Below are 116274 nucleotides of genomic sequence, written 5' to 3' on the forward strand. Positions count from 1 at the left end.
CAGCTCTTGGTAGAGAGGGAGCTTACAAATAAGACTCAACGGCATTGGTCCGTGGAAGTTAGAATAATGATCCTTTCAAAGAGGTTCACATTCCTGATCTCTGGAATGTAAATATATTACTTTGCATAGCAAAGGGACTTTGCAAATAAAGATTATGTTAAGAATCATGAGGTGAGAAATTATCCTGGCTTATCTGGGTGAGTGCAAGTTAACAACACGGGTCCTAGTAAGAGGGAGACAGAGGTCAGAGTCAAGGAAGAAGTGGTATGGAAGTAGGGGTTAGGGAGAGAGAGTGAAAGAGGGAGAGAGAAGTAGGAGATAGAGAAGTGGGGACGGGGGGGAGGGGGAGAGAGAGAGAGAGAGAGAGAGAGAGAGAGAGAGAGAGAGAGAGAGAGAGAGAGAGATTTTTAAAGATGCTGTACTGCTGGTTTGAAGATGAAGGGGTCATGGGCCAAAGAATGCAGGGGGCTTTGAGAACCTATAGATTCACCTCTAGGGCCTCCAGTAGGAATGAAGGCCTGCTGACCCTTGATTTTCGATCAGAAAAAAAAAAATTCCTGACCTCAAGAATGGGACATTGATAAATTTATGTTGTTGTAAGTATGTGATAATTTGTTACAGCATCAGTAGGAAACTCATACAGACTTCTCTCACCAAAACTAGGAGGCATTAGGCCTGCTGAACGTGTAGCCTGTTGACAAATAGAGATCAACACTGTGCCTTTGTTACAAGGCAAATAACCTGCCACTTGTTGACAAATTGACAATGTTTGCCCTGATTAGGACTAACCTGTCTTCTGAATGTGTTTTGCCTTTGCTGAATTCAGGGAATCAACCAGTCCCACTACCCTGGACTCAGGGATAGTGTTTGATCTGTTGACATGGGATCATGTACAGCCAGACCACTTTGCAGCAGAGGAGGCACATCAGCAAAAACATGACTGTGGGATTCCCTGTTCCTGACACATACTCCACCCTGCAGAAGCTCCTTCCTGATGGCGTGGTGATGTGGCCTATTAAAGAAGAGGACCCATGCTACTCTGGGTCTCCTGCTTCAGGACACACTACACTCCAAAATGCTCACTTTATGGTTCTGTAGCTCCAATAGAGAGAATATATGAATCCAAAAATCAAGGGGTAAGGGTAGAAGCCTTTGAACTACTGAGAAATCTGTGCTTCCTATCTGTACAACTGTAGAATCTATGGATCTTAATGAAAAGAAAGTCCCAGTAAACTTGAAGCACAGCTGCTTCATGGTCACTTTAGATTTCTTATTCCAGTAAATTAGGAGGCAAATAGAAGAATTCATGGAACAAACAAAAGAGTTCATGCAAGGAACCTTCTGGGTTGTCTCTTGGTATACCCATGCACAAGCTCAACAGTAAGTGGGAAAGTATAGCAACCACAGTCCAATAAGAGCATGGTAACCATGGTCTCATACCATTCTACGGTGAGGACGTGGCCATCCCCCCAGGCAACCCAGAAGTGCCAGCCCAGGACGAGGGAAAAGAGATAATGAGTATCAGTGTATAATCTTGTTACCAACTGCAAAAGTTGGGGTTTTGATTTGTCCTCTATTTGTATATGTCCCCAGGAATTGTGACAACAGAATTCAGAAGAAGCTGTCCCTGGATGGAGTAAACTTTCTGTGGGAAGCAAGTGAATCTGAGCTGTGCAAAGAGCTGTAGTAGATGCTGTGGGGCCAGGGCATCCTTCTTCCAGCTGCTGTGAATGATGGCTGCTAAGAGCAGTATGCTTGCTTTTGCACTTAACTTTTGTCCATTCAACATTGTAATGGTTATATTCCTTCATATGGTTGTATACAGCTGCAATGAAGTTTTTCTGCTGTGTAGCCGGTGATTGTTGAAATATATCACAATTTATTTGTTACATATTCTTTTGATGAATCTTGAATCATTTATAGTTTTTGGCTATTACAAATATGCCACTGTGGACATTCTTTTACCTGTTTTTTAATACATACACATGCATTTCTGATGGATTTCTACCCACAAGTGAAATTATTTATTCATAGTCCTAAATGTTCTATGATACTATTAGATAATGTTAAACACTATTCCAAGGCAGTTTGCATCCTGGTAGGGACTATTTTTAATTCTACAGGGAAGAATATAGTCTCCTATATTATTTTTTGAAACTTTGTTGCTCTCCTTTTTATCTTTATATCATGAATTATTATGGTTTGGATATGAAGTGTCACCCCCAAATTCATGTTCTGAGGGCTTGGGTCACCAATACAGTTCAGAAGTTAGGCTCTTGGGAAGTGATTAGATCATAAGAGCTCTGACTTCATCAGTAGATTAATCCATTGAAAGCTGAATGAACTACTACTGGGAGGTGAGGAAACTGTAGGCAGGTGGGACATGGTTGGAAAAAGTAGGTCTAGGTGGGTATGTGTTCTTGGGGACTATACCTTGTCCCTGCTGTCCTCTGCTTCCCAACTATCATGAGCTGAGCACCTTTCCTCTACCATGCCCTTCTGCCATGATGTTCTGCCTGACCTCAGGCATAGCACAATGGAGCCAACTGATCAATTAACTGAAACTGTGAGCCAAAATAAACTTTTCTTTCTCCCTTCTTTTCTTCCTTTTTTTAAAATTGGTTCTGTTTAGTTATAATTGATAGTAGAATCCATTTTGACATAATTACAAAAGAAAATATATCTTATTCTAATTCAGTCCCTAGTACCTCTACTTCCCCTTTCTTTCCCCATTCCCTGCTCCTTTCCCTCTTTTGATCTTTCTGCCATTTACCCATGGTTATTTTAATTTCTTGTAGATGAATATGATGGTGAGGTTCACTGTGGTATTCATATATATATATATATAAAAGTTATGTTAAATTCGTTCCACTCCAATTTGTTCTTATTAGATAGTTTGGTCCCAATGACAGAAATCTGACTAATACAGTAACCAACTTGGAATTTTTTACGTTTAGAATTGTTTTTTTATTTATGGTATGAGTTAGGGCTCAAGTTTAGTTTCTTCTCCATATGGAAATCAATAGCTTCTTTGATTCAAAACACAATTTAAAAGTTTCTCCTTTCCCTTGCTTTCTCCAACACAGTATGTTATAATGTTTTATTTGGTTGGCTTTTCAAATAAAAGTGCTTTGGTTTGAAGTAAGTAATTAGACACTTATTTGGTTGAATATCTTGTGTTGTTGGTATTATAATCCTTCTTTTGTGCTGAAGAAATGGAAACTCAGAGAAGCTCATTAATTTAGTGAATGGTTCTTCTATACAAAGATTTGTCTTACTAATGACTTAAACAAGATGGAAGTGATTTGACTGACTGACTGATTTCCATGTTTAAGATAATGGAAATTGATAACCCAGGCCTTCTAAGGAATTTGTTAACCTCATGTGATTCCATTTCTGGGTCTGATCTGGTTTCTTCAGCTTCTACACTCTTGTTCTCATTGCAGTCCAAAGGGAAGGAAAGAAGAGATGGAGTGCACACTCCCTGTTTCAAGGATGTTACCTGGAAATTGCACACTTTCACTCATATACCATTGGTCAAAATTAGTTTTATAGCCACACCCACATCCAAAGGAGCTTGGGAAACAAAATCTTTACTTTAAATGGCGATGTGTCCCTGATATTTGGGGTCTCTTTTGCTGAATGAAAAGAAAAAAAAAAAAAAGGAGACAATGAGTACTGAAATAGCCAGCCACAGCCAGGGACTTGGTTTCAGCACATTTGAGATCTGGATTGTTTAACTCCCAGCCTCACAGCACAGTCCTTGACAACAGCTGCTCTCAGTAGTTTGACTTTCAAGCAGATTCGTGGGATATATTTCCATCAGAATTTCATACCTAGATGTCTCTCCAGATGTGTGTGCGTGTGTGTGTGCGTGTGTATGTGTGCATCCTTTTATTCATAAATAAAATTACTTCAATCTATATATTTTTTACTTGATATAGCTCTCAGATGAACTTAATTTAAAGATATTGCTATTGTTAGTGAAAAAGTTTCCAAAGCCTGATTTTGTTCTCTATTGACTTCACTTAATAGTTTTTTTCCCTTGTTTTCCTTTCTTCCCTTCCTCCCTCCCTTCCTCCATTCCTTCCTTCCTGTCTCACTCCATTTCCTCCTCCCTCTCTGTTTCCTCCCTACCCCTCTTTCTCTTTTATTTTCAATCTGGTGCCCTGGCATTTCCTCTGCTCACATTTAATAACATGGAATAAGTTAAGTAAGTGTTGTGGGGTGGGGGGGTTAGGAGAAGTGGTGAGTCATAACATCTCTCACTTTTACATATTTTTAAAACTTTTATTATTAGTTTTTATTACACAAGTAATACATGTTCATTGTAGAAAAAATTAGAAAACACAGAAAAGCAAAAAGAAAAAATAATCACCCATAATCCCACTACCCATAGATAACTGCTATTAACATTGTAATGTATGTCCTTCTAGCTTGCTTATGCATATATATATACATACATAGATATATTTATATATAATTTTCTTTTTACAAATATTATATCATAGTATACATACTGTTTTATAGCATGTTTTTCATTTAATATATATTGTGAACATCATTGTTTATTCCCTGAAAAAATTATACAGATACTACATGCTCATTATGGAAAAATTAGAAATTACAGATATGCAAAAAGAAAATATAATTGCTCCAAATCTCACCTCCCAGAGATAAATTCTGTTATCCTTTGGCAAACATCCTTTCAGACTCCAATGCACACATGTGTATGTATGTTTTTAAAAGGGGATCTTATGCTATTCTTCGGCAACTTCCTTTTATTCATTTAATAATCTAACCTGTACATTTCAATACATATACATAGTGCTTATTCTTTATTGATGCACAGAATTCCATTTAATGAAGGTACCCTATTCAACTAACCATATTGTAGATTTATTTACATTTTCTTACTTCTCCAATAATATTGCTATAAACATCTTTCCTTGCACATTTTTGTGTAATGAATAAATGCATCTTTACTCATTTGTTTCTGAAAATGTTAAAAGAAGATTCCCCTAACATGGAATTATTGGGCATACAGGAAAAATACAGTGCCAAAATATTTTCCAGAAATGTTGACTCAATTTAAACTCCTGTTGACTGTTAGAGAATGTTCATTCCATACTTCTTAGTAGTCCCGGGAAACTTTAATTCTTTAAACCCTCTTTCTGAGATGTAAAAGGAAGATTATCATTAATTTGCATTTTTGATTACTAGTATATTCAACTATTTTTGTATTTATTATTAGTGAATTCTTTTAGGTTATTTTAGGTTATGTGTACTTCAATTTTCCACGGGAAAGTTTGCTTCTTTTTGAGTCATCAAATATCATTTAGGTCATTCATTCATTATTCACTCACTCAATGAATGTTTTCAGTATTTTCTGTGTGTCTAGAGCTGTGTTAGTAGTTGGGGAAACAATGTAAGCAAAATAGTCATGGTTGTTATCATCTCTACTTCTAGTTTAGCAGGATAACCAGACAGTTAAACAAGCAGTAATGAAAAAAGCACAGGGGTCGTAGATCATGGAAACTTCCCCGAAGCAATGGTATTTAAATTCTTTATAGATACTTGAGATCTAGGCTCTTTGTTTCATATGTTACAAATATTATTTTCTCTTAATTTGGTGTTTTATTCAGAGGAAATGTTGCATTTTAAATCAGTCCAATCTATCCATCTTTTCCTTACAGTTTTCTCCATGGGCATCAAGTTTAAGACAGACTTTTTTGTTTGTTTGTTTGCTTTTTCCACTCTAAAATTGCATTTTTATCCATGTTGCCTGCTAGTCCTTTTATATGTTTAATTATGTGTTTTAACACATTAATCTTAATTTGATCTAAAACTTATTTTGATGAGGTATAATTATACTATGAGGTATAATTCTAACATTTTCCCCCCAAAATGGCTAATCTGTTATCCTGACATGTTATTTAATAATGCAAATTTTTCTCAAATTTGAAATGTCATCTTTATAATGTACTCAATTCTTTTATGTCCTCAGGTCAATTGCAGACTGTGTGTTTAATTCTATTGAGGCCACTAGTACCACTGCTTTTTCTTATTCTGACTATAGTTACCTAAAGGTTGAATGTTGTCCTTTAGGTGACATTCTAGAACACATGCAGTAATAGATAGTGCGTAAGTATTGGATCAGAGGATAGAAGGTTAAACTGGATGACAGCCTTAATCCTTTCAATGTTGAGACTTTCAGAGTCTGAAATTCCAGACAGGATCATTAATAAACTGGCCCATTTGTTCGTTTTCTTAAATGAATCCAATGGTTTTATACTGTTTATTTTCCTCTCATTATGAAGCCCAGCTTTCAGTAGGTGGCAGTATTGCCAAACACTGAGCACCTCAACAGTTTTCACAGGAGCACGGAGGAACAAAATGGTCAGGTAGAATTTAGAATTTCCCCTAAGAGCTTTAATTCATTTGAGACTGCATCAGACTCTGCTACTTTTAAAGCTCTCCGTGCAGTGAGTCTGCACCTAGATGCTAGGAAAACATTAGCAGAGAGATTTTCAAAGTGACACCTTGGCCTTGTGGGCATTTTACTCATCCAAAAGTGACTTTGGGCCCAGTCCCTGACTGATTTAAAGTCCAGAGGGCTTTAAATGAAATGATTTTGGTGGAATTGGGTGATTTCTATTTTCCTTCTATGAGGCAGTATTTTTCAGGTTTCCCACAAAGAACACATATTGTCTTTGTAATCTGGGGGGAAAAAAATCAACATAGGATATCACAAATAAGGTGGTCAAATAAGTGAGTGTGTGCCACAAAAAGTTTACATCCTTTTCTCTTTCAAGCTTGTGGGTACACATGAGAAAATAAGCTCAAAATTCTCTTCTTACCCTTGAGATCAGCTCAGTGTTATTGCCAATCTCAAAGCAAATCACTAGCAGGAAGCCAAGACAGCAGAACTTTATCTCATGGGACCACACCTGAAAAAGTCCTTGGGTAGGTGAGAGTAGAGAGGGGTACCTCCTGAAGGATGTGCTAGCGTATCTAATGGGAGATGGTGAATTACCTATTGCAACTCTGAGCCAATGTAGGTTATCAGAACTTTGAGTACTAAATGTAATTTTTAGGACCTGCTACTGCAAGGACATCTATAAATCTTGGAGTGTGTCTACAGGAACTATAAAACTGATTGAAGGCTGGAAAACAGGCACTATGAATAAAAGATAAGGTGACTGAATATATTACCTTAGATATGGAAAGTCTGGCTAGGTAATTAGACAAATTCCCATCTCCATGAGTAGCTACTACAGCCTTCTCAGACATGGAGGTGAGACCTGAATTTATTAACAGTCTTCAGCTGTACAAAGGACAATTGCACAGAAGGTAAGTGTTACTTCACACTGAGACTAAGGCGAGAGTGAGCACAAATTAACCAAGCAGAAGTGATTTAGGTCAGGCATTTAGAAGAATGTGCTGAACGCCAAGGTCAGACTTATCAGTTAGTTGCTTTGCATGGATTTGTAGGAACAAGATTGAAGCTAAGGGGTCAATATAGTCAAAGGGTGGGAGAAGGCAGAGATGGGAGCTGAGAGCCTGCCAATTTGGGCTACATCATAATTTAAAAAATAGAGGCCCTTAAATAAAATAAGCTCAGGGGATAAAAATGAACCAGACCCAGGAAGGTGGGCAGACCAACTGAATCTGGGAGTGGTTGCTTGTTTCTAAGGGAGTATTCAATTGAGTCTTTAAATAGCATGGTCCCACAAGTGTTTTACAACTATTTAACCTAGAAAATTGTGATTTTTCTTATATAACTTGTCAGGGGTACTTCTTTTTGTGAAGTCAGGTATACCGACAATCCTGTTTTCATTACCAGTCCTTTGAAACCCAACTCTGGACTCCAAGAATAAGGTCAATAAATAGCTGGTGTAATCAAAATAGAGACCTGAATAGCCTTTTGAGTTCTCCTCCAACCCCTTAATCCTTTTGCTTGCTTTCAATACAAGGAGCTAGAAGACCATTCCAACAGAATGAACTATATGAAAATGCCGTTTTGTGGGTCAAAACAGTCAAATACCAGCAATTTCATATAATTCAACCTAATAGAATAATTATTTACTCTCTTATCTTCATGAAAGCTAAAAGCTTTAATATATTTAGTTTTTAGGTCACGATATTAGTGCATATGTAAGTGTCTATGCAGGGTTGGGATTAAAATTGTGTCTTGGATAAACCACTTATAGGCTTCTAGCTCCTTCTTCTACTGTACTGGACCCTGGTATCTCCTGTCCGACTTGACAGTTGTTCAGACTATGTGAAACAAGAAGAGAAGTGCAAAGACTTAATCTTTCAATCCATAGGAAATTCTGTCTGGGAAATGGGTCGAAGGAAGAGCAGGGGAAAATACAAGAAAATTTATACCAAGTTACAAGTTTAGTGGAGGAAGATCACAATGAAGCCTGGAGCAGATAAACAAAGCATGTGGCTTCCTCCTTTCTAAAATATAGTATTGCTTAATGTGTCCTGCTTTCAAGATTCTAAGCATAAGACAAGACACCAAGTACACATTGGAAAAGTCATATCTGCATAGTCATCTAAAATGAGACAAGCTTAGCTTAACTAAAAATTTTTTATTAATAATGTAAAATGTTAAATATTTTTACGATCTGAGCTAATTCCAGCATGCCCTATAAGATTTAACACTATGCTGATGTGCAGACACCATGCTTCAGATTTCAATTAGAACGAAATGTGATAATATTCAATTTTACATTGGAGGGTAATTGTATATGTTACTACACCATTTCCTAACTGGATAACTTCATTCTCCAAGAAGCTGAAAAGACACCATTGGATCAAAGGGAACTTAGTTGCCCATATGCATTGTACGAAGTTATTAGGATTATTGTATATTTACAAAATTAAGTATTTTTCATATATGATTTTCGTTGCATTATAAATTAAGATATTTTTATGTTGAAGCTTTTAGATTCTGACAGAATGGAAGACTAAACTTAAATCAGTGCAGAGAAAGCAATAGGTGAGGTGATATGTTTGGTTATAATATTATTTCTAATGATATTGATAGATTTGACTATTTGAACACAGTTTTGCAGTTTTAAATAATTTCTATGTTTAAAGACTTCTTTCATGTATGATAAATGTTAACATGAGATCAGTAAGAGCTATAGATAGACTATTATATGTGAAATAAATTTTCTCTGTATAATACATTTAAAAAATCTTTAAATAATTTAAAAATCATAATCCTTGCATCTGTCATGGCATGGTTTGGAGCAGACATGCACAATGTCAGCTTTAAAAATCCTTTTAAAAACAGCCTGCTTTTTGAATCTGTTCTTTCTTTCTTTCTTTTTTTTTTTTTTTTTCTTGAAGGCAGCTGCTTTCAAGTGTAAAATCATTTAAAAGGGCAGGGAGAGGCAGATAAAAGTAATAAGGAAGCATAGAAAACATAGACAAAAACCCGTCACTGTGTGGTCCAGCTGTCTGGAGGTCCTCAGGTTTTGTGATTTTTTTTTTTTTTTCAGGTGTTTTCCATGGTGGGCTTCCAGGAAGAAGAACTGCCTAGCTTGAGACAAGACAACACAGCCCAAAGAACCTTCTCTTCCGTCTTCTAACCAGAGGGTAGGGAGTTAGATTCAGAAGGCTGCTGTCATCTGTGAGGGGACAGAATGTACATATGAGTGAGGTATAGACAAAAAAAGCCCTGCTCTTTATGAATTGGCTTTTAAAATGCATGATCCTTTGAATCAAGCTTTTTCCAACCTCAGCGCTGTTGACATTTCAGAGCAGATAATTAATTCTTTATTGTAGGAGACCATCCTGAGCTTTGCAGGATGCTTCATATTTAGCAATATCCTTGGCCTCTACTTTCCAGGACACCAAAGAACAGTCCCCCATCAGTTTAGACAAACCAAAAATGTTCCCAGTTATGACGGAATGTCCCCTCGAGGAGGGGTAAAATAGCCCAAGATTGAGAATAATTACTCAGAATTAAATTAAAACTGCTTAGAGGCAATCTTTGTGTTGGGAGAAGAATGTTGCTACTAGAAAGAGCATGCTCTGGCTTCTTTTCTCAATTTGTCTCTGCTATTTACTAATTCTGTGATGTTGAGCATGTAACTTAAGCTCACTAAGCTTCAGTTTTTCAGTCTACAAATTAGGTTTTAATAATAATACTAACCTTAGGTGAGGATTAAATAAAATAAGCTATGAAAAACACTCAGCTCAGGCAGGTAACTTAGTGCCTTGCAAAGAGGAAGCATTCAGGTAATATAGCCATTGTTAACTCTTTTCCTTTTCATAGCACCATTACCCTAGCTCTATTTACTTCCTTCATGTCTCAGGAAAAAATTTCAGATATTTCCTGTTGGGTCTTTCCCCAACATCTTCTATAGATTTCTGTATATTAAGGCAACCAGAGAAGATTGGTAACTGTTGAATTTGTAAGTATTGGTTTGAAGATTTTTGCTGATAACAAGTAGAGGAAGAAATAAATCAGTAAGCCAGATCTGGTTAAATGAATTGGTTTTTGTTGTTGCTGTTGTTTAAATAGTGCAGTCCAAAAGACAGAGAGGGTAGAAAGATCCTGTTGGAGCAGAACTGGGCAGTGTGGGTCTCAGAGCCTGGGCAGGACCACAAGGGAATGTCCTACAAACTGCCAACTGGGGTGATTCTAGAACAAGGTCTGACTGGAACAAAATGACTAGGTGGCACTGGCGAACTGTTAGGTACCCTTTCAGAGTGGGGCTTAGCGGATCCCCATTTACCCACCCTAACCTTAAAGAGGACAGAAAATCTGCAAAGGGCACAGAATTAAATGAGGAGGTGAATTCGAAATGCCTCACCTCAATAGAGCTGGTTGTAGGTGAGGGTTTGTTTTTCTTGATTACTGAGCCTAGATGCTTAGGAAACTGTCAAGTTAAAATAAATCTTGGCTTTCTGGTCCTCTTACATAAACTGTATCATCCAATTGCCCAGGCGTCTCCGCCCTATCCCTAAGGTCTTTTGTGTGTCATACTTACTTGTAAATGGGCCTCGTCCACCAAAGTTGACAGGAGTTCTTAGAATGGAACACTATATTAAATATTTACAAGTCCAAGCCAGAGAAGAGAACAGATGCCCCAACTGGGCACATCAAATGACTCAAACATGATCCCTTCTCCAGTCTCCACAGATTAAAATGTTTTCTTTAAAACTCAGATTCTGTTAACAGGACTATTTTTGTCCTTTCCATAGTGAAATATAATTTATGATAATCTGAACATCAACATTGTGAAAGCTAAAAATAGAACATCTTTCTTTTAGAGTTAACTTGTCCCCAAAGGATTAAGATACTGAAAGCAATGTCAGACAATATGCATGAACCTCATTTTTCAAGAGAATCTCTCACAGATGAACCATGAATATTTGGGGGAAAAAAAAGAAATCATAACGTGCTTTCTCATCATTTCTAGGACTCTTATTTCTCTAACCACCAAATGATCAATGGGCTTAACCTAAGTGGAGATGGCAAAGATTATGGGAGACTCTTTAAGATGCTGAAGGGTAACTACATTTCCTGAAACTCAAGTTGACCTGCACTTCAATGCTTCCCTGGAACAGAGTCATCAAAACTAGGAATCTACATAGGGAAGAAAGATTTTTTATATTTCCACTTTTTTAACACTTGGGAGATCTATCTTCCAAATTCCTACATTCTCTGCTTTCCTTCCCCCTAATACTAAACAGATTTGAGGAGAGACTTAACTGGTCTTCATGTATTATGAACAACAATTCTAATGTGTATTATTCTCATTGTATGATGAAATATGTGCCACGATGCTGTTTTTACAAATGAAAGTGTGCCTCTCTATGCTGTGGTCAGATGTTTAGTCCAATTTATTTTAGTGTATTAAATATTATGTGATTTTTTTTTTATCAAGACTGAGTCTTGTTCATTCATTACAGTGAATCAAAAAGACTTTCAGTAGTATAGCTTTTATGGTGTTGAAATTCTTCTCATTTAACCTTCTTTATAGATGCATATGTACAGATCATATACATATCCACGTACACATGTATACACACATGTATACATACATATATGTGGGATATGTATGCTGCACATATAGGTCACTGTACACATACTGCATATATATGTACATATTTATATCATAAATATGTCACTCACAATAAGGTAGAAGTGTTAGGATTGATGGGGAAAGTGCTTAGACATTAAGCAAAGGGTAGGCTGCCTATTAAGGCCACTGCTGATTTGGGGAATCTTTGTTGTGCATTTGTGACACCTTTGCCTAGCCCAGAGCTTGTCTGATCATCACCCAGGGCTGAAGAAACAAAAAAGCTGAGAACTTCTTGGCCAAAATTCAGAGCAGCTTTCTACACCACAGGAAACTGATACCTGCAGTAAATGCTGAAATTCACCAAGCAGGAAGTATGCCTGGAATGGTTTGAAGTGAATTTGACTCCAAGGAAAGATGTCTCTTTACACTGGTTGAAATCCCATCTCCGAAGCGAAGGGTTGCTGAAAGAATGTGAGCAATTCTAAATTGTCTGGGTTAATCCACTTGAACTTTTTGGGAAATCTTTGAGTTTTATTGCAAAGGTTTGTTTGGATGTGGTTTATTAATTGAGACTTTTGTAGCTTCTTTTTTCCAAAGTGCACAATGTCAGGAGACTATAACCAAGGACAGCTTTAAAAGTGAAAATGAAAAGTGGGGAAGGGAAAAGGAGAGAGGAAAGCAAAGGGCAAAGTGAAAGACAAGGTAGAATATGAAATTCAAGCATCAGTAAGGTCAGACCCTATTCATTTGATATTTAGTTCTTGGATGCTACTCAAACCAGGGACTGAAATCCCATAGGACATAAGGATATCATTTCTTTATTGCTCAAATTTCTTGGTTAATAAATTTCTCAAATTTCTTATACAGATGATATGTTGAAAAAAAGAGGATTATGAAAGTGAGAAGTTTTCAAATAAAGCCGTGTTCTCAAATATAATAAGAAAAATGTAGATAAAGGAACTATAGTTAAATGTTTGTGTTGCAGGGACTCAGTGGTTCTCAAACACTATCTGCGTCAGCATCATCTGAGGGCTTGTTAAAGCACAGATTGTTGGTCCCACTGGCAGAGTTTCTAATAGGTTGCGGGTGAAGTCAGAGAATCAGTGTTTCTTACAAGCACCCAGACATGCTGATGCTGCTGGTTCTGAGACCACACTTTGAGAACCACAGATGAACTGAAGACCTGCCAAGTAGAAGGCCCTGTGTTGGGTACTGAGGGTAATACTAAAATGAGTCCCAACAGAAACATAGTTCCTGCTGCAAGGATGGTTCCTTTAGTAACTATGAGGCTTCATACAATGCCATAAGAGAGCTCCAAATATAGAGTAAGAGTTCCCAAGGGGAGGGGACAAAGGATCATTCTCATTTAGAGGAGAAGAAAAACATTCATGCAAGCTTGTGGGAGGTCCTAGTGATCATTCTGGACCACAGTAAATAAGGAGAACTTGGATGTTTGTTGAAGTGGGTGGGCATTCACAATAAAGAAAACAGTATAGACAAAGACATGGAGGTGATCAAAGGCCACTAAATTTGGATCCAAGTCACCAGTCCAGTCTGGTTGGAATGAAGGGTTTGAAGGAGGATATCAGACAGAACCTAAGCATGCCCTAAGAATTCCCTAAGAATGCTCACATCTTCCCTTGCCTCCTTGCCTTTATTTATGCTGTTTTTTTTTTTTCCCAGAAAAGTCCTACCTCCTTAGATGAATGGTAAGCTAATCTCCATTTCAAGATTAAAACATTTTTTTCTCCCCCATAAAGTATTTTCTGACTGCTCTATGCTTCTGCATTCTGTCATGTTCTCATTCCTTCTATAAACAATTGCTATAGGTCTTGGCACATTATCTGCATTCAGTCCTGTCTTCTCACCACTCTGTAAGCAACTCTTCATGAAACTCTTCATACATTTACCTCTGCTGCCCCAGCTTTTTACTACCATTCACTCCCTGACCCTAACCAGCCAGGCTTCCATATCCAAAATTCCAAGTTATTTGCTTCTGCCAGCGACACCACTATCCACCTTGCTGCTGAATCCTGTGAACACCTTTGGTTCTTATCTGGCTTTATCACCCTGCCCTAGTAGCTGTTCTTTCCTTGCTCTTCTCTTTGATTTTTTTCCATAGTGCTCTCCTGGATTTCTTCTCAGGCCTTTTTGTAAACTGCTCTCCTTTCCTGCCCAACCTTACCTTCTGGCATTCCAGGGCTCTTCTCTCTGCACACGGCTCCGTGAGTGGTCTCAACTATTTGTGGGGCTTCAGATACCACTATGTAGAAGATGCTCAGCTCTGTGTCTGTCCTCCCGGATTACATGTCCACCTCTGCATTACCAACAAATGAGCAGTGCTCTTGAGGTTCCCCGTGTCCAACACTTCAATCATTCTCTACCTCTGCTGCTTCTCCTCTGTTCTCTCTAACTTAATGAATGACACCATTATTCACTCACTCCAAGTCTGACCCCAGGTTTCATTCCTGATTCTGCCTCTTTCTTATGCACCACCTCTGACTGGACACATCATCCTCTCCAATCTTCTAGCTTTAAGTCAGATCTTAAGCATTTCTTATTTGGAATACTGTACCTTTCTCCTAACTGAATCCTTCAAGACCTCCAGGAGAAAAATCCAACCCTCTTAAGGTGGCTTACAGCGGCCTTAAGGTATAACTCATCTATTTTTCTCATCTCTCTCTCTCTCTCTCTCTCTCTCTCTCTCTGTTCTGGGAAACAAACCAAAGGCCTCCTGTATGCTAGACAAGAGCTCTACCACTGAGCTACATTCCCAGACCTCTCATCTCTCTCTTAAGCCTCCATCAAATTACTTTCCTAACTACTGAAGAGCTGACGTTTATAAAAAATTCTCTGTGCTTTCATCTCCCCATATACCTGCTCACATTCAGAGCCTTCTGCCTAGATGGTCTTTACCCCATTTTTTTCTTTGAGTAACTCCTATTCACCTTAAAAGTCTCAGCTCAGATACTTTTAAAAAGTAAGCTCAAATGATTCCTCAGTTCAACTCGAATTCAGGCTAAGTGAGAATCCAATATGATCTTGTAGCAACCTGTGTGCAAATACTATGGCATTATTATATTCTAAGTGCTAATCTTTGTGTCTTAACATATGTGTAGGAGGAGGGAGAGTCCTTTTCAGAGTACACATGCCTTATCTGAACAATCTCTGGGAGGGAGACATGGGTCATTTGGTAAAGCTTCCCAGGTGATTCTCAGCCAATTCTGCCTTGTCTACAGGGACAGCCTCTGGGGTGAGGGGGCAGGGAGGCATCCCCAGATCTGGCACAGAATTTGGCACATCATAGATGACCATCATATGTTGCATGATGATAAGGACACTGGATACTGAAGTGAGATCTGTTCTTCCTTCAGTAGATATTTAATATTTGTGAGTAGAGACTCAACATAGAGTAATTAATTAGAAATTGATGCATGGATTAGATTGGAAGAGAGAGAGGGGTTGAATTTGCCACATTGAAAGCTGGACAAAAGGTCGCAGAGATTACAAAGGATATGGGGCTACTGGTAAAATTGCCCAGAATAACTTTCCAAAACCACCTGGAAACACAGAAAGTCTTCAGTTGAGGCCCCAGGGGACAGGATCTGAAAGGTCACCTCCAGGACAGAATAGCATAACTCCCAGTGCTCTTTAATAAAGCGAGATATCCAAGAACTGATATGGCCAGATTGGTTCTGGATATGGTGGTCCAGATCAGAGCAGATGGAGGGTATAAATCTGGGAGAACAGTTCAAAGGCCCAGTTTACTCTAGAGCAGTACTGTCCACATGTGGGCACCCACTCTAGAGCAGATTCGGTTCCTGATTTACCTATTTCCAGGCTGATTCTAATAAGTGGTATCAACAATGGACTTCTATGCAAGAGTGAATATACTAACACATCCCACAGCATTAAGTCAGAATTTTAGAAAAGGTGAAACTGTCTTTCAGGCTTAATTTATTTCTGCCGATTTGCTTTGTTTCATAACAGTGTGCATTTAGAAGATGCTTGTCCTTCACTTTCCCATCTCCTTTTAGCCTTTGTCAGTAACCTTGCGGGCTCTCCACAGGTGGTTCCATTTGTAATCCATTTGACACAGCAAGACCATCATAATTAATGAAGTTCCCTACAGCACTGCCAGTGACCCAGAATGTAGGACAGGAGGGGTACCGAAGCAATGGAAAGAACAGCGGGCTGAGAGCCAGGAGACCTGGGTGTCGCCTGGAGCCTGCTGGGGAGCTGCAGCAGAACAAGGGTGGCTGGTTCCTCTTTTGTGCACCTCTTTGTCTTCAGTCTTAAAGTGGAAGGATGGGAAAGAAAAGGCTTTGTCTAAAATAAAGCCATCATCGCTAACCATTAAAATCCCTGCCCTTGGCCACCCTCCTTTCTTTCCCACTGAAAATCAATTTAAAGTAAACTTTTGTTGAGTCAAGTTTTGATTGTGTAGAAAGGGAAAGATATGATTAAATCTTTAAATCCATAAAAAGAAAACGAAACAGTTTCTGAGACAGGACTAAGAGAGAGCCTGGAGAAGAGGGGAATCTGGCTGGCAGGTCATTTCATGGTCAGGGCTTAAGGTAGGAAAAACGAGGATCAAGAAAGGTATCTTTCCCCTTTTTCTCTTTTTCAAGCAAACAAGTAAATGGAATAAAAAGAGAAAGGAAATAAGAAGCCAGAAAGAAAACAGATGGCTTTCTATAAAGGTTTTCAACCAGTTAGAATCATGTTTTGAAAATAATGTTCTACAGAAAAGAATTTGAATGATTTTTCCATACTTTACACCATTTTCTGCACATATTAGACTAGACCTGTGTAACAAACAAATCACCTGAATGGGAAAGCTCGGTAGTACACCTGGATCTATGCGAAAGAAGAACCTCAATGACTTGCTCGTTAAAATGATGCCATATGCATTTGTCAAAAAACATTCCCAGAGGGACCCCAGGAGACCTGTTCTCCTGCCCTCAGACACTCTCTGGACCCTGCTGGAGGCTCTCAAACCCTCTTTCCCGTTAACCAGTTCACAGTGATAACATGCTGTGGGGACATGTTAAACATGTAGAGAACACAGCTGGACCTTCCCACCCTGAGGGTTCCCATTTCTTCTCCAAATGAAGACACCTGCATTTCCACCAATCCTTCATCCCCCCCCCCCTTTTCAATTAAAATCTTACTGTACCATTTCCTTCTGAATAAGTTCTTACACCTCCTAGTTCTTTCTTTTTCATTCTCTATATGGATCCAGGGCTCAAGTCCTTGTATTATTTATTCCTTTAACTCATAGTATTTTATTATTATTCTTATGTTTAAAAAGGTACTTAAAATTCTATTTTTGTTTACAAAAGCAATACAAATTTATGTAAAATATTTATGTTATACTTTCTATAAAAATAGACTAAGTGAATAAAATTTATGTTTTTCCACAAATGCACAATTCAAAAACTGCTGAATGAATTACCACCAGATATGGAGGGAATGTTTAAGATGGCGTGATTTTCAGCCACATCAATGTTCATAGCTGCTCAATTCACAAAAGCCAGATTGTGGAACCAAACTAGATGTCCTTCAATTGATGAATGGCTAAAGAAACTGTGGTATATTTATACAATGGACTATTACTCAGCCATAAAGAATGATAAAATTATGGCATTTGCAGGCAAATGGATGAAATTGGAGAATATCGTGCTAAGTGAGATAAGCCAATCTCAAAAAACCAAAGGACAAATGATCTCGCTGATAAGCGGATGATGACATATAATGGGGGGTGGGAGGGGTTAGTGTTAGGGTTAGGGTTAGGGTTAGGGAGGGGGGCAAGAATGGAGGAAGGAAGGACTGTATAGAGGGAAAAGAGGGATGGGGGGAGGGAAAAATAACAGAATGAATCAAACAACATTACCCTATGTAAATTTATGATTACACAAATGGTATGCCTTTACTCCATGTACAGAGAAACAACATGTATCCCATTTGTTTACAATAAAAAAAAAAGATGGCGTGATTTTAACATATAGGTTTTGCTAGGGTTGTGGCTCAGTGGTAGATTGCCTGGCATGTGTGAGGCACTGGGTTTGATTTCAGCATCCCCTATAAATAAATAAAATAAATAAATGTCCATCAAAAAATATATAGGTTTCATGGCATCCATGAAATTTAGACTGGGAGGCACCCTGGGCAGTCTTCCTCCTAGGCAACTGAATATGAAGTGAGGTTCAGCAAGGGGCCTGGTGCTATTGATGCGGGAGAGTTGTTAAGCCTGTTAGACCCTGAGGACACTTTAGATATGATTTCCAAGTCTAAAGTCCCAGAAGGCAATGCTATGAACTGTCGGCTCAAGACCAGTCTCACATGGATATAACACATGGTCTCCTGCAGGGTGGGTGGAAGAAGGAACTGTTCGATTCAATGGTGATTTGGGGTTCTCCTAAGTAAGCTGGGTGGGTCAGCTAGTAAATAATGTTAATGATACCAGTAATAACAATAGTACTTACAATAAAGCATCTGTCAAGCGTTTGCTCTTTGTAAAGTTTGTAGTAGGCATATGACTCATTGTTTCATTTAATCCTCACGACAACGCTCTGAAGTAGGTGATATTATTGTCCCCTTTTAGGGATGAGGAAATTAAAATTTTCAGAAGTTAAATACTTGTTCCAGGGTGAAACGCTGATAGGTGGTAGAGACAGCATTTGGACCATTGCTAGCCTTAATCCAAGGTTCTTGGTCCTAAAATTTGCTTATTTCTAGCAACATCTTCCATGTTTTGATCCGAGCAATCTATCATCACTACAACATGTTATCTGTTTCCTTTAAAAACCACAAAGCACTACGCCCTTGGCCAAAGACAGCTGGCCTTGGCAGCCAGTCCCTTTAGGGGTGCTTGAAGCTACCTGGTGTGCCAAGTGCCCTGCCTCTTATCTTCTGCCTCTCGCCCCATGCAGCTGAGGCCACGCTACTCCCAAGCCTCTCAGCCTCTTCGTCTGGTGTTCTCACTTCCACCTCTCTACCTTCTGCTGAGCTGCTTCCTGAGCCAAGAGGCGCTTCAGCTCTGCTGCCAAATCCTCCTCCTCCCCTCCTCCTCGCTCCAAGGCAGGCAGCACCCTGTCCTCTCTCCCGCCCAGGCTTTGCTTAGTGGAAACAAGAGGAGTTTCTTTCTTGCCTCTAAAAAGCCTTTCCCCACTCTCCAGTGCCACTCTCTGAAGCTGCTCCAGCTGCATGTGCTTTGTGAGAGTGCTTGTTGTTCATCCCCTGTACACATCTTCAGTCCCAGGGCCTGCAAAGTTGGGCCGGCTTTAACGAACACTTATCATTTGTGCCAGGTATTATTCTACTATGTCCCTATCTCTGGATACTAGGGATACAATAGTAAACAAAAACATAAAGTGGCCCTTCCCTCATTCTGGTGAATATCCCCTCTGTTTCTGTTAGGATGTCTACTCCAAAATAGCTCTGGAGATGAAATGCCTGAGTCTACATCCCAATTTTTCTATTTACAGTCTGTGTGACTTTGAACAAGTTTATTAAAACCTCTTTATGTCTCAGTTTCCTGTAACTTGGCAAAAGTAATACTATTTCCCTCAAAGTTGTTGTTGGAATTAAATAAGGAGCTGAGGTGGCTCAGTAGTAGAGCACTTGCTTGGCATATGTGGATGTGTGAGGCACTACTGGGTTCAATCCCTTGTATCACGCGCACACACACACACACACACACACACACAAATTAAAGAAGTTAGTACAGTTAATATAGGTAAAATATTCAGGATAGTGACACACGGTAAGTTCCCAATTTATGTGAAGTATTACTATTACTTTTTAAAGATAATTAGACATATAAATATCAGGGATCGCCTTTGGAAGTATTCCTGTTTCTCCTCTAGGCTGCAAACCTCTTGGAGACAAGTGTCACAATCTCAATCCTTTTGTGTGGCCCCATCTGGTATAGTGCTTGCCACAGCATACAACCAGTCAAGGAGAAATCTGATTCTAGGTCAGAGTGCATTGCTACCCCCTTCAAGCAAAAATATCACATGTCCTCCAAGAAAAACAAATAAATACTTAATGCTTTCTATTGTTTCTGGAAAACACCTGCTTTAATTTCTTAAGAAATAAGTTCCAAGTTATGTATCTTATTTAACACATCCTCTGCTACACAGAGAAATGATAAGACTCACCTTGATTTTTCAATGGTAAAGGCATAGTTTCCCTGAGTTTGCTTAAAAGGTTTTTCATTTCTCGCATGTCTCTGTAAAATTGATAAAAGGAAAGAGTAATCAGCTATAAATTTCCAAAATGAAATCTCAAAATGGCCTGTTCTATGAGACAACTGAAGGGCGAGAATCTGTGCCTAGTTGTACTAGCTCTTGTTTTCAGTAGGCAAATATTAAATTTATTTTGCTTTCACAAGAAAAAAATCTGAGATGGGGTTGGCTCCTGTGGGAAAGAGACCTACTTTGTGACAAAATGTTTCCACGAGACAGTCTCTTGCAGAAACTTCATCCTTGCCTTCAACTGCTCCTGGCTGAGATCAGAGATGAGCCTTTGGTAGTGAGGACAGTGCTTCAGATTTACAGGGAGAGGCCAGGGACATGCAGCTGGAACAACTAGGGAGTAGGGGCCGAGGTAGGGGGATGTGCTATCAAGGGTTCTGGTCAGAGGCGGTGGTGGCTCTGCAGGTTCCTCCCTGTTCTCTCTCAGGTTCAAGTCTCTCCTTGCTGTGATTGGAATTCAGCATAATGAAGTGTTAAGCATTCATGAAGGCTAATGTTTACTAAATTGAATGATGGGAGAATATGACAAATTCTATAACCTCTGGAGAAGAGCTCTTGATGAAGAGAGAAAGAGAAACCACTAGGGGGCAGGTGGGTCTTCCTATAGCCACCCACCAGCCTGTTCTTCCAAACTTCCTGGCTGCTCAGTATGGATGGTTTGCAATACCACTGCACACTTCCAACATCCTCCCTTTTCTCACAGGGAATGTGACCATAACACCCCAGAATGGTAGAGCAAGCGACCACCTCAGGGACTTCTAGCCTAGGGCACTAGGAAAGCTGGCCTTTTCAAATGTTAGGGACAGTTGTGCCCATACACGTCCAGGTGGTTGTGCAAAGGGAGATAGTGCTCTTGAAATCTCAGGACGTAGTGGCAGATTTTATCTAAAACAGCAATAATTTCATGCAAAAACCAGATAACATCTTCTAATCAGCTCTAGAATAGGCTAGCATTAATGAGCACCATACATTTAAGTTTGGGGGAGGAGACATTTCTAAAGTGGAAGAAATTCTATCCACTAATTAATTATTCTCCTGCATTTAGGAAAGAGAGTCACCATTTAACTTTAGGTATGAAAACCCTCAGTCTATTTTACAAAACCCTACTGTTATGCTAAGCAGTTTGAGGGCCACTGTCTTGGGGGAGGCTAGAGACCCCAAGGGACCTCTTCCTCAAGAGCATTGCTTAAGATATGAAAAGGACCTCAAGGTTCAGGAATTGCTGATTGGAAAAGGAAGGAAAGCAGCTCACAGGCTGTAGAAATGCTCCTTATAAACAGTGTGACATCAAGGATGTGTCTGTGGGCACTGCAAGCAGATAGCAGATGAGACAAAAAGGGGAGATGGAGGCAGGGCCCCGCCTTCAGAAATACAAGGGGTACATTCTGCTTCCATGTAAGACAGGATTATCACCAGAGAGACCCTGATTCACTTGGCTTCTGGTGGGGCCCAGGCCTCAATGTTTTTAAAAAGCTTTCCTGGAGAGTTACATGCACAGCCTGGTTTGGGACCCAGGTCAGAGAATCCAGGAGAACTGAGGAAGCCACATCCAGACCAGGTCTCCTCTGCCACTTCCCTCACTCTTTTCCACTCCTTTAATCAGAATCTGGACTTCCAGGCTGACCAGAAACACAGCCAGCACTGTGGCGTCTTACCCTATTCTTACTGCCATCCACAGCTTGCTTTCTTTTAAAGCTTATAACGTGTGGCTATTGCTGCTGTGCAAGGTGACTTGAAAGGGAAAATGGCTTTGCTGAGAGTTTCTGCCCTGACCACAGCATTCTGGCAGATATACATATCTTTTTCCTGGGAACAGAGCAAAAGATATTCTACTTTATAAATTAAAATAATTCACTACCTTATCATTTGTCTATAGTTCTATCAAACTGAGCCAAACAGCTTTATGTGAATTGTTGGATTTCCAAGCTTATACAAAATCCAAGTTTTATTAATAAGCACATAATCACCACATACTTAAATTTTCTATAAACACAGAAATTCAGTAATTAGCTTTAGAATTATATTACAATCTGAAAGTAGAACCACAATGACTATAAATGCCATTGCAAGTTATATTTCTAAAAATAATAATAATAAAATGTTCATTATGCTGTCAATGAGTCAACCCTACACACAGAGAACACTCTGGAATCACCCAGTATTCACTCAACTGCTCTGTGCCAACTCTGGGGATATTAGTAGCAAAGGGTATGGATATTAGTGTGAAGACCAATAAACAAGAGCCTCATCTTTCTGCCTCACAGAACAGCACTTTCAGCCTCTAGGTAGGACATGACACTTATTATATTATTATTGCTTTCTTTTCCCAAACGAAATGGAATCATTGTAGAATTTCTTCGCAAGGGAGAAACTCCCTCTCTAGAAGTAATGCATTAACTCACTTTGACCACTAAGGGGCCATCAGTTATGTTCTGGGAGAGTAAGAGGAGGCTCCAAAAAATGCCCTTTGTGAACAGGACAGAATGCTCAGCTCCCAACTAATGCTCAGCTAAATAGGCCATTCCATGTACCTGAAATTCAAGAATCTACTAGAAGTGCCTTGGCATGACTTTGGGTTTTTCCCTCTTAAACAAAATAGAAATTTGGGAACCAGCCTGGTAGATGAACTGTGACAGTACGTAGATACACTTTTCTCTATTCTACAGAGATACTGCATGATGAGAAGGATAAGTAGAGTCTTAGGAGCTGGCACCTACGACTGCTACTGTTTGCCTGTAGGATTTGGACTACTTACCCTCTCTCATGTCAGTTTTCTCATTTGCCATGAGACCAGTCTCCAAGGGCCCTGCTAGCACTATACCTCTCTGGCAGACTAAAGAAAGCTGTTTCTTCTGAACCTGAAATAGAAAGCTCTCGACTCTCTGTGGCCCCTAAGAACATTAGCTGGAGGAGGATTGGAAGTCTATTCAGGGTAACTTCCCACTTACCTTTCAGTGTTCTCAATGTCTGTGGAAACCTGCCAGGAATGTTGCTGACTATCTATGGGGGATGATGAGGAGTCCTCTAGGGCAGGTGTCTCAGCGCTCTCCTCGATTTTGCAATCCAAACTCTTCATTCCCCCACCAGGTTCCTTTCCTGAGGCAGAGGGGTTGTTGGCAAAGAGAAAGGGTAAGAAATCATAAATGCAAGTTCTAAATCCAGGACATTGCAAAAGTTGGCTACGTTTTGAGCCAAATGCTACATTAAACCTAATAGCTTTCTGAGTGACAGAATAATTTTTGTGTACTGTGTGTGTGTGTGTGTGTGTGAGAGAGAGAGAGAGAGAGAGAGAGAGAGAGAGAAAGATGTTTTCACAACATCTGGGAAAGATTGTTAAGGTCAGCGCAACCTAAAGATGAAGATAAAATTAAGGTCCTTGCTGCATGTGGTGGCACTTGCCTGTAATCCTAGCTACTTGGGTTGCTAAGGGAAGAGGATCACAAGTGCAAGGTCAGCCTGGGCAATGTAGTGACACTCTGTCTCAAAATAAAATAAAAAGGATTAGGAGATGTAGCTCAGTAGGACAGCACTTGCTTACCATGTACCAGACCCTAGGTTTTATCCCTAGAGTAGTAAAATAAATAAATAAATAATAATAATAAAAATAATAAGGTCCCCGTGTTTGGTGGATTATTAGTGCCTTGTAGCCTGTTTTGAGTTAGATCAAGTTAGCTTGGGTGGGTGGAATTAGCCTGTGAAACCATGCTGGGTTTTGGTCTCAGACACAGCAGGAGGTGAAAGAACCAGGAGCAGGTGACAGCCAGCAGGAAGAGTGGGAGCTCCTGCCATTCTCTCTGATTTTAGACACTGATTCTCTCTGCCTGCAACAGATATCATAGACCTGCCTTCCAATTCCTGGGCTCTCCAACCTCATTTAGTGCATCCTTCTATAAGGAGACAGCTCAGCCATGTGATCCAGCCTTACTGTGCTGAGACAGTGAAGTACCATCAACTGAATTGTCCCGTGGAGGGCCTTGTACGGGAGCTGTTCACAGCAACACACTGACAATTCACTCAGGCTTGTATTTAGCATGACTGATCTCAAGTAGATAAATCAGGACTTTCTAGAAGCAAATAGCCAAATTGATTCAATCATAAATTTATATGAAATTATATGGTAGTCTGTGTTCAAGGCATACTCTGTTAATGTCTTTTATATTGCCTTGAGTATCTATATCCACAGTGGGATAACCTGGTACCATGGGAATGACCAATAATGCCAAAGCACTGGATTTTAAACCCGGCTTTGTCATTCTTATTCACTTATATATTAATTCACAAATATTTCTCAAGTGTCAGCTCAGTATCAAGCACTGGGCTTAATGCTAGAAATAATAAGAGGTAAAAGAAAGAGCGTGGAGCTTAAAGTGCAGTAGATAGACAATGAAAAAATCATATAAATCATTATAAAGCTATTGTACAATATTATGTAGTCTGGATAAAAGGTATCTAATTTGTGTCTTTTACTCTTTGCTTAGTTCTATTTTTATTATGTAGGCACAGCTCTAGATTAGTTAGATATTGTTATAGTCCATATCATTGAATATTCCCAAGATTGAAATTACATCCATTATTTGTTAGCTCAGTCTCCTTAATCCTGCTGTGATTTTTGTTTTCATTAAATAAAACTCAAAACAAACTTGTGAAGAGGATGGCTGTTCATGGTTAAAATCTAACAGCAGTGTTTTCCTTTGGATTCCCGATCCAAAGAGAAGTAGCAAAAATCTCTAATCCATATGGTAACAAACACAAGGAGTAAAAGACAAGCCAGTAAGTGCTAAGTGCACCTTTCATCAAACCACAGCAGAAATGGACCTCTGAACATTCATCCAAAGGACAGACATAAATTTACTGATGAGAAATTTTGATCCTTTGCTGTGTACTTCATGCACACTGATCCCGAGGGAGGAACTTGCCTGAGGAATTGTTTTCTCAATTTTATGGTATGCTGTTGGCTGGAAATTAATTAAACACATAATTTAGCACATTACCATTTCACAGTTGGAGGGCAATGACCTCTTAAAAGCATTTGCATCTCATCTCCCCTTAAGAGTGTGGCAAATGCCGTCAGTCCATTTGCCACCCACCTCTGGGCAGAGTTAGCCATAAGATGTGAGCCTGAGCAGGGGTGTCTGAGATCTGGAAAAGGGCCAAAAGAGGGGTTCCCCCAGAATGGCTCTCTGCTTTTCAAATCTCTTAAGAATACGACAACCTGCAAGCACTGTGGAACATATCCTCCTTGCCTAATTATTTCAGAGCAGATCGGTGGAATGTAGAATTTCTTAGTCTTTACATGACTGAAATTACATCTCCCCCTCCCTCTCCTTATTTGTGCTCAAATTCTGATTGGCTGTACATAGAAATCTATGTTCAAACTAAGTTTCTCTAAGAACTTGGATGACATTGTTCTCTATCTTCTATTTATACCTAGGGATGCTTGGTATGTAGCCTATTTATGGCTCTCTGAAATTTTTCAGGATGTAATCTTTAAACTTTGGAGTTCTATAAAGGTTCCTAAATATGCCTGGGTAAGAGTCCTCTTTATATTAGTTTTTCTTGGCATTTGAAATTTGTTTTCTTTAATCTTTTATTTTGAAAAAATATTACATATATTTCATATATAAAATTATTTTGTAATGAATCATTTTAGAGTAAGTTGCAGGCATTAATGATACTTTATCCTAAATACTTACATATATATCTGCTGAAGAACAAGGATGCTTTATTACATAACCTCAAAACAACTATTAGACAAAACAATTTCAAAATTTTGATTAAATATGATTTGACACAACACTATTATTTAATATGCTAATATTAAATTTCCCCAACTATTCCAATAATTCCCTTTATAGTTTCTTTTAATTGAGGGACCCAATTAAGGACTGTGCACCGCATTTAGTTGGCATTTTCTTTTTTTTTCTTTTCTCTAGAATAGCATTGTTGCCTTTAAAAAAAACTTCATGTCATGGATGTTTTAGAATGAAAAATCCAGGTCAATTGTTTTATAGAATATCTTTCCATTTGGACTTATCTGATGGTTTCAACCTGTATAGATTCAGAGTAAACATTTTTGGCAAGAATATAATAGAAGTGATATTGAATACTTCTTAGTGCTTCACATCAAAAGCACATGAGTCAGTTGTCTCATTATTAATTATGCTAATTAAGCTGGGTTCTGCCTGCTTTCACTGCTGTAGATGCACCCTTTCCCCTTTGTGATTATTAAATAATCTTCAAGGTGATTCACTGAGATAGTATGATCTTTTTGATTTAAATATTTCTGTCTTTCATTAGGTTTGGGGAAAAGGTTTTCACTTTTTCTTGCTTCTCTACTTCTCTGATTTCTCTCTATTCTTTCAGAATTCTTATTTTATATTTGGACCTTTCACATTTCTTAACTCTCCCCCATAGTCCAAATTTGTCTTTGGACCAAATTCTGGGTGAATACCTTACCTTGATATTTCACTTCACCATTTTAGGCTTTCAGTATTTCCATCATAATAATTTTCAAGAAGTATGACAGGTCTGAGATTTTATCCTACTTGCAAGTTAGCCTGCTACAATTTTATAGATAGTGGAAAACAATATGAGATTCCTAGGTCAAAGACAAAGATAGTTGATTACTTAAAGAATAACAGAAGCCAGCTGGGTGTGGTAGTACATGCCTATAATCCCAACAGCTTGGAAGGCTGAGGCAGGAGGATCACAAGTTCAAAGGCAGCCTCAGCAATAGTGAGGCCCTAAGCAGCTCAGTGAGACCCTGTCTCAAAATAAACATAAAAAGGGTTGGGGACGTGGGTCGATGGTTAAGTGCCTGTGGGCTCAATCCTGGTACCAAGAGAGAAAGAAAGAATAGCAGTAGCCAGGATATCAGTATTTGCTGGTATTTTGAGTCTTAGTTCCCAGATGGAGATGTAAGAAGGCCAGATGATACCTTCACACACAGTAGGTATAAGTTTAGGGTTCCTGAGTTTTTAATCAGCATGCCTGCCCTTTGCTCCAGAAAGAAACATTTCAATTATACTGCATTGTAAGCCTATGCCTTGCTCTGGAGGAAGACACTCTATTTTCCAAGACATTTGCTAAATAAGCATCCCTGAAAAGATAGTATAAAACAAAGGGCAATAAGTTCCTCACTTTGCAAGACACATAAAATGCAATAGACAAATGGAGAATTGCCACCCAACACTAATTAACTTACCTATGGGATTTTTCATTGATAAAACTTTGTATTTCCTACAAATCTGACTGGTTCCCTTCTGTTGCAGACAATTATTTTTTCATATAATGATAAAACAATTTATGAGTCTCAAAAATCTCTTTGCATATATTGATTACTTATATTTAAAATTTTCATCACCTTAAAATTTGTTCTTCTAGAGTTCATTGTTGCATTTGGTAATACCATTTCACAGTGCTAGTTTTTCTTAAAAATCTGGTCATTCCTGGTTGTCTATTCAGATATGTTTTTGAACATCTCTGTTTGCCTATCATTCTAATAACAGTGTCCTTCTGGTAATTGTGGAGAAGGAGCAGTGTTTATGGCTGGATGCAAAGGTCTCCCATCTTTAGTGGTAGGTTTTCTGAGCAGCCTGCTTGTTCTTTATGCCTCGTGTCTATTCTGAGTTTCCTGGTTAGAATTCCCACTCCAGTGAGATGTACTGAGCCATTTTGTCTGGCAAAAAACACTATAGTCTTGAGCTCAGGTTCTTTTCCTTCCATTGCTGTCCTTGTGGAGGTCCAGAATTATTTTGCACTCTATTCGGCTTTGCTGCCCAGGACTGACATTGACACCAGACGTCCTCCTGAGACAAGAACAGATAGTCTGCTGCTCAGTGTCGGGTAGCCCAGCTTTTTTGGAATGCAATTTTGAAACTAATTTCCCTGACAACAGTTCCAGAATTCTTTCCTATGATTTGTATTTACTGACTGAGCTTAAAGTATCTCTGGAATTGATTTCTTGCAAAAATTTCTCCTGCTTGAATTTCTTCTTGAGTTTCTTATTTGCTATGGATTCCTCTGTTCATTTATTTCTACCAATTCAATTCCAGTTGCCTCTTAGCTTTAAGAAATTTTTCACATTTTCTGGTTTGCTGAAGTCATCCTTCTTTGTTTTTCAGGGTTGTGAGAGTTTTGTGTTTGCTAACCTCTGTTTTCTTTTTTCTACAATTAGAAAGGGTCATGTGAAAGAGTTATGGCCAGTGAAACCTTAGCACGAGTGATGTAGCCTGTTCTAGACTGGTGCCTAAAAATTCTCCTTTAAGATCTCCCATGTTTTCTTTTTTCCTCCCTGAACATTGGATATGCAGAGAATGAATAGAGCAATACTCTTTGCCCCACCCCAGCTCTGACATTGGACTAAGACGTGTGTGAATAATGAATGTTCATTGTTCTAATCCGTTGAGATTTGATATTATTACATACTGCAGTTATCTCATCCTGACAAATATAAGAGCTAATATGGATTTATTCTTTTCATTATATACTTTTCAGTTATTTAAATGGATTTGAAATATGTGTGTGAAATATGTGTATGTGTAGGAAGGAAAATATGTGTATGAGTTCAGTCCAACACATCTGGATAATCTTTTCTTCTAATTACATTGCCTTTCTTTTGACAATAGATGCATAATGAAATCAATTCATCCACTTATTCGATAATCATTAATTGAAACTTTACTCTGCTCCAGGCACTGTACTGGATGTTGGGGATACAATAGTGAACACACTCAAGGCAATCAAAGTCAAGAGAGAACAGCAGGCATGGAGCCAGGTAACAACCCCTCAAGTAATGTACACCATGATCAATGTCATGGAGATGCTTGGGGTCCACATCGGGTGGTTATTGGCCCAGCCTTGGAGGGTCAAGAAAAGATTCCTTCAAGAAATAACATGTAAATTATCACCCAAACATAGTGTAGGAATGGGCCGGGTAAAAGGGATGGGTGTAGGGTCAGGCAGAAAGGGTGAGATGTTCCAGGCAGGGGGACATACTGGAAAGAATTGTACGTTGAGGCTCCTCAACATAGTTCAAGTTGATTTGAGTGTGGCAGGGCAGGGTAAAGCAGGGGGCAGGGGAAGCTGTCTGAGAGATGTGAGGTTGAAGAAGTTAGCAGAGTCAGTTTATGGAAGTTCTTCTAAGCCACATTAAGGAGCCAGTGGAAGAGCCTTCCACAAACAAGCTGAAGAGCTCCATGCCCAGTTTCCCTCTTTTGCCTGGCTGACCTAAGAATGGGGCACTTGTCCTCTCACAGCAGGTGGGATCCCTGTGCTCATTTGAGAAAGGATCAACATGCTTCCAAATGGAAACCTCAAGTTCAAGTTTTGCCTTGCCCAAGAGAATGAATGTGCATTTAAAATAGTTTCTTTTTATGAAATGAAAAACTCTGTCCCCTGAAAAATCAATTTCAGGCCTCAGTGAATAAATGTTTGCTTGGGGAGGGAATGGAGGTAAGAGGGGGGAAGGGAGCCCTCAAAGCACCTTGAAATCATACTAAGTTGGCTGTGTCACTGTTTGGAACTAGGACATCAGAACTTGGCCATTTTCCTTAGGGTCCTGCAAAGCTTTTTGCTTTCAGATCCTTGGGGATTTCCATGTATTTTTAGCCTGTTTATGGAGAATATAAGAGGCATGTTTGAAGAAAAGTTAAAGGAAACCACCCATGAAGTACATACCAGATTAAAGGGCTGGTTATTCTTACATTCGTGAGAAATGGTCATTCAGGAGTAACAAAAACACATCTGATCATGGGACCATGTCCAGGGTGCCACTGAACACCCTCAGCCCCAGAAATTCCAGGCACTGGCAGCAGTGGGGTCCTTTACTACCCCTACCCAAGTGACCTTTTTCCTTTTCATCTCTCCTATCCTCTTTCTCCTTTGTGTTTTTCTCTATTCTTTCTTTCCCCCTTTCATTCTTTCTTGCTTTCCTACCTGTCTCCAGCTTATCAGTGGCAATAGAAGGTGCTGCCATGGACAATATCTCTTTGGAGGTCATTAATTTGGCCTCTAGTGTCCAGAAAAGTCAATTTTATCCATTTGAGTACATTTATCCAGAAATCAAAACAAAACAAACCAATCTTCTCTGAGTTAATACTATATCACTGCTCTACCATTTCCTTGATATTAAGGGCAGATTGTTTATGTCCTTTGTGCATTATCTATGCACAGAGCAGGGTTTTAGGACAGTTTTCATACTAACTGAATTGAGAAAAACAAAATGAACATGGCTTAATCAGATGCATAGGGGTTTCTCCCAATAGTGATTCCCTCGGTCAGTGCTTTTTAATTCCACGTGTGTGGAAAGCACTGGGAAACTGCAGCATGTTTGTTCAGAATCCACTTTTATGTTTCATGTACTAGAAAGTATATGACTTAAACAGAAAAAAAATTTTATATCAATTCAGTTAGTTGTTTATCCATATTAAGAAATAGTTTGAAAGACTCTTCTATGGTAAGAAGATATTCTTAGTGCTACAAAACATATTACAGATGTTGAATGGGTGGGTCACACCTATAATCCTAGGTACTGGTGAGGCCAAGGTAGGGAGATCACAAGTTTGGGGCCAGCCTGAACCTGTCACAAAATAAAATAAAAAAGCAGGACTGAGGATATAGCTCAGTAGTAGAGCACCTATCAAGCAAAAGGCCCTGTACCACAAAAGGCCCAGTACCACAAAACAACAACAACAACAATAAAGAACCCCCAAACCAACAAAAACAAAACCAAAAAACATCCCAAACGTTTGGAAATAAAAAGAGCTCCAATCTTGGCCATGCACTTGGAAATGAACATTTTCAAAATCAGAAGACACACTCTACGTTCCCCCTTGCCCTGCAGCCTTCTCTGTGCTTTTTAAGGCACTGATCCATCAGTGCTCCCAAAGCAGTACCCATCATGGTGGCATTATGAATCTGCCCGAGAAAGCAGATACACAGAATTCCCTGAGAACACAGGGGAAGAGAAGACAATGGAAGATGCATTCTAAAGGAGATCCCTGTGAGGCTTTGCTCTATTTCCAGACAAGCAGAACAATGTGTGAGATGTGTTTACTATATAATTAGTTAATTCCAACTTTGCCATAATGGGTAACATGGCTGAACCATGTTCCCTTTGGATCCCATGAATGTTCCATTTTATTTATTTATTTTTTACTAAATTCAATGACTTCTTAGAATTGATCTTCTTTTTTAAAATGATATGATGTGTTTTTGACACAATATCTTTATTTTATTTATTCACTTTTTATGTAATGCTGAGGATCAAACCTGGTGCCTCACATGTTCTAGGCAACCCCAGCCCAGAATTAAAATTCTTCACCTAATGTAAAATATTTTATAAATCAGTAAGTAATCTATGAATTAACATTCCCTCCAATCCTTAAAAGCAAGTCTCCAAGTTTAATATTATGGTAAGAAATTAACACATGATGGAATTTAAGCATTAAACATGGTTTCGATATTTGCTCATTAATCATTAAATAAGCCAAATATGTGAATAAAATTTGATTTCTCCATTTGATATGTTCTGTTGCCCTGCCCCAATGTACTTTAGTGGGAATGAACTGGTGTGGTAGACCAATTAGACTTTGTAGTGGGACCAAATTTTTAATGTGACCTTGGGCAACTTACCTCATTGAGCCTCACGTTCTCTATCTGTACAATGAAGGAAATATTCTTGAGGGTAAAATGAGATAACATGCATCAGGCATCTAGCAAGCAAAAGGGCACAGTAAGTGGAAGCTATTATCAGTACTATCATCCTGTTCTTTATGTGACACCTAATTTGATAAAAGGTGACAATATAGTCCTACTTATTAATATTTGAAGACATGAGAGTAATAGATGGTTTTAGATAACATTTGGATTACAGAATTTGGTTATGTTTACACTGTTCAAACACTGCAGGCTTCTGGTCTTGGGTCTTTTGCATCAAATGCCAATGTTTATGAAGTTGTTTCCTTTTTGTCATTCAAGTCAGATTCAAAATTATCTTCTCAGAAAACTTTGACCATCCCATCTAAAATAGCCACCAAGTCACTTTCTATTACTTTATCTCTTCTATTTCAAATTATCTGTATTACTTATTAATATTTGGGATTTTTAGAATGTTTGACTATTACTGTTCTTTCTTGCTTTCTCTGCCCTTCTTCTTCTCTTCCTCCCTCCTTCCCTACTTCCTTTTTTTTTTTTTTTTTTTCCCTTAACTAGAATATATATACTCCATAAGAACAGGGATTTCTTCAACCCTGATCACTGAGCTTTTCGCCTCTGTGATCCAAAGATCTGACAAGAACAATTTTAGAGGAGGAAAAGTTTATTTGTTTCAGAGGTCTGAAATTTATTCAGTTTCAGACGTCTCTCAGTCCATAGACAGCTGACTCTGTTGTTCTGGGTCGAAGATGAGGCAGAACATCCTGGCAGAAAGGCGTGAAGGAGGAAAGCAGCTTAGGACATAGCATCAGGAAGCAGACAGACACTAAGCTCCACTCATATGGAACAAAATATATACTGCAAAGACATGCCCCCCGGACCTACCCACTCCACCATACTCTGCCTACTTACAGTTAGCACCCAGTTAATCCATTCAAGTGGATTAATGCACTGATTGGATTAAGGCTCTCATAAACCAATTATATCACCTCTAAACTTTCTTACATTGTCTCACACATGAGCTTTTGGAGGGCACCTCAGATGTAAACCATAATAGGTGCTCAATAAATATTTGTTCAAGGAATGAATGCATGTTTCTAGAGTTCAGAATTAGAACCATATTCTCTATTTTAAGATTTATTCTGCTTCATTTCTTCTAACCCACTATTCTATTAGGAAAAAAAATTCCTCACTGCATTGAAAAATAAGGTGTTTTGGCTATATTCTATTTCTGTCTTTATGTTGCTTGTTTCTTTTATTGGTGTGGATCATTCCCTTTGCATTTCCTAGTATGATGCTGAAGAGACAGGAGTCTTTACTGCCCATGTCCCATTCTTGTCTTGAGTTCATCCTGTGTTTGCTAGATAGCAGTTTATTAATTTCTCATTAGAGCATCTTGAACTAGGTTTTGAATAAAGATTTTTCAACTTTGAACATTTCTCTATCCTGTCCTTCTTGTGATCACATCTCCTCTGCATGGATTCATCTCTGATGATGGCACAAGTGAGGGTAGAACCCATCTTATCTTAGGCAGAAGGGAGGATGGCAAAAATCTCAAAGGACCTGAGGATAATCTTGTTGTAAACTATGACAGAGAGGCAAGCAGAGTCAAAGAGAACGCTTACCCAGCAAGGAGAGGAGAACAAAGAGGGAAAGGACAAGTTCCCATGTGAAGGGGGCTCCTTTCAGAATGGGAGTGTTGTCATAGCTGACAGATGGTGGAGAGAAAGTGAGGGGAAAGCCACAGTCAAAATAGGATCACCTAATTCCCTTAGAAACCTGGCTCCACTTTCTTTCAACAAAGTGAATGAAACTTGTAATCTCATTTCATCCAGTGGCAGGAAATAGGCATTAAAGTTCAATGTGATACATGGACTCAGTAATGGGAAAAGATTTCCTACCTAACTAACTGTAGAGAAGTGAGGACAACTATTTTTCATCATAAACATAGAAATTAGACTTTGTCAAGTAATGCTCCAACTACAACTTAAAGTGTTAGAATATGAAATTACAAAATGACTAAAATTATTCCCATCTGTCATCTTCTTATACAAACAGTTTTCCAGAACCATTCTCTACCTGATATAACCCAATAGCTTTTATTAAATGTGGATTTTACCTCACATCACTGTAATTTACTTTAATTTTGTTGGCCATGAAAAAGGAAAATCATTTTAGTAATGTTTTTCTTCATTTCTTTGGCAATATCGTGCATGATCTTGCGAAGTATAAAAGATTTCTAAGTAGATTATACTACTCAGACTTATGAGACAGCAAAAACTCAGAAGCAGAGTGCACAAAACAAGCAAGAAGATCCAATGAAGACGTTGCTAAGGACTAAGGATGCTTAGAATTAGCTTAATTGGAAGAGGACAAATTTTTTTTTTTTTTTTTTAGGCCAGAGGCACTTAACCACTGAGCCACATCCCCAGCCCTTTTTATTTTGAAACAAGGTTTTGCTAAATTTCTTAGGGCCTTGATAAATCACCGAGGCTGACTTTAAACTTGCAATCCTCTTGCTTCAGCCACCTGAGTTGCTAAGATTACAGGCATGTGCCACAGTGCCCGGATAGAGGACGATCTTCATTAATAAATTCAGGCTCACGGCAGGAGTTTTGAAAATATTTGAGGCTTATTTTTCCAGGAAGAAATCATAAACTTAACCCCTAGAGTGATCTTGTGTGTCCATTCTCTTCGAATAGTAAACTCATGTCATAACTATTCAATACAGTTGTAAAACTAAGTGAAATATGAAACACTATCTGGACTTCTGGTGGCAGCCAGGAACATGTACAGACATAAAAATAAATCAAGTGTGCAGATTATGATGAAACAACTTGGTTTTAGTATCTAATCTCTACCAAGAAATTTACCAGAGACTCTCATGTAAAGTTAAATTTGGTGACTCAATTAAAATCCCTCTCCTTTCCTTGCTGGAAAAAATGGTAAAGAGAGGGGAACTGCCAGCCTTTAGCCACTCCCACAGAAGAAATAGAAATTAGCTTACTTAAAGGACATTAAATACCAACTTTCATCACAACATTAAAAGAAACAAACCAGATGGAGATTCAAAGCAGAAAGAGATTTTGAGTGTTACAAATTCCAGTGAGAGCCACTATCCCCCAGAACCTCAGTGATTATATGATTTATCAAAAAGAAGAATTTAGTGAGGTCCTCTAGACAGGCTCACTTCCAAGCCTGAAATCACATCAGAAGCATCAATGTTTGAATAAGGAGTATATTATCTTGGAAAACTAGCATCTTAGACCTCAGTAGATAGACTTCTTTCTAGAGGATAAATGGTCTTTACTAAGACATGACACATGTATTAAATTATGCAATTTAATATGCACATATAAATATCAATCCTGGGAGGGAGATGGATTTCTTAATGCATGCTTTCTTTCCCTACCTCTACTACCTTGACTGAAATTTGCAAATGCCTATTGCTCAGTTCCCACTCCATTACTCTTTTAGAGTAAACCTATTTTTCCTTAGCTTCACATCTTGACTTGGGGCTTGATAAGTCACATCTGCAGAATCTGCCACCCCTCCCTTCCCCATTTCTTGTTTTCATGAAGATGAGGCATTCCATTCCTTTGCTTTCAATGCCATAATAGGGTTTCTTAGACTTGTTGACTACTCTCTGTCTACTTTTATGAGTAGGGACTCCAGGATTCAAGGACAAGATACATGTTATGTCTCTTAATTTGCCCAACTCAACTCTTTAAAGTTTAATACTCTTGTGCTGTAATCTGTGGACCAACTTCTATCTCAACTGATGTCTGATAGTTTATGGTCACTGGAGCAAAATACATTTTTTCTTTTTTAACCAGCATTTTCTGGAGAGTTAGTAGCAGACTTCAGATACTCATTGTGTATTGACTGGAAGCTTATGGACATAGGCTACTCAACAGTTTCCAAAGATACCAAATAAAAAACAAAACCTAATAACACCAGAATTTTCTGTGTTATCCTAATGGTAGGAGTATGACAACAATAGTTCAAAAAACCCAGAAGTCCAAAATAGTAAAATAGAGTTAATTCCTTAGGTATAATGAAGAAATTAATAAAAGTAATAAAGAAATAGATGTGTCATATTAAAATAAAAGTAATAAAGAAATAGAAAGAATATGTCATATTAAAATGGGACTGTAAAATTTGAAATAATTTTTTTTAATGGAATCATCCCACCCTTTCTGTAAGAGGTAATGATTGGATCTGCTGCAATTCATTTGCTAGTGTGGGGGAAGCCAGACCGAGGGTAAAGCCAACACCCAGAAGGAAAGGCATCACTCCAAATGGGAGTCAGAAATCTGATCAAACCACGCTGAAGCCATAGCCACTTCTGGAGGGTACAGTTATTTAAACCTATGTATTCGCTTTATGGGAAGGAGATTTCCTATGACTCATATGCATTCCTATTTTATGTTGAGTTCTCCCTGTTTTTAAATCCTTGGGACACAATATGTAATTTGTCTTCTTGCAACTCAATTCATTTAGAAAAATAAAATAACAGCACGTTCAGAAAGCATTTTCTACCATTGCTGATTGTATTGAAAGTTATGGTCACAAGTGGTAAAAGAATAAATTTAAGAACTCTTTCTACCATAATTTCGATTCAAAACAATTGAACTTAGTGTTCTCATGCACTTAGACAGTAGTGATATGGACATTTTATAAATTCATACAATAAGCATTTTCTGAACATTTAAATTCATTCTAATTTTGTGTAGATGGACATGTAGTGTTCATAGACACTTGGCAAAGGATTAGCTTTTGTTTAACATTCCTCAGTGTTTCTTGCAATCTATTAAATGTAGATACCTTTTCGGTGAAACTGAAGAGACCCCAGCAGACAAATGGATTTTAGCATCTCTGTTGTGTACATCTCTAAGCAACACTGCAGTTGGATATAAAGCCGACAGATTTCTGGGTGTATCTCACCATCTTCCGGGCTGCAACAGAATGAAAGAGAAAAGCTGTGAACAGTCGCAAGATTTCACTCATCAGCCATTTGTCTCAGCTATTCAAGGGGAAAATGCTCAATAAAGATTCCTTAAAGCCTGGAGTCTGAAATATAGGGCTTCCTGCTTTCAAACCAATAATCGATGTGACAGCTCTTATATAAGAGTCTTTCTGACTAACTGCTCTTACTTTTTTTCTTTCTTCAGTAGCAGATTTCTTCTGGGAGCTTAAAATCATAAATGCTTTAAGTAATTGAGAATATCAGACATTTTCAATTTAGCCATTTGAACAAATTTCCAAAATATACTTAAAGCCATGGTAATCTCCTAGCCTGCAAAAAGAGGTTCAAAACTCTTGTTTTTAAAGAAACTAACAAACTCTATTAAATTAACATTTATAAGACAACTTTTTAATGCTTGGACCCAAGCATAATATAATTAGAGGGCTAATTTACAAATTATTTTTATTAAGGTTCTTTGTCTCTCTCTGAAGGATATTCCTGTGTTGTTTGCTATGACTATTTTATGAAAATCCAAACGTTTTTAATGAAAAATAAAAATTTGATGAAAAAGAGAAAAATAATCAAATTCTAATAATTATTCTTAACAATGTAAGCTAAGTGCACACTGAGTATATGCTCAAAAATTTATTCTGAAGTTCTTGAATCTTTTCCTACAACATATGGTAAAATACAGTGATATCGACTTTTGTTCTTTGATGAAGAGAAATTAGTTGTTAATAAAATAATACTTTTTATGATTTTTTTGCAGACAAAATAGCATATGCTCTATAATGTAAACTAAATAAAAGGGCTACAGTTTAAAGATAGACTTCAGATGAAAACAAGCCTTTAAAGTGAACTCTGTCAAATGTTCTAATGTATTATCTTTACTTCTATCCTCATTCATTTAAAATGCAATGTAATCTTATTAAACAATGTAGCATTTGGACTTGATTCCTTTGTAAAGTGGGTCAGTGGTGAAATGTTAGGGGTAATTATTATTAAACAATAAAGATGTCTTCATTTTATGAAAGCTCTGAATTTCAGCCAAAAGAATTTGTATGTACACTGCACTTGACAATGACAATTAGTTTTTATTTCCAATGCTTCCAATTTTATTTGCTCAATGATGAGCAAAGAGTTTAACCCTATGGCTCATGCAATGCAGGAATATGCACAGTTCTTTGCCACAGTATCCATGATGCCTGCACAGTCATCCCACATCTTTCCTGTGTCAGAACAAAGTGCCTCAGAGAGCTTGCATGCTAAATTTGGTTTTTAAATTTAAAAACTCCCTTCTTTTTCATTTGTTTCTCATTGATCCAGCCCTAGATCAACACTGGAAGCAAGTGATCTTGGGTGAAATTCTCAGGTTTTCTCGCAGGGCTTCCTCCCACTGGTGTTTTCTACTTTCAAGTTCTCCATCAGGAGATTCCCTAGCCCACACCATCAGCCACACACACTGATTACTTCATATCATCTTCAGCCTTTGGAAATGTCTCTGTGTTCTATTCCCTGATGACCTTGTTAACTCTGAATGGTTAATAGGAATTAACAGTTCCCATAATAAAAAGTGATCTTGGTGTGTTATCTGCAAAAAGATTGCTTTTCATAGAAACCCTGAAGATAACGGCTTATTCCCAAGGCACACTAAGGGGGATATTTTAAGGCAGGCAGGTCTTTTCTATGCTGCTTCATCATCCCAATTGCAGCTGCCTATTTTCACCTACGCATAGTACTGGTCCTGGAGGCTCATGTGCAGATTAAAAAAAAAAAAAACAGAACCCTATAATAAATCTGTTGTGTGTATTGCACATTTTATGTGTGGGACAATTAGCCGGTACAGTTTCATTCCAATCCATGGGGTAGTCTTATTTTCAGAGGTACCAAATATGTGCTTAGTGGCTTAGTTCCAAAAATATTCAAACTTCATATATAGATGACATTTAAGTAAATGACTACTGTATCAGCATATCTTAAGAGCCAGTATATTTTATTATTTTACACCTAGAGAAAGATAAACTAAGAGATTTTGAAAAAAGGCAAGGCAAAATGGAACAGATGCTTGTTTGAAACATTTCTGTAGGTGACATCTCCTCAATGCCTCTATAACCCATGGAGAGTCTAGAAACTGTGAAACCACTCTGCCCCTCAAAAATGTGATGGGAAGGAACTGAAGAGGTGACACTGGAAATACTATCTGCCGAAAAAATAGTAATTGATGCTAAAGATAAATTTTTAAATCTCTGGTTAAAGAATTCATACGTATTTCTTCATATGTTAGCTTTTCATAACTTGGAAAATTGAGGTATGCCTATAGGAACTAGTTAAAGAGCGAGCAGTAGAAAAACCAAGATATCTTTTTTGTTAGTGTTTTACAATGCCTAGGGCAACGTAGAGTAATCTCTGGACTTGTACAATTTATTTCTACCATTTTAGAGCTCTACCATTGTATCATTATTACTGATTACTAAAAATGCATTGAGAGACATGGCCCAGTGAGTTATAATATGTCTAATGTTATAAACAGTGAACTGAAATGCATTTTTGAGAAGCATTAAACATATTAAGTTATTTTCATAACAAATGGACAAAAGTTGGAGTATGGAAAATGGGCCAAAAGCCAAAAAATAACAATTTAAATGCTTGAACTTCTTAGGGATAAATGACAAGACCTAAGGAAACATTTACGTTGAAGTAAAATTAGACCTATGGACTTCCAGGAGCTGAAAGTAACTTGACCACATATTATGTTTGCTCTAAAAAGCTTCACTCTTATTAATCAAAGTTTAGATCTGTGAGAGTTACCCTGAGGTGGTGCTCATTTAATTCAATCAAAGGTTGTGATTATTTGTTTATTTTCTATTGAGTCTAAGTCAAGAACTAATCTGATTATTTAGATTAATGTCAAATCTTCAGTGCTTAAGGAAGAAAAAAAAAAAGAACCCAAAAATCAGTTCTGACAAAGTTGCAGAGCTCAAGTTAAACCCCAAACACTTAAAACAGCTACTGCATTATGACTCTGCTTTCAATCACCTCTTTGAGGATGAGAATCAGGATTTAATGAATGAATTATACAGTTCAAGAAACCCAAATTGCTATAGTAATAGGAGACATGAACACAGCTGCTGCCTAAATCCCCTTTTGAAAATGGAATATTCTTAAAATTCAAACAGTAATATGATAGATACCTGCCATAATGGGTAAAATAAAAAGGATAATAATACCAAATGTTGGCGATGATGTGGAAGAATAGAAACTCTCAAATACTGTTGGTGGGAATTAAAATGTGCAACTCCTTTGAAGAAAAGTTCTGGAAGTTTCTTACAAAACTAAACATACACTTATTCTATGACCTGGTGATTCTGTTTCTAAGTATTTGCCCAAGAAAAATGAAAACATTAACACATAGATCTCTACATGAGTGTTCATAGTACTCATTTTAGAATCACCCAAAACTGGAAACAGCCTCTGTGTCTGTCAAAAGGAAAATGGTTGAAGAAATTAGTATATTGCTACAACAGAACAGAATACTCAACAATTAAAAGTAGCTGACTCCTTATATTAAAAACAACATGAATGAATCACCAAAATCTTATCTTCAGTGAAAAACTCTTACACTAAGTAAAATATGACTCCATTCACACAAAGTTCTAGAATAGGTAAAATTAACTGATGGAGAAAAATCTTCAAATAGTAATGGGGACTGACTGAGAAGGGGCATGTGGAAATGTTGTGGGATGAAGGTGCTACTCCATATCTAGACAGAGATTCAAGTGACATGGATGTATACATTTAGTGAATCTTATTGAATGGAACACTTAAGATTTGTGTATTTTATTATATAGAAAGCTTGTTTTCACACTGAGCCATAGTTAATGATATGCATGCTGAATTGTTTAGGGGTAAAATTTACTGATGTCTGCAACTTCAGAAATGTTTTATGAATTTTGGCTGGACAACAGGATGAAGAGGCAGGTAGATATGTATTAAAGCAAGTACATTAATAAAATTTAATTGTGGAGTCTAGGTGATGGACATTTACATAATCACTGAGGGTTTGCATTTCCCCAAATAATCACCTGGCATAAATTGAACAAAACATCTAAGAAGCTTTATGGCTTGTAAGACCAAGTTCAGGAGTTACACTGGGGATTTTCATTGTGGAATGTCTTGGCCCTGCATCTGTCTGCTCTTTTGCTAAGGTTGCCAGACTTTGGCTGTCTGTGTAGCTGCTAAGAGCTTTTTAAAAACCAGCAAAATGTTTGCTGTTTTGATAGTCTGTCTCTAATGTAATGATTTGTGTATTTAGTTGAAGGCAGTAAGACAAAGAAAGGAAAATAAATTCTGGAGTCAGAAAACTTAGACATACACATAGTTTAGCTGCTTAGAATTGTGATCTTAGGAAAAAACATTTTTAACTTCTCTGAGACTCAGTTTCCTCCACTGTGAAATAGTAATAATTATGCAAAGTATCTCAAAGTTACTGCACAGATCAAGTGAGATCATGTGTGGGAAAACAAGTAAAAAATGTGAAGGACTAAGAAGTTGGCTGTAATCCATTTCACATCAGTGTGTTTACTTAGCCTTATGCTTGCATATAGTCCTTAGTTATTGAAACCATCCGCTATTCTGTAGCATTCTTTATTTGCTTGCAGTGCTCAAATAAGACTTTGGTTAAATAAACATTCCAAAAGGCTAAGAAAAGAAGGTGTGACCCCACTGACAACCCCTCAACATTTTGCAGATTTTAGTAATGACGGATAAATATTTGGCGTTTGTCAGCTAGCAGAGATGGGTACCAGAACTCCTGCTGCAGCAAATATATCCAAGTTTCTCTTTTTGGAAGTAATTCTTTTGTTGTCTATTAAGCCAAAAGGCAAAGAAAGACTCGGGAAGTTAAGAGGGATGAGGGAAGGAAATTATATCCTTTATTTTTTGGAGCAAATGGGTAGGGAGGAAAGAGATTACATGGTAGACAAAATGATCTCTAGGATCTCTGTTCAAATATTTGCACCTCCCAACCCCCATCCTCTTAGGTACATATGAATATACCTAATTCTGTGCCAACATCACAGATTAGCCTTCATGTGGTTTTAGTGAAGGAGATTTCCTCAAGGTGGTCCCTATTGATCATAGGTCTGTATAATCAATAGATAGTGAGGGGGCAAGGAAGGATGAATGTGAGTGTGATCCAGTTATTATTTTAGGTTTCACAAATTCTTCAAGGTAATTGTAGAGTCTAATCCACGTTCATAAACACAGAAAGATGCTGGATATCTATTGAACGACTCTATTTTTTTTTTTTTTTTTGGGTGCTGGGGATCAAACCCAGGGCCTTGTGCTTATAAGTCAAGCACTCTACTGACTGAGCTATCTCCCCAGCCCCTCAGCCCCTCTACTTTTTATATGAAAGAATACTTCCATAAAAAGAGAAGCCCAGTTAATTAAGAGAAAAGAAACAAGATATTTTTCCAAGTACCTCTACATTGAGTCTCCCCTACTCTCCCATTTTGTTCATTATCTTCCTCCTGAGAGTTTTTGTGAAACTTGTGCTTTGGGTGGAATCCTCCTGTATTTTCCTCATAGAAAGTCTTAGCAAGTTTGGTACCCCCGGGAGCCTTCAAAAAAGTAATTGCAGTGATTCCCCTCACTTGGGCAGCCTATTGTTTCATAGGAGCATATGGCTGGCTCTGTGACTTCCTCTGTGAACACAAGCAGAGATCAAACTCTGCCCTGGAGCTGTTCGGGTTCAGTCAGAAATGAAATTTGACTTTCAGAAGCACAAGGAAATCTGAAGTGCAATTGAATTCTCTTCCAGCAGCTACTATGGGCCCCTTTATGCAAGGCCATGGGGCTCAAGCAGGCACCTTTTACAGTTTTGGGGCTGCATTCTGGTCTCCATCTTCCCATTGCTGTTTGTTTACCCCTGTCAGGACCTTCACCATTTGCCATTTCTCCACATTCCCTTGGGAGACTGGATAAATAAATAATGGATAGGGTTACCAAGTGCCTTACTCAGTTTTTCTACTTAAAAGTAAAAACTATATTTAAGCATTAAGTAAAATAATCACCATCAGTTTTCTGACATTATACTTAATAATGAAATAAGGCTAAAAATATTACTATTGAATTGCATGTCATCTTAAATGTACTGATTAAGGTGATACTCAGGAGGGCCGGGAATGGTGGGTGCCATTTGTGGTGAGTCTGAAGAGGCTGAGGGGTTAAGAGCTGAACAACATGACTGCTTGCTCTTGCTACAGGAGTATCTCTTACAAAACCCAGGCTTACAGGCCAGAAGAAAACCAACATGTAGAATGCAACATTCTTTAATCTTCAAAATAAAATGTTTCTTATTCTGTCTTGGCCTCTTCACCACCCTCCTACGCTTTCTGGCTAGAGAGTCTCTGGCCTCTCCATTTTCCCCTCTGCTTTTCTCGCTGTTTTCCCCTTTATGGTATCTGACTGGGAATCACATGGGGTCTGCAAATAGCTCTTTAGGTTCTGTTCTTACTAGATCTTGTGATTCTTAAAGCTAGCAGAGGCCTGTGGCTGGCGGAGTCTGAGTTTCAGATTCTAGAGTCTCTGCTGGAGGAACATTGCACCATAGAATACATGGCAAGAACACAGCCCTTTCTTACTGTGTATAGTGAGGGTCAGTGAATTTTTAAAGATATATACATTTTTAAAAGTTCTACAAAAATATATATAACATACACATCTATTACATATATAAAGATCCAAACTATAAACATTCTATATAAATATAAAAGTACATGAATATATACATATACATATATTTGAATACAACTTTTAAAAAGTTAAGATCAACTTATTTTTAAAGATATATATTTATATATTTGTGATTTTAAGATACATATATATGTATATATAAATTAAAGAAGCATATATTCGCTTCCACATTTTAATCTGGAAATATTTTTGCACCTAGTTGGAATCCAGGCTGTATCATTTTTTAGTCTCTAAAAATTGGACAAATTAATCCACTAAACCTGTTTTCTTTCTTTCTTTTTCTCTGTGGTACTGGGGATTGAACCCAGGGGCACTTTACCACTGAGCTATACCTGCAACCCTTCTTATTCTATTTTGAGAAGACAGGATCACAGGCTGGACTCAAACTTGTGATCCTCCTGCCTCATGCTCCTGAGAACTACAGGTGTGCACCACTGCATCCAGCCTCTATTTTTGCATTTCACATCAAGATTTTCAACCTCTGAAGCTCACTGTTTTCTCCTGATATCAATGATGTTCAAAGGTCAATCATCACTCAATTATCATACGTTACACTGGAAATAATTCAACTCATTAATTTTCATTATATCCAAAGTCTGGGTCATTCATTACAACATGCAATTATTTCCTGCTATTATCCACTAGAATTTTAGGACTCAATATAGTAAACTTTATCTAAATAGTACTTGGCCTTTCATTCTTAACTATGTTATTAGGTAAAGTGATGCTGTAATTCTCTTCAGTAATGTTACAGGCTTCATCAGTGTTGCCAGAAACACTGATACAGCTTTACAATGACTTGAGATAATTGGTCTAGTCAAATTTAACTTATTCAACTAATGAAAAAGAATTTTTGATAAAAGGAATTATTCCATCATCTCATTTACTATGATAGCAGGAAATGTCCAATATTTTAATAATTAATTATTTCCTATAAGTTGCATAAGTATAGAATAATTGTCCAATCCATTGTGGTTGTCAGTGCCAACGGCCTCTTCTTACAGGTAAGAGACACTTTATTTATTTTTTAAAAAGTTTTTTAGTTGTCAGCGGATCTTTTTATTTTATTTATTTACTTTTTTATATTTGGTGCTGAGGATTGAACCCAGGGCTTCACACATGCCAGGCACATGCTCTACCTCTGAGCCACAACTCCAGCCCTGTGAGAGACACTATCTACTGTGGTGGTCTAAAAGGTGACAAGACCATGAGGCCCCCAAACATGACCCACGGGACTGAAATCCTGATGGCTAGACTTACAGAAGGATGAAGTCAGAAAGGCTCTTTGGGGAGGGCTTAGAAAGAAGGTGAAAAGTGGCATCTGTTTATCATATTGATACTGATAACAGCAAATACCTATCGCTTTGTTGTATGTCAGAGTTTCAGTGCTGCCAGCTTAGCTCTCAGGTTCATGCTTTAATTCATATGAAGACTTGAGAGAGGAGTTAGAATTAAAGTTTTCTTCTTTCTTTCTTTCTTTTTTTTTCTTTTAGCATTTTGCAGTATTCTTTTTCAGGAATCTCCTTTTTCAGAATCCTGCCCAACACTAGAGGTTCTGTAAATACTATACCTAATAGGATCCTGTGGTGTTACTGTGTCTGTCTATTGGCATGCAATGATAATTTACATTTTTTTGCATAACTGTCAAAAGATGACACTTATGCCAATATGGAAATGTGCATTTCTAGACAGATGTAAGAGCTATTTTCAACAAAAAGCAAATGCTTTATGCAAATAGAAGAGGCTGGTATCTATGTTTTACCATGAAAATACCATGTTTCACCATGAGATTTTTCACTGGACAGTAAAGCCTTTGAGTTTAGAAAGCTTACCTTAAATATCTCTATAGTCCCTAGCACTAACAGATAGTCTGGCACTAATAGGTTCTCAAAGAAGCAATCCCCCAGGTGACTTTAAAAGGTGCTGTCTGTGTGTTATGTATCTGTGTGGAAGACTGTGGTCACAGGGCTGACTGTGTCATCAACAGCTTCATTTCACCATTAGGGATGGGTTTCTTACAGTCTCTTTTCTTGTGGCCCTCAACAAAACAAAATTATTGAGTTGGGGATGTGTATTAGTGTAGAATGCTTGCCTAGCATGTGTGAGGCTCTGGGTTTGATCCTCAGCATTGCAAAAAACAAACCAAAACAAAACAGTTTTATGAAATACATATTAACAGACATTTTATGCAGATGAGTAAAAATGGGAGAAGATGACTGATAGTAATACCAGAGGAAAGCATTGTTGACATTAAGGAATATTTCCTTCCAGATAAAAATGTAAATATACAAATGTATATGTAGGCAAACATGCATGGAGACAGGGAGAGCATGTGATATGTACATTACTTTGGAATCCACTTTTTCACCTAATGATACATCACTCATGAGCTTAACCTTTGTATTTTTAACCTCTCTGAGCCTTTATTCCATTATCTATCAAATGGGGATAACCATCTCATCTGATTGTGTTATCATGACAAATGAAATTATCCACGTACATAATTAGCTTTCCAGTTTGATCATACATAGAGAAGGATAAAGCATCCCAATGCTGGTCCAAGTTTCTTCTTTACTTTTGGTAAAATTTTACTTGCAGTAAAGGTTTGATGCTGAGACTCCACACAAGTGGCACATGATCCAAAGTTGCCTGTGAACTTGTTTTGTTTGGCCTGCACTAATCAACCTTCTGTTTTTGAACCCACATAGCAAGCTGGATTTTCTGTATCTTTTAAAATCAGAAGATCTCAGGGCATCAGGCCTATGACTAAGTTCTCCTGACACCTGCCCAGCCTGTTCTGTGCCTTTAACTTACTTATTGATGTCATTCCTACTGCATCTAGATTCATCAGCACTGCTTTAGAGCCCAATGAATGAGGTGACAGACAGTTCCCAGCTTACAGTTGTTTGACTTATTCTTTTTTTTTGACATTGGATTAGTGTGAAAGCAATATACACTCAGTAGGAGTTGCACTTCCAACTTTACATTTTGATCTTTATCTGTGCCAGTAATGCTAGGCAGCAATCCTGAGCCTTGGCTGCTGGTAAATTACCAGGATCAAGAGGGTACTTGATCAGTACCCTCTGTACCGACAGTCTTTAGAATACTCTGCAGGTTAGCTGTTTTAAAAGCTGTTTTGATTGACAATATTTCAGTATTGTCAATGGATTTATCAAGAAGTAAGTCAAGAAGCATCTGTAAATAACAAACACTCTACAAAGGAAGCTCACCAAATAACCACATTTTGGGAGGTAAGTTTGCAGTGGATGCTTGCATCAGTTTTAGTGCAATAGAATTTCCCACATAAAAAAACACTTGCTTTGCTATGAAACATAAAATTTGGGATCTAGAAATGGTAATTACTTAAAAATGTATAAAAAGCTCACCACAATCTGTACTTTCTTAATAAATTATGCATCATAACCAAAAACTTAATAAATTGTGCATCATAACCAAAAACTTAATAAATTGTGCATCATAACCAAAAACTACAAAGCTTCAAAAGCTCGTGAGCTGAAATCAAGAGTCCAAATCATAAAATAAGCCATAGATTTGAAAAAAATAACAAAAATGACAAGTGGCAGGGTGGTACACAGGAGCAGCTCTCTGAGAAAGTTTGTTTTCTGTTGGCTACAAATGATGGACTCAGAAAACTAAGGAAAACGGAAAAGAAAACAAAATTCCAGGCTCAAAATGCAAACTATCAACTCCTAAACAAAAGCTCTTCAGAAGGAGAGCAGTGGCAGATGAGTCTCACAACGTCTGAGTCCTTTTACTCTGTAGATTACTGTGTCCCCAAGAGCAGGAAGTTTTATCCATTATCTCTATTTCTCCAGCACCTAGCATATTGCCTGGCTCATTGAAGTCTCTTCATCCGTGTTTACTGAAATGAATCCGATTGAACATTCCAGGCTGACACCCTGGAAGATGATGGGTCCTGCTCCAGCACCAGCTTGCCCCATGTCACTGTTAGAAATGGCACTGGGTGGGAAGGGCCATGGATTTGAGTTCATGTAGTTCATATAGTATCTTCAAAGGACAAGGCTAGCTGGCAAAAGAAAGAAACAGGAATGGGACTTCAAAAGGAGGATTCTACTCTACTGCAGTAGTCCATGGTTTCTCAAAAGAAGGGAAAGATATTAACAGAAAGGCCATCTTCCAGCCTCCCCCAAAGGCAGGAGTGGTTTAGAGTTGATTTCTAACTTAAGTTCTTTACGTGATCAACTGTGTGACTTTGGGCTTGTTTCTTACCCCCTTAGTACTTCAAATACTGAACCAGGAGAGGAATATCTATTTCATAACATTATTGAAAAGATTTAAGTGAAATAATACATGGGTACTATGGGGTAGAAGAAAACACAAATGAGTGGGGAACATATTTCAGAAAGGTAATTCTATCTATTATGTCTAAACATGCTTATAACTCTGCTGGAGGCTTTTTCCCCACTTAATTACTGATTCAAATATTTATTGAGTCCTTTAATGCACAAGTGTAAATTTAGAGAAAAAATAAATAAATAAAATCATGACCTTTTCTAAAGTCCTTTCTTAGGAGTTCATGAAAACTCTCATTATTATCCTGTGGTATTTTTATTTAATGATAACATATTGTGAAATCTCCTACAAGACAGATTAATTTTTCTGAACAGGGATAGAAAACGTGTAATTCCTTCTTCCTCCCCTGATCTGGTATCATTTCACTGCCAACAAGTTTTTGATTAAATGGCTCTACTGTAGAGACTGACAAGTTATTTTTTCTTTCTTTCTTAATAATCAAGTATAATATGTCATTAGGTGAAGCAGATAAAAGGACCCTGCACTTCTGCCAATGGTTAGTTCAAGAATAGAAATAGCTCTTCATGCAGGCAGGCACATGGGCAGGAGGAGATAGTGATTAGCAAACGTTTAGGTCTCTCCTCCAATGGAGGTATTACTTTTGGTTTTCAAAACAGTATAAATTATTAAGAATCATTAGTCTCAGCTAGGACAAAATAAAGAGACTGATAAACTTCACTGATGAAGGAATCGAGGGCAGTAAACTGCTTTTAGTACTTCTTAGCATTTGATTCAAAATTAGCAAAATACAACATAACTGATGTTTATTGAGAACTTACTATGTACCAGACACTATGCTAAGCACATTCATCCCATTTAATTCACACAATGAGTCTATAAGGTAGTTGCTATCCTTATCCTCAGTTTACAGATTGAGGGAAATGAGGCTTTAACAGATGCTACAGGACTTGCTAAAGGTCACATTGATAGCAAGCACAATGACAAGACTCAAACCCATATTTATGCTTTTAACTGCTATATAGCATTACCTGCACAGAATGCTCAGGAACTGAAGTATATTTTTATTTTTGTTTTTTCATCCCATGCATAGTTATTGAGAGCATACTTTATGCAAAATATTGTGCTAGGAATACATCATTTTTTTCCTACTTTTTCTTTGTGAAGGCCCTGAATTATTGTGGTTTAAAAGTCAGTCCTACTCTTGGTTCTTTAATTTTTCCCTGTATAATAAGAGTACAATGATATTTTCTGCCTAGCTTGGAGGACTGTGTAACACACAAGGCCCAAGTGTCTAACAGAGGAGGTCTGCCAGGCTAGTACAAGCTGGTGTGTATGGGGGAGTGGGAGGAACTGCCAAAGAGACAGGGTGTTCCACCCACCAGGGATCCCTCCATCCAAGCACAGCAATGAGAACAGGAAAAGGACATGACAAGGACTGGGCATACCATAGTCCTCTAGCTCTTTGTGCCCTTTTCTGAACACAAACATTAACACATTGAGTGGGAAGTGGGAAAGTAGCACCGATGCTCTTCATGGGGCGTCACTATTCTTTTCCCGAAGAGAGACAAGAGTCCAGGATGCAATGCAAAGTCCCTTCTTTACCAGGAATAGGAAAATTCTCTCCAGGAGAGGAGAAAGGGGTACTGAAAACTATTTGTAGAGCATTGTAGAAATGAGAAGTGAGATTAATGCTTCAATGCAAATATATGACATTGTGGCTAAGGCTCAGTTTGATTTGGGGCAGAAAAATTTTTAAATGTTAGACAAGTGGGTCTCCAAACTTTGCATATCATGCATTCCTACCAATTTAAAAAAATTCAGCATGCACTTCTAATATGAGCATGAATTTATTGAGAAATTATGCATTTTATTTATTAGACATTAAAATGCATAAAATTAGAAATTAGAAAAAGAGACTATGAAATACAAAGTCATAGATCAAAGTTATCAGGTCATCATGCACATGTCACTTTGAAGTCCATAGGCTTAGCTTGAAGCTTTCAAATTCTAAAATGTGCATCACAATCTGGGTGGGCCTGATAATTTACTTTCTATTAAGTTTCCACCTGATTCAGGAACCATTGGCTTAGTCTATCCCAACCATAATTCTGGTGAACACCTCAAAATAAATTTGTTTTTAAATGTCAGAGACAGGATATGATAATGTTAAATTTTGATGTTACAAACATTAATTTATATTTTTTAGTAATTTGCCATGCACTAGCCAATGTGACTTACTTACATAGTATTTTATTAGCAATGAATATTCTATGTAACATGACTTAATTTATACAAGTAAGAATTCAAGTATCTTAATCAGTGGTATCTAAAACATGATAATTACTTTCAGTAAATCTTTACCCATTCAGTTCTCTAAAATGGGTGTCTTTCCAAGCTTTTGCCTGACCAATATCAGGAGGGCAACTCCTTATATTTTCAGTTGACAAATTACCTCTTTTTAAGATCCCATGGTTATGTTTGATTGTGTAAATACCAAATAAATGCATGTGTATGTCAATGGAACAATGCAGGTTCTAAATAAAATTTAACTGTTGGAAGGAGGCTCAGTTCCTGACAAAATTATTGTATGAGGAAAATTTGTTTTGCCTTCTTTATCTCTTCCATTAGAGCTTTTCTCTCTGTTATTCCCAAGTCCTGTTCTTGCTTTTATTTTCCATCTATTAACATCAGGTAAGAGCCTGAAATATGATGTATCAGCAGAGATACATTTAAAAGGGAATTTTTGAAGTTGGGAAGGCACCCAGCATCCCAGCATCCCAGCATCCAGGGGAAAGAAGCAATAATGTTGATGTGCTGGTGGTAAGGTTGATATTTAAAGCAGACTAGCTTCTAGGCCCAAATCATACATAACACGTAGACATAGAGCTAATTTCACTAAGCAAAGAGTAGCTTCAGCATAGCTTCAGTAAACACCCAAGTACATTCCAAATGAACACATGGAGAGAAACGTTTTCAGATGCCATTCAGGATACACATTAGAGAAATCTTAGGAAGTAGATCCAAATCTACACCTTAGCTCAAACTTAAGCAGATGGAAGACTATGGGAGGCTCCAGGACCACAGTGATATGGCATCCCGCATGACAAGCACCCCTGAGAAGCCAAGCATTGCTTGGCAGATTATTCTGCGAGGCCTCCTGGAGAGTGTGCATTCAGGTTGCAAATTCTATTTGGTTTGCACTCCAGGTTTTACTCCCGCCCCCTGCAAGGTTTTATCCTAATTTTAAAAATTTACAAGTTTTGTTTTGTTTTGGCCTTCTTTCATTTCTTTCCCTTGAATTCATGTCTCATTGACTTACTATAAACTGACATCATGTTGCAAACCAAAGGAAATGCAGCAATACCCACTTTACAAATTAGCATATGAGTTAGCAAAGAGCCCCAAATGGTGAGAAGATTGGAGAGTGGCAGTGTTCCAGGCAAGGGCAAGGGCAAAAGCAATGAACTAGAAGGCTTTCTGCCTCCTGCTCTATACATATCACTTTAAGGAGTGTTCACATGGAAGCAAATGGGAAAGGTAGAGGATATGCACAGGTGTGCTATTGCTCACTCTATTAAAATTCCAGAGATTCATAACAGATGGCTAATATGCCCATAGCTGATGAAAACTACCGGAAGGGTGTGAGTGGTAGCATCAGCTGGGCCTGCAGTGTCAGTGAAAGGTATAAAGACCCCTCCTTTTGCTCAAGGTAAAATCTTGGCCATGCTGTCTGGACCTGCTGCAAAGAGCACTTGTACCAGGGATGAGTGACAACTCAGCAAGAGTAGCAGGGAATTTGGAAAAGGTGGTTCAGGCAGAAGTGAAGAAACAATAGCAAGAAGCCCGGCAGAAGAAAAGAATCAGTAAGGGACTAATCTGCTTGGATCTGTGGGGGAGCTTAAGTACAGTTCACCAGTGGAAGTTTGCACAGGTTGGCAGCTAATGCTGCAGCGAAACATCTTATAGAATACAGCCCATTCTTTACCAAGGATTTAGGTGGGCAGAAATTAATTTCTATTTAATGGCTATACTACAGTTTCTCTCTCGTCCTCTCTCTCTCTTAGTGCAATTCTACGTTTTAAGAATGTCTTTCTTTTCCAAGTTGACTAATTGGAATTCCAAGAATTGGAGTGTGCATAAGCTTCATTTCTAAAACATGAATAAATGAAATCCCCAGCAATGTGCACAAATTCATTTCTCTCCACTATGAATTATGAAATGCAGTATCCATTGCAATTTAAACACATTGCCTGAATAAACATACAAATCTAGAAAAGAAATGTCTGTTTTCTTCTTTCACCACTATATTTTTGCTTTCTTACACACACACAGACACACACGCACACACACAAAGATTTTTTTTTGGGTCAAGCACAGAGTGTTCTACCAGAAGGGAGTAACATCAAATAAAAATAATAGCAGGGGTAAAGAAAAACATCACACAGTCTACACAGAGCCAAGAGGAAGACTTGGAAAACAAAGAGTAAAAAGTTGTGGGGCAATTTTCCCAAACCTCAAGCAAAACTGTTTTTGTTTTGTCCTTTGAAAACGAGAAAATACTATTATGATAACATTAAAATAATTTTTAGGTAAAAAGTAAACTACCTCAAATTCCACTAGCCTAATGTATATAACTATCATAATGAATTTTCCAAACCTTAACCATATGGATATCTTCTTTTATATAATTAAAATCATACAGGACTTTTTTTTCTTTGGTGGGGGGAGGTATGAGTTCTTTTTAAAAAATCACTTTGTCATAAACACTTTTCCATTTAAATAATTTCAACATGGTAATGTGAAAAACCGTACAGAGAAAATTCAGATGGGGAATTATGAAAGACTAGTAAATATATAAAAATACTCAATCTCACTAGTAAGCAGGAAAAATGCAAATTCAATTCAGTGAGATATATCATTTTATACTTATTCAATTAGAAAAATAAAAATATGAAAATAGTGTTTAAAAGGAGATAAAGCAGTGTACTGATCAATGGGAAGGTAAATGGACACAATTGCTGGAGAACAACTTAAAGAACTGAGTAGAATGGAAGTTGTGCACATTCAACAACACTTCAACCCTGCTCCTGTGTCCATCTTGTAGATAGGACCATTCAATAGGATTTCCTTTGATGTGGAAGTATTCTTCTGTGCTGAACAGCATGGTAGTTACTGGCTTCATGTGGCTATTGAACACTTAGAATGGACTAATGTAACTGAGGAACTGAATTTTTAAATTTTAATTAGGTAAATTTAAATCTCAATACCCCTAGCAATGTATGTAACCACAGAATTACCAGAACTGAATGTTTTCCTTTTTTGATATTTTGCTAATTTTCAATATGTAGAATTCTATTTCTCATACAGTGTGTACTTTTCCAACTATTAATAGACTTGAATGTTTTTGCTTGTGTTTGTTTACTTCAATCATCTGTCCATACCTTTTTGTGCATTGTTAGCTGAAGTCTTTGGTATAAATTCCAGCTAATCCCTTTTTCTGGCAATAGCTCCAACTCATTTTATAATATTCTGTAATTTCTTTTTAATTTATATCCTCTAGAACTTCAGTACAGTTTTTCCCATTGTATTTTCCTTGAAGCATTAAAATATTAGTGCATTTTAGCTTATGGTTTCTTGTTTGAAGATCGAAGCAACTTTAGTTAAAATCAACATGTTCAACTATACAAAAACTAAATTGCCATCGAAACAAAACAGAAATCAAACACTGGGTTGCACTGGGTAAGACAAACTTGTCTAGAATGTAAAGGACTCATTTAGTTCTCAAAGAAACAATCCACTGAGCAGTATAGGAAGGTTTATTGCTCATTTACTTAGTGTCCCTTGTCTGCTAAAACACTTTCGCTGTCATGGGGCTTCTATTTTTGTTGTGGAGAAATTGACTCCCCATTTTAACAGTAGTTCCTCTATAGGTAAAGTCTTTTCTATCTCATTGCTTTAAAGATCTTCCTTGGTATTCTGTGGTATCATTCCATTTTCTATTTTCTCTTTCTGAAACTCTTGTTAGAACTATAACTACCTCATTCTAGTTTTTTATTAATCCTTTTTTATATTTTCTATATTTTTATCATTCCCTATTTCTGGTCATTTCCCTTATATCCATCTTCCCTAATGTCATAACATTAGGATTCATTTTGACATAATTGTAAAAGCATGAAATATAATTTGCTCTAATTCAGTTCCTAGTACTTCCCCTTCCTCACCTCTCTCCTCCCCTTGATTCCCTTCCCTCTACTGTTCTTTCTGTGATTTATTGTTTTAATTTTAATACTCTTTTTTTTTTTTTTTTCACTTCTGGAATTTGAGTTCTTTTCCAAGTATTCTTGGTACTTTTACCTACTCTTTTTTTTTTTTTTTTTGGTCTGATTTTCAATTCATCTCTTGTGTTTTTAATAATTTAAGACATATTTACTCTAAGTCATTATCAGGTAACAGTATTAACTAAAGCTCTTGGGTTAAATTATATTGTTTATTTTTCAGGTTCGTTTTCATTTTGCTAGATCATTTCCTTATGTGTTTTACAATAGCTTGTGATCTCAAATTCAGTAGGCCTTTATTTGCAGACTCTGGAGATGCATTGCTTCTGGACTATGAAGACAGCGTGGCGATGATTTCTGAGAAGGCTGAGTCAAGCAAGCATCCTAGCTATCTCCTGGTGCTGGTGGCCCGTTTTCCCTGGACTACCTTCATGAAACATGAAGCCTTTTGAGGGTCCTGGTTTGAATCAGAATGCTAACAGGAAACAAGTGGATGATCTAAGGGGCAAATCTGTTCACCTAGGGATTGGTTATAAAGGTGGGGGTGGCATATGGGAACCACAAGGAACTTGAGGTTGACCAAATGGCACTGTCACTAATCCTAAGCCCTAAGGGAAGAGAGGAGGAAAAGTTTCCTGAAACCCAAAAAAGAAAGAGATGTATAACACAGGCCTCCTTGGTAGACCTACAGCTGTGGAACAAAGCCAATTCAAAGGGACCTCATAGGGAGGGAAACAGAAGAATAAATACTGTGTCTTTTCTTGTATCTTTCACTCCAGACTCTTTCCAGGGCTACCCATTGACAAAGCCCAGCTGGAAGCCGCAGGACAAGGGAATCAGGTGACAAAGGTGGAAAAGGGCGGGAGTGGATCTAGAAGGAAAGAGCAGTCATTCAACAGATGATGTCAGGTGAGTTTCTTAGTTTAATTCCTGTCCCCAGACCATGTTCCAACTGCAAGCCCCTCAATGTTCCAGCAACTCCCTCCAGGAAGTCCTATAGCATTGGTCCATGCTGCCTTCCACCCCAATTTTTATTCCCTTTTCATTTTTGACCCTGGAACTTTCTCTTACATTCCTGGGAACTCAGTTCCACATTTCAAAGTGTGTTTGTTTATTTTCTGCAACTCATCTGACTTGTAGCCTTCAGGGTTACCTAGTTCAGCATATTGCTGGAAAGGAAGACAAGTTATCTCACCCAGTTTTACATAGACTCTATGATGCAGATACTATTAAACGTTTTAAAGAGGAAAACACTGAGACTGGGTTAATTCCCAGGAGTCACTGAACTATATATAAGCCTGGGATTGGAACACTGACTCCAAGACCCAGGCTCTTTATGCTACACTAAATAGTAGATGCGAGCAAGCTATCAGAAGAGTGGCAGTTGTCAGTAAAAGAAAGAAAAAAAAGAGAGAGAGAGAGAGAGAGAAAGAAAAAAATTAGAAAAATTAGGAAGGAAGGCTTATAGATTCGAGTAATACTGAAAGATTATCTGTAAAGTCACAAAATAAGACAGGCTAGTATACAAGAATACTAGAATACTAGAGATACACTGAGCAGGGCTGACTTTTAGGCACTCTAGATTGCAGGTGTGAATCTAACATTGCTTCTTCTAACTTTATTAAAGGGGGAAAAAGGTAACTTCTCACAAGTTATTCTCTTCTGGGCAATATATGATGATTAAACAAAAAATCCTTCTGTTGAATTGTCTGAGCACTTACAACGAAATGTACCATGTTGCTTCAAAACAGAATCACAAGCCTCTAAATTGGCAAAACGGTCCATAGGAACCACAGAAAGAAAGTAGGTGCAGAACGCCACAATCTAAAATTCAGACTCTGGTGTCAAGAATTGAGGACACAAAGAAGTAATTCCTATTCCAGTTTATGCTGTATCAGGTCAAAAAATTGTTTCGTGTATAGAAGGGATTCAAAATAATGATATGTTAAGAACAGAGTAAATTACATTTTAAAACTTTTGTTTTATGAGAGAAAAGAAAAATCTTACTTTGTTGAGAAATTAGTACAAGGAAAAAAAAATCTCCTGGAATGCAATAACATGCATTCTACTTGAAGAAAATTTCAGAAGTAGGTAAACACAATCTGAAAACTAGCTAAATCTTGAAAATTATTTAGAAAGTATCACTGACTTTGGAGGATATAGTCAGAAAATGGTGGTGGTGGGGGGAAGATTTCTTAAAATAAGGAGAAAAAAGAAATTTTCCTAATATATACCTTTCTGAATATTTTGGGATATATTATTTAGGGGATAAATTTTTGTAGACTGTTTACATTAGAACACATTTTTAGTATTTTGTGATTATTAAAAGGTATACATAATTAAGTATTGAAGAAAATTTACTTAAGAATGTACCTTGCACACCAGGAATATGAATTTTGTAGATAAGAAATAAACAGATGCTTTAATTCTTCAAAGCCATTTGATAAAGGCAATAACTAGATTTTAATCCAAATTCTAATTAAGTTAGTAAGGTATCAAATATGAAGCTGACATGCTAACCAGTTTCTAGTTTTGCTATACTGGTTAAACTTTATGTGAGGATGTCAAATATTTTTTAAAAAGAAACTATATATAAACCAGATGATACTTAATTGGAAAAACCAAAAATTGTCTTAAAATTTTAAAAGTAAAAAATAGTAGGTTAATTATGAAGAATAGGATACTCATATTTAATGGACTAAATTAAATATTAATAACTGCTTAATTCATAATAAAAGGAAAGAAAGATGCAGTACTTCAATGAAATGCAGAAAAAAAAAATACTGTATTTTTCTGACCTAAAAAAAGATCAGAAGCTTCACAGAAAAATCCCTTTGGTCTTATTAGTCAAGTGCTGATATGAAATATTTTTTTCTGAATACTTGATGTCTATAAATAAATTGAAGCACATTCTATGGTCCTGATAGTTTGGCTCTCATAAAAATTGTTAAGAAACAGAATGCTTCTGTAGAGAGTAACCTTTGTCTGTTTCAATATTGTGTTGGCAGAAGCAGGCACATCACTGAACAAGAGTGACAAACAGCCAACTGCAGAGACTAAGTAATAATGGCTGGGATTTCAGTGAAGATTCAATTTAGGAAATTGATGATATGCTTTTATTCTGGTTTAAAAGATTTAGAAAAGGCTATTTTTATAATTTAGGCCACTTTCTTTTTTGATATATTTAAAATGATTTGTTTAACAAAGTGAGGAATGTTCTGTGAATATCTGCATCCACCCCCTCCTCCTAATTCATAACGTTGATGCCCTAATCCCCAAAGCGATGGTAGTTAGAGATGGGGTCTTGAGGGTTAGATGAGGTCACTGGGGGGGCGGGATGCTTAGTCTGATGGGATTAGTGTCCTTATAAGAGACACCAGAGAGCTTGTTCTCTTTCCACAATATAGAAACAGTGAGAAGCTGGCCATCTGCAAGCCAGGAAGGGAGCCTTCTCCACAATTCCACCATGCCAATAACATCCTGATCTTGAACTTCCAGGTTTCAGTACAATGAGAAAATAAATTTATGCCACTGAAGTGCCCAGATTAAGGGACTTTACTATGACAGGCAAAGCAGATTAAGCCATTCTATTAAAAAAAAAGGAAGAAAATTCATTTTATTTGTTATTTTTAGCAATTTTGAGGGTTACTGGAAATTGAACTCAGGGGTTATTTACCACTGACTATGTCCCCTTTTACTTCTTGAGTCATGGGCTCACTAAATTGCTGAGGTTGGCCTCCAATTTGTGATTTTCTGCCTCAGCCTCCTGAGTAACTGGGATTACAGTCCTGTACAACCAAGCCTGGCTACAAAAGGGAAGGAAGTATTCTTTTAAAATGTCAATGTCACTAAATGCCCTTCGATTGATGAATGGATAAAGAAACTGTGGTATATTTATACAATGGAATATTACTCGGTCATAAAGAATAATAAAATTATGGCAATTGCAGGCAAATGGATGAAATTGGAGAATATCATGCTAAGTGAGATAAGTCAATCTCAAAAAACCAAAGGAAGAATGATCTCCCTGATAAGCAGATGATGACACATAATGGGGGGGAGGGGCAAGAATGGAGGAAAGAGGGACTGTATAGAGGGAAAAGAAGGGTGGGAGGGATGGGAGGAAGGGAAAAAAGTAACAGAATGAATCAAACAACGTTACCCTATGTAAATGTATGATTACACAAATGGCGTGCCTTTACTCCATGTACAAACAGAGAAACAACATGTATCCCATTTGTTTACAATAAAAGTAAATAAAAAATAAATAAAGAGAGAAGTCTGTAGAAATATCTGATTAATGGAAACTAAATAGAATATGATAAGTAAATGCAATATCAGACCTAGAACAGATCATATACGGGAGTAGGGGGAAATGATCTAATGAATAGTTATTAGGTCAGCTAACAACAATGGAAGATGGACAGTAGATTGAATGATTATTATTTCAATGTGAATTTATGAAGCTAGTAACTGTACTGTGGTTATGTAAGATAATTTCCTACTCTTAGGAAATACACCCTGAAATATTTGGGAATAAAAGGTCATGATATATGCAAATTACCCTCAAATGATTCAGAAACTTATCATAGCTATAATTACTCAAAGTAAATAGGGTAAAATGTTAATAATAGGCAAATATAATGTTAACAATAGGTACACAATAATCTTTGTCTACAACATTTTGCAGAACAAATGAATAAAAATTACTTAAAAATTCACTTCAGACAAAACAATATTTAGGTTTGATTCAGGGTAGTGTAATCATACTGGTTTCTTGAGTCAATCCTGAAAAAAACAAAGCAATCACTGTTGTCCTCCTTAGCATGATGTACTTCACAAACAACTGCTTAGAAAACAACTCCCAAGGGTCCGTGGAAAAAGGCAGATCCTCATTCATTGCCACTTCCTTCTGACAGAGGGAAAGGAGCCAATTCAGAACTGTGACCCTCACTTTTTTAATAGAAAAGTAAGATATCAGACTTATTCCAAGTGTCTTCATAGGGTTTTGTGGAGATAATGTGTGGGAAAGCACTTCGTACTTCCTGATATGGATTTAAATCAGACAGAACTACAGCAGGAGCCACAGTCAAGTTGCTTACAAATGCTTTTCTGTACGGCTAAAAGAAGAGGAAAACATACTCTTCTCAAAACAGTAGCAAACTGCCTACTAGGTTACTGCCTTTTAAGGGCAACATTTTTCATTAGTAAGAAATTATTACAAGTCTGTCATAGAATCTTTGGAAAAATAACCTTCATGTAATGAAGAAAAAGTCACCCATAATTCCACATAATAATTAACTTTTATTATATTTTCAGATGTTTTCCTAAATAAGTATATAATACAAGAAATCCACAATTTTAAAATAAATGGCAACTTATAATAAATAGTACTTTGTAACTTACTTTTAGAAAGTGCTACATTGGGAACACTTTACCATATTGATATACCTACACTATTACATTTTAATGAAAACATCCACAAATCTTTGCAAAACATATGATTATTTCCTTAGTTATATTATTACAAGTGGAATTTCTGAATCAAACGTGGGGATATGCTTAAGGCTTTTGATCAGTGTTGCTAAATAGTCATTCATTAATTTCATCAAAAAGTTTTTCAAGCCATCCATAAAATCAACCAATTTATGTCCTCTATCAGTCAATTCTGAGAAAATATGAATTTTCAAACTTTTTTTCTTTTTTTTTTACTCTTTGGTTATTTAAGTTTCATTTGTTTGATTACCAATGTGAGGAAGTTTCCCTGTAAGTAAGTTTTCTGCTCATTTTTTTCTTTCACGAATTAAGATTTCATGTTTCTTGTTTATTTTATTCCTGAAGTGTTTGTCTTTTTTACTAATTTATAGTTTTAAAGATAAGTTATTAACTTATTTCTGATGCACTTAAAATGTTTCTTAATGTTTTAAATTGCTAAGCAAATAGCTACAGAAACTGATAGATGCAATGAATATAATTAATACAGAAAACATTTGTAATACTGATATGCTACACAATTTCTCAGTGGTTTCTAAATATCTTTGAAAAAGTTTAAAAACAGGAAATTCACACAAAGTTCTTATGTCACTTCAATCTGTTTTCATCGGAATAGTCCTTTGCCTTTTTTACCCGTGGCATGGACTTCTTTTAGAGAGGAGGCAAAATATTTCAAGTCCTGAATCTTTGTCTCTGTGTGGTGATATTTAACTTTCATACAAAAAATTATAAGTATTATATAGGCAAATGTGTCAAGCATTTTCTTTATGGCCATTGGCTTCAGTGTATTTTTAGAATGGCCTTTCCTCAATTATATAAATGTGTATCTTTATCATTTTCTAGGTCTTTTATTAGTTTGGATTTTACAGTTAAGTCTGTTACCTATGTTGTTTTGGTGAAATGAGTAAATAGATTTCTAAATAAATTTACAATGACACTTGTGAAAATTAAATAAATGATTTAGATAATGATGTTGACAAGCAATTTTGTGTATAACATTAACATGAATAAATATTTAATGCAAAAATAAATCATACACATAACATCCGAGTACATCATATATTTGTTTTCTTTGTCAGGTCTTATTTTTGCAACAAACTGCTTCAAAGAGAGGGAAAGATTGTGAGTCAAGATATAAAATCATCACATTCCATTTTATGTTAATAGTTTATTCTAATTCATTATTTTCCCCCTACAGATCCACTAGCATTCATCAAAATAGCAGAGTCTATAATTCTGATCATAGTGAATGATGGTTTTAAATATAGCTCATTAAAGAGAAATGAGAAGAGGAAACCAAGCTATTATCTCTAAACTCACTACTTATACAGAATGTAAATTGGAATAAATGTATCAATGAGAAATTTCCATCGTCATTGAAGCCAACCTGCCTCTTACTAACTAATATATTGGATGATAATATTTCCTACATACTCATAATTAGGGGTGAGACTTTCTGAGAGGATTTTCCTGATCATTATGTTATCATTTAGCTAACTGAAAGGATAATTAGATTAGTTCTTCCTCATAAAACATCTTGAATTATGTTTACATATCTTTAATATTAGATTTGGTTTACTGAAGGGCAGTAGCTAATGATGGGAAATGCTTAAGGTAGAAAACTTTGAAATTTTTATAAGTACCAGAGGAGATGTTATGGTTTATAATATCAGAAAACCTGATTTTTTCAAAATGTCTACTCACCACAGAGTTAAAATAAAAAAGACAGATAAAACAACTCTAAGATTTCATTTTACTCCAATTAGAATGGCTATTATCAAGAACACAAACAATAATAGAGGTTGCTGTGGATGTGGGGAAAAAGGCACACTTGTGCATTGCTGGTGGAGTTGCAAATTGGTACAGCCAATTTGCAGTGTGGAGAATCCTCAGAAAACTTGGAATGGACCCACCTTTTGACCCAGTTATCCCACTTCTTTATACCCAAAGGACTTAAAATTAGCATACTATAGCTCACACAGCCACATCAAATGTTTATAGCAGCTCAATTCACAACACCAAATTTTAATGAGAAAAAAATTTTATCCAGAGTGTAACTGATACTATTTTTTTAAAAATCTGGCTGTATTTACTCAAGCAAAGTATGTATCCAACCAATGACCCAGCATTTTACTCCTAGGCGTTTAGGGGGAGAACTGAAAAACCTATCTCCATTAAAAGGTATATATAAGGCTAGCATCTTTATTCATAATAGCCTCAATCTGGAAATAAATAAAATGTTTTTCAATAGGAAAATGGATAAATTCACACAATGAAATACAGCAATTAAAAAAATGCAATATGTAGATAAATCTCAATATGTAGATAAATTTCACTGACATGGAGTTTAAGGGCGTTCAAAACTAATCTATGGCTATGGAAATTAGAAGAGGATTATTTAACTTCTGTGCGGAGGTGGTCTGGGAAGAGGCATGAGGGAAATTCTCAGTGTTAGAAGTATTTTAAAGCTTGATCTGGGGGATACTTACACAGGTGTATGTATACACAAGAATTAAATGAACTATTTACTTATATTAGTGCATTAACTTGATTTACATGAACTATTTACTTATATTAGTGCATTAACTTGATTTACTATATGTATATTTTGTTTCATAAGGGGAAAACTCTGTTGATGCTTTTAACTTCACGCAAGTTGAAATATGTATATTCAAATTTCTCCCATCTTAAAAGAATCCTTGGCCCCTTGTCCTTTCCTAGTATCTCTCTCGGCCTTTTATGAAGTTCAATAATATCTGTGACCACTTTTTTCTAACTTCTCCTAATTTCAACCACGGTTTCATTCCTCCCCTGAAACAATCCTTTCCAAGATCCCTAATATCTTTGCTATTCAACTTAATGAACAATTTTCAGTTATTTTATCACCTCTCTGGAACATTTGTCATTCCTGACCTCTTCCTCCTCCTTGAAAGTCTCTGTCTTCCTTGTTTCTGTGACGCTGCCTTTCTTGGTTTTTCTCTTACCTCTGAGGGTGCCGCTTCTCAGTCCCCTTTGCTATTTTCTCTTGCTGTCCTCAGAGTTCTGCTTGGTGCCTGTCATCTCTCATTACCCACTTTCCCTGACCCGTCTCATCCATTCCTGCTACTTCCATCAATTCTTGTAAGTTCAGATCCATTTATTCAGCAAACTAGTAGGCATCTCCACTTCAATTTCCCACATAAACTCAATATTATTATCCTCCCCTCAATCTTCTCTTCTTCTTTACCCTACCAGAATGAATGGCACTGCATTCATTCAGATGACCAAACCAGAATTTTATAAGTTATCTTGAATTAATTCTTCCCTTTCTTCAGATGCAATTAACCACTCTGATTCTACCTTCTGAATTTATACTCAATTTCTCTGCTTCTTTTGATTCTCATATAATAATTGGAGTTCAGGTTAACATCACTGCCCACATAAATTATACCAACATTCACTTAATTTTTGTTCCTTTCCCTCTCAAACTCCATAGTACTGTATAGTCAGATCAAACTAAGATGCAAATTTGATTATATTATTCCTTTGTTAAGAACTCTTCAATGGTTCCTGTTACAGTTTAGATACTAGGTGTCCCCCAAAGCTCATGTGTGAGACAATGCAAGAACATTCAGAGGTGACATGATCAGGTATGGGAGACTTAACCATCAGTGAAATTAATCCCCTGATCGGTATTAATTGAATGGTAAGTGAAGGCAGGTAGGGTGTGTCTGGGGGAAGTAGGCATTGGGGGCATGCCTTTGGGGTATATATTTTGTATCTGGCAGGTAGAGATCTCTCTGCTTCGTGATCATCATGTGAGCTGCTTCCCTCTGCCACACTCTTCCACCATGACCTGCTGCCTCACTTCGAGCTCCGAGGGATGGAACTGGCTATCTATGGACTGTGACCTTCGAAACTGCAAGCCCCCAAATAAACTTTTCCTCCTCTAAAATTGTTCTTGTCAGGTCTTTTAGTCACAGCAGAGAAAAAAGCTGACTAGTTTATTCTATTTCCATTATGCCCTCAGGATAAGAACCAGCTCCTTAGTGTGTTTTACAGCCTGGCTCTTCCTTCATTGTGGCTCAGCTTAATCTTCAGTTCACTACACCACAGCCTCATATTAAAACATCTCCTTTCTTCTCATCAACTCCCATTCTTTCTTTTTTTTTTTTTTTTTTTTTTTTTTTTTTTGCAGTCCTGCTGATCAAACTCAGCTTTGCATTTACTAGCAATTGATATACCATTGAGCTACATCTCAGTCCCCCAACTCCATACTTTCTTAAAGTCTCATCTAAAATATCTAAATTACTTTCTTTGGGAAATCCTCCCTAATATCCCTAACTTACTTTAGGTACTATCCCTATAAGATCCCCATACATCCTATATTTATTCTGAAGATAACATGTACATTGAACTACTGAGTTACCACTGCTTCTTTGCTTTCTCTCTCTTCCACTGCAGTGTTAAGTTTGATGAACAAAAAATATAGGTAATATAGTCATGTTTTACCAGAGGTCTTTACTAGTACAAACATGTCCATGGATTGATTCCTCCACTATTTTTCATGTTCGGAAGACAACACTTTGTGAAATAGTTCTTGTCGTTACCTGTTAGGGCTCTAAAATGATGATAATTTTCCGTGCATTTTTCTGATATATGTTGATTCTCCAGAGTAGCCTTGTACTTTTCTAGTACTGCTTCTTATGAAGAATAAGAAGAATGAAGAATCCTTTGTTTAAGTTAGAGTTCTCAAGATTTTTGAGTGTTACATTTTTAAGAGAAATTTCTCTGTTGAAGACATGCTCTCTTCAAAGTTGTATTGTGGCACAAGCCTGAAATCCCAACAGCTCTGGAGGCTGAGATAGAAGGGTTGCAAGTTCAAAACCAAACTCAACAACTTAGCAAGACCCTGTCTCAAAATAAAAAGGACTAGGAAAATGGCTCAATTTTTAAGTGCCCCTGTACCAAAAAAAAAAAAAAAATGTATATTTTCCTGATCGTATTGTGTACTGCAAGCAGATGCATTTAAATATGAAGTATTAATGCTGTATCAAGGCCATTTCCATATAGAAGAAAATATCTGGAATGTGACAAAGGAGTCTTCAAGCCTGACTTGAGCTAAGAGGAGATGGTGCATGTAGAAGAAACACATACCATGTGTTTAATAACTTTGTATTTATTTCTTCACTCATTCTTGTTATGAAATGTGGTGCTATATAATGATGATGAGTTCTTGACATAGAACTCATATTATTCAATTCATAGTACTGGAGGAGATATAAAGCAGGTACAAAGGAAAATTATGGATGTTTATTGGTAAATCAAGCAATGTTCACGTGAAAAATAAAGAGTTGAGGGCATCTCTGAGACTTCCTCCCTCCTACTTAGGGAAAAATGATTGACCTCAACCAGAGCTCCTTGTAAACATGCTAATGGTATTTACTAGTGGAAAGATACCAGAGAGTCCCTATCTAAAATAATGTTTTTGGACAGTATAGACCTGGTCTGTCTAGACTGTGTATTGCAAATAAATCTGCAGTTTGTGGGATTTATGGGACATGACTGGCTGAAGATTGGGAGGTAGTCGTGTAAGCATTTTCTAACTAAAAAATGTATAAAACTGGGAACCTCAAAACCAAAATGGATTTTTTTTTAGAACAACATGTTCATATGAATTGTTTAGTACTCAGCTGTTACTCTGAAACCAAAATATAATCTAATGTAGGAGAAAGGGACAGTATATATATACTTTCTATATATATTCTTAGTCATTTATGGACCTTTATTTTATTCATTTATTTATATGTGGTGCTGAGAATTGAACCCAGTACCTCACACATGCTAGGTAGGCACTCTACCATTGAGCCACCACCCCAGTCCTTAGAAAGTGAAGGTTTGGGGAAGCTGTGTCTGATAGACTCAGGCTCCTCAGAAAGGAATTTCTCACCTGTGTTGGGTTTTTACCAGTACCCTGTGTGTCATTAGTGAAACCTGTGGTTGGGTAAGCTGTATAATACTCATGACTCTACTTGGAACTTTCAACTCTTTGGTCAGTATAGCCAAGTCTAGATAAGAAACTAATAAACTAATAAATGCAGCACATCAGACCAGGGAGAGAATAGATTATTTTTTAAAGTGCTGTGAAAACTGATCAATAGCTAGAAATAAATGGATTCTTACCTTAGATTATATACTAGAACAAAGAATAAAAAAGAAAAAAATCATTTTATAGTTAGAATAGAAAATGTATGAAACTATTTCTGATTTTTACTTTGGGAAGATCTTTTAAAGCAATAAATTAATAATTACTTAATTAAATTAAATAAAACATCAAAGGCAGAACCAGTAGAGAAAAGACTGATAGACAAAGAACAAACTGGGGAAACATATTTGCTACACATCTGACACAGATCTATTTAGTATATTAACTGTTAAAAATCACCGAAAAAAATGTTAACGCCACCATAGGAAAGGGCCAAAGGTGACAAGTAATTGTCAAAAGTGGAAATATAAAATATCAATGAACACAAGTACAATTATATTACAAATCAAGGAAACTCAAAATAAAATTTTAAAAATGAGATCTGGTGTTCTGGGAGTCACACTGGTTGCACTGAAGAATGACGAGGATACCCATGACCATAGCCGGGGTCCAGGGATGCTGTCTCCCTCATACACACTGCAGGCATGGAGCAGAGAACCTGTGTAGGGAGTACGTGGGCTCACTTCACCCAGCTGCTGCACTTTCGGGACCTACACAAGTGTTCACATTGATGCCAACCTCTCCAGAGTCCCCCTAAAAATGAAAGAGCATGGTGAGGCCCCTAAAACAGGGTCCCTTCTGCAGGACTCCTTTAGCAGGTAATCTTTGCTCAGGAAGGGCGGTGGCTTTTCCAGGGCTGCACTGCTATTTGCAGTTCTTTTTGGTCATCCCTCTGTTCTTGCCCCTCCTCATTCACAAGTGTCAGTCCTATTGAAAGCTTTCCCATCCTATTCCTGATGCCTCTTCTCCTAATCTTTCACCTGTGTTTTCCCTAATAAATACCATGCATTTTTAATGTTGTCCTGATGTTTGCTTCCCAGAGGAGTACCCAAACTAAAGAAAATAAATTCACATAATCTTTTCGATGGTCAGTGCAGTAATTTTCTGTATTTCACTTCCAGAATTGAAAAGGAAATATGCAGAAATAGTGATATAATTTCATGTGGGATTATTTTTAAGTGTTATTTATAGGTGAAAAAAGTGAAAATACATTAATGATAAATAATTAGATACATTAGTGAATTTTATAAAACACAATCCATGATCTCAAATTCAGAGATATAGGAAGGTACTTCTTATACTGTTAAGCAAAAAAAAAACATTACAAGTGGTAAATATGATTCAATATTGTTAAAATGTATATGTAAACAAAAGAACAAAGTCTGTACTTTGAGGGATAAGTTTTATTTTTATTCCTTGTGCTTTTTTCCTATAATTTCTAAATTTTTTGCAATAAGAATTTCTTATGGTAAAAATATTTAACTTATAAAACCATTATAAAAAGATAGGCAAATTATCCAAGATATAATCGAAGATTATTCTTGGGGTGATATTCCAAGTAATGTTATTTCTTTTTTACTGTCCTGAAATTTTCAAATGTTCTAAAATTTAAAACAATAATTAAAATTAGATTTTACTGATTTTAAAAGACAATGCAAATCATTTTAATGAAGAAGATATTCTTTGCAACAAATGGTGCTGAAATATCTGACATCCATATTCAAAAATATAACTCTATATATTATACTTTGTGAAACAGTTGGCTCAAAATAGATCAAATTATACCCATTTTACTATTAGACCCAAATGTAAAACTTTTTTTTTTTTTTAAAATGCAGTCTCACTACTTTGCCAAAACACTACAGGAATGCAGAGGCTATTCACAGGCATAATTCCACTATTGATCAACATGGGAACTTTAACCTGCTCTGTTTGTCACCTGACTGGTTTACCCCTTCTTAGGCAACGTAGGGGACTCCCACTCCAAGAAGATCACTGTATTGACTCTGAAGTTGGTACAGACATTCAATAGGCAGAGCACACTACAGCTCAGGACTGAGCTCAAGCTTTTCTCCTGTCTTAGTGTCTAGAATAGATGGGACTGCAGTTTGCACTGTGGTGCCTGGCAAAACCAGAAAACTTTTAAATTCAGAAAGCATGGAAGAAAGTCTTTGTAACGTTTGGTTAGATAAAGAGGCCTTAAGACACCAAAAGCATGATTCACAATTGACAAAAATTGATAAATTGGGGTTATCAAAATTTTTACAAATTTGCTCTTTGAAAAATGCTGTTAAGAAAATGAAAATACAAACCCCGACTGGTAAAAACATTTGTAAATTACATATGTGACAAGGATTCATGTCCAGAATATATGAGGAACTTTCAAAACTCAACAATGAGAAAACAATAAAAAATAAGTGAAAGACTTGCACACATCACCAAAGTAGATATATGGATGGCAAAAAAGCATATAAACATGATATTCAACATCATCACTCATTAGGGATATGTGAATTAAAAACATGAAGTACTTCTATACCCTTTTCAAGAATGGTTAAACAAAAGCTAATAATATTAAGTAATGGAGAGGAGTGGAGAAATTATAATTTTCAAAAATTGCAGGTTGGAACACAAAATAATACAAACACTTTGGAAAACAGTTTAATAGTTTCTTATAAAGTTAAATATATAATTTCCATATGATATAGCAATTCCACTCTTAAGTGTTTACCCCAAATGAATGAAAACTTATACTCACACAAAAACCTACATGTGATTGTTTGCAGCAGTTTTATTCATAACTGCGGGAACTGGAGACAACACAAATGTCCTTCATTTGTGGACAAAAATACAGTGGCACATCCATTCAATGAAATGCTTCTGAACAATGAAGAAATGAATATTCAAAAACATGGACTGATCTCAAGTAAAGTGCATTTGGCTAAGTGAAAGTAGCCAGACTCAAAAGGCTACACTGTGTAATAGTCCACTTAACTGACATTTTGACAAAGGCAAAACTACAGTGACAAAGAACAGATGTCTACATCAGCATGTTCCAGAGGCTGGGGATTAGGGGAAAGATTGACTATGAAGGGCAGCATGAGAGAGTTGTGGAAGCGATGAACTCTTCTGTATCCTGATGTTGGTCATGGCCATGCAACTTTGGGCATTTGTTAAAACTCAGAAATGTGCAAATGTGAAGTTTACTGTAGTTAAATAAATGCTAAAGGATTAAAAAATACAAAGGACTAAAAGAAAAAAGTTTGTCAATTGTTTAATTTGAAAAAAAACACGTTTTATAGAAGTATTCAAAACATTAATAATAATATTAATTAAAATTAGCTATATAGGGCTGACATGTATGAGGCCCTGGGTTTTCTCCTCAACATCACACACACAAACACACACACACACACACATGCACACACACACATACATACACACAATTAGCTATATATATGAAAAATACATGATTTCTTTCCTTTTTTTCTTTCCTACTCTTCCAATGTTCCAATGTGGATGCCAGAGGTCATTTAGCATTCAGAGAAGTTTATCATGTGGTTCTTCATGTACAAGAAAGTTCAGATAGCAACTTAATAGTACAGGCAGAAATATTCTTTATATAACAGTATCTCATGAATTCTCAATAAAAGTCAAGAGATTAACACTGACATCATATTTCTATGAAGGAATTTCCATGATGACCTGTAGTAAAATGGTCAGAGATGTAGCTTTCTGGAGCTTGATCTTGATCCAGGAACAGAAGTTAAAGAAACTCATATCCACAGGCTATCTCTCTTAAATATAAATGATTTTAACCAACCTCCTAGAAAAAGGTAATATCTTAAAAGTTCCAAAAAGGACATCCCTATGAGGTATGATAGAAATTCTTACCCATTGTCACTGAGACTGGCATTTGAGTGGTTAACAATTACTCCATAACTTTATATTTTAAACTGTTATTTTAAGCTGGTATACATAATTGTACATAAATCTACCAGTCTTCTAGTAATAGGCTGAGGTTTTCTCTGAATATAGTTGCATTGATTAGACTACTCTGTCTGGTAAAAACCATACTCATATTACAATTTCCAGTTTTAATTTTTTTAAAGTATAGCAAGAATTTAGAGACACTTGTGCATACCAAATGCATTATACTTCTAGAGGGTTATGATTATTTTCCATAACCTTTTATAATTTTGGGGGGGTACTGGGGATTGAAATTAGGGGTACTCAACCACTGAGCCACATCCCTAGCCCTAGTTTGTATTTTATTTAGAGACAGGGTCTCACTGAATTGCTTAGCACCTTGCCGTTGATGAGGCTCATTTTGAACTCTTAATCCTCCTGTCTCAACCTCCTAAGCCACTGGTATTACAGACATGCATCACTGCACCTGGCTTATAATTATTTTGTCCACACCAATTTGATATCAATTTTTTCTTACTAGCTCATCAAATCAGTTTTTGTACTAACAGCTCTTTTTATCCTCCTATTTCATTGAATTACTTAATCAAAACTATATTACAAACAGATTTGGAACCCATCATAATTGACTATTGATAACAATACATTTCAATTGGTGAGGCAGATTCAGGAAGCCAACTGTAGGAGTCCCAGAGACCAGGCAATTGCTGCAATTTGCCAAGGAGCTAGGTCTGAGAATACCAGAGTTGTAGGCAATGAATTATGCAGGCCCATGCCACCCATTTCCCAGTATAGAAGTGACTCCAAAGCCCCTCGTTACCCTCAGAGTGCTAGTTCAAAAGGCACCAGAGTCCTTGACATTCTGCAGAAACCACGTTGGCCATGTTATTGAAGTGCACAGGGCTCTAGAAGGACTCTGTTTTGGGGGAAGTTCCACTCATAATGCTACCTTGATGACACACTGCAACATCAGTGCTTGCCCCACTCTCAAGAGTGTGCATCTCAAATAACACCGGAATAAATCTTTGCCTGGGGATCTCTGAGTTTTGCCCTACTTATCTTGGTGTGCAGAATAACTGAAAGGTATTCCAGCTGTTTTTGGCCACAAACCACTCCTACTGGTTACTTAACCAGTATGGCAAAGGAAAGAAGGAGATAAAACCCCTAGCCTTTGATCTTTCCCAGAGACACAGCCTGAAAAGACATGGTGGAATAATAGATTTGCTTAGGTTTGATCATCCACTCTTGCCTGCACAATCAAGCACCTTGGCAAAGAGGAAATTTTTATTGTTTATTAATACATTTTCTGTTATTGCTATTTGTCATCTGTATATCTATTTTTCTTTAACTTTTCTTCTTCTTTTAAATATTTAACATTTTCTTTTTCTCTTTTTTCTATTTTTAAGTTTTTAACTCTCTCCTATTTCCCAGTTTTTCTTTCCTCTTTTAAAGTTTACATTTTTTCTTCTACCTTTTTTCCATTTTCTTTCTTCTTTTTTAAGTTTTAAAATTAATTTTATTTTTTATTATTTTTAACTTCTCAGTTTATTATATATTATAGTTTCTCTTTCTTTTTATGTTGTTGTTGGTGTTGTGGTGGTTGCTTTTATTTGGTTTTTATTTTATTTCCTTATCTGATTTTCCCCCCCTTTTTTTCTATGTGGTGCCTGGAAACAAGTCTTATGCTTTGAACACATTGGGTGGGTACTCTTCTGCTCAGCTACACACCCAGACCAGTTCAAGAATTGTTCCTTACTCCAGTCATGCCTTACCCTGTTAAAACTTTGGCAAATACTTGAACATAAATAATAATGCAGACAAAAGACCCCCACCAGCAATCAACTCACCCCCAAATAGACTAGGACTGGGAGACTGAAGTCCTACTTCTGTACATTAACCTCTATACCAACAGTAGAGAGAATTACACACAGTTGTAGACATTGCATCTATAAGAAACTTTATCTTAGGTCACTCCCATACTATATCAAACCTCACACTGCTAATAAGACTAGAGAAGTAACCACAGAGGGCACTACCTTATATTCTGCTGACTGCACCACATCTGCCTGAACTACCAGAGGGATTCCACTCTAGTGAGACTTACAGAGAAAGTGTCTTCCTCTGACTTTGACCATGTGTTAAAATCCTCTAAAACCATCAAAAGAAAACAAAGGAAAAGTAAACAAGTATACTTGAAATTGAACTCAATCTTACACAATAAGTGATATTCCGAGGCACCACATAAAGAGAAAACTGCTTACTAAGAATGCCCACACAAAAAGTAGAAGAGAGAGAGAGAGAGCCAAATGCACTAATTTCAAGGGATAAACACAAAAATATAAAAAGAAAATGAGGCAACAAGACACCACCTAAAGTTCATAACTCTCTAGTAACTGATCCCAAAGTTATTAAAGTGGATAAAATGCTAGACAAAGAATTCAAAAGAATGATTTTTAAAATGTTCAATGAATTCCAATGGGATATGAATAAGCAGTTAAAAGAATTAGGAAAGACAATACAAGATAGGAATGAGCAAGTCAAAAGAGATTGAGATTTTGAAAAAAAAAAAAAAAAAAAAAACCAAACCAAAATCTTGGAAATAAAAAGTTCAATAAGTAAGATTCAAAATTCAGTTGTCAGCCTTACCAGTAGACAAGATAAAATGGAATAAAAAATATCAGAACTTAAAGACAAGATTAAGGAATTTTTACAATTCAGATAGTAATAAAGAAAAAGGAAGAGTAAACAATGTACATGGTCTGTGGGATACCTCTAAAAGGCCAATTAAAGCATAATTGAAATATTCAAGAGAGAAAAGCTACAGGAAGAAGGCATAGAAAATCTGTTCAGTGAAATAATAGCAGAAAAATTCCCAAATCTTTGCAAAGACATGAATATTTAGGTACTGGAGACCTTTAGAACCCCACATAGACATAACCAGGAAAGAACCTCTCTTTGACACATTATAGTTAAACTGTCAAAAGTACAGAAAAAGAAAGAATATTAAAAACTGCAACAGAGAAGCACCATGTCACATTTAAAGTCAAACCCATCAGAATAACAAAAGATTTCTCAGAAGAAACTCTAAAGGCCAGGACAGGATGGAATGATGTATTTCAAATTCTGAATGAAAATAGCTGCCAACCTAGATTACTATGCCCAGCAAAGTTATCCTTCAGAATTGGATAAGAAATAAAAACTTTCCTTGCTAAGCATAAACTAAGGTAATTCATGACCATTAAACCAGCATATAGTAGATTCTTAAGAAAGTCCTATACCCAGAAGAAGAATAAAGATAAACACAATTGTGAGAGCATGAGAAAAAATAAATCTCACTAGAATAGATAAGTAAATGAGAATTAGGAAAGAAATATAAATACAGAAAACCATCAAACCTCTAAGATGAATAAAATAGGAGGAAACAAACATAGAATGTTCAAAACAACCAGAAAACTACAACAAAATGATAGGATCAAGTACATACCTTTCAACAATACCCCCAAATTTAAATGGTCTCAGTTCTCTAATTAAAAGATGTAGATTGGATGATTGCATTAGAAAACAATGCCAATAATATGCCTGCAAGAAATTCAGTTCACTGGTAAAGACATACACAGACTGAAAGTGAAAGGATGGGAAATGATATTCAAGCAAATGGAATCTGAAAGCAATCAGGAGTAGCTACACTCATATTTAAAAAAAAACAGACTCTAAGCCAAAATCAGTTAGAAGAGACAAAGAAGGTCACTATATATTAAAAAAGGGAACAATTTATCAAAATATAAGGAATACAAATACATATGCCCCTAAATTTTTATAAAACAAACACTTCTGGATATAAATGGGCTCAATAATAGTGGGTAACTTTAATACCTCACTGTTACAATTAGATAGATTATCCAAATGAAAAAAAATCAACAAAGAAACATCAGAGATAAATCACACTATAGATCAAATGGATAAAAAAGGTCTCAGGAGGTAGTTCAGTAGGAGTGTGCTTGCCACATGTGAGGCCCTTGTTCCATCCTCAGTACCATAAAAAGCCACCCAACCAAACAAACAAAATCCTGGTAAAATGTAGAAAAAAAGAAAATTCTTACACACTATCGGTAAGAAAGTAAATTAGTAAAGCTACTAGGGAGAACAATATGGATTTTCCTCCAAAAACTAAAACAGAACAACCAGCTGATCCAGCTATACCATTTCTGGGGATTTATTTGAAGACAACAAAGTCTGTGTATACAAAAGAGATATTGCATAGCTATCCTTATGGAGGCATAATTCACAACAGCCAAGTTATGGAATCAGACTAGTTGCTCATTGACAGATGATGGATAGAGAAGATATGATATCATATATTTGATATATATGATATATATACACACAATTGAGTATTACTTAGCTATAAATAAGGATGAAATAATATCATTTGCATGAAAATGGGTGAAACCAGAGGATATCATGTTAAGTAAAATAAGCCAGACACAGAAACAAGTATCACATGTTTTCTCTCATATGTGGAAAAAAATGATGACCTGAAAGTAGAAGAGTGAGTATCAGGAAAGGGGAAGTGGATTGGGAGGAGTGGGAGGGAAGGAAAGTGGGCATGACCAGAGCATGCTATATGTATGTATGGAAATGTCACCAAGAAATCAATAAATTTCATTGTGAAATTGATATACAGAAAATCATTATGTGTTAGTAACTAAAAATAAAATAATAATGCCTACATTGCCTGAAATAGTTGTTAGAATTGATTGACTACATGTATGCTTTAGATATATTTTGTTTTGAAAAGTAAAATGTACAAAATACACACAAACCTGAATTGCAGCACAACATGCAATTAGGATCAAGATTTTCATTCTACAACAAAATAACTATTACTGTCATTACAAAACATATTTGAATTTTAAAAAAAATTGTGAATATTTGTGACAATAAACTCAAAAGGAGCACAATTACCCTTTTAAACACAATTTCTTTTTCTCCTTACTCCCCCATCTGGGATATTTGATGCCTGGTGGATTTTTCATATAGTACATGTCAGAATTTCCTGTATGCTCTCTACTTCTTCACCACAATCATCATGCTCTCAGTTGAGTCTCTTCCATAGAATTTGAAGCTATCATCCTTTCTGTGCTCTGGCCACAGGTTTCTGTCTTTAAACTCAGCCCTTTCCAAGGTGATGAGCCATTTTTTAGGTGTTTCTTGATCTCCAGTGAGGAAATTTCCCACCCAAGGAAACTTTTGGACTTTAGTTCTTTAGGTCCTCCTATGCAGAGTAAGACTATCTGACTTTAACAGATACAGATTATCCTTCTCAGCAAAGTAGAGGCTTAAATTGGCACCTTTAATTTAGTTCAATTCTAGCTATACTCCAAAGGGCTTGTCTGATTGAACAACTTAGATAAGTCTCTTTGAGATTTGTGCTAGCCATCTCTATTCCCAAGACTCTCTTCTCAAAGACTAGCTTTTGGCCATTTTCAAAACTGTTATTAAACTCTTCCTCTACCATTAACTGCCCAAACACATGCAAGTTGCTTCTTAAGGCCATAACTCAGAAGGTGCTGGCAGGATTATTTTATCTCCATAAAGGAAGATGTGTGTCTTCTTGTCTGCTCTAGAGAGGAGCAAAGATCTATTTCCATCTAAAACTAAAAGCCATGTGAATTTATTCAGATTTTAAGTCAAAATGAAGAGTAATACGTGAGAAAACTTTGCTTTATGCTATTTAAGAAACTCTGTGTTGGAATGCCTCTCCTTGCAGTTAGTAATCTGTTTTTATTTATAGCCATTTTAAGGTGACCATATATTTTTCCTCTTTGATAATGATGAGGTGGGACTGGTAGGAAGCATCTTTCCAGCAGTTATTCTTACATGATCTGAGAGCAGAGCCAATCCTACCCCAAGCATTCATTCAAGTTTCTGGGGGCCATTAAGCCAACCAGTGGATGCACTCAATGAATGACATTCAAGATGAATGCATCCACTTGTGCTCTGACAAGAAAAATGCGAACATTGTAATAGACCTATCTATCCAGAGGTCTAAACCAGGACAGGGAAAGAACACACGCTTCCAGGAATAGAAAAACCTCTTGGCAAATGTGTCAATAGTCTGTCTCCACTTTCCTCACCTGTCACTGTGTCTTCAACCTCCCATGTGAACTTCTATCCACAGCACTCCACTGGCTGCTCCTGTCAAGATCACCAAGAACCTTTCCCACAAAATTCACTGTTCCCTCTGTCCTAATCTTATTTGACATGTCACCAGTATTTAGCACAATTGTTACACCTTCCATTTTGATTCACTTTTCTCCTTGACTTCCAGGTCCTATAACCCTGCATCTCTGGCTCCTCCTCCTCAATCTCCTTTACTGGATCTTTCTCTTTTTCCTGAATTTTAAAGTGTCTCTGTGTTCAATTCTTCACTCTTTTCCATGTTCTACCTATATTATCTCCCTAAACAAAATCATTTATTACCAAAGTTTTAAATACCACCTCCATGCCCATGTCTACCAAATTTAAATTTATAGAATTGACCTTTCCTCTGAGCTCCAGAATTGTCCTAATGGACATGAGCATCTAATGGATATTAATGGATGGCTAAAGGAATTTCTAAGTTATTATATGCAGACAGAGCTTTTGTTTTTTGCTCTCATCCCTCTACATGTGCTTCACCTAGACCTTCTTGTTTCATGACATGACACCCCCATTGAGTCAGTTGCTAGGGCCAAACCTGAGGACTTGATTTTTATTCTTCCCTTTCCCTCATTTCCCTCCCTCTTCCTCCAGCCCTCAATCCATCTGGAAGTCCTGCTGGCTGTCGCCTTACCTCTAAGACTGTACCTCTAAAATAGCCACTGTCACCTGAGCAACTGATTGCTTTCTCTCCCTGTACAGGTTTTTCCTTGACATTAAAAAAACATAAATCTCACTCTCTAATGGCCTTTTACTTGTTTTTAATCAAATCCACTGTTCCCTGTGACCTAGCATGACCCCACCAGACTGGTTCTTAACTCCCTTCTGACCTTGTATTGTCCTGTTCACCCATCTCTCTCCACACTCCCGTCTGCCAGGTTCTGGAACTTGCCAAGTTTGTTGCTGCCTCAGGGTCTTTGCATCACTCTACTTTCTGCCTGGCATGCTCTGCCCCAGATCTTTGCAGGGCTGGTTTCTTTTACCATTCAGGTCTTACCTCAAGTGTCACTCACTCAGAGAGGACTTTCCTGCCCACATAAATCAACTGCCCTTTCTCTCTCCCAGATGCAGCATATATACTCTCATATTATCCTTTTATATTATTGTCTTTGTACATGTAACATTTTTGTACTTGGGTCTGTTTTCTTATTTATCATATGTCTCCAGAGCAGATGTAAATTGCATCAGGGAAAATCATACCTGCTTATTTCCTAGGGTACCTCTAGTGCCTATTCTACAGGATATTTTAGGATCACATCAAATATGCTTTCCAAATCCCATGGAATCTGGAAAATAGGGCTATTTGTCTATATTACAGGTTTTCATATCTTCTTATTCATTAATACAGCTGGGAGTTAAAAGGCCTAATTCATCCTGGCTGGGTTTCAGTGTCACTAACCACATGACTCCCCAAAGTTGAGAAGGCTTGGTGACACCTGGTGAGAAGAGGCTGAATGTTTCAGAAGCAATGAGAAGAGAACTGAATACAGGAAGGGGAGGGTGGTCCACTGAAGAGGAAAGAAATGAGGTGGATATTTAATGATTCAATTGAGTAAGTGCTGTGGTTATCCCCTGGTCCATACCAGTAGGTAGAAGAGTTCTTAGGAATGGCATCTGGAGGATGCTTGGGCAGAAAGCATCTGGTGTAGCTCTGTGGTAGAGTGTGTGCTTAACAAGCACTCATTCCTGGGTTCAATCCCCAGTACCTCCCTCACAAAAAAAAAAAAAAAAAAAAAAAGCAGCTCCAGGAACAGAAACTGATCATTATTTACATTATTTATATGGGTATTTGAGCAGCTGATTCTTTTACTTTCTCTATGAATTAGGAAACTAGATCATTATTCTATTTACCTGTTTTTAAACGGAAATGGCCTTCCAAATAACTAAAAAAGTAAACATAGATGCTCCTACATTCAACTTCCAGTAACAAAAGGTTATTATTTTGACACTTGAAAAGGTATTTACACAATTTCTCTCAAAAATAAATGTTTTTTTGTAAAGCACATTCTGCCTCTCTATGCTTTACCAATTAGGTCTCATTGTTCCAGGGAGATTTCTGTTTGGGTTTATAAAAACAGACACTGAGCTGACATAACCCAGGTATGGCTCCAGGAGAAGAGGATATTGCCACAAATTGTGGGGGTGCTTGCACTGTTTAGGGAGAGATTTAAACCATGATAGCATTAAGTCATTGTTCAGCTCTTCCTCTATGTGACTCCAGCTCAGTTCTTAACACTTAAATTAACCCAACTTTACATATAAATCTCTTTGGTGAGTTTCTCCCTTGTCATTTTTCTGAAAGACAGTAAGCATGCCAAAAAGATTTATGAAACAAAATTTTTTAGGACCTAAGATTCTCTCTAAAAATATCACTTCCTGATAAGCAACAAGCAATCTTTGCTGTTTAGTTGTGTGTGTGTGGACACAGCAGAGAGAGAAGAAAAAAAGCCTTAGCAGGTACAAAATTAAAGGAGATAGAAGGAGGCAAATTTCCAAAATAATGAAAATTTTAACACTGTCTAAATATTAGTATTTCTGTTACTCTCATATTATTAATAAAGGTGTTCTCTAAATGACCTAAATCCCATATATACTTTGAAAGCTTAGATTATCTCTAATTCTTGCTTTGCAACATAAACACACTTGAAATCATATGAGGATGAACCCACAACACAAATAAAATATTCTTCTCAGGATCTATCCTGAAAAGATTTATCCTCATATTCCCATAATCAGACACTGGAAACCCCAAAGCCTAACATGCAGAAAAATGCATAATAAATGTAAGCTGAAGAAGGATTGAATGAATGAGTACATGAATGAATGAAAAGGAGTGTGTTTTCAGACTCTGGCCCAGAGTGGCTGTGACCCAATTGCATGGGTGATTTCTTCAGGAGCCAGAGATGGGCTAAAAAACTAATGAGAGTGTAACTCCACAGATCCTCCAACTTGGGAGATGACAAATAACGAAGTCCCCTGGTGCAGCATTGTTTCTTCTCAATGTGCAAATTGACTTATGTTTCCAATGACTTGACATTATTAACCATAGGTTTTTTTTTTTTAATTAAAAGAATGAATAAAGTGTTTTTTTATCATGGCTTATAATTTTCATTGGAGTCCTCTCTTATGAGATTTTCTAATACTGCAGAAAAACAGAAAGAAGAACAGATATCTTCTCAAACCAGTGTTGTTCTGTAGGGGACATTTCTTTAGCTGTCCAGCCTTCAACCCTTCTTCCTCTTCCCCTTTGTAGTGGTTCTGAGAACTCATGAAGTCCATTATGGAAGATGAAATGGGGAAAGCCTCCTTCCCCTACCCCTCCAGCCAGGATGCTGCACATGGCCAACTGAGTCTTCCTACCAGAACTGTGAAGCTGGAGTATGCAGTCCAAGAGAAAGGAATGGTTAGGACCCATTTGGAGCAGCAGTATCCACTGGTGGCATTGGTTATAGTGGTACTCTGGCCATTCCACCTGTGCCATTGCTGCTACATAGTCTGTGCAGATTCCTTTGTTCATGCCCATTTTCCAACTCTTTTTTCTCCTATTTTCATTTAATTGTACGATCCCCACATAATGTCCCAATAAATATTTGCTTAAGATATATACAGCCAGCTGTTCCTGCTTGCAAAAAAAAACCCTAATTGACAAATCACATTAATTACTGATCAATAGCAGAGTTAAGTCTATTCCTGGGAGTTGTATTTAAAATAAAGAGAAGAGCAAAAAGTCATAAATTGTCTAAATAAATTAGAACCATAGTCAGAGGTTATTTGTATTCTTCCAGTTGTGGTACAGTAATAAGTCTTGTGGCCTTTGAATCAGAAGGATATACATTCTAGCACTGACCCTATTGTTTATTGATTATGTGACCTTGGGCATGACATTTAATCTCTATGAGCCTCTCTTTCCTCATCTACAACAGAAGAATAAAAATATCACACAGGTATGTTCCAAGGACAATGTAAGATTATTTTAATCATGAAAGCCCTTTTAAATCTTGAAGGTATTTTTATCATTTCAGGTCAAAAAACTCTCTTCAATATAGTCTTATTTTGTACACCATCCACATCCATTATATATTTCTTAGTTCCTTTTTCAGGTAGAGACTGGGAAGTGAAATGACTCTGGCTTCAAATTCTAATGTATAAAGGACATTTATAGTTACTTCCAGTGTAAGCAATGAGCCCAGACTATGTCTAAAAGATGAGTGAATGACTTCTTTTTCTCAATTAAAAAACGTAAGTTTCTATTTAACCCAATGTACTTTATTTATTCTCCTACAGATAGACACACAAATGTAGAAAATAAGAGCTGTGTTCATAACCCAGCTTCTGGAGCTGGGGTGTAGTTCTGTGGTAGAGCACTCCTTTGGCATGTATGAGGCCCTGGATTCAAACCCCAGTACCAAAATAAGAAAACACACAAACAAAACAAAACAGTTCCTCTAGTGGGTCATACTTCAAAGATACCATCTAAACTTATTGACTTCTACCTAAAATTAATGTAGTTGAAATGTGTTGTCTTGGTTTGGCAATGTCACTTGGTACAAAATTAAATCTTGCCCATGGAGGCTCTTAAGTGGCCATAAATGGAAGATTTCTGGTTATGTGATGCTATCACAAATAAAGGGAAGCTGTGGAAATTGAGGTAGAGGTGCATAAATCAGGAGGTGGCATGATGCTGGCAAAGCAAGAATTATAATCTGAAATATGGTCATTGTCCTGAATGATGTAACAATTGTCTCTTGGAAGTTGATGTATCTCTTCTAGCAGAGGGTCAAAAAAAAAAAAAAAAAAAGAGAGAGAGAGAGAGGGAAAGAAAGAGGACACTCATGTGGGACTGCTCTCCATTGCTCTACTTTTGAGACCATGCCCTTCAGGAAAGAAGGGAAACATCCTTTATTGGGGGCTTTGCTTGCTCTAAATGGTCCTTGGTCTGTGCCAGTTGTTCTCAAACTTGGCTGCACTTGGTGATATTTTTAAAAAATCTGGAGGATGGACCATGCCCCAGATTAAGTAAGTCAGAATCTATGAGTGTAAAATCCAAATACTGACATTTTTTAAGCTCCTGGGGTTATTCCATTGGGCATTGCAAGTTTGGAAACCACCTATGTTGTTTCATAACCTGTTTATCCCAGTAAAGTGTGTGAATTAAAAGCATCTGTATCTGAGAGTTTATTTTTCCCTGTTCTTCTACCTGGTTCTCTTGACACTGGAGCTTGAAAATAAGCCTTATTATATTATGTGCATTTACTGTGTTGTTTTGAAACTATTTTTAAAGGCCTAATCACTTTTATAACAGAAATACTGGCCTTCAACCCAAAGTCATTTTCCAGTGTAGTAGCCTTTGTAGGTGGTTCATCATTTCTCTAAGGCATTCTTTCTGAAATGAATATCCTATTTTTAGTGTCAGACCTCATAAGAATTATTTTTGAACAGTTGAAATATCCTTTCTTAAAAGGCACCAAAAAGGAAAAAAATACATTTTTCTAAATAAAAATATAATCTCCCAAACTATTTGTATCATTTTATGTATAATTTTTTCTGGATTACAGTGAAGTTATTATCAATATGTCAAGTATTTTGGGTTAAGGAATACTAGAATAATAATACCTGCCATGTACCAAACACATATGCTCGATGTTTTGCTTAGTGCTTCACGTTATTAGATTCTCATGGCAACCCAGTGAAGTTGGTGCTATTATTATCCTCAATTTTTCAGGAATGGAAATTAAGGTTTGCAGGTGATAATTTTTAAGGTCACATGTTTGTTAAATAACTGTTATGTCACTCACTTCAGGGAGGCATATGTGAGTGAACAGAAATTTGAGTGATTGTGTGCCTGACAATGTCCTAGTCTCTTTTACTTATATCTCTCATCTTATCTTCATCACCATCAAAACATAAGACAAAAAATATATACAAGATGCTCTAGGGGAGAAAAATGGATCAAAAGCCATCTCTCCTGGTTCCCTGGCCTCCTGACGTTCTCACTCCTGCTTCCTCTCTCATTGTTCTCTCCAGTGAAATGAGGGCAGCCACATTAGGACCCAGAACAAGCACTGCAGGAGAAATGCCTTCTTCATCCTCCCATCCTTTCTTGATCTTCAGTCTGCAAATCAGGAAGACAACAAGCCTAGGGCTACTACACTTTTTTTTTTTTTTTTTCAGTGCTGGGGATTGAACCCAGTGCCTTGTGCTTGTGAGGCAAGCACTCTACCAACTGAGCTATATCCCCAGCCCACTACTACACTTTTGTGGGTAATCTGGAGGACAAGCAAAGCAGCCAGTTTTTCACGTAGCTGCCTAACACATATAAAAGCTAAAACTCAGGGACTGTGATGAAGCTCAGTGGAGCACTTGCCTAGCATACATGAGAAAGACCCTGGGATTTACTCCCTACACTGCCAAGGGAAAAAAAAAAAAAAACTAAAACTAAAACTAAACTGAACTACAACTCCACATATATAAACATAATTATTTTTTAGATTTTACTCTGTTCAACACTAATATTCAAGACTTGAAGTGTGTGTGTAGATTTTCCCCTTAGCACTTAATACAAAATATTTAGAAACATGAATATGTAAAAATAATGACAAATACTTATCTAGAAAGGAAAAACTGTAGATTCTGGTATCTATCTATCTATCTATCTATATTTGCATTTTGTTTCAAAAGTGAGGTCATAGGGTAAAACTGCTTTATAATCCATGTTTCACTTAATGTCATTTTAAATGTCCACAGTATTCAAGCACCTTGGTACATCATTAGTTATTTAATCCTCTGTTGGGTCTTTAAATCATTCCTAATTTTTTACAGTTATGAACAATACTGTAATGTACATACAAACGTTTACAGCCTACAGGAAACTACATCTCAGAGTGGTCAATGAATTGATCACAATTACCCAGTTGAAAAGCTTGGCAGAAATTCTAAATGGGCTCTTCTGATGACCAGTCCTGACCATTTTCCTCTATACCAGTGATTCTCATGTTCCTACTGCATGTTCTAAAAACACCTGTAGAATTTTTTTTAAATGTCATGCCCTCACTTTGCTCCCAGACATTCTGATTTAATTTATCTGGGATGGAGCCCAGGTATCATTATTTTTAAATACTGTAATGTGCAGCAGGGTGAAGAGCCACTGCTCAATACCAGGTGGCTGCTGAAATCGAGATCTCTCAAGAGAGGTGTCCTGGGACCCTCGCAGCATTAGCTTCTGCAAGTTAAAGGGGGAAGTGGATAATTGAGTCTCTTGAAACCTCCTACAATTACTCTTTCTTGAGCTAACGGTACCTGGGCATTTCACTCTGGTGATATCTTAGTCAATTTTCACAGGGTATTTGGTCTTGAAAGCTGGAGAAGTGCATATTCTTGTTACTGCTCTGGTTTTAGAGAGCTTTGAATGTTTTGCTTTAGAGCTGGTTACAAGGGAAAGGTTAGAGGGCAAATGAGGAGTCTCAATTCAAGGGAAATTGGAGTGTCTCAGGCTTTTCCTCCTTGTACTTATAGCTATAAATCCTTTAGCATTGGTCCTGAGATCTCAATGGCTCTGAGCCCCAACTGCTTGATTGCAGCCAGACTCTCCAAGCATTTCCAAAAAAACCCCAGGCTTATATTTCCATAAAATACTGGTAGGTGTTTAAATGTTCCTATTATTTGCTCACTGCCTAAGTAAGCTGCCTGGAGCACATGCAGACTTAGACCCCAACTGTCTCATGGAGGTGTCAAATGGACTAGGATTTGGCCATCACTGCCATTATCCCTTCCTGACTGCAGTGGAGTTGGAAATGGATATTACCTTGAAGAGAGAAAAAGTGGAACTCACTCATCACTTTTTCAGACCAAAGATTGCAGGTTAGAAAAAGACAGTTTGCCAAGTCTTCCACTTATTCAGAGAAGTGTCTGGAGGCAAGGTTAACTGGACTGAAAATCTCTAGGATTTAGTGATTCAATGTTCACTCACACCCACAAATTCCCCTCTGGGCTTCAGTTGGGAATAGGTTAGGTGCAAGCTGTACCAGAGTACACTCCCATAGAAACTACAGCAAAGTGGTAGATTATTTCTCCCTTGTGGTGAATTTGCTCCCTGATGTCCCTTCTATGATGGAGATTCTTCAGATCTGTATAAATACATCAGAACAACTGGAGGAAAATAACTGCAAGAAATAAAAATGGAGATGGGCATTCACTCACAAGAGATAAAAAAGAAAACTGCCTGTTGCAACCCCAAAATCCCTTAAAGATAAATAACAGAATGAATGGAGAGGGGCCCTGTGGGATAGAGGGCAAGACCATGGGCTTCTCATTCCAAGCTCCCAGGTGGTGTGGTGAAGGCAAGTCACCTCACTTTTCAGAGCTTCATTTTTCCTCATATGTAAAACAGAGATGATGATTCCCAGTTCATAAAGGTAAGAATTAAATGTCTTAATGTAAGTGGAAGTACTTTGCTCTGGGAAAGCAGTAGAATATCTGTGGTGACAATGGGTTCTGTTTATTCAGTAAAGGGTGAATGCACCTCTTAGGGGCCTCTAGGGCTTCAGAAAATCAAGGGATATCACAGAGCACCCACTTTAGCTCTGACATTGTGGACCCTGCCATGGTAGGAAGGGCGAGGGGACTCTATCAGATGCCTGGGAATGAATACGAGTCCCAGTAGTTATTTCTTCAACTGCTCATTTGACTTAGCCAGCCGAGCTAGGGTAGAGAAGTTCCCAGATGAAGGACACCCTCCCATATCTCTGGCTCTCTTTATATCTTCATCTCCACTTCCATCACCAGAATCTGCATGTGGATATTCCTGAGTTTCATTTGTCCTGGGAGGAGGGGATGGGGGATAGACTTGTGTAGGAAAGGGCCTGGAAGAAGGAATAGTGCTGTTGGTGGTTGAATGGTATCTGTTTACCACCTGAACCCTAGATTAGACTCAACCTCAGTGATGAGATGAAGTAGAGGCAAAAGCTTCAGTAAATACATCAACAGTTCATAGTAGAGTTTTTTCAAGCCCCAGCCCTTGGCATAGAGATGGAGTGGTGGCTATTCTCCCACTTCAGGATAGACCTCAGTACCACTCTGCCACCTTAGGGACTGTATATTTTTTTTTCCAGAAAACCTTAAGACAACATCTTTGTCAAGGGGTGGCATGGAAGCTGTGCTAAGAGGCCTGTGGGCAGTGGGCATGGACAAACGAAGTCAATGCAGGACAGGGAAACAGGCTAGAGGTTGCGGTGTGGTGCCTGTGGTTGGATATTTGAGCATGTGCACTAATGCCTTGGGGACTAAGATAATAATAAACAATAAAAAATGTTAAGAACTCTAAAAACTTTGGAGTTGGGAACCTTACTGACCTTGAAAACTCCAGAAGGTATAATTACATTAGTAATAAAAGAATGGTGTTTGAAATATTGATGCCACTTCACATATATAGATGCTAAATCTATGACTAAAAGGAACTATCAAGACAAAGTCATATTACTATAGAATTTGTGGACCTTGGAGTTTTCATGAATTTAACAAGTCAGTCTTTCAATCCAGTTTCTCTCCATACACACAAATTTCTTCCCTAAACATTTTTCCCTCTGCATAATCACACCTATGCCTTTCTAGTCCCAAATCCCTTCCCTTTAGTCTCATCTCACCTGACTGCTTTATTAGAGGAGGGAGGGGGAAATAGAGGAGGGAATGAGAAGAATGGCTAATCCTAGGCTACATTCAAGCTTAGTCTTAGAAGAGGGACAGTTGACTACAGAAAAGGAAATGCAAGATACAGTTTCCATGCCTGTGAGAAGAAAAAAATATGATCATAAAATGAACACTAAACTGGGAATTAAGAAACAGCTATATAGAAACAGCCATAACTCTCATAGAGTGAAATTTGTTAGTACATTGTATATGGTATTCTTTCAGTTAAATCCTAGCAGTTACTAAATCATATAAATTCCAAGAAATCAGGTTGAGATTTTTTTCTCCTTAGGACTTCATTTAGGTAAAGTAAAATATGTATATTCAATATTTGGCATGCCTGCAGACTCACACCTGACAGGCTATTTGTTTTGATCTTGCTCATAATAAGATTAATGGCTCCTGTTTAATGAAAGAGAATAATATGTGAGCTATATAATTATTTAAATAACAGTCTTCCTGGCAAAAGAGGGTCTTTCAAGCAATTGACTTCAGGACAAATGTACAAATATTATCATTCCTTCCTTATGTTCCATTCCAGAAATGTTTAACAGATTCCTAAGGCTATAAGATTAGTCTTCATTAACTAATAACTGAAAACTAAAATGTATTTCCTTTTTTCTATATTTAGTAACTTTGTGTTTTTAATGAGGCTACTGGTATTGACAAACTTTACTACTCTACCACATGCCTCTGTGAAAGTAACAAAGAAATTAAGAGGTGATACCGATCACAATGACCATTACAAATCTAAAATTATAAAACGTCCAGGCACTTCTCAATTTGTCCACCATCAACAACTTATAAGTATTCTGAGCAAACAAGCAGGTGATAACTAACAGAGGCAGACACAGAAGGCTGAGGCCCCCTGAGTCAGAAGTCATTGGCCAACATACAAAATCATGATATTTCATACACAAACATGGATTCATGTTTTCTTAAGAAATAAGCTACATATTTGTGGTGGGGTGGAGGTGAATACCATAAACATCTAAGAGTAGAGGAAAGGGACCAGGGGGACTGAGGAGGGGAGGGAAAGGAGAAAATCCTGGGGAATAACATTGGCCAAATTATACTGTTAAATAGTGCATGTGTATGAATATGTAACAGTGAATCCCACCATTATGTACAATTATAAGGCAACCATTAAAAATGGAACAAAAATAAATGAGATTTTATTAAAAAAAAAAAAAAAAAAAGAAAGAGAACAAAAGAAACTTCAAAAACCGCATATCTGGCCCATATTTCCACAAGGGAATCAGCAACCAATGAAGGCTGGTGGCCTTGGCCTGCTTCAGTCTCCCTGGCACATGATCTTGCACCCACCCCCACATCCTCACCTATCTTGGCCCCAGTTAGACATGAATTCAGAGACCTTGAGTGACACACAGTCTTCAGCTCCTCATCTGGAGACCCGAGAGTCCCTTTTATTTTCCTTCAACTTCATCCCTTCATCTCTTGGCAGTACCAACTCCTTAGTCAGCATAGTTCACAAAGAACTAATCCGGCCCTCCTTCCCCATTTCCTTTCTTCTTTTTCAGCTGAATCATTCTCCTCGCCTGCCTTGTTCCCCCTCACATCCCACAGAATTTCCTCCTCAGAAGCTGGAGAATGCCTTTAGAATGCTGACGTGTGACGCTAGACTTTCCCGGAATGAACTGTGCTGCCTCGCTTCTGGAAAGATTATACCTAAATGGATACCAGAAGTCACTTCACGTTTTCACATGATGTGTACAGGGGTGCCTTACAATAACCTGATATGAAGATTTAGAGAATAATTTAAAGCCACTCTGAGTCTGAACAGATTGAGTAGCTTAAAACACATTTCTTCCTCAGAAAACAAAAGATTGAATCTATGAATATAAAAACAGTTGATATGGCTTGTTTTATGGAAGAAACATTTGCAGAGTGATTTTTGTACCATGGTAGATATTGTGGCCCAAAATAATCTGAGCAGTTTCCTCATTATTCAACCATGGTATAGTATTCAAACAGACGCAGTCATTTGAGCTCAAACATCGGAGAATGAGAAAATGTGGCTTATGGGGGGAAAGATTCATAGGAGTTACCCAGTACAATCTGTCAAACCCTGTCCTTCCTCATAGATTCACTCTTAGCAGAGGGTTGATGTGTTGTGGCTCCTGGTTGTATGCTGTCTAGCAGGAGCTACCTCTACTCTCCACTCTGGCTGTGCACACATAGAAGGCTCCTTAAATGTCCATAGGTGACCTTTCCACAGCTATCCTCTAAGAATTATGAATTCTGAGGCTTTTGGTCATCTGCTATAGTCAAGGGAACTGACCAAAATGGGGAGAGACCTTCCACTCAACCTCTAGTAGGGTTAGCATTTCTCTCCCCCTGGAGGGCTATCCTCATCCAAACTTCATAATACCAAGTCTGAGTCCCAGAAAAGTTCCTGGGCAGGAACTTATACCTGCCTCACCTAGACTACTTGGGTGTGAAGACATGTTGTGGTCCTCATAGAGAAGACTTGTCTACTCTGGCCACTACTTATGAACAAGGCCCAGGGGAGGAATATCACGACACTAAAACAAACAGATCTTTACAGAAGTTAATAAACTGCTAGGAAGAACAGAGACAAGTCTTAAGATGATTGATCCTAGACTCTGCTTATTGATTTCTCACTCTATGAAAAAATATGCAAGTTCCCCACTGCTTTTCTTTTTCTTTTCTTTCCTCTCTCTTTTTACAGCAAGAATAGGTGGAAATATAATGTATTTTGAAAAACAGAAATGATGAAACAAAACCCAAAATGTTTGAGGTGCACAATTCAAGAAACATTAAGTGTGTACTGTGCATTGGAGACCATTTTGGGAATAAATTTCTATTTCTGCTTAAAATTTTCCTACATAAGCAATATTTTGGCAAGGCATAGGGGTATGGTTTGTGTTTTGATTATAAGACAAATAGCAATATTCAAGGTAATGGAATAATAAGAATAGAATACCAAAAAGGAAAAATGAGAATTTGTTTACTGATAAAGAATATATGAGAGAGAGGGGGAAAAGAAACCCTATCAGCTTCACATATGTCCTCAGCTCAATGAGTGGATGGCAAGAATGGAAAGGCTACTTTCTTATGAGGGCTTCTGTCATCCAAGTGGGAAGCTGTCTCTCCTTTGAGACCCCCAGCCCTTAGTACCATTCCTCAACATCTCCTGTATTTCTCTTTTACTCCTGTGCTGGTTGACACCCTGGAAGGGAGCAGAGTGGTCATGGTCATTGTGGTGATGGGATATCCTGTTCCTGCTATAATGTCCTCTGCCTGGGAGAAGCAGATCAGCTCTTGAAACACCCAGAATGCAGCCCCGTCTGGCCTGGTACAAGGTGTGATCTTTCAGGGTCATTTTTAGGACTTGCATAATCATAACCCAGAAGGAAAGTGCTTGAGGATGGAGCAATTTGAGAAAATGTGGTTATGAGGGAAGAAAGTTTGAAAAATTCGGGGTCCAGAGAAAAGTGCTGAAACCTCAGGAATGCAGAGCCAAGGTCCATTTGCATTCCACTGGCGGTTCTAGTAAGGCCATAATTCTGTTATTCTTCCATCCTGTTTTCCTCTTCTTAGTAGCTGAGGAAAACTTAAAAGCCCTCAAGTTGACTGTGTATGTCAGCTGAAGAGATCCTTGTTCTGAAGTGTGTCCAGGGGAGGAGAGAGATTCTGAGTGGAAATAATAGTTTGTGGCAGTGGAAGAAAATGAAAGGAATGCTGGGGCAGTCCAAGAAAGGAAGGGTCAGTCTGAGGAAACAGCCCATGTAGTGGCTGGAATAAAGACTCTGGTACCAGGGAGGCTAGTGTCCAAACCCCAACCCACCAAATAGTTTGACCAAATATATCAAATTTTCAGAACCCCAGTTTACTAAAAAATGTAATTAAAAAAAAAAAGAAAAGAAAAAGTAACATTTTGCTTGCTCTGAAAAATTTCCATGCGTGCCCTACCTAGACTCCAGAGACATCCATGGAAATATATTTGTTCTGAAGAGGACTGCCATCTTGGAACCATAGGGAAAAGTCAAAAGAATGACAAGGACTCAATCCAGGTCTCACTCAGTTACATAGTTGGCTCTATGATAAGGTCATTCTGGCCAATCTCTGTCGTGTGCAAACAAATTTTCTTCCCAGTGAGCATGCCCAGCCTTTAAAAACATTATCTCGGTGGCCTGTAAGAAATTCTTATTTCTAATGAACTTGTTTAATCATGAAGCAACATATGCAAAGGGCAGAGCACATAGTGGGTTCTTACCACATTTAAACTCCTATTTCTGGCCAGGTATAGGCCTAGTGTCCTGGGATCAAACTCAGTCTAGGAGTTTGAGGTCACTCTGAGCAACTTAATAGGACCCCATCTCTAAATAAGTAAAAAAATAAATTTAAAAAAAAACTATTTCTGTCTCCTCTTGGTTCAAGACCTACAAAGAGTGTCTCCTGAGGCTTCCATGGCAGGAAGCCCAAGGCCACACAAATAAAAGAGAAAATACATTGCTATTTGCTTTTCAAGGCTCAGCCAAATGGCATCATCCCCCTCCTGAAGTTTTTCTCCTTGGCTATGCCCACTGAGGCAGAGCTGATTGCTGCCTCCTTTCTACCTCTACTGTGTAAACTGGATATTTCTCTTGAAGGATCTATCACATTGTTTGGCAATGGTTTGTTTACATGCTTGTCTCTATCCAGGTGCTAGGTGCTCAGCACCTCAAGTGCAGGGACTATGTTTTTTTCATCTTTATATTTCTGGCCTAGCACAATATCTGTTCCATAATAGGTGTTTAATGTTTAATGAATAAGTGAAGGAACAAACAAAGAAGGAAATGGGCAGGAAGGACAGGGAGATGCTAAAAGATCTCCTTAAACTTATTTTTTAAAATATTTTTATTAGTTGTTGATGAACCTTTATTTATTTGTATGAGGTGCTGAGAATTGAACCCAGTTCCTCACACATACCAGTCAAATGCTCTACCACTGAGCCACAATCCCAGCCCTTCCTTCTACTTTTTGCTTCTGACTTCAGACCCTTTTCCTCACTTCTTACATCAAAGCTTCCTACTTTTCCCATCTCCCCAGTTTTGCTAAAGATCATGTCCTGGACCTTAGCTTATGGATTAGGAGAGTTTTATTCTCATTAGACAGCTGGTATGAAGAGAGATGTAAGTAAATCAGACCATGAAACTTATAACCAGGGAAACCACATGACATGGTCCTGGCCAATGAGATTTTCATAGAAGTTGCTATATGAGTCTTTTAATAAAGGTCTTTAGAAAGAGACATACTTATTTGGCTTATGTCCTTGCTCTATGACTTTTCTACTTTTCTAGGACATAGACACAATTTCTGGAACAGCAATGGCAATCTTGGGACCTTGAGAACAACACATGGAGTACTACAGAAATCTCAGTCTGGATATCCTTGAATAACGAACAATGCTTGTAATGTCGCACCCCTGGGTTTTTAATTCTGTGAGAAAGCTAAACCTTTATGTGTTTAAGTCACTGATGTCTGGCTTATGTTACTTACAGCTAGGGACAATTTTGAACTAATAATCTAGCTTGCTTTCTTTTCCTCAGACATGCCAATGTCAGTTCATAATTAGAAACATTATACTTGTTATCCCCTTTGCCCGAAGTGCTTTTCTCTCAGATTATCACACATCAAGTTCTTTCTCAAAATAAGATATAGAGGTACGATGTCACCTGCTCAGAAGATTCTTTTCAACCACCCTATCTGAAAATAACTACCCATACTGCATCCAAAATGCTTTCATATCATTCTGCGTTATTTTAATCACTGAATTTGCATTTATCACTATCTAAAATGCCTTTTCACTGGTTCCATCTTGGTCACCCCTTCCCCCCCACAGCATGAATGCATTTTCAGAGTGGTTGTATCTGCAGCACCTGGAAGAACACATGGCATATGGTGGCATATGGTGGGTGCTCCATGAATAGATTCCCAAATAGAGAGATGACTCCTGGAGTTGGGCCACAAATAGAGTTTCCCATAGAAAATACTATCATATATACTAAATGGGTTTACAATTTAGGGAATTATGGGTTAAATATGACTTACAACCTAACTATAGAGCAGTGTTTTTAGGAGATACTGAGCTTTGAGTTCAGTTTCCCTTACTAAGCTCGTTACAAGCTTGACCATAGATCATTTTGTACTTCATCCCCATACCCAGAAAACCCTCCTCCCTCCTCGAATTAGTTGTATAGCTGCCTCCCCACCTTTTATTCATAAAAGCAGATCAGATTTTAACTCCTTGATGAAATTCTTTCTTTGATATACTAAAGGAATTTTCAAAAAACTTTGTTTTTAGTCCCTTTCAATGTCAGGTAAGTTTTGAAAACAGATTTCTTGAGTGCCACTACCTATATTCCTTCCAGATTTTATCTCATTTCACATCCTACCTTGGTGAAACGTACACTCAAATCCTTTCAAAGTCACCTTGTCCAACTCCCTGCCCTCCCAAGTGTTTTCTGTGCCTCAATACTTTTTGATGGGTCTGCTTAAAAATAGCAAAATGGATGCTTCCCTCTGTTTTGGCTTTCTTTGTGCGAAGCATAGGAGGTCATAATGAGATTACAAGACCCTGACATTCAGGAGAGTGACTTATTTATTTTTTTGGCTAATGAGTATGGTTTTACATATAGAAACCATCTATCTGGACTAATAGGATAGAGTTTTCCTGTTACATACATGTAAGAAATTAAAAAGAAGACCAGTGCAAAGAAGTAGAGACTTTAAAATTTAAGTGGCAAAAGCTAAGAACAGGCATCTAGGTTGGGTACTATTGACAGAGATTTTCAGTTGTTTCTCAATCTTCATTTGCTCTTTTTTATAAAATTTATTTAAAAATTCATAAATTTATAAAAATTCTAATTATAAATTTCTCATTTTAGTTAACATGACAATGGGAAAAGAATACTGGTTAGGTGAAAGTGTTCAGTTAGGTGTGACAATGTAATGCAGTTCCTGAAGAGGTTCTGTTTGTAACTGATTAAAGAACAGTGATGCAGTTGGAAGTATGGTCTCTTGCCCTTCTTCTTTTCTTCACTCTAGTCTGGAACCCAATGCAGTAATCTTGCATCATAAAGTGAGATTTCAGGTGGAAGCCACAAACTAAGAATGGGCAACAGAACCATGATCACATGAGCCACCACACCCTGTTCTAAATTGTTTATTCTAAGACTTTTCTGTGCAAGAATAAAGCCTGGTGTCTTTAAGCAACTGCTACTTTGAATTTTTTGGTTAAATGTAGCCACATATAATCCTTTCTGATACAGATGATCATGTAAGAAGCTTTTAAAATATCCCAATGCTCAGGCTGCATCTCAGGCCAATTAAATCAGAAATTCTAGGGATGGAACTCAGGCATAGTAAATGTTAAAAGCTGCCTCAGTGATCCCCCGGGCAGCTCAGGTTGAGAATCACTGTGTTAGGCTGACAGACCTCATATGTAGACTGTTCCAAAATCTCCTGGGGGAGGCAATGATACTTGTTAACAACTTAGGTTTCCAGGCTTCACACCCAGAGGTTTTTAGTTCCTTAGGTCTGAGGGCAGGTGATTTCAGTACTGAGAATCTAGGATCACATCTGAAGAGACAGTGCTTTAGGCAGTGGAGAATCTTTGGAAGTTTTAAAGTGAAGATGTAATAAGATCAGAGAAGCATTTCAGGAGGATTAGTTTGAATCTGGTGAATAAATTGAAGAGGTGAGAAATTGAAGGTAAGGAGATCAGATGGGAGGTAGTCGGGTAGTGAATGGCCTGAGGGAATATATTTCTGAACTGAGGGCGGCCACAGAAATGGGGAAAAGGAGAAAGAATAGACACTGAAAAAGATAAAAGGACTTGGTAACTGAGAGGATAAGGGGTGGGGGAACTTAGAGATATTCTAGAAGAATAGACTAGGGGGAGTGACTTCTGGGTTAGTATGCATATAGCCCTCTTTTGCTTAAACTCAGTTAAATTGCTGTCAACTGTTACTTTACTATGTATCTACAGCTACAAACCTTAGGTAGATTTTTTTTTAGCCTGAGTGTATCTACCGTCTCTCATTAGGTTGGGAACATTTATTTGCTAAATCAATTCTATTTAAAGGCTTGGAAGCTTTATTCTAACAAAAGTTAATTTCACAAATAAGTTTAGTGTGTTTATAAATATATGTGTGTGTGTGTGTATACATAAGCAGTTAAAGATTTTATATCTGCGTGTGTTTGTGTGTGTGTGTGTGTGTGTGTGTGTGTGTGTGTGTATAAGCAGTTAAAGATTTTTCATGAGGTTTTGATTTTTTTTTCTTTTTCAAATCAAGTAAAGTGAAAGAAATAAATAGGCAATGTAGTTACTGCTCTGGAGCCGTGATGTATATAGAGGTCTCTGGGATGCAGCACAACTAAACAAACAAGGGCTAAAAGTTTAAAGAACAATTCTAAAAGGTGACCTCAATAGTAATGATTATTTAACTATTCAATATAAAGCCACCAAGCAGAAGAATGTAATGGTGATATTAAACATAATTACTTATGAGTAATTGTAGAATAACACACTGACCACCGACTGGTTACAATAATGAAGGCTTATGCTTCAGAAATTGATCTTAGATATACTCTTCAAGTCCTCCATTACTTGAAAACCAACATATTGGCTTTAGAGTTATAAAACAGGAAAAGTAGCAAATACAGTAGAAATGTCATAAAATGTGAACTAATCTAATCTCCCAATTCTTACTAAAGTCTGTATCAAGTCACAGCTCCTTTTAAGAGTAAATGTTGGAATATCAAGTAAACTTAATGAACAAGGCACATATTGTCACTGAACGTGCCATTCAGAGTGTGGAGATGATGAAACAGCCTTGCCCCCTTGCACTTCTTAGTATAAACAATAAAGAGTTGATGAATTTTCCTACAGTTTATCTTAGACCCAACTTTTTCTCTAATTGGAATATCTATTGAGAAAACACTAACAAGGTGAAAATCATTCCATTTACTCAAAACATAAAAAGGCTCAACTTTGCAGACAATGGAAGAGCACTTGTCTAGATCCCCTCTCACAATTGAGTTTAGTGGCTAATCAGAGCATTCTTTAATCTGATGTGAACTGATACTTGGTCATGTGCTCTAGAGTATGTTTATGTTCCTTAACCAACAGTGTATGCACCATGATGGACTGCCACCTGCCCAAAACTTCCCTGCACACCAGAGAAAGTGGTCACTCTGCAGGTGTATTGTCAGTTGATTTTGTTGATCTGATTTTGTCCTTGTGAAAAGGAGAAATTTGAATACAGACACACTCACAAGCAAATGCCATGTGGAACTGCAGACAGATATTTCAGCAAACCATGGAGCACCAGTGATGGCCAGCATGATACTAAAAGCTAAGGGAGATGTATGGACTAGATTCTTCTTCAGTCCTTAGAACCAGAAACCAATTCTGCAGAAACATTCCCCTTAACCTTCTTGCCTCCAGAACTGTGGGGCGATACATTTCCATTGTTTAAAGCCACTCAGTTTGTGGCACTTTATAATTATTGCCCTAACAAACTAATGCAGAATTGTGCTTCCATCATTATCTCAGAAGATAGCAAATTCATTTTGGTATAGACATAACTTGCCTTTCGCTATTTGATCAGGGAGAATTAAAAATTCTAAAGCAAAACACCTGTCATAGGAAGGGAAAATAAAGGACAGAGTGGGTGGCCTGGCGTGCCTGCCAACTGCAGGGCTCTTTTGCTAACAGCAAAGGCTGTCACTGCCCACTTAAGGCCTCCTCCATCGTGTGGATCAAAGAAAACTGAGAAGTTGCCTCCGTGGTCACTGAGTTCTTCCACATTTTCCCACCCCACGTCTTTGCTGTGGTCTTGGCCATAGTGTCAAGGGGATTTTATTAAGCTGCAGTTCTATTTTCCCTCTTCCTAACAAATGGAGCAAGGGAATGTTCCAGAAACCTGCAAGAAATGGGAATGGAAAAAATAGAGCAGAAAAATTGGATAAGAAACAAACAAACACAGACCAAGGAGGGAGGAGGCAGGGAGAAGGAGAAAAGGAGAAAAGCAGGCCTGGCTGGTCAAGGAAAATCCTGAATTTTGTATTTATGGATCTTTAGGATACTCGTCACATTGCTTCGAAAAAAAAAAAAAAAATCAGGAAATTAAGAGTCTTCTTGTGAATTTAGTATGTGTTAAGATTTAAAAAGAAAATTATTTTTGGAATTTAATTCTTAAACTCCCTGTGTGGTGCTTCTTATTTCCTAGGTCAGTTCTGTAAACAAAATCTATGTGACTGTACATCAATTAATGTAGTTCAATCCTCTTGTTTAGGTGCACAGGGAATTTAACAGATGTGTCCAATGTCACATAGGCTACACCAGAACTAGGTAAAAATTTTTTCAGTATTACATAACTTATGAAGTTGATATAAACAAAGAAAATATGTCTAAACCTAATGATTTCTCCATATTGTCTGTTAGGTGTTCAAGAACAGGTCTTTTTATGGCCTTCTGGGAAATTTCATCATAGAACGTTCCTCAAAATATAATGTAAGAAACAAAGACAAACAAAAATTTATTCCAGCCATAATATTTATTTGAAAAATATTTGATGGATTAATATACATTTTTATATAAATGAATCTTGACAACCTGCACTTTATGTCTTAACATTTATATCTTAACAATTACACTAACATCAACCCATACTTAATAATAAGAGCAACTTACTTTATAACAGGCAGCCTCCTAAATACTTGCCCCTCACAATGCCATATGATTTGATTCTACTATTTATTAACCCCTTTTGCTGATTAGGAAACTAAGGCAGAGAGAGATTATACCTTTGCCCAAGGTTATACTGTTTGTGAACTACCAGTCTGGCCCCCAAGTTTATGTACTTAACCGCTCTACCAGATGGCCACATGCCACTCTGTGAAGCAATTTGCATATCAACTTGCACATGTACCCTTAGTAAGCGGTAAAGCCAGAATTTTATCCAGATCTAATCTGATTTAGAGTCAATGCTCTTTTCCATTACACTATCTTGTCTCTCACATTAGCATACTTAAATCTTATTTTTAAGATCTGGCAAATGCCCTTCCACACTTGGAATTTCTTCAGCAGCCATTAACAGAAAGTATTGGCATGTTTTAAGAAGACTCAGTTTAACACAGACACCACAGAAGCAGTATTAGAAAGGAATCCTAACCACCAGACCACCATAGCATCAGCTTCTGGGATTTGCTAGGGGCCCAGGGCCATTCTGGGTCACCCCTCCCTTGTGTTCTATGCTCAGGAGGTGGTTGTGTGTTTGATAGAATAGGCACTAGATCAGGGAGCAAAAGACTCCAAATTCCAGTCTCAGGCAGCCTCTGATAGAAAAAGTGCCATCAGATAGGCTGGGCACGTGATCCCTGCTCTGCATACTGAGCTCTCTCAGTCCTCTCGGGTACTCCATGAGCAAATGCAGCAACTAGTTTACAGATGAAGGGACTGATAGAACATTAATTCCATCAAGGTCATAAAAGATGGTATTCATTACAGGTCTCTCTGACCAAAATCTCCTGTATACTCTGCCAAGTTGCCTCTAAAATCTTCTGAATGTCAGACTCCTCAAATATAAAGTGCCCTGGAGCCCTAGGATGTCTCAGAAGTCACTTTAAGATGAAGGAAGTCCAAGGAGACAGGGTTTGGACAGTTACCTACCCATGATGTGCAAGCAGGCACACACTTAGGCACATACATATACCCTCAAACTATACATAGCAATGCCATTTTGACCTATCTTCTAGATTTGACTTTCCACATTTAAATTGAAGGGAAGATTTACTGCTTAAAAAGTCTCTTGCAAGTAATGTGTGTGTGTGTGTGTGTGTGTGTGTGTGTGTGTGTGTGTGTGTGTGTTACTGGGGATTGAACCCAGGGCCTCACATATGCTTGGCAAGTGCTTTACCACTGAGATACATCCCCAGTGCAAGTAAGGTCTCTCCCAGCCTTAATATCTAGAAAAAGATCTGAGTTATAAAGGTATAGTAATCTTGGTAAATCATACCAGGCACAGGATACTCCTGATTCACCTGGCTGGGTTGTGCTAAGACACTTGCTGCCTCTGAAAGCAAAGGCTATTGCTTGAACAGTTACTGACCTAAACACCATTTCAGAAAATGTTTGATTGTGTTGGCAAAGATAGCCTTCTTACCCAGGGTGGTCATGAGAAACTCGGGCTGGGTTTTCTCCTTCGTGGTCACTACCATTCCTGGAGTGGTTCAATTGATTGCGGATGAAAGAGAGGTAGCATCTGTGGCTTAATTCTGACTCATAATTTTTTTTTTCTTCCGCTCTTGTTTCATCTTTTTACCCTACTTTCAACCCCATCTCCCTCTTCTGGCCCCAAATTCAGCTGGTAAACAAGGAAGGAATGCTCTGTACTGGTAAGAAACAGAGTTAGGGAATTCACTAACTTCAACTTCTGCCTTTCTTGTACCTGTATTCCTACAGTAGCACCAGTGCTTAGAGGCTAGCTATCAGACAGGCACTTGATGGATGCATGGGAAACCAACCTTAATTTTTCTTTCATCTCTCTAACTTATATCCTTTTATTACAAGCTACATCTGTAGAAAAGAATGAAGCCAACAAAAGGCCAAGTGTTAAGCATGGTGATGGTGATAATGCCTTAAAAAACATTTATTAAGATATTCTTTATATACCATAAAATGAACTCACTTTTAGTGGTCAAGTCAATGGTTTTTAGTAAATAAAAGAGTTGTAGTTTGGAATATTTCCACAGTCCAATTTTGAAATGTTTCCATCACCCTAAAAAGATTCCTTGAGTATATCTTGAGTAATTAGCTGTTCCCACCTAAGTACTAGGTAATCACTAATCTACTTGTCCCTATGACTTTGTTTTTTCTGGGTATTTCATAGCAATGTAATCATATACTGTGAGGTGTTTTATGACTGACTTTTTTCAGTTATCCTATTCTCTTTAAGATTCATCCATATTTTGGCATTGTTGGTATTTCGTTCCCTTTTACATAACTCTTTGAATGGTACATTAAATAGAGAAAAGAGCATGGATTTCAGAAGCAAGGAAACATGGGGTTTGAATCAAAGATGCAACACTTCTTAGCTGGGTCTTTGAGCAAGTTCCTTAATCTCCTTGAACCTTCTTGGTAAAATAAGGATAATAATCCCTCCTTCAGATGCCTGTTTTATGAATTAGCTGAATTGTGACAGCAGATAGTGGGCATTCAAGAAATCCAGTATTTTTCTCTACTTTCCTAAGAACTTTTGTTTTTCTCACCTCAGCTTCATACTGTGAAGGGAAACTTACAGCCTCTCTACCAAACTTCACATCAAACTTGATATGAGAACCCACAAAAAAAAGCAATATCAGCAACAGAATTCCACAAAAGGGAATCACATTCTTCATTAATGGAGCCCTGAAGGTGAAGAACTAGAGGGATTTTCTTCAATTATATCACTGTCATTTTTAATAAATAATGTCAAACTGCATTTAATTATTTTCAAGAGGGAAAATGTGTCAAATTTTATCCTAGACCATTTTCTGAAGTTAGCCTTACCTTTGCAAGGATCTAAGAACACCATATTTTCTCACTAATTCTTATAAAACTTCCTCCAATAACATGACCCTCGCTTAATAGATAAGCAACAAAGTTAATACAATCCACCTCAAATCCTCAAAACTCAACTTTTAGCCAACAGTTTTAGATCCCTTCTTTTCTAAAACTTAGAGGAACTGAATTTCATGTGTACAGAAAAATAAACATTCATTTATCCAGTCCACTGTCTCTGCTTAGAATGAATTCTCATTTTGAGTTTCAACTTAAAGGGATCCTGGATACAACCACATCCTACACTCTGGGACACAAAGGTTATGGAGTTGTTACTCCTCAGCCCTGAGTGGAAAATTCCCTGTCCTAACCTGCTTTTCTTCTGAGACATTGTTTCTCTATGCTTTTTAAACCCTTACTCTCCCCTTCATGTTTCTTAATTGTTTTTTTCTCCACTTCACATTTCTCCCTTCATATTTCACATTGTTTTTGTCTCTCAGAATTATTATAGCTGCATTTCTTGAAATACTTCCCCTTCACTTCCCAGATTCACCTCCTATTAAGTACATATTTTGTTGCCCTCACTTCCAGGCAATCAGAAAGATGTATTTTTTTTCATGATATAACATGCCTATTGTCAAATATAAGCTATTAAGAAAGGCAACATAGGGCTTTTCAGTTTCTCTCTATCAGCAATAGTCACTATACATAGTATTGGCATTAATTATGATAAAGAGGAAATTATATGTAATTCCTACAAGTAATCAATCTGCAACATTATCAGGTGGGTCTGACTAATTTGAACTTCTATTATGATAAAGCCATACTCACAGATAAAGGCTATATTATGACTGAACCAAGCACTTAAATTACTGTATTTGTACAAGGATTTCTATGCTTCTTTGCTTTAAAATAGCAACTGTTAACAAAACCCTGGCTAACTTTTCTCCCAATATGGAGATCAAGAAGGAGTAGATGGGATCCCAGGAGAAAAGTTTTCACTCACTCTATTATCACCTTACATAGACTTGGAAATCCATAAATATAAAAATGAATAACTTGGAGAGACAAAATTATTTAGATTTGTGAATTTCTCCAATCTGTAAAAACAAGCAAACAACAAACTTCCTTACTTTCATTATCACTACAGTGAAGGGAGTAATCTATTTCCAAGACTTTATTTTAGGGATTTTATTTTAAGTGAAATCATAGGAATTCAACTCATGGTATAAATAGTTTGGTAAATCTGGGATTTAGCAAAATTTTTCTCTCTACAACATAGCCCTTTTGTTTGGCAGCAAATGACAAAATAAACTTGAGGCCTGATAATTTAACTTTAATTGGATGCTCCACCCCACTCCCCAAATCTTAAGTCCCAAATTACATTATGCAGCCATCATACTTAAAGTTAATTTTTTAAAGAAAAAAAAAAAAAAAAAAAACACTTCATAACTACCCCCCCCACCAAAACACACACACACACACACACACACACACACACACACACACACACACACACGAGAATCCTATAGCTTTCAGATTATGGTTTCACTTATAGTTCCTTTATACCTCTCCAGAAAAGTCTGACCTTGGGGTGATTGGTTTAAATCCCAAATTTGCAAAGACCATCTCTGAGCCTTGGCCACCATAACATTCTGTCAGTATCCATTCGTCATATATACAAATTATCAAATAATGCCAAGAGACTCCTACCCTGAGATGGCAGCCAGTTTTTGGTGTGCCTGACGGGCCATTTCACAGCCTTTGGTTCTTGTCTTGTGCATTTCCGCCCGAAGTGAGGGGCAACTGACTGAGACGTCCCCAATAGAAATGACCAACTCTCGGTACAGGGCCACTTGCGTGTTGAACTCTTGGACAAGCTGGAAAAGAAGCCAGTTTCTTTCACCAAACACTTGTCTTTAGAAAGTTTCCTATTTGGGTGCACATAAACGAAATTTCACTGACCTCTGAGCCTGCTCCCCACATCTCCAGTTAAGGAGTCTAAGGACTGCTTAAAAGCTTAAGGTGCAAAGATGGCAAATCTCTTTGTCCAAAGCAAATGTTTATTTTCCATAAGCAAGCCTAACCCCGGAAGCTCTATCTGCACACCTACTTGTCCCTACTTATTCAGACTCAGTTTTTGAAGAGCAAGAGCTTATTTGGAGAGTTATCATGCCACTCCCAGGTCACTATACCACGATGCTGGGGACTCTTACATGGACGCTCCCCTCTGCTACTGCTAGGACATAGATATGAAGTGGCAAGAGAAAAAAGACCAAAACTAGGGTGTAACAGGCAAAAACAGTCATCTCCTGCGGGGCCACGGAACCCCTCTGGCTCTGGAGCCTGACGGGAAGATTGGACACAGTTTCTGCGCTGGAACCTTCATTCCCTCCGCAGCGCCCCGTGCGCTCTGTTTGGGTTTGTTTGCTACTGTCTCACCACAAAGCAGCACCCCCCACCTTCCCAACCCCTCCCTCCTGGTGAGCGAGCCAGTTCACATCCACCATTCTTCCAGGGGGGAGAGGCACAATCGATAGACCTTGACTCCCAGGACCCTGGTCGTGGCACTTCTCTCTCCAGGGTCAGTACGACCCGGCAGTCACCCCGAATCTGAGGGACTGCAGATTTAAAAATAGTACATGGCACGTGATCGGCATGGAGGAGCTGAGCGTGGGGAGTGGCTGGCACTCAAGCGAACCAGGAACATACATGACTCCCCCAACCCCCTCTTAAAAAAAAAAAAAAAAAGAGGCGCAATTTTCACCCACCATCTTGCAGTCGTCCAGGGCTCGCTGGGTTTTGTGGGCGCTTTCGGAGCCGCTGCCCCTGCGCTCCCAATCTCCGCTCTGCAGCGGGGGCTTGCTGATCTGGAAGATGGAGGAGCGGGTGGACCGGCTGGGGCGCTTTTTGCGCCCATTCGGTGCAGAACTCATGCATACACATCCACTAAGCCGAAGCCGCTGGTGCAGTGCGCCCCGGCGCGGGCGGCCCGGTGGTTGCCCTGCACTACGCGGCCAAGCAGCAGGAGTCGGGACCCGAGGCGCGCAGCTCACAAGGTTGGAGCTGGCTGCGCGGGTGGGTAACCTTCAGCTTGAAGGAGAGCAGGGGAAGCGCTGGCTGTGCTGTGCAGCATCGCTTCCACTAGCAGCGATGAAGAGGCGCGATCAAGTTCTGCTTAGCAGCATTGCCGGCCCTGTCCCGGGAGCTGGACGCTGGCGTGGGTTCGCACAGCCTTCCACTCGGCATGGATTGCAAGGCTGAGCGAGAAGGAACGCGCTGCCCCACGGTTCCGAGTTTCCATTCAGATGGGGGAGCAGCTTTCAAAGCCTGAGCTGCAAGGTGGGGGGCGGGAGGGGGTGTCGCTCTTGCTTCAGTGTCTTCCCGCAGCGGCGCTCAGTTCCTCTTTCCCCTCCCTCTGCGGTCGCCAGGCCTGGAAGGGCTGGCCGTCCCCGCAGCAGGCAATTGGCTCTAATCGGTTGCCTTGATCCCTTGTCTCCACGGGCTCCTCTGTTTAAGGATCCCAAATGAATCCGTGGCGGGACTGGCAGACGCAGGGAATCGGTCCGGCTGACGTTGGTCGCGGCCCCGCACATTGATAGGACAGGAATACTAATGTGATCTGTCCATACAACCCCCTTCCCCCTCCACAGTTTATGCACTTACCCAATCAAATCCCAGGGAACATCAATTGCAATATTACTTCATCTGCTCTATTATTAGAAACGAAAAGTGTCATCAGAGTAGAGCACATTGCCACATGCTGGGACCTAAACAGGATTTTAAATAAGTCAACGTGGGCTCGAGCCCTCAGCTTCTCAGAGGAGACTGTCTGGGTCCACAGGAGGGAGTGAGGTTTTTGCTTCATGTGAAGATCCCTTGATAACATAAAAGGGAAGCTTTGTTTCCCCGAGTTGTTTTGGTTTTGTTGTTTTTGTTTGTAGGGGTGGGAAGGCAATCAGGTGGAATGCACAGAGGCATTCCCTCAAATCGATCCTCATCCCCTTTCCATTTTCAACTTACACTTTTGGTTTTACATTGTGGAGTCTCAGGATCCAACTCTTTGAGTTTTCCAGTATGGACAAGAAGAAGTAAGAGCCAAAAGACTTCCATGTACCCTCAAAAAATGATCCTTTCTCCTCTTTGGGGGCATCACTAACCTGAAGGCCAATGGAAAGAGGAGTAGATGCCTGTATAAAAAGGGGTTGAGATGAGGTATCAGCCACCTATGTTCACCCTTAACCACTGACTTCCTAAGATCCTTCTGGGAAGAAAAGGGAGTAAGTGTGGGCATTCAACTCTAATGCTCTGAGGATGCTTGTTCTCATGAATGATTTATTTGGAGGAGAGAGATAAAAGAAGTCTGCCACAGAGGAACTAGTTACATGGCGGAAAGCCTATCAAGAATAAATCAGAGGTTCCTGGTCAGTCTCTTAAGGGGATATGGAAAATACATAGAAAGGGAGAGCCAGAAACAGGAAGGCTAACACCCCCAAATAGGGGGTGGTTCTAGAATTATTATTATTATTATTTTTCACAGGATAATTAAACCCAGACATGGTGTCGTAAAATAAGAGAGCTAATACATGGTTTCTGGCACAGAACTCCAAAAACCATTGGAAATTATCTGAGGGACAAGAATGACAGGAGCATCTTGTTACCAGAAAGAGTAGCCCTTATTTAGAAACTTGGAAATTTCAGCCCCACTCCCCAACCTCTGGGGAAGAAAGAGGGGATAAGTGATTGAGTACCCCATCAATAGAACTCAGTCACTTTAATCAATTATGTCTGTATAAAGAAATCTCCTTTTAAAAACCTCTAAACGAGTATGGAGTTTGGGGAGCTTCTACATTAGGGAAAACATCAGGTGCTGGGAGGGTGACATACCTAGAAAGGACATGGAAGCTCTGAGCATCCCACTGTCATACCTTGCCCTGTGAATCTCTCCTATTTGTTCCTGAGTATCCTTTAAAATCAACTTGTAATAGTAAGTAAAGTGCTTCCCCAAGTTCTATGAGTCATTCTAACAAATTATTGAACCCGAGAGAAAAGGAGATTGGAAACCCTGAGTTTGTCACCCAAGTTGAACAGAAGAGTAGGTAACCTGGGGGCCTAACACTTTTGACTGGCCTCTGAAGTAAGGGCAGTTTTGTGGGAATGAGCCTTTAAATCTGTGGAATCTAATGTTAATTCCAGGTAGTTAGTGATGGAAATGAATTGAATTGTAGGGCACCTTGGTGCCAGAGAGTTGGTGGTATTGAAGAGACATCATGTATTTAGTTGGGGAGTAAAAACAAAACCTAACAGGTGGATATTTGAATGGATATTCAGCTGCATTTGCATATTACTTCATAAAAGTTTAAGAGTCAGTTTTCTTTATCACAAACTAGGGGAGGGAGTCATCAGTTCTCTTCAGACCTCTATATACTGTTATCCTCTAGGGCTTTAGGTGACCCAAAGAGCTGTATGAAAGGGATCGTTCATTATTCTGAATCTCCTCAAATATAAGAAGGTCAAAGAGGTTAACCCTTAGCCTGACCATTCCTCTTTCCCTCGGTCTCAGTTTGTTCTCTACTGCATATGTGTAGGGAGAAGAAGGGGCTAAGGGATATTTATACCAGGTGCCTGGGATTTGGTGAGTGGTTAGCAAGAAGGACTTTAAAGAGAAATTGATGATACCTATTTGTAAATTCTTTAAGTCCTGTCATATAAATTCCTTTCATTGTCATTAAATTGCTTCCCTCCTCTCCTCCCTCCACCAGAGAATCTGCTCTAGTCCGTGGTTGATGGGGTTTTGGAGAATGAAAGGAAAAGACATTACCTTTTACATGTGTGCAGACAGGATGGAGAGAATGAGGCACTGGAGCTCAATCTGCTGGAAGCCTTTTGCCACTATTCTGTTATTTCATCCCTTTTCACTGCAAGAAAATTGTGGCTTACACCAGATCTGAAAATCTCAAAGCTCTGCAGTAGTAGATTTCTACTCTAGCTACAACCATCCGGTTCCTGCCCTCATCCCCTTCTTCTGCTTAGAGATAAATTCAACAAATTAAAAGGGAAAAAAGGCAACAAAATTGCACTGCCCTGTTTCCATGCCATATTTCTTGTAGGAGTTGGGAGAGGGAAGAATACCAAGGAATAAATGGGACAAATGCAGTGCCACATCTAAAGGACTATAGACTTGGACACCTCTTGGGGTATTAAGTGGAAATTGTCATTTTCAGGTGCCCCTTGGCCTTGACTGCCAAAAAGAAGGTTAAAATTCAGTTGGAAATCTCAAAAACAAGAGTACATTTGCTGGTTACCCAGACCCAATTTTTTTGGCATATCTCTGACAATAGGTTCCCTACAGGTATATTGCTTTGACAAGGGTCACATCCTAGATTCACCCAATGTAAGATACACCTTACATTTCATGTTCTCTCTATGTAAGTCTAAGAGAATTCATTTTAATTTGGAATTTTTAAAAAAGAATACCATGAGAGAAAATCAGTTTAGCATGAACATGAACCATGGGCACATTTCTTTACATTGGTGCAGTGAGGAATCATGTTGGGACCCAAGAATGAACAACTGAAACTAGTCAGGCCTCTTGTGAAAGGAGATACTGGGAGGCAGATTTCATTTAGAAATATAGTTCGAGGGCGTTAAAAATAACGAAAAAGGGCCTTATTTGAATTGGTCTGTGACACAGACTGAGAAAAATATATTAAGATGCTGAAGAAGCTGGGGAACATCTGAAGTGAATGCTAAAGCTCTTTTCTGTTAGTGTCAAAAGATAAGATATTAAGTTATTGTGAAAAATTTTAGTGCATAAATTGTCTACTAAATGATTCATTTCTACTAAAAATAAGGAGGCCAATATGTTGGGAACAATTATTTATTAATTTCACAAATATTTGTGAGTGTTTTTAGTAGGGGCACATCCAGGTTTCAGTGTTCCTGGAAGTTTTGCAATTTGTGGGCCTTTCTTTAAGAAAAAGATTTCAACAATTTAAATACCAAACTGGATACATGGTCTTAGAAGAAGCCTGTACAAGTGAGGGTCCCTGAAGCTTAGGAGTCTACCTTTGGTATCTCACATATGCACACCATGTTCAGTTTTCCCCCTTTTTCTGATGATCACATTTCCTTTGGGAATTTCGTCTCTTCTCATTTTTTGTCCACATGGCTCTGTGAGTGGGCATGTGACTTAGGTTTGGCCAATAAGAGCACTGCATCCCTACAGCCATGATGATTAGTTTAATGATGGATATGAAATCTAAAGTGGACCAATGAAGTTTAACCTTGAGACTTTTTCCTGAGCTATCAGGTTGAAACATATGACACTGTCATTATTCGACCATTTTTGAACTATAACACCTGAAATAGGTATTGACAGATATGTGTGGGAGCTTTTCAGAAGTTGACTAATAGCAGGAGCAAAGGCACAAGAGTGGAGGGCATGAGGAGTCTGACCTGAACTGAGGATCAGGAAGAGGGGCTCATGTGAACATGTTTTGGGTGAGGTCAAGCAAGTAGGATAAACAATCTGGTTCCTTTGGTTTAGGAAATAATGGAAGACAGAAACTGAGCAACAGAGAAAACCTAACAATTTTCTTTGGATAACAAAAATGTGACTCTTCATTGGGAAACATATACTCAAGCACTAATTTGATGTCTACCGTGATCTTCCTACACTTTTGCAGAAGTGGACTTTGTGTCTGAATTCCAGTGTTCTCAGGAATCAATGATACAACTATGGGCAGATGGGAGTTAATAGTAGCTAAGAATGGAATGGTTCACATTACTTAGAGTTTTTAGAACAAAACAGGTTTAGTCCTGATGCTGTATTGGGAGAAATCATGGGAAAAAAGACAATTGCCATTTTTTGATTAAGCAAATTAACAAGAGGCAAGTGATGTTTTAAGAAAATTAATTTGGCAGTGATATGTGGCTTGGATTGGAATAAAGAGTAAAGCCATTTATTAAACTATTATAATATACCAAGTGGAGGAGAAACCCTACTGTGCTGGTAAGAGCCAGGGAGATACTTAAGAGGGTTTTAAGGTCAAAGAATTAACCCACAATGGGACTAACTAGAAAATATCTGAACTATTAAAGTTTAAAAACAAAAAAAATGAAAACAACAAAAACAGCAACAGACATTTCAATCTCTCATAGAAATAACAAAACATTGACAATTATCCCCGAATTTTGCATCTTGCCCTGGCTCAGTAGAGGCTTTTCTGCCTGATGTGTATCCAGGACAAGTACCCATCAGTTTATGCCTCCAGTCTGCCTCATCTGTGAATTGTACTGAAACCTGCCATTTGACTGGATCCCTTTCTCCAACTGCAGCTCTGACTTACACCTAATCTGTATCACACCATCCCAGTCACATCATTCACTCTTTTGCTGAACCTGTTTCCTTCTTTTGGCCTCATTAATCCTGTCTGCAGTGGTCACTCTTCCAGCAAAATCTGGTTCCTTTAAGGACACTTGTGGACCTGCCAAGTGTGCTGAAGCACACATTGGAGGAACACTGCAGGGGACAGACTGTGTCTGTAGAACTAGCTCCTTAACTGTCCTTTGACCCATCTGTGTCCTGGCTCATTTTGGCCATTTCATTTCCTACCTTTGCTTCATTCTCTGGTTCATCTCTACTGCTTCTCTCTTTCATGGTTCCTACAATGCATCCATATCTTTTCCTTACTTTAAAAAATTACATTGCAGAAAAGGAGAAAGTCCTCTTTGACCATCATCCCAGTCTCATTCTTATCCTGCCTCCTCAGATATGATTCTTCTAATAAGTTACTATGTAAATATTCCAGATCTTCTATTAGGATGTATACACTTCTATCTTCCTGAGAAAGCTGTATAGTATTTTGGTGTTGTTTATGTATGTCTATTTTTATAGAAATGATGTATTCTATATCATTTTGCAACATACATTTTCTCTTTCTTCTCACCACTAGGCCTTTGGAGAGGCTTCTGTATTGTTGCACAACTACCTCAATCTTGAACTTCTGTACGATGTTCTAGACTAATAGATGCATTATAGTTTACTAAACCACTTCCCCTGTTGGCTCATTTAGATTATTTCCAGTGTTTTAATATTATTAATAGGGCTGCAATGAAATTCTTAAGACCACCCTCTTCTTCATATAAGTATATACTTCAAAAGTATATGTGAAAAGTGAAAGTCTGGGTCATAGACTATAAGCATTTATATTTTAATGAGATACTTGAAATTTCTTCCCAAAGTGGTTGTACCAAATTACATGCATGTTGGTTATTTATGAAAGTTCTTCTTTCCTCACAAACTGGCCAGTTTGATATCATTATACTTTTAAATGTGTTCCAACTTGACTTTCCTATTTCGATGCTGTATTCTTTCTCTTAGCTTTCCAATTTCTCTTCCCAGGCTTTTGCTGATTTAGTAACTCCTAGTAGAGAATTTCTATGACTTATAATTGGTAGTATCCCACCTGCACCCCCACAGCCCTCTCATCTAGTATGGCCCTAAGACTCATGCTCACATGAGTAGACATGATACAGATAGGTATAGCCTATCCTGGAAAGACTAGGATTTTAAATTGTTCACTTCTAGGGAATATAGGCAAGGCAGGGATGAGAGAAAAAAATCAAAAGATGAATTCAAATTTCCTGACCTGAGAAATTATGAAAGTGGAATTTTCCCTGATAGCATTGGACAATTGAAAATACCAGACTAGGTTATAGATTTGAGCTAGGGATATAAAGTTAGAAGTCAGAAATAAAATGTGGTCAAAGAAGTAGAAGAATGGATATGTTTACACAAAGAAACAAGTATAGGGAAGAAAAAAGGCAGAGGCAAAGTCAGCAGAGGAATGAAAAAGGGACTGTCAGGACTTTTCAGGAAAAGTCACTAAATACAGTGTCCCAGAAGCAAAGGATGGAGTCATTTTCAAGAAGTGAGCTGTATGTTGCCCCAGAGGTTTCAAGGAGTAAAGGTCTTAGAAAACTACATCTGGGTAAGAGGAAGTCTTTATGAAAAATTGAATATTTACAGTTGAAAAAAAGGAGCAAAACCCAAATTTTAAGTGAACCATGACCTTAAGGAAGTAGAAGAAACAGGGCAAGGTCCACAGGTATAAGGGCAAGGGGACACAGGACAACAGGCAGGGAATGGAAATTCTGACTAGTGTGTGTGTGTTTTAAAAGGATGTGTTTGCAAAAGAAGGGAAGGTCCAATGGATAAGTAAAGATAGACATTGCTTTAATAACAAGTCATAATTATCAGGGGAAAATGTGTCAGAAGGGAAGAAAGAATGTGGTCCAAGGTACAAATGAATGGAAATCTACTATTTTTAAAATTTTTTGAAATAAGAAGAGTCTTGGACAATATTCCTGAGTCCTTAATAGGAATTCAGTGTTATTGATCTCAGTTTAATACTGATAATAAAAAACATAAAGGGCTGTGAAACAACACTAGCAGCTGGGATTGGGAATTGAGGCATTAGAACTCTTGAATTTTCTTTGCTTTTTTTAAAAAAATTGTTCTTTTTAATTATATATGACGGTAGAGTATATTTTGATGTATTTATACAAACATGGAGTACATCTTCAAGAAGCATTAGAACTCTTATATTTTCAATCCAGTTACTGAAATTCTGGTGCATTAGAGGGAGGGTGATAAGGGAGATTCAGAGTCTTCTAAGGAGCCAGCTCAGTACCTGGCTTGTGTCTTTTCTCTTAAGCTGATTTCTAAAACTTCTTTCAACAACCTGTTCTAGCATCTAATAAACCTTGTTGTAAGGACATTCTTCTTCATGTATATTTTAAATTTCTCCTTGGAGAATTTCCTTAGTAAATATAAGAAATTAAGAGTTGGACTTGAGATAGAGAGATGAGGTAATTTAAAAACTGTTTTCGAAATGATGGTGTAGCTGTCTTCTTTTTCATTTTTTGTTTGTTCTTTTTAGATATACATGAGAGTAGAGTATATTATACATCCATGGAGTATAAATTTCCATTCTTGTGGTTGTACATAAAGTGAAGTTACACTTGTTATGTGTTCATATATAAACATAGGAAAGTTCTTTTCAATTCATTCTACTGTCTTTTCTATTCCCATCCCTCCTCCCTTCCTTTGTCTAATCCAATGAACTTCTATTCTCCTCCCCTCCCTATTGTGTGTTAGCATCCTCATATCAGAGAGAACATTCAGCCTTTGGTTTTTGGGGATTGGCTTATTTCACTTAGCATGATAGTCTTCAATTCCATCCATTTACTGGCAAAAGCCATGATTTTATTCATCTTTAGGGCTGAGGAATATTCCATTGTGTGTGTTTGTGTGTGTGTGTGTGTGTGTGTGTGTGTGTGTGTGTGTGTATCACATTTTCTTTATCCATTCATCTGTTGAAGGGCACCTAGGTTGGTTCCATAGCTTAGCTATTATGAATTAACCTGTATAGCTAAGTCTTTTAAACTCTGACAGAAGTGGGAAGAAAACTAGGTTGGAGAGAGTGTCTCTTATCTCCAAGCATGGAGGATCTAGGGTCTCTCCTCCCTGAGGGAACTGGGAAATAAAAGAGGCCTTTTTGGGGACTGAGAGATGGAGGGTTCAGCATCAGGTTAGGATTGATTCCAGCCCCTTCTATAGACTCATTCTGTCCTCTCTCCATTTCTGGAAATTGGAAGGACTTATCTGATGTTTCTGTTCTGGTAGTCTGGCAGAAGTAGAGTGTGTTTGACTTCCAATTTGGCAGCAGCTGCAGCCACAGTACTTCTGGCTTCTTCAAAACTCCCAGTGTGGCATCTACCAGCTCTACTGGTTTGTTACATGACCATAGGTAAAATGAGGCCACTGTCCTCTTGATAGTAACACTTGCATCCTTAAAGATTCATATGATGTCACTTTTCAGGTTTTTTCCTTCCAGACAAAGATAAATAAGTTCCTTTCCTCTTCCTTGGAGATGAACACAATCGTTTTCATTATTTCCAAATACTTGAAACTAACCTCTACTTTTGAGAAGGTCTCTAATAATATCATGATTGAAGTAAAAGCAATTTTTGTACCTTCATATTATATCTAATTAATACCTTGAAGTTCTGATTACTACTTTTAAAATTAAATGATTATTCCAATAATTTGTGTTGACTTTCTGATCTGAGAGACAGATATAAAATATTCTTGTTTTATATGACAACAGTAGTAAGAGAAAAGATGTAATAATATACATTTAGACCTGGTCTAAAAAGAGATATGAAATAAATAAAACAGAAATACCTCTCAATTAATACAGAAATTTCAAAAGGAAAGACTTTTGTTATTACCTAATTATGTTTTGTGTGCATTTAAAGGAGCTAATAAATCCTCCTTTTTATGAATATAATCTTTCTTGTTACTCTATAGTTACAACTGCAATACAAATTATGAAAAAGTTCTTATATAAATAGACTGAGAAGTACTAGACATCTGGAGGATGTTATGCGAATTTGGCACAGTCCAGGAATATATTGAATGATTGATAGAAAAGTCTTCTTTATAAGGCTAAAAGACAATTGATTACAATGAATTCATTATAAGGCTAAAACTTATTTTAGTGTTTTTACAATAAACTCAGATCATCATTAACAAAACTCGGTTGAATATGTGATGTCTTCAGGACACTAGGTTATCCAAGAAATCAGATGATTATTCCAATAATTTGTGTTGACTTTCTGATCTGAGAGACAGATATAAAATATTCTTGTTTTATATGACAACAGTAGTAAGAGAAATCCAAGAAATCAGATGACACATTTCCCACTTTTAGAGTCATATGAACTGATATCTAAGATACAAATATTAAATGTCATAATTCATGCCTCTCTAAGAGGCCTTCTAATCCAGATGAAGAAAGAAGTCCAGATAGGACTGGAGCAAGGAGAACTGACCCTTGTTGGGAACTGTCTTTTATGTCCTGTCCAGAGAGACAGGACAAAATTGACATGATTCTTATCAGCTTGAATATCTAGGGAGGTGTCATCTTGTTGGAGATATTTTTGTTGTTCAAAAAACATGACTCATGTTATCATGGGCTGTGTGTTGGAAGATGTTGGTCAAAAGATACAAAATTTTAGTTAGGAGGAATAAATGCAAGAGATTCACTATAAGACATGGTGAATACAGTTAATAATGTATTATAAAAATAGCTAAGGGATTATATTTTAAGTATTCTCATGCAAAATTGATTTAAGTATGTGTGACACTGATGCTAATTACTTTGATTTAACTATTCCACAATGTACATACATTCTGAAACATCATTTTATACTTGACAAAGTTATGCAATTTTTACTTGTCAATTAAGAAAAATAAATAAATTAGGGGAAAGAAAAAATTAAAATTGAGTAACACTCTACAAAAATCTGACTAATGTTTTTCAAAAGAGTCATGGTCACGAACAACAAAGAAAGAATGAGAAACTAAAAACAGACTGGAAGAGACTCATGAGACATCATGACCAAATCCAGTGTGGTATCCTTGATTGGATCCTAGATCAAGTAAAGGTCATTTATGAATAATTTATGAACTTTGGAATCTGTACTTTGGTTAATGGTGGCATACCAAAGTTAATTTCTTCATTTTTATAACAATACCATGGTTATGTAAGAGGCTAACATTGGGGGAAGTTGGGCAAAGGGCTTGCATGAACTTTCTGTGCTATTTTTGCAGATTTTCCATAAGTCTAAAATTATTCCAAAATAGAAAACATATACCTACTACATGTTAATTTCTGGGAATACAAAGAGAAATAAGAAAGATCCCTGCCTATGAAGAACTTACAGTAACAGAAATAGAAATGGCAAGAAACATATGTAGGGTGACAGAATCATCTGTGAGAGGAGTCTGTTGGCGTGAGTCTCCCAGCAGACAGGGGAGCAGGGCAGTAGGCTAACAAGAGCTCAGCAAGTTTCTTAGGCCACAGAGCCACAGGCTGGCATTTGAAGACAGCTGAGGTAAAATGCAAAGAGGAAGTTCAGTGATGCCGACATTCTTAGGAACAGAAAAAGGTTGCAATTCAATGACCTCATTAATATACAAACTCATCCATTGCCAGGCTTCTAGCTTTTGGCAAAAAGACTGGTTTTATTATTTATGTATTTAAAAAAATTTTTTTTAGTTGTCAAGGGATCTTTCATTTTATTTATTTATATGTGGTGCTGAGTATTGAACCCAGGGCCTTCCACACATGCCAGGCAAATGCTCTACCACTGAGTTACAACACCAGTCCTAACAAGACTGGTTTTAAATCTTGTGTGTTCTTGTGTACCACCTGCCTCAGGAAAGGAGGGAGCTAGGAGTAGAGCTGAGTTGGCTCCTGACACGCTGTGATTTAGTTGGTTGTGGTTGGAGAACGAAGAGCTTATACTTGGTTCCTAATGAGTGGTCAGAGTACGAAAGATTGGAGGAGGGAGTCAGAACGTTAAGAAAAAAAGAAAAGATTTCCTGGACAGATAAAATTTGAAGTGGGTCTGGAAGAAAAGAGGTGGAACTTAGATAAGGAAAAAGAGTGGGAAAGCAGTCAAGGCGGCTGGCTGGCAGCGGGTAGGGGGATGGGGCAGGGGGATTGGTATGAACAAAAAAGCACAAGAGGAGGATTGAATGCACATACTTATGGGGAAAGATAAGTAGATCTTCTTTTTGGCTGGATCAAAGGGTTTATATAAGTAAATAATAATCAAGAAGATTGGAAAATGGTTTGGAGCCAGATTAGGATAGATCTTAAAATATCAGGCTGTTTTGGATTTCATCCTATGAACAAAAGAGAAATTGATTTTTTAAAATTATTTTGGAAGAGAAAGTCTAACAATGTTTTGAGAAATATCAGTGTATAGAATGGATGAGATCAGGGTGAGAAAGATTATTGCTGTAAAATAAGGGAATCTGGAATTAAAAAGCAGTGGGAAAAACGGGCAGGGACTGAGAAAAACATTACAAAAGAAGACTTGCTAAGACTTTGAACTATAGGAAGTACCTATGTCTTCAGAGTTTCATATTTATGAAGCTGAATTTCTCCTGAAGAATCAAAATCCAATATTAGCTGGATATAAATGTGTTAAATTGAGGTAATAATGGACTTTTTAGGGAAATGGTCCTGCAGATTTTATTTACCCCATTTGAAATTCAGTAAAGAGGACTTGAAATGTATGTCTGAGGATCCTTCTGGTAGAAGTGAAAGTTTAAGCGCTTAACTTAATAGAAGATTCTTCAGGAGAATGTGAGGAATAGTGATTGTCAACCCAGGCTATATGTTAATGTCGTTGGTGCCGTGGGCAGCTGTTGCTTCTGCCTGCCTTCCCTGTTGTGGTAACAGAACACCTCCTTTCATTTTAAGAGCTGCCTCTCTTCCTTTCCATAAGATTTTGGCCAGAGGGTCTACAGTTATGGGGTCCTACTTCCCACACCATAAAGGAAGGCCTGTAACTCAGTCAGGACAATCATATCCCTTAGATCTGGAGGCTGGTCCAAAGGTAGAGAAAAAACTGAGTGTCCTTTACTATTTAACATGTAGACCAAGGTAAGAGGACCTAACTCTTCTGTCGGGAATCACTAGCTATGCAGATGATGGGAGGAAGAAACTGGCAGTCTCTCTTTTCCACAGTATGAAGAAAGTTTGCCTAACGACAAAGCCAAGGAACTCAATGACATCCTTTAGATCCTAGAACCAGACATTCCCAAATTTGGTCCTGTCACAGGTCTGTGAGCATGGCTAGCAAGACACTTCTAGGGCTTGGGAGAGGGGAGGAGCACTGACAAAGGCTGCTGATTATCAGTTGACGGAGTCATCTTTGTTCATTTGGTTGTTTAGATCTTAGTTCAGTACTACATTTGTGATCACATGACAAGGATAAACTACATTTATGATCACATGACAAGGATAAACTACATATGGGATCACAAGGATCTTGCAAACACATTGAATCAATGTCAGTCTTCTGGTTTTGATATTGTTCTAAGATTATGTAAGATGTAACTTTTGGGGGGAAACTGGGAGAAGGGATGGAAAAAAATAACGGAATGAATCAAACATCATTGTAAATATATGAATATGCAAATGGTATGCAGTTACTCCATGTACAAACTGAAACAACGTGTATCCCATTTGTTTACAATAAAAATAAATTTTAAAAAAGCAAAAACAAATGAAACAAAACAAAAACAAAAAACAAACAAACACAAAACCCCAAAGGCTATTTATCTATGGAATAAAACCTACTTCCACTAAGTGACCTGACTTAAAAAGAAGCTAGGTAGGATCTGCCAAACCATCTAGAAAAACTGTGAGTTCAGTATTAAAATGGAATAAGCTATTAATAAATGTTCCTTTTAAATTTCCAACCCTTTGAATTCAAAACCAATAGATTAAAAAATCTTGAAAAAATTAAAAATACTAATAGATTCAGTGAGATTTATTATTTTGAGTATTTAAAAATGTATTTATTGTATATTAATACTACTTTGATATTACATATCTCATTTTAGTAGGTTTCATATGCCCATCTTCATGATTCCTGGACATAAGAGGTTTTAGATATAGAAAGTAAGCCCTCTTTCCTACTACCTGAAAGCCAATGTCTAATTATAACGTATCATCCATCTTTGAAAACAACTTCTGAATTCTTATCTCAGCATTTCTGTAATTGGTGTTCCTCATTCTTTCAATCATAGAAGCACACAGCCTTGGAATCATCTCTAACTCCTCTATTTCTCCCTTGCCTCCTGCATTTACCAATGCTCTTTTTGCTGGCTCTACCCTACAAGTGGACTTTGTCTCTTTATACTTTTATTGCATCTGCTCAATCCATAACAGTCATTATTTCAAGGGTCTAAGATCACACAGTAACTTCCAAACTAGTTTTTCATGATTTTAACACTGGGAGTTGGTTTTGTTTAAGGAGACTTAAACTTAGAATTAGTGAGCATGGATTTAATTCGTGGCATGACTGTAAATCCTTTAGTCTCAGCTTCTTCCTCCATGAAGCACAGGTCTTGGTAGCTCCAACACTGGTTCTGTTCCTGGAATCAAGTGAGAAGATATATGCAAGCAACAAGAAAAAAAAAAAAAGATGAAAGTCACTCCATGGTGGTAAAAATTT

General features: G+C 37.6%; 1 protein-coding gene across 1 annotated transcript; it reads right to left on the reverse strand.

Moving 5' to 3' along the window:
- Positions 1–4739: 4739 nt before the first annotated feature.
- RGS7BP (regulator of G protein signaling 7 binding protein) lies at positions 4740–102778 on the reverse strand. Its single transcript, XM_079144890.1, has 6 exons — positions 101937–102778; positions 100879–101045; positions 36797–36927; positions 23263–23410; positions 20219–20289; positions 4740–9647 (listed from the first exon to the last, which is right to left on the reverse strand). Exons 1-6 carry the CDS (start codon positions 102099–102101, stop codon positions 9556–9558), a joined length of 774 nt encoding a protein of 257 aa, XP_079001016.1. The 5' UTR covers positions 102102–102778; the 3' UTR covers positions 4740–9555.
- Between the last annotated feature and the right edge of the window lie 13496 nt (positions 102779–116274).

This window comes from Sciurus vulgaris (genome assembly GCF_902686455.1).
Source record: "Sciurus vulgaris genome assembly, chromosome: 6".
Lineage (NCBI taxonomy): Eukaryota > Metazoa > Chordata > Mammalia > Rodentia > Sciuridae > Sciurus > Sciurus vulgaris.

Excerpts from the sequence above, each read along its gene's own strand:
- RGS7BP (XM_079144890.1), bottom strand. The coding sequence starts at position 102,101 with ATGAGTTCTGCACCGAATGGGCGCAAAAAGCGCCCCAGCCGGTCCACC. Across the intron at positions 36,928-100,878 it reads AAACTGGCTGCCATCTCAGG|CCCGGAAGATGGTGAGATAC; the intron begins GTAGGAGTCTCT and ends ATTCTGTTGCAG. Across the intron at positions 23,411-36,796 it reads TCTTCAGTTTCACCGAAAAG|GAAAGGAACCTGGTGGGGGA; the intron begins GTATCTACATTT and ends CCTCTGCCTCAG.